This window comes from Ictalurus furcatus, chromosome 24 (genome assembly GCF_023375685.1).
Source record: "Ictalurus furcatus strain D&B chromosome 24, Billie_1.0, whole genome shotgun sequence".
In the NCBI taxonomy this organism is placed as follows: Eukaryota; Metazoa; Chordata; class Actinopteri; order Siluriformes; family Ictaluridae; genus Ictalurus; species Ictalurus furcatus.
Window position 1 is genome coordinate 10,233,243 of NC_071278.1, and position 144,179 is coordinate 10,377,421.

Genomic DNA, 144,179 nt, shown 5'->3' on the forward strand with positions numbered 1-144,179 from the left:
AGAATGTTATAGGGAAACCACAGAGACAGCTAGGAGAGATTAGATTAAAAGGCTTTTTAAAAGGCAGAAAGCTGAGCAGAGTTTGAGAGATTCTTCCGATCCTTCTTTCAGGGAATTTGACAAGCTTCCCACTGGGTTGTGCTAAAAGGAGACCTAAAGCTACAAAGAATTTTTAGAAACTCTTTTATTCCACAGGATATTGCAATAATGTGATGTTTCTATGTTCTGGTTATTGATATGTGGGTGTATGTAGATGGTTTGTGTGTTCATGTAACTATTCTGAAGCCAAAGGCGATTTTCCAAAAATGGAATGTACACCTCCGTGAGGGGAAAAAAAAAACCCTAGTCGCATAGTGATGTATGATGCAGTGGAGTCACTGCAGGGTCTGGGTTTCCAGGAATCATAAAATGCACTGGGTCCATATGGCAGTATTTTCACGCCAGTGGTCATTAGGGGAGACAAGATCACCTGCACATTGGAAACACCTGGTGTTGTGTTAGGGCGAGGGAAGGATTTCAAATTGGAGTGCCTGCTATTGGACGGCAAACCTGAAAAAGCAGCTGTGTTCTGGGGAAAGGGAAACATGAAGATAAGCATTGCACAAGTTCACAGATGTGTACCAGTCTTGTTGCTACATGGCGTGAACTATATTTTTCACCCATAGTATACAAAGGGTTGTATGCTGGTGGTTAGGACGGGTGAAATAGAACAGATTTCGTAGTTACTTTATGATGACCGTAAAGGGAATGCTGACCAATCTGTAAATGGAGAGTTCAAACAAAAAATATAGGACTAATCTCACTTTTTTTTATTTTTTTTTATTTTTATATTCATGAATTTAAATGTGGGTGGTCAACCATTTAGTCTGCATGCTTGTAGATTTCCTAACAATATTCCATTTTAAAGCATCCATCCATCCATCCATCCATTTTCTGTACCGCTTATCCTACACAGGGTCGTTGGGAGGCTCGAGCCTATCCCAGGGAACTCGGGGCACAAGGCAGGGGACAACCTGATTGGGGTGCCAATACATCACAGGGCACAATCGCACACACACACTCACACTCAAAGTGTGCCCAAAGTGTGTGTTGCCTAAATCAGGAAGTGTAGTGTAACCCTATCAATCTGGTCCTGGAAATACTGGGGAAAATGCCAAAGTGGTTGAAATGCCAGCATTTGTTAGATATTTTCTAAATATTGTTGGTTTTATTTCCCAAAATTTATATTAGTAGCCTAATATAAAGTACCATGACCCTGAACAGTCAGTTACTGAGGATGCTGTAAATGTGTTATGCAGCGCTGTATGTTCATGTTGAATGATGGAGCTTCATGTTTGACTGCTCTCTCGTGGCCATATTAACGTAAAAACGTCCCGTGACTTTTTTTGTTGCATCCCAAGGCATCCCAAGAAGCAAATCTCTAATCTCAGACAACAACAACAACAACAACAACAACAACAACAAAACGAATAGTGAGCCTCCTAGTTGTATCTGTTTAGAACATATTATCTGTTCATTCCGAATAATATATTTGTGTTCGGTTACACCCTAAATGTACAAAAATATACAATGTACATTCATGGTGTAAGCAAATACAGTACACAGGTTGGGTTGTAAATGTTCAAACAGCAAATACTGTATAATCATGAATAGGGTAGTTACTCCAGCACCTCATGACTGCACCTGTTTTAGAGAGACCGGTATCTATGAGGGAAAAAATGCAAAATTCTGGTAATGAACTCTATTTTAAATCTCTGCTCTGACACATGCGTAACTGCTAGTGCCTGAAGATAATGAGCCACAGTTAGATAATGTGCTACTTGGATTATGAGAGCTGCTGGATCTGCTGTGAGCTTCCCAGAACACGAGCGCTATGGCTAAAGTTAATTAGGTCTACACAGATCTCATTCTGCAGCAGCCCAAAAAATAAGGTAAGTAGATCAGATAACTAAGACCTTGAATCTGTCACATAGAAATGGGTGCATGGATACTGAATTATCGTCCTGTATCAATCTTTTTTAGAAAAATTTATTGCATGAAATATTGATATCAAATGTTTGCTATAACCAGAAATATTAACATTTGTTGTAAAAAGGAATTTAAAGGACCGTCTGCAACTTTGCCCAATTCACTGGGGGACATAGTACAGTTACAATGATATTTAATAGGAAAAAAGTTTTATTGATTTAAAACCTAAGCAATAAGTTAGGTCCTAAAAAGAAAAAAGACAAACAACAAACACTGGAGTAAAAGTTCCAAAATGCAACTCAGCTATATGACATAGGAGTGCTGAGTCATGGCAGAGACTCGGCTCGGCTAGTTAGCGACCTACATACAAAAGGACAAGCGTGATGACATTGACTCTGGTATTAACATGAATTTTCAAGCTTTGAAACCTGATCTGTTTTAGCAGAGTGTAGAGATGAAGAGAGAGACTGAAGGACTAAAGCACTGCTGCACCAGTCTCTTTATCAGGAGGTAGTCGAACGGCATTGTGGGTAATGTAGGAAACCGTTACTGAAAGTGAAAACAGACCAAAATTGTTGATGAAAGACATTTAAACTATTAGGTTTTTTTTTTTTTTTCAGAACTTCTTTACAAAATAAATCTTAGACACCACTGAAGATTACATATTGATTAGATGAATATGAAAGTCATTCAGGGGCAATGATCTGTTCTGGATTATAGCGGAGCAGGAACACAACCTCGACAGGATGCCATTTTATACCGTTCATACACTAATTCACACGTCAGGGTATTTTAGAGTAACCAATCCATCCATCCATCCATTTTCCATACCGCTTATCCTACACAGGATCATGTGGGAGCCTGGAGCCCATCACAGGGAACTCATGACACACCCTGAGGTGAGGGACACCTTGGACAGGGTAGTAACCAATCCACCTACCAGTATATTTCTAGGAGGTAGGAGGAAACCGGAGAAATCAGAGAGAATCCTTGTAGACACCAGGAGAACAAGCAAAACTGCACAAACAGTAGACCTGAACTCAGGATTGACCCTGGAGCTGTGAAGTGGCAATGCAACTCACTGCACTATTGTGTCATCCTATTTGAATTTGTAGTATTATTATAATTAAGGTAACAATTTTAAAATGTTTTAAACTGTACCATTAAAAGCAAAATAATGCATTGTTTGGAATTATTTTATTCTATTAAACTACAACAAAGCAGAATGTCTGTATGATATTACATGGATAACACTGTCATATACTGTATCCCTAATGTCAAATAAGCCACAAGTGAAAATGAGCCAGGCTTCATAAGACATAAGTCATGCCAGGGTCAAGGTAAAGCCTAGTAAGAATATAAAAAAAAAATTAAATAAATAGTAAAGTACAATTACGTAACAAAGACACATCTTTGTTCACTGGAACAGCAGTGTCAGCTGCATAGAAGCTAAAGACAATGACAGTTTTATTAGAGCCTTTCACACATTTGTATTTCAACACTGTGATGTTTAGCTACACATACAGCCACTAAACTTGCCCCGAGTGACAATGGCAGCTGCGTCTTCTCGAGAAGGAGGAGCTGATGTCGTAACTGGAAGAATGCTGGGAAGGGAATAAGTGTAACTGAAGGGCATTGTTTGGCGTAGTTGGACTCATGACTCCCGGCGTGTGCGCTGGTTTTCATGCCCAGAAATGGCATGCATGTTGTGGTTTGAAAAGCGAGGTCGACACACCCGCTCTCTAGAGGCCTCTGACACTCTCTGACTCACTCCAAGAAACCACAACCCGTGAAAAGAAGCAGAGGGAGTGTTGTGCATGCATGCTGAACAAGGTCTGCACCTTCCTCGTCCCGCTTTTATTTTTGCTATGTATGAGTGAAACCAGCTCTCAGTTCACCAGAACACTCTCACTTTGAGAGCCAGATTAGATAAAAATATATATCAAAGGATATTGCATAATGCAACATACATCCTATCCCCTTCAGCATACCTAATATTACTTTCACACTGTTATCAAAATAGTTCAAGGTTTATTTGGATGGTTAATAGCTCTAGGGCTACATGCAATCTTTATGAAAAAGGAAACCCTCTAAAAAAAAAAAAAAAAAAAAAAAAAAAAGATTTTAAGGACACCCCAAAAGGACAAACCAAAGAACATTTTGGGGTACTAGATGTAACCTACAATCCTTTCTTTTTTTCTTCAACCAATCGTGCAAAATCATTTTACTGCAGGTTCTGACAAATAACAACACAGGAGTCATTACTTCTAATCAACGTCCATTAGATTTTCTTTTATTTGTTTTTTATTATTATTATTTATTTTTATAATGGTTGCATGATAGTGCAGGGGTCACGTCCAGGGTCCCTGGTTCAATCCTGAGCTCAGGTTGCTTTCTGTGTGCAGTTTTGTGTAGTCTCCCTGTGTATGCCTGGGTTTCCTCTAGGTTCTCTGGTTTTCTTCCACCTCTCAAAAACATGCCAGTAGGTGGATCAGCTACTTTCAATTGTCTCTAGGTGTGAATGATTGTGTGAAAGAGTGAGTGCATGGTGCCCTGTGATTGGACTGGCATCCATGAATGAATGATTTTTCAAACTGTCAAGCATGCAAATAAGCCACAAGTTCCTACCTGTCCTGCACATTTGAGAGGTTTCCCTTCTCTAACACTCCTGATTCAATTAAGTATACATCCATCCATTTCCATTAATGCTTATTCTACACAGAGTCACAGGGGAGCCTATCCAAGGGAACTTGTGGAACAAGGCAGGGGATGTAGTGCCAACCCATCACAGGGCACAATCACACACACATTCACACGCTACAGACAAATGCCAATCAGCAAACAATGCATGTCTTTGGACTGGAGGAGGAAACCAGAGTACCTGGAGGAAAGCACGTTGAGAACATGCAAACTCCGCGCACACAGGGAAGAGGCAGGATTCCAGCCCCCAACCCTGGAGGTGTGAGACAAACATGCTAACCACTAAGCCACCGTGCCCCCTTGGGAAACCATGTGTAACAGGCTATGTAAAATAATATGATCTTGAAGGTATCCTCTGCAACACATCCATTTTAACAGTAGACCCATACGATGTATTACTCGTATTTTATTACTGCTTATTTCAAAAATCCGAGACATTTCGTTTTCTTTTGGACTTGTACAGAAAGCTTGGTTCTTGACCCTTTGTTTATTAAAGCAGCCATGTTCATCATAGAAAAACTACACTCCATCTAAAGCAATGTAATGTAAAATAAAGCCTCTTTCAGATATCAAGCCTTCATGTAGCCTATGTGTTAGAGTTTTTTTCCCCACAAACCATTCAAGTTTGACAGAGAATCTGCCAGCTATCTTCTTGGTCAAAGCTTTCATGAGATCAATAATGCAAAATGACACGTTTTATATTCCAAGCCAAAGCTGAAGCCTTGTATTTTCTGTGATTTATTGCTTCGGTAGGAGCTGTCACCTTCCATCACAAGAGCTTTTATCACCAAATAAAACCCTGGATTATAAATCGTTAGCATTGTGGGGCATTGTAGCACAGTGCCGTACACTCATGCTGTGCAAAAGCAATTCTGCTCTTCATCTGACCAATTTATTCAGCACGCCAGTCTATCATTTAACATGGAAGAGGAGAGATGACCTTAAAGAGGCAGGTGTCACTAAGTTAATGGCAAACAGTTGAATAGCGTTAACACATCACATCACATTTCCCCGAATTCACAGCCAGCCCTTCTTACCATCCAGCTCTGAGTCACCCTGTTTCACATAAAAGTCAGCTCCATGTTACTACTGGCTTTTATGTTCACGATTCAAAAGGAGTATCATGTTTCTTTCATCAATGTTCATTTTAAAGAGATTCCACAGTGTGGTGCAGAGGAAATTCACATCACACAGCGTTCGGATCAGTTTAAACCAGTGGCACCAATTTAGGGTTCACTGGAAGAAAAACAAAACTGCTTTCATCGTCTGGCTCTTTCAGGGTTGTAGCTAACATATGGAGTGGGAGGGTTTTAATGGGAGAGGTGGATGGACAGAAACTTCCAGAAAATATAGTAGAACTTTTATACTTAATTCAGGGGTGTAAAGCAATGCCACAACTGTATATGTGTCTCTTCAGTTATATTTGGATCTATATCTGTATTCATCGGTAAACCAGAAGTGGGCATGGCCTAAACCCTTTTTTTTTTTAAACTAGAGATGTTTTTTTTAAATCCTGCTTGCGCAGTTATTATTTTTTTACCTGTCTGTGACATTTTATAACAAATTTCCCAAAATATAAGCCTAAACAAATTAATTTAAACCATCACAGTTACTAAGAATGAATGAACAAATGAAGAATGAAGGAACACTTTAAATATATCTGTGCAGATGTACAGTATTGTTCATGTTCATGCACATGGTCTTTCTTTGTCACAGAAGTTTCATCTATCCCTGTCACGTGACTTTTCTGTTTGTGACCCACAGGATCCCAGTGCTGATATACACATCTAGTATCAGCCACACTCCCTATGAATCTTCCATTCATATTTGTTTAGAACATTTATAGCATTTGGCATACACCTTTAACCAGAACAGCTTACATGTATCTCATTATTATTATTTTTTTACTGAGTGGTTGAAAGTTAGGGCCGTGTTCAAGGGCCCAGCAATAGCAGCTTCATTCCAATCACTAAACAACCGAGCTACCACTGCCCAAGAACATCATAGTCAACATCATAGTCAACTGAGGAACTCATACACAACTATTACAAAAGGTGCAAGCATTCACTGATGCTCATGAAGGCAAAATGATACATTAAGAGCCGGGGGGTGTAAACTTTTGAACAGGTATAAATTGTTATTATTTTGTTTAAAGCTCTTTTTTTCACTGAGTACTGCTCTTCAGAAGCTACATATGATATTTACATGTTTCCCAGAAGACAAAAAAATAACAATTTACAAAGATCATCCTGTTCAAAAGTTTACAAAGTGATGAAACACAACTGGAACTTTTCGGCACGATGGATCAGCGGTATGTCTGGAGGAAGAAGAATGAAGAAAGAACACTCTGTCCACAGTCAAGCATGGTGGTGGCTCGGTGATGCTCTGGGGCTGCTTTGCATCCTCTGGCACTGGAAACCTGCAGCATGTGGAAGGCGAGATATATTCACTGAAGTATCAGGAAATCCCAGGAGACCGATTGGGAATCACTGGACCTTCCAACAGGACAATGATCCCAAGCATACCTCAAATTCCACCAAGTCTTGGTTGCAGAAGAAGTCCTGGAAGATTCTACAGGGCCATCACAGTCACCTGACTTGAACCCCACAGAAAATCTCTGGTGGGATTTGAAGAAGACGGTTGCAGCACGCAAACGGAAAAATATTACTGAACTGGAGGTCATTGCTCATGAGGAACGGGATAAGATTCCCCAGGAACGCTGCCAGAAGCTACGCATCTCATTTGCAGCAGGTCATAACAGCAAAAGGGTGCTCTACTGAGTACTAAAGATGCTTGCCATGAAGGGGTTGAACAATTCTGAAACTGGAGAAATCTTTATAAGTTGCATTTTCAGTTGAATTTGGGAAAACCACTTGAAGCATTCGTTGTGTTGAACTATTTCAATTGCTTTTGTTTGCAAACAGCTGAAATTCTGTACAGTTTGACAATAAACCTGATTTGGAATGGGGGTTGAATAATTTGGATTGCCAGTGTGTGTGTATATATATATATATATATATATATATATATATATATATATATATATATATATATAAATTCTACTGTATACAACCACTTTCAAGTCTTTGCCGGTAATTGTGATAGCTGTATGATATTACCAGAGCTGTATAAAGCTTCTCAGAAATGGCTTCTATATATGTTTTTTTCTGACTAAAAGTCACACTAAATCACCCCTGCTGTGTGCGACTGATGACACAAGCACAATCAGTACAAATCAGCAAGACTGGTAGAGTGCAACAACAAAGCCCTAAATGACTGCCATTTGTCCCTTTCCCTTTGGATCAATAGGCATAAAATACCTTTTGAAAAAACTAGTGGCATTTTAGAGGAAACACAATCATATCATATGGTCTTTTCTTTACATTTTCTTCCTTCAGTTTGGCTGCAGCACAAAGACACCAACCTTCTCTCTCACACCAGGCTCTCATTGACTTCCATTATGCGCACAATTCTTCAGCAGAGAGATCCAGGCAAAGCAGAAGCCACCCAGAACTCAGCAGTTTTCTTCAAGTTTTTTATTTTATTTATTTATTTATTTTTTAACACTCTTACAGCTCCTAAACTCACTACTCGTACCACAAGCATCAACGGAAAGTATTTGTCTTCACTTGCAAACACTAAATTACTGGCATAAATGTTTGCATGTAATTAAATTTCATGTTTAAAACTTACAAAATGCTTTGACATTTCTGGTAAATCAGACACTGCTACGTACACGTCCTCTTTCAGTGCTAAAGGGGAATAGACTGCGTTTCTTGAAGTGGATCGTCTGGGTCAAATTGAGTGGATAATTATCTTTTCCAGGGGATGGATTGCTTTCATGGGAACCCATGTGGCATTTTACAATTCTAATAGATTCTTTGCTAACTGCATATGAAACATGAAGAACAACTTCACGATCTGTAACTCGTTTCATAAACTTAGTCCCCACGGTCAACTTGTCCCCCCCTCCCCCCCTTTTTTAAACGTTAAACAAATTAGTGAATGATTTTTGAGAAAGATTTAAAATGGTGCATTACTGTATAATGTCCTTTGGTTACTTCCTTGAGTCTCATCTGTAATAACCCATATTAGACATCTAATTAGTCGGTTTTTTGGGCTGCATAAATTGTCCTCATTTTTAACTCACTACAGAATTTTTTCCCCCCTGACCCGAAGATATATATGCACTGCCGAAGGACTTTCAATTAGATCAGCGTATGATGTGGATATAGTGGCATACATAAATAAAAGCGATAAAGGATTTCAAAGGTTTTGCAGACTAATCAGGCCTCGGGAGAACAAAAAAAATCCAAATATTAAAATCCATGCACTGGAAAATGAGGGCGCACGGTGGCTTAATGGTTAGCACGTTCACCTCACACCTCCAGGGTCGGGGGTTCCCTGTGTGTGCGGAGTTTGCATGTTCTCCCCGTGCTGCGGGGATTTCCTCCGGGTACTCCGATTTCCTCCCCCAGGCCAAAAACATGCATGGTAGGCTGATTGGCATGTCCAAAGTGTATGAGTGGTTGTGTGAATGTATATGTGATTGTGCCCTGCGATGGATTGGCACCCTGTCCAGGGTGTACCCCGCCCGATGCTCTTTGGGATAGGCTCCAGGTTTCCCCGTGACCCTGAAAAGGATAAAGTGGTATAGAGGATGGAAAAGACGGAGTGAAGGATCAGACATGTGCAATTAAGAGATCAAGTGAAAGCATGTTGTTGTGTTTTGCAGGATTCGCTCGAAACGTGTGGCATTATCTTGTCAGTAAGTGGTGGTCATCATAAGTCACAGACGATTAAAACAGTAGGAGGTGTGAGTAGCATGTCCAGGCAAGTGTGCAGTCAAGGAGGCTGTTTTCCCCTAATAGTGAGAATGTGGTAGAGGATGTGGCTACTTCACACCTGTCAGAGAGAGAGAGAGAGAGAGAGTGTGTGTGTGAGGGAGAGAGCATATGGAACACCGAGCGGATGCTCTAGGGGACGAGAGGGATTTGAATTCTGCTGTGGTCACAGAACGCTCTGTAGGATGACACTTGATGAGCAGGAGTCAGTGGAGGACAGCAGAATGAGAGAATGTCTCTGGAGGTCAGCCAGGCAGTGCGACAGAGCAGGCCTGCTCATATGCCTGTCTATGTGTGACCTGTGTCTGAGCAGGGCTTTTTCAAAAGGCTGAAAAATCTGCTGATGGAAACAGAGCAGGACTTTCTCTAAAGCCTAAAAAAAGAGATGAGATATTTTTTCATTTACACAGATCATAGAGCAAAAGGGTAGCACTTTGCTTTCCCACCGCATCTGATTGCTAACAGTCCACTAACACTGATAGTGTTACACTTCAGTGTAATTTCCATGTAGGGAAATAGAGTGGAAAATAAAAGTATAATGCTGTTTGATTCAACAAGAAAGCATCCCATAAGAATTCACTGCAGCAAAACTATTTTAACCATCAGGAGGCATAGAAAGGCACTTCAGGACTGAAATGAGCCCCGGGTTATTCATACAGCCAGAGATAATTAAAAATGTGAAACACACGCACACGCACACACACACACCTCCCCCACAAGTAGCTCTTCCACTGGACCCCTGAATTGAACTGACTTTCATTTTTCATTGAAATAAGATTGCTAAAAGTGCAAGTTAGACTTCAGCTGAAAATTCCAGCCATAGCAAAATTACATTCACTTTATTTCCCAAAATAGACTGAGATTAAAACTTATACAAATGGATTTGCTCTATGAGAAAGCACGTTAATACTTTTAGAAATTCTGCCCGTGAGGAGAAGCACTGCACATGAGACAGCTTTTGGAGTAAAAATGTTTGTGTTGTAAAGTCCGTGCAGGATTCGTAGAAATTAACACAAAATCAAGGAAACTCAAGCAATTTTACAAAATCACCGAAGATTTTTTTTAGCAAATTTGGCCGAGACGAGTCATGTGACGTCATCACAACGTGCATTCGGTCAAAGCCCTCTTCGATTCATGTGCGTCGAACACGAGTACAGCTGAAAGGTCTCATTTACCAACAAACATCACCGTGAAAGACAATTTTGTGCAATTGCGATTTCGCCAAATCAAGTAGTTTTCTGCAAAAAACAACAACAAAGGACTCTGCAAATTGCATCACAAATTTAGAACAAAAGCCGCAGCAAAATCAAGCATTTTTGGCCGCAGCAATAACAAAATAACTCCACGAAATCCTGTACGAACTGGTTGTATAGATGTGCAAACTAATTTTGTTAACTTCATACAGCCAATTGTTTCCAAGTGTTAAAAACAGCAAGTCACTTTTCACTTTTATAGTGGCTGTTATTTTTATTTTTATTTTTTTTGTAGTACTATATTTTTGCTTCCATGCTTGCAGATCCATAGTGTCCAGTATATCTGTGTAATATTGATTTCTTTTAAAATTACATAATAATTATGCCATGTAATGCACTTTAAAATAAAGAAATGCTTTGGAAAAAATCGTGATACCGTCTGCATAATTTGATCATAATCTCAATCCATAATGCCCTTCTCGCATAAAAAAAAAAAAAAAAACTGCACCGCATGATGTAGTCTGGATGCCACGTTCCTGTCAATCACGGACAGACAGAGCACAGGCTAGAACAACATAACATGAAAGGCAAACAAACTCATGAATAAAAGAACCGTGAATATATGTGATGGTGTAAAGTGGGCCTGGGCGGTTTGGCCGAGATGTGAGTATCCCGCGGTACATTTGATTAAAGGCGCATGACAGACAGTGTATGATGAATGGAGCCCAGAGAGAATTAAAGCCTGTCAGGAGAATGGGCCGCCACGCTGAGATTAAACCCCAGCAGGACCCGTCTTCTTGGGAGGGGCTCCGTGTGCAGTGGCAGCTCGTCTGGGCTGCCTGTCAAGTGTGGAGCTGTCAACGGCCATAACACTCGAGGATGGCAAGTCAGAGTCCCCCAGGATCTCCACGAAGCTTCCCTGAGAGACGGGGGGGAGTGAAAAGTTCAATAAATTCTGAATCCTACAGCTGCTACTTCACTTAAGCACTGCACGTAAAAGAAAAAAAAGTGGACACCGTTCAAGAGACAAGATGATTTGTACCCTGTTTATAGAAGTAAAGGGGAGGACTGGCCTTGCCTTCAAAAGACTTCTCAACATGCATTTTCACTTCCAGTGTGCTGGGAATTTTGTTGTTTTGTTGTTGTTGAATCTCTGCTACAGAGAAAGCAGTAACGCAGACTGCGTCTGGCTCAGGGAGTTGCGTAGAGGATTTTTGCATGAACATTTGTGTGAAGAAAGGCTTTAAATAAAAATCTATTCATTCATGGCATTCTTGTAAAAGTCCTTTATAATAGATTTTGCAAGATTAATTAACAAAGGCTGTGTGGAGTACCGGCGTGCCATCTAAGCTATACTGAATGGAAATGAATTAATACAATAAGTTTTGACATTAAATTGGGAAAAGACCCTATCATCTACAGCCATTATTCAACTCATATAACCTAATACTATTGCTGCATCCCAATTTGCCTACTTATACTATGTACTAAAGGTGTTATTTTTGTGAAGAAAAAATGACATACATCTGAGTGTGTATTAAAAGAGTATAGAAGTACTGGGACATACTAACACATCATGTACAGGAAGAGAACGTTGTTGCCTAGTTACACACACTGTCACTGTAAACAAACTCCCTGCTGCAGTTCAGTTTTTCCTCATTCATTATTCCTTAGATAATTTATACTAGATCATTTAACTCATCATTCCCTTGATTTACTTTTCCACATTTCATTCACACCTCTCTAAAATGCAAACCTTCACAAAACTCGGGCAATATCAGCTAAAAAAAACTGTGCATGGAAATTTACTGGAAAGAGTAGACCATCCAGGTGCCTTTGGGATACTCATTTCAACATACTACGATTTGGGACATACTAAGACTAATCTCGGATGCTATTTAGGAAGGATAGTAAGCGAATTGGGACGTGTATATGTATTTCACTGGCAATACAACATGTTCCTGTTACATTTCCTTGGAGATTTGCACTGACATGCTTACATGCCTTTTATTGCATTCTGCAGTAATATGAAGTTTCAAATGAAGCACACTTGACAATGGTACGAAAACGTAAACCTACCCTGTGCATACTTGCTTATTCAAATGAGCACTGGTTTTACGGTGTCACTGGTGTAAGACTTCAAGGAGAGAACACATTTCCTCTAGATGTGATGATTAAAAGGTGGCTCTTCCTGCCAGTCTGTGGTAAGCATGTTGCCTTGATGTTGACAGAGAGCTGAATGTACAAGTTAACACACCCCACTATTGCTGTTACATAAAAAAATGCCTGTGGTGGTCCAGAGTGCTGTGATGTTGCTGGGCAGACGCATGTGTTCTGCTTTGACACAGGGTCAGGTCAAACATTTCCGGTTCCATCATTCCCATCCAAGGGTTGCTATATGAGAATATGTTTCTTTTTAAAGTTTCAGTTCAAAAATAGCAGAGTATTTAAAAGAGTACTGCATTCCAGAAAAATCCATCACTTAGAAAAAAAACTGACTGGCAACTAGTCCACAAGACACAATAAAAACTGAATTTACACAAATGAACCAGTTCAAGAGTTTACATACGCTTGATTCTTAATACTGTGTGTTGTTGTCCCTTGTCCTGCACATTCTTTGCTTTTCCGGCATCTTCTGCATATTTGAGCCCTTTCCAACAGTGACTATATGATGTCGAGATCCATCTTTTCACACTGAGAATGACTGAGGGACTCGTACATGACTATTACAAAAGGTGCAAACATTCACTGATGCTCAAGAAGGCAACACGATACGTTAAGAGCCAGGGGAGTGTAAACTTTTGAACAGGATGAACGGTGTAAAATGTTATTTTGTTGGCTGTTTTATTATATATTCTTGGCTGGTAGGTACAACGACAAGATAAACACAGCTGGTTCCGTTTAGAAAAACACTGTATTGCTTAATATGTCTCTTTTAACAATAAACTTATTATGAGTACAGTATATGAAAGCTCTTTTACATTCACATTATAAGACTTATTGCTCAGTTTGCTCACACTGGCATATGGGAGGATGGGAGAGTTTTATTACATTTTTTTTTATGTGGCTCGAAAAAGTAAGTGCTCAGCTTTCGGCGTTTGCAGCTGTGAACTTTCTGTGGTGTATTTTCGTGACGAGAGTTCATGGCTTTCGACAAAGTAAGCTGTGACAGACTGTGCATTGTTGCAGGAAACCCAAATGTCATGCAGTAACTCATTTCCCCTCCATGATTATGGGATATTTTCTCTACCAGACATTTGTAAAGCTTGTTTAAGCCTGCACAAACAGCTCTCCACCCAGCATTTTCCCAAGCCATCTACGCCCTCACATTCAAATCGTGCAATTGTGCCAAAAGGAACTATTTGGAAAGGTTCAAACATTTGTCAAATTTCATAGTCATTGAAAATGTGATTTAAAGGATCTTTATAGGCATTTTCTTTCATGCTCACATAATGCATTAAATGTGCACTAAATAATTCCCATGACTTCCATCACTGTGCACTGTCTATACAGTGCCAGAGTCAAGGACAGTCAAAATTATGGCTTTAAAAAATGATCTCCTGGGGGTAAAAAATAACAATTTGGTCTCTGTATAGGTACAGATATCTTGAATAGTCTTTTAAAAAAATCATTCTTCTCACCCCCCACCACCACCCCACATAGACACACTCCTGAAAAAAAGGTCAATTTAGAGGACCTTAAAGCAATGTGTTTTACAGACTACATTTCAGGGCAGCTACAGTTACAGGCCCAGGAGCCAGGCAAAGTTACAGGCCTGCAATTTTTCAATAGTGTATTATATAATGCTGACAATCCTGTGTGTCATGGATCTTTATTTATTTATTTATTTATTTAAAACCCCCCAAAAAACCTGCCTAACAAGTAATCTTTTAGCCACTGAAGCCACATAGGGATGTGACACGTCCGACGTAGAAGACTGAGGGCACAGCCATGTCCAGATCAAATAATAATAGGAAGGATTTTGCCTAAAGAATTGCTCCGTATAAAGTTAACCGCTGAAACAGTAAATCACAGAGCTTACCACTATTTTATTTACTTGACCGACGTTATAAATGAAAACATTTCAATCCTACCAAAAGGCCAGCGAGACAAACCATTACCCCTCCTGAGACTGTCCAGATGGTTTCAGAGCTGATAATACAGAATTGTGAATGCTCTTAAAATATCTGTACAGGCTGAATTGAGAAAATGTTGCCATACTCAGCACCCATGAGGGAAACTTATAGAAATAATCATGATTGTACATTTTATATATATTTGATAACACATATAAAAGAGTGTTCTGTACATGGTTAGTGGTTATACAGGGACTGAGAATACAGAACCTCTTATAAAGTATGTGTAATGTTTTAAAAGGCTTGTTTTCATATCTGAATCATTAGTAATGTTGGCTTGCTTTCTATCACTGGTGGGTTGATAAATGTTAACACATTTGGCATTTAAAAAAGCAGGACTTTTAAAAGCAAGGTCATGCTGGCTTAATAGCTCAGGAATGCATTAACTAAATAATCCTAAAAACAGTACGTAATACGTATCTGGAAGAATATGAATCGAGGGTTTTTTTTTTAAACACTAAGATCAGTCGCACACACACTTCCTCCTCTTGTTTCACAACCCTGATGCATACACTGTTGTTGTCGTCGTTGTTGTCCTCACATCCCTTCCAATAGATATTTTAAAACCATCCATAACTTTCTGCACTATTTCAACATATTTGCTTTCTCCCCGAACATCTTCCAGTACATATCAAAACACCAAAAATCTCTGAATCACTCCATGTTATCTTTAACTTATTTGATCTGCTTTCAGTTGTGTTGTGATTGTGGCTCCCTACAATCACTAGGTCATTCTTGCACATGTATTTTATAGATAGTCACTATTATAAGACGCAAACGACACCTTATCATCTTTAATTGTCAGGTAAATAAATTGAATATTTCAGTGATTGAAAGAGCACACTACATACTGGTTACTCGTAGTGGCGTACGATTTGCACACCATTTAGTATGGATGTAACCATGTTATTTTAAGACACCAATTTGTTGTCTTTTACTTTATTCATTTTTTCCTTTTCTTTACAATGGCCTACATTTAAAGATTCCTGTTAACTTCACATTACAGCAATTCTTTATATAGCAGGTGTATGTGTAAAAATGATTTTAACTGTGTGTATTAGAAGAAAAAGTCACAGTAGCTGAGGCCAGTGTGTGATAAAAGCTCATGTGACTGCCAAAAGAAACATCACCTCACTTCATGTGCAGAGATTTAGTGATCATGGTAATAATTTTTGTTGGCTTGTGTGTACAGAACAGTTTTGGGTATTCATATATAAATACAGAGATAAATAAAGTGAAGGCCTGTGTAAACTATGACTTAAGAGTGGTGGTGGGAATGGAATTTATTTATGTATTATTTTCACCTCATGGTGCTTTTATTCTAATAACCAGTGCTTAGATACACAGCAACACAAACATGCAAGCTTATGCTTGCCATTTATTTTATATTCTATATACATACATAATCATCACACCTTATAATAATGTAAATGCGTGTGATAATGAGGAACAAGTGTATGCCAAACTAAACTATAACTCGTGATGAATGAATTTATAAAAGGTTATAGGAAGAAAAATAGTCTCGAGACAGTGTGTTTGCGCGTGCTAGCTCTCAGAGGCCAATTTGACGCTAAAGCCAAGCGCTAGACTACTGTCCATGCTGTGATGCATAATACAAAGAGACAACAAAAGGGACAGGAATACGTTGATCATGTTTATTTGCAATGAAACGCATTCTCAACACCCACCTTAACAAGAAGCAGTCAGTGACTCTCACGAGCGAACAATTAAAAACAGAAAATGTCGGCGCGCGCGCGCTTCAGCAGCCAGAACAAAGGCGCGAGCCTCTCACTTAATGCTAAACAACAGCGCAAAAAAAAGAGAAACGAGATAGATAGACACGTCGTTGTACGTCTTCTTGGCGCAAACCCCATAGTAGCGTGAATAAAAGTGGAGGCAGAGGCTATTTATTGCCTCTTAATAACTTCTCCAACCGTGAACCTTCAGGAAGAATAGCCGGGTAGTTTTAATGGAGACATTCCCACGCAGAGTCAAAAACAAAAAAACACAAGAACAATCCAAAGTGCATGAAAAGTGCTTAAAAGTGAAGATGACACAGGATGCTCACCCGAACCTGAAAAGAGAGAGAGAGAGAAAATAATCACATATCACCGTCGACACGTTGCATGTTGCTTCCCCTTCACTTTACACTCCTTTTCCTTTCCAGAGAGGAGGAAGACTTGAAACCGCCTCACCAGGGCGCGACAGAGGGGCAGCTTGAAACCGCACCGCTCGCTTTTTTTCTAAATCAACAATTTAATCATCCAATATATAGCCCAATTATTTAAAAAACAAGAAAACAATTCACACACTTCTTTCTTCTCTTTCTTTTCTTTTCTTTTTTTTTTTTTTTTTAAAAAAAGGAGTGCTGATTTTCTACAAATGGTAACCTCGAACAGAGACATACACATTGTTTATTACCCTGAACAAAAACAAAAAACAAATGCCGCCATGTCCCCCGTGCCTTTTTTTTGCGTTTGGGCTAAAATAAAAGTTGCTAATTTAACACTGTAGCAAGCCTGTCATGGTATATAATCTAAAAATTTAGTGTTAAACTAAATCCAGACAAGGGGACAAAGCTAAACTTAAAAAGTTGCAAAGATAAAGTTATAGCCTGAGTGAGTAATTAATAGTGCCTGTGTAAAATAAACAATAGGGTGTTTTTTTTTTTTTTTTTACGTTTTTTTAAAGCTAATTAATAAACGGGCTTGCAGGATATTCACTCACTGTATTAGCGTTTGGAAATGTTTAAAATATAGGCTATATATATATATATATATATATATATATATATATATATATATATATATATATATATATACATACATATTTTAACATTTTTTTTTATACCTGAATACAGATTATTCAGGAATAAAAGCATATGCAAATCCACTCCTAAGCCTCGTCACTATAATATATATAGACACCTATATACACACACTTCACAAATACATATATACTACACATATACACTATATATACACACAGTGTGTATATATATATATATATATATATATATATATATATATACATACATATTTTAACATTTTTTTTATACCTGAATACAGATTATTCAGGAATAAAAGCATATGCAAATCCACTCCTAAGCCTCGTCACTATAATATATATAGACACCTATATACACACACTTCACAAATACATATATACTACACATATACACTATATATACACACAGTGTGTATATATATATATATATATATATATATATATATACATACATATTTTAACATTTTTTTTATACCTGAATACAGATTATTCAGGAATAAAAGCATATGCAAATCCACTCCTAAGCCTCGTCACTATAATATATATAGACACCTATATACACACACTTCACAAATACATATATACTACACATATACACTATATATACACACAGTGTGTATATATATATATATATATATATATATATATATATATATATATATATATACCTCTAAAAAATAAATTTGATCTACAGGTCTCGTAATCTTCTGTAGATGGAGCAATAATCAAGTCTGTTATCCGTCTGTTTTAATCAGGAGCGGCCTTGAAACTGCCCTCCACAAATTCGCTGCCTGTTTTGATCATTCAAGGAAGGAAGGAGAGGGGGCTTGAAACAGTTCAACCTTCTTGCGCTATAATTGGTTTTATAGAGCTGGCGAAGAGCCAACGTGTTTACACAGGGATGATTGACAGAGGCAGCGTCCAATCGCTGTAGAGCGTGTCAGGTTGGGATCATGGGGGCGGGGCGTGTTGAACAATGCTTGTTTCATTGCAGGATAGTTGAGAGCTACAGTGGTGTGTGTGTGTGTGTGTGAGAGAGTGAGAGAGAGAGAGACACACACACAGAGACGGAGAGAGTATGTATATGTGTGTGAATGTGTGTATGTAAGTGTGTGTGTGTGCGCGTGCGCGTGAGGCCTTCCCCCTTGTATAAGCGACCCTCTGTCTGCGTAAACTACGGATGGTCTGTAAATGGAAAGTAGGAAATATTTTACCTCGCGTCGGGATTTTGCGAAGAAAAAAAAGGATTATTTAAACTGAGTCGCCATTACAAGTAAGGCGCCCAAGTCGACAGAAAGCCCGCAGTTGTGTTTAGGAAGCAATCCAGAAGCATTGGATTACCAAAAAAAAAAATCAAAAGAAAACAAAACAAACCCATATAATTATCACAATGTAGCTAGCCGTCGTATTCGCGGTGAACGGGCAACCCAAACTCAAGGTTAGTTCCATTTTTAAAAGTGTAAATCCTGGTGCGGAAATGCTTCTCAAGAAAAGAAAAAAAACAACCAACACACTTCTACTGCTTTAATGTTTCCGCGAAGAAAAGTTTTTTGCTTGTAAAGTGAAAACGCGTAGGCTAAAACTTTGAAACGTGGCCGCTACTGTGAAGCATGCTTGTTTATTCATACTCTCCTTATTATTATTATTATTATTATTATTATTATTATTATTATTATTATGTCGTAGCCTCCGTGTTTTTAATTTTAATTTTTATTTATTATAGTCTTCATGTCGCATACACTTCAAACTCCTTTGAAGTTTGAAAGTTGCTGTCTCCGGTCGGGGAACATTGTTTCCCTTGTGAACGGTTCACGCAGAAGCCTTAACAAGTACAAGCTGGAGGTTAGGTGAGATGTTTGAGTAACTTGAATACACACTGGAGCGTCGGCGCTAAAGTTTACAAGTGTGTTAAGTGTATAAAGACGAGTTGGAAATGTCCGACATGGCTACGGTGTGATTAGTAATGAAGAGTAAACATGTAACATGTAAATCTAAGTACATCAAGCTTACTCGATAGTGAGGTCTTGGGGACATTAGCGCCAGCTCCATTAAGCTCTTGGTACAAACTGTTAAGCTGGATATAAAGTGATCGAGTTGCTTGCACATGAGAATTAAACCGCAGTTGTTCACGAGTGGTTTAACACCATTGGCCAAAGGTACTGATTTAACATCCTTCAAGACTCGCTAGGACTTGCTTGTTTTGACGAAATGTGCAAACAAAACGAGAATTCATTGAAGTTATGGACAAAAACCTGACAAACTTCGTTCATTCAGGATTAAATGAAGCTAGTCAGTGAAGCTAGGCTTATATCAGAGTATAAACAGTGTGTTTTGATCCTGGCTGTATTCCCATGATGGGTCAGTATTTAAATACCAAACAGTTCTTATTCTTCTACACTGTGCTGTAAACCTCCGCTTTGCATGAACTCGGCTCACTTGCTGGAAAGCCGAAGTGTAAACGATGGATTTTCCCTGCGTAGTGTAGCGAACTGCGGCTGGGAAAACACACACACACACACACACACACACACACCATCTTCATAAGCGATACGTGGACACGATGGTGAAGGGACAACTACCCGTGATGAAGTAATGTTTAAAATGTGTCCAGTCCTTACCTCGGACTCGGAGCTAGAATGTCTTGCGCCGAGCAGCGAACTTACGAGGCGACTTTTTATCCGCTTGTAGCTACTTTGATTCAAACTGCGTCATCACGCCCTTGTTAAATATATTGCCATTGATGTATTTAAATCTTGCACGTCTTTTAGTCTAATTGCTAGGTTATATTTTATCCGAGCTTTATTTGATTTGATTTTTTAATTTTTTTTTGTAGGTCGGCACGATGCCGGACAAGGACGCGGATTTGCCTGGAAATCTACGGACATAAGGCTTTTTCGGAATAACCGATCGGAGCTTCTTTCTTTCTTTCTTTTCTTCTTCTTTTTTTTTTTTTTTTTTTTTTTTTTTTTTTTTAAATCGAGTTGGGTGGATGATGGATGGCCGAGATTTCGGGCCCCCCAGATCCGTGCACGTTCCGCCGCCGCTGCTTTCGGGACTCGCCATGGAGTCGCACCGACTCGGAGCTTCCGCCGCGCCCGGGAGGATCCCACCGTCTCCCGGCCACCTGGGCGCGGGCCACCCGGCGGCCGCTCTGCACTCGGGGAAATATCTCTCTCCGACCATTAACATACAGTCCCACCACAGTAAGTAGCGCTTTCAATTTCACACACACGCGTGTGTATATATATAATATATATTTAAAAACGAGTGCGGTTTAAATGTAGTTGGTAAGCTTTAGATTTCTGGTGGAAACTTCTTCAGGAAGTCAAGAGAAAAAAAATACATGCACGCGCTCATGTCTTTTTCGGAGTAAGCGGCGATGTTATGATTCATCGTGCAAAATAATGCTGCGTGCAGCTGGTATTTAATAAAGTGGAGAAAGTCGGAGGTTGCCGATTGGTCACTCGGAGCTGAAAGCGAGCGTTTACAATGCATCAGCGCTGAGATAACATGCACAAGGCGACTGCATTGAAATTGAACGATCCTTTTCTGTCACAATAAAAAAAATAATAAGAAGAAGAAGATTGTCGGTTGTTGTGCTGCAGAGTTGTCATGTGTAATGCTTTGGGAGTGGGAGTGTGTGTGTGTGTGTGTGGTAGATGAAGGTGAAATGGCTAATTGCTGCTCGCAGATACCGGGCAGAGCGCGCGCGCGGAGCGGGGAAACGTGTGCTCGTGGACTCTGCTTGATCACTTGGTCGGCTAGAAGTACATTTCGGTTGTTGTGATCGGACGTAGCCTAGGTGTAGCCCTGCTATAGCCCTGCTATTTCCTCTTAAAGTTGTAGAGAAAACGAGCCTTGTTCAAATTGTGCTGGAAAGTGAAATTGCTCCCATTTGTCTCTTTCTCTTTATGATCAGTAGGATGTTGGAAGAGCTGCTATTTTTCTGTGTCACTCACTGTTCAATCAGCTACTTTATTGCTCACTCAATTGAAGCCTGGTATTGTATTTCCTTTCTTCTTTTTTTTTCCTTCTTCCCTTCTCTTTTTGTTGTTTGGAGTGGATATTAATGCTGGTCTTGTTGGTGCTACCATGTTCGATTTGTTGAGGGAAAACAAATGATGGAGTATTCACAGCACAATATCTCTAATAACTGAGAGCACTTCCTCTGTGTAAAGGTCGCTGGTGTTTTAGGTCATGATGCGTAATATTTGTCTAATGCACAGACCTGTCACATTCATAACCCATCATATTTGACAGGCATTTTGATACGGATGCAAGGTAAATTTGCACACCCCCTTCGCCTTTCCACTGTGAAATTATACATGCCAAGGTATTACCATAAGTTTAGAACCATGTGTTGAAAATGTTCAGGTTTTAGATGATAATCTGCTGGAAGAAGAATCTCCAAACAGTAGAAAAGGATCTAGTTAGACTGCAGTGAGTGTGTGTGTGTGCTGTAAGTTCAGTGGATCTTGTGTGAAGTGGGTCAGGATTTTAAAAAAAAAACCTCCCTGTCATGTGCATCTGGACTCCTGGTGTAAAAATAGGGTAACCTTCATCTGTGGGTTTGCCAAGAGCTGCAGGGAAAGTTCTTTTGGTCTTCAGTTCTCTTCAGCAGAATCGCTGAAAACACCCCGGCTGTTCATCCCGAAAATGTTGTTTTCACAACTTTGTTTAATTGCTATGTGCCTGCTCTGCTGTAGTATAATAGTGCTCATTTATGACCTTTGTATTGCTTTGTTTGTTGATGAAGGCGCCAGTGTATTTAGTACTGTAGGGTATTGTTGTATTCATTTGAAAGAGGATGTATGCTTTGTTTTTTATGATTTGTGCTTGTAATGTAAATGTAAAATGATACTTCTGGTTGGAAAACAAGATAGATCAAATGGTATAGTCAAGTCAAATTGTATTTATTAAGCACATTTAAAGACAACAGTAGTTAATACAAAGCACTGTATATAACATTATATAGTTTCACTTTAAATAGCATTATAAATAATAAAAAAAAAGTTTTAAGAGAAGATTTAAAAGTGGTTAAAGATGGAGTGTGAAAGGGGAGACTGTTCCAGAGTTTGGGGCAGAAAAAGCTCGGTCATGCTTAAGAACAAGGGACAGATAGAAGAAGTTGATTACAAGAATATATATTTTTAAAAAAACAACTTTTAAATGTATTAATTTTTTGTTATCAGTATTTATTGTAAATACTCAATCCAGACATGAGCCATTGACAAGTTGTTTGAATGTTCAATAGCTACAAGAGCATCTTCGATGATGATCTAAGGGACAATCTTATAAAAACCAGTCGTTCTGGTATTTTCAGTGGCACACTTTACTGAGGATGTCATCTGAATAATTTTAAGCCCAAAAAAAGCCTGTTCTTCTACCTAGATCGTACGTCAGTAGTTTGCCTTGCTATAATAGATAGATTGATGTTGGTTGTTACTCTCAAACCATGTGGAGATGTCTGACAGTCATGTCAGGGTTCAGCTTTTCACGGTAGTGACACAGTGCACGTTTACTAACTCCTGTATATTTAAAATGTCCAAATAGCACTCTCATGCATGTTCTAGATTTAAGTTTCTGCACAAACCAGAAAAGGAAACAAAAAAATAAAAGATAATCCAGTTTCAGTTGAACTTTTGTGTGTAATTCATTGTTCACCACGTTCTATCAGTGAGAAGAGCTTTTGTACCAAGTGCCCGTTCATAACTTGATCATAATGTGACCGCTTAAATCCAGCCTACGTTTATAGGCATTGGTCATAAATTAACTAAAATTGTGCTTGGCACTGCAGTATCTCTGACTGCCTCGTTATATGCATTCAATACTATCGAATACGTTCAGTGATAAGGTGCTGATAAGAAAGTAGAAGGTTGGTGAATTTATCCTGACACAAGTTTGATTTATAATTGGCGTTTGGATTTGTGCTATTTTAAAAGGTAGTGGGTAATCTGCTGTTTGTACAGTGGTGATTTATGTGCAGTCATGCTGCTGCTGTGATTTGACTCAGTGGGTGTGTACGGTTTAAAAATGTTGCTCTCTGTATCTGCTCTGACATGTTATCCCAGTACTGTATGCCTACTTTGTGTTCAGCTGTTTGAACAGTTCATTTTTAGTCGCAATTTCCCCTAAACAATCTCTAGGGAAAAGAGCAAGTTCCTTTTTTTTCTCTCTCTCTTTTTTTTTTTTTTTTTTTTTTAAATCGGTGTGCTACTAACTGCTAATGTTGGAAGGGTCATTTGTTCTGGTCATAACGCGTCCCTCTAATTGAAGGGCTGTTTGTCCTTTCTGCCTCATTTTTCAAATCGAAATAAAATGGCCTCCTCCTTGCACAGAGCCAGCAAGCTGAAAAATGCATCGTATGTTTGCACAATGACTCACTTTTTCTGAGAACGACATGAATATTTAATCTGTTCAGCTGCCAAATTTCTCTCATCAAAAGGGAAAACAGATTTGTTCTGTCATTCTGTTCGTCCTTCCTCAGGACCAACCCCTTGATTTGTATTAAATATATCATTTCAATGTCATCTTAGAAAGCACTGATTGGATGGGTCCCATGCATTATTGTAGCTGTTTCGTAAACATTTAGGTCCATCTGAGATTATTAGGTAACCGTAAGAGAGATGACCAGACAGTTTGTACTGAAGTTTGTGGGAAATGTTCGAATAGCAATCTGTGCGATTTAGTAATTAGTCATTTACCTTTGAGAGACACGTGGACAAACCCCCACGGATCAGCTTTTATATGAATTCAAACGTTCTTGAATTTGCAGATCGCGTGCGCTTGTTCCTACACAGAGGTGTGTGGGTTTAAAAAAAAAATCTATATATATTTTTCAGACGCAGAACTGTTGTCTTTTTCCGAGATTTCTCACTTTTTCAAAGGTGAAAAGGGGCTGCACCTTTTTAAGCTCGAACCATAGCTGCAAACTAGACAGGATTTTCAGAAACGTTCAGACAGGAAGCCAAAGCACCAAACGAATGCTTTTAATTGCACTGAAATGTAGTTTAGAAGTGTGATGAGGATAAGCCTTAAGCTCCTGCCAGCCAGGACTGCCTTTTCCAACCAACTTGCAAGCAACCTTGTTTCCTTAGCACAACCCAGCTGCTCTGTCTGCACCTACCATGCTTCTGTGATACTATCTGTATCTTTCTTAGGGTAAGGGATAGGGTTAGATAGCAGCGGTGGGTCAGTGGTTTAGGCTTTGGGCTAGTGGTCGGAAGGTTTTCAGTTCAAATCAGCGTACCACAAAATTTGAGTTGCTTTGGATAAAAAAAAAAGTGTCAGGCAAATGAGTACATGTAAATTGATATATCAGTTCATCTCAGCTATGTTTGTTTAACTGTGTGTATTTAGTTGAGCTTCTTAGGAAAATGACATACTGTTCCTTACTTTATTTGCTTGTCATAGCTGGTTGCTATTTTTTTTGTTTATTTTTTGTTCAGGGACTGTTATAACTTTCATAAAGCACAGTAAGACAATTCATGCTCTATGGAGGTCCATGTTTTGATGTTGAATGCAAAGAAACAGCACGTTTTAGTGTTATTCCGAAAGCAGTTCCGATCTCAGCTTAAATTTGATTTAATAAATACGAGGATAAATATAGAGGAAGGTAGGACCTTGATTTAATGTTGAACCGCCCAAATGGCTGGAGGGTTGAAAATGATTTTCACGGTGGTGCTCTTCTGGTATGGCAGGAACTGCAGGCTTTTATTAGGCATCAGGGGCACTCTGTCATGAGCTCAGCCATAAATAATATTCATCCAGCTAATAAAGTGTACTGTTGAGTTATTGTGGCACAAACATTCAGCTTGGCTACATTTTTGGGCTTTTCTTTGGTTTGTACATTTTCGGATGAAAAGTGTGAGTCGTTTTAAACTATTGATAAACATGAAAAAGTTTCTAAACACAAAGATGTATCAGTTTAACTCATTTGCATTGTGTGAAAGGTGTTAGAACAAATATTCAGACCAGTAATGTTGAATATTTTCACAAAGTGGTATTTTAGCGATATTAGTACACTCGCTCTCAGCTTTCGTAATGTTGCTACATGGGTTGCAAAAAAAAACAACAACTGTAATGACTTACAAGCTGAAGTTCTGCCAAACTATCTTAATTTACTTGGAGAATGATTTGCCAAAATCATTTCATCCATGTTTGCTGGGTAATGTTTTCCCCTAGTTTCTAGATAATGATTGCCTTTTACTGTTAAGGCCGAACACGTCTATACAGTTTTTTTCAGGATCTTTGGCTGGCTTTTATAATGATTGGTGTGTAAATTATAGACATCTTGAATATATTTTTAAATGCATTTATAGGGCACCACATGAAAAAGTACATATTACTGCACCACACCACGCTCGTTCGACAGGGGTTCCATGTAAGCTTGTATAAGTAAAGGATTGGGGGAGCGAATGTAAATCTTGGCAAGATATGCGTTTGAAGTGGAGTGCCTTTGGGAATTTGCAATTGATCAGTTTTCATATGGTGCCTCTGAGGCTGCTGTGGTCCAAGATCGAGGGCAAAAGTTAATCTTTTAAAAAATGGACTAGTCACTGTGTTTTCTGAATAGCTTGTCTACTAACTAGTCTTGTGTAATTAGCTTGGCTCAGGCTTATGACCACCTAACATCAGCCTGATGGATTTCTTAGGATTGTCTAGATGCAAAAACTAACACACACAGACCTGTTCATTAATTCAATAAAGAACTCTTACCTTTTGTGCACTCAAGGCATCATCACGAAAACGGACACCATGATGGATTATGCACAATATCTACAATGTTGCTCGCAGCCCATTAAACCCTTCGTCCTTCATAAGTGAAAGGTGAAGTGCTTTAAATAGAATGAATATTTGTCTGTCTATATATATATATATATATATATATATATATATATATATATATATATATATATATATATATATATATATATATATATATATATATATATATATATATATGTGTGTGTGTGTGTATATGTATGTATGCTCATTAACAAATGTCTGTTAATTAATAGAATGGGAAAGTGCCAGCCCTGACGGTATTGGTGCTCTCAGTTGAGGACAAGGTGTATCAAAAATAAAAAATCAGTTCGTGCTTTTTTTTTTTTTTTTGAGGCAGTGTTCAAACGCAAACAGAGATGTAAACGATCGTTTTTCCAAATCATGAGTTCTTTTGTGATTTGTGTGTTTGCTAGCAGATCCTCTCACTGCTGGTTGTGTTGTCTGGCTGCTTTTAAGACGATTACAATGCTCACTTGGCTATATCTGGAGTCGTTGAAGCCGATGGCTGTCTTGTTAAGCAGCGTAATTGTTAAACTGGGACGTGCCGTTGTAAGTGTTTGAGCGTTCCACTCTACAAGGTCGTTTTGCTTTCGCCTTTGTTAAATTTCACCTATACAGGTTTTGCTTGTTGGAGGAAACTGTGTTTAGCCTTCTGGCATGTATAGAGTTATGTAGCAAAATATAAATATCAGACTCTAAACAAAGTGAGTTATACCACAGCGCTATTAAACTCTCAAATCTGATTCGGTCAGAAGATTAATTTTCTGTAACAGCAGCCGTGAAACTAGCTTCAGGTAATCCAGGTTATAGCCTATTAATAGGGCTGGGCGATATCTATCGATATAACATTGAGATCGTGATAAATGATTAGACACTTTTCTGAGATATCGTCAAACTTGTCAATGTTTTGGGGTTTAATTTTTTTTTCGAGTTTTGCAGACAGTTTGTTGGCTAAATGATTCACATTGAGAAATGATAATGAGTCTTTATTGATCACATGTACGTTACAGCAAAGTGAACTTCTTTTTTCTTTGCATATCCCAGCATGTTAGGAGGTTGGGGTCAGAGTGCAGGGTCAGCCATGATACGGTGTCCCTGGAACAGAGAGGGTTAAGGGCCTTGTTCAAGGGCCCAACAGTGGCAGCTTGGCAGCACTGGGGCTTGAACCCCCGAACCACTTGAACCCTGGGTTCTGATCAGTAACCCAGAGCCTGGCAGTGCTGGGGCTTGAACCCCCGACCTTCTGATCAGTAACCCAGGGTTGTCAAGCCACCACTGCTCTCAAATGTCTTCAGATGATCTATTTTTGTCATGTCGGCCAGCCCTACCTATTAATACTCCTGTTCTAGTACGTTAAAGTTTCTGTAGTAACAACCAGGATTTGTTGAGGTCCCATGTAATCTGAGCTTAATAATAAACAGATTAAAAAAAAAAATAATTAGTTGGTTAACAAAGAAAAACAGATGATTGTTGATATGATGAAGCTTTCTGTTAGGAGAGTTAACGTTAATGGAAGGAGTCTCCAGTGTCAGTGCTTTGTAACAGTTCTGCCATAACACTTTTTATTTTTATTTTTTATATCATTAACTTCAAGAGAATAAATAAAGAGAGGCTGGTGAGTGTAAAAATCGCTTATAGTTGCCTTTAATGTTATGGAATGTCCATGAGACGAGAGACTTCCTGTTATCACCAACATTATAATTGCTGTAAACTTTAAAAAAAAAAAAAAAAAAACCCATGTAGTGTTTTTTGTTAATAAATTATGGCAGTGTTTGAATAAATGACTCTGGGACGTGCTGTTGTAGGAAAATAATCCACTTTGTGGTGGTGTGGTATTATTATTTTCCTATAATAGGACACCGTTGTGCGTACTGTTATCTGTGCATGATATTGTAATGCTTAAATACAGTATTAATATTAAAAATAATAATTGTTAATCAGAATATCGTCAAGTTCTTGACAGAAATCTATCTTCCAAATGACAACTTAATTGATTAGTTGATCATTCGGACACTTCTCCAGCTCCAGCTGTACTGGAGGTTTAAGGCCTGCTTTCTATTTGAGGATCCCAGTATCCTCAAATTGGCCTGCAGATAGAGCTGACGGCCTGTCTGCTCGTCTGTTCTCTTATTGATCCCTGCGCTCTTCTCCCAAATCTCTGTTTGTCTTTGCCTCCCCTGCTCTCCCCCCCTGCCCAAGAATATCCTCAGCTATGTTCTGTGTTTGCAGAAGTAGGCTACTAACTGTTTATTCTTTTTATACTTGGAGGCCACGGTTGTGACATGTTTATGATTTGTTGTGTAACCTTCACCGACGCTGGAGACAAGCTTGCCCAAGGGCACAGTGCATATTGGCAGACAAGCAAGCTGCCAAGATCAAGGCCCCACTCCACTCCCGTGAATCGAGTAGCGTTGATCTTGCGCTACGGCTTTTTGCCTCGGTATCGAAAGCACAGAGTGCATGGAGTGGCGCTCTGCTCCCAGCACACACAGTAACCCTGCACTTCTGTTCACCTTTTCCCTTTCAATTTGCTGTTTGTTGATTATGTTCTCAGAAAAGGTTCACGCCGAAGTGGGCAGATGAAAACGTAGAGTCATAATTGTTACCCAGGGCTCTCTGCACACTCGTGTCTGTGCTCAGGTCTTGATGGTCAACCTGCATTGCTGTAATGCGCAGGGCGAAGGTGCTAAACTAGTGAGTTATTGCTCTTTACTTAGTAGCATGTCACGACGGAAGGTAAAATAATACGTGACCGCCCTCGTCCTCAGAGCGGTTCGTTTTTATCCTTGGAGACAGATTTTCACTGCGTTCTGCTTCCAGCATGGACCAGAAGTGTGCTATTATAGCTAGTATGAGACAAGTCCCTCATTGTGATAGGCAAGGAGCTGGAGAGCACTGAAATGCAGGGGCGCTTGTGTGTCCTGTCCATCCCCCCCCCCCCCCCCCCCAGTCCCGTGTGGCTTAGACAGTGAGAGAGATAGCAGAGAGAAAGGGGGAGGATGGGGTGGGGGGAGCACCTCCTGCAGCCTTGCCTTTCCTCTGAATTAAACATAAAGTGCTTAGTGTCCCAGTGCACAAGCCTTGTTCGGTCATCCTTCATGTGTTTATGTACTCCGTACGATTGAAATAAAACGCTCGGGCTGTTTAGCATGCTCATGTGAATGGGACTTTCTGCAAGGCATTCGCATCCCTTTTTTTTCTTTTTTTTTTTTCCTCTTTCTCTTCCTCGTAAGTGTTTTGATTAATCTCTGTAATTGTTGTTTGCCAAGAAAGGAATGAAGCGAAATCTCATCATATGTGTTCCTGCATGGCTGTGATTTTTTTTTTTTTTTTTTTTTTTTTTAACTCCTCTTTTTTTAAGGCTTTATTTTTCTCCTCGAACCCACCCAAAGAGCAAAATATGCTAGAATTGTTCTCATGCAATGTTAAATTCTCCAGAAAATGATCTAGTGTACAGAGAAAATGAAGGAACGAAGGAACGCCATAGGTTGATTCAACATCTGCCAAATGGCTGCAGAAGAAGGCTTATTAAAATGTAATTTGACGGTAAGTGATTGGAAGGCTGATGAGATCAGGTTTCTGTGTTACACAGCCCTGTGGCCTAGAAAAGCTACACCGAGTTAGTTAGTGCTGTTTAATTTACAATCCTGTTGTGAAGGAACCTACAGAAACAGTCCTTGTTTCTGTATTATTCATGTTCTCTCTCTTAGTAATGGCGCTTGTAGAGTTTCTCGAAGAGTTTTGTACAATGCACAGTGAGTATCTTGAGATGGATATATATGTTTGCTTCGAGCAAGTAAAATATTCTGCATCACATTAGCTGCTTCTGATCAGTTTGTTTTTTAATTATAAAAAGATCACAGTATCAGCTTTATCTTAGGAGGTTTAATTTATTGAACGCAATGTTTATGTGCAGCAGTTGTATAATGCACTGGGTTCAGACGCACGAGGTGGTTGTCTCCGCTGGAAAAGTGTCAAAGTGATGATTCCAGAAACATAGAACATAATCTCTCTGCCGTTAGCATTTTACTTCAGTCAGTCCGTACAGGATTTCAGAGGTTTTTGAAAAAGCTCGATTTTGCGGCTGATTTCGGGGGGAGTTGTTTACTTTTAAGGAAAACCGCGTGATTCGGCGAAATCGCAATCGCACAAAATTGTCTTTCACAGTGATGTTGGTAAAACGAGAGCTTTTAGCTGTACTCACGTTCGACGCACGTGAATCGGAGAGGGCTTCGGCCGTATGCGTGTCGCGATGATTTCACATGATGCGTCTCGGTCCAAATCTGCGGTAATTTCATAAAATTCGCAATCTCCTCCGAATATTGCAGAGTTTCCTTGATTTAGCGTTCGTTTCTGCAATCGCACAATCACAAAATCCTGGAAGGACTGTTAAATATGTAAGGAATTATTGCACTGTATCTGGTCAATCTTAGTGTCACACTTAATTACAATAATAAAACGAGTACATTTATTAGTACTTAAATCCATTTTTACATTATAGCCATAGTATAGCCACATGAAAGTGATGGTTATGTTTTTTATTATTTTATATATTTAATACTTTGTTTATTTATTAGCTTCTTTAGTAGATCATTACTTTCTTCTGATTAAGAAAATTCATAGTTAAGGTCAGGATTAGGAGGTCCCGTCTGTGTTCAGTAATGATGTCATGACATTCTTGTTAGTGTGAATCGGTTGTGTCCTTTTTGTCGAGCAGCGTCAGACAATGAGCATGTGTGCACAAATACACAAACGCAGGTCTGAGAGGTGGAACAAAAGCCGCTGACTGCGGTGTGTGTGTGTGTGTGTGTGTGTGTGTGTGTGTGTGTGTGTGTGTGTGTGTGTGTGTGTGTGTGTGTGTGTGTGCATTAGGGGGGAAGGGTCACATAGAGGAGCAGTGACCTGGTCAGGCCGACAGGGGTTCAACTCTGCCTCTATAAAGATATTAAAAGGCTGTGAAGCCTCCTCTGCACTCATATCTTGTTACAGTGCACCAAAGTGCTGAAGAGTCTCCGACCGTTCTTCACTCTCCCACTTGACACAACATCTAAATAACCAGCCTGTCTCTGCAAGCCCCTCCCTCAGCAGTTATTAAATATTTGACTTTGTCATTGTTTATTTTTGCATCATTGTCTTTATCAACAGTATGCCTTAACCAAGCCTGTAGGGTTTCACTGCCTTGCCATGTTTGTGATTAAAAAAAAAAAGAATTAATCACATGATTGAAGTTTCTTCTCCTGTTTGCGCTCTTGTACCATTTTCTATAATGCTTAATGAGGGAAACTTGAGTGAAGTTTGGTGCCTTGATGGAAGACACACCGATTGAGGAACTGAGAGGTACTGTACTGAGCAACAGAACCATTCATAGTTAAAGTCCCCATGAAATCCAGAAATTGACGTTTGGTGGCTTTTACTATGAATGTCAGCCTTAAGGTTCTCTATAAGCTAGTGTGCTCCAAAACATTGAGTGTGTTTACCTAGACAGCAATAATCTAATTATTGACCTTATTCTGAATAAGACAATATTCTGATTAAGGTGTTTAGAGTCGCTTTTAGAATATTCCTTTCATGTTCCTGTGTTACATGTTCTAGAACATAGATCTATTAACGTCACACGTCATTACATCACTGCGCCACGCCGTCCGATGTTCCCTCCAGAATTTCCCATATCGACATACAGTTGGTCTTCGTTATGGTACCGTATACAGTTCTGGGTGTTTCATTTTTAATTTTACGAACGCTTCAAGTGCAGTTAATTATGCGTCATGCTATACGTGCAATATGGACGACTGCTTGAAGCCGTGGGCTGCGTCCCAAACCGCGTACTTACCTACTATACAGTAACTGAGATGCATGTATTTCTCCTACTTAGCCGGTATGTACGCAGTTTCGGACCCAGCCGTGTTCTCTTGTTTGCCGTCAAACGATTGAGCACTTCCATGTGTGATCGTGTCCTGTCACAAAATGTGGTGAAAACTCCCACACGACGTTAATAGTGTGATTAAGGTGTGTACATGTCTGTAATACACGTTGATAATGCGACTAAAACAGGAATACTCCACATGTCTTAATTCCATTTGTGTTTACTTCGAGTATGACTTTAGTCAGATTAAGGTCATCAATAATCTCTGTTTACATGCTAGTTTCTTAATCAGAGTATCGTCTTAATCGGGTTAATATCAGATTATTGTTGTCCATGTAAACGTACTGATCTTAAAAATTCACATTTAGAAGATATATGCATTCAAAATTTACAGTCTCTTTCTTTCTACCACCAATACGGCTCAACAATTTTGATGACCTCATTCTGCACTTCAGCTTGTGGACGTAGTCCAAGTCTTCTGACTGTATGTAGATGTCAGACAGTTTGTCTTCACCGTAAGACATTATGCACAGTTGTGATTAGATATTAAGGCTAACCTTTAACCTACTTGTTATTGGTGTAGTTTAGTATTTGATGATGGATAAGTTGAACTTTTTTGGGATCAGTCTTTGTGTTTGTACGGCTCTCAAGACCATATGCTGATGTGACTTGCTTGGGGGGAAAAAGACAGTGTTGAATGTTACTATTTTCAAATTGTTTTTTATATTTATATTATTGTAAAAAAAATACCATGAAATATCGTGATCTAGTTTGAAGTCTATATCGTCCATCCTTAGTTTGCTATAGACTGAAGTTTAACAGGAAGCCTTGTGTAACTCACCCGTTTGTGAGGCTTGTTTCTTAGCGTTTTTTGATTTCTATTTCTATATATCATACATAAGTATGTTTTTAAAATGCAGCTTGGGTTGGTTTATGTGTCTGAAGAGCTGACTAGTACAAAAAAGGTCTACCTGTGATTGAGTTCTGTGCAGCCGAGTAACAGTTTAAAAAATACACCTCTGATTTATGGGACAAGCCTTTTCAATGTAGTTATTATTATTATTATTATTATTATTATTATTATTATTATTATTCAGTGATTATGGCTTGACTTTTTGTTTCTGTGTGTACTTGAGTAAATGATCTGTGGCAGTATCCATGAATGTTGAACTGCTTGTGAGGTTCGTTAAAAGAGCGGTGTGATTCGTTATTGTTCGGCTTATTTGCTAGCTCGTTGTTCATCTGTCATCATATGACAATTTTTTTTTCTGCAGATGGGAGGATCAGGTGTGCACACAGCTGCCTGCCTGTCATGAATGCCGAGGCCTGTGTGAGCACAGAACCTTATTTTGCCAGATTTCTACACAAGCGTTCTTGAATGGCGAATGAAAAGGTGGTGAGAAGCGTTTTCGGCGATTATGTATTCGTTTTAAAAGCGCCCCGTTCGCTGTGCAGCTGCTGCATGAAATAGATTTGTAGCGCAAAACCGAGGCACAATATAAATCCATGCTGCCCGTCATTAAGCTCGGCCACGTAATTGCAATCCAGGGCAGAAAATTTCAGGGCCACCCCCACAGCAGCGTGTGGGTCACAGGCATTACTTAACCGTGTCAGAGCGTCCCATAAAATACAGGGTCTTGGTACACACAGCAGCCGGGCCTTGAGAAGACGGATGCTACTTTAGAACAGTTCCAGTGTGCAGCAATGTTCAAGCTGTGGACAGATGATCAGTCAGACACGCATACCTGATCTGTCTGGTGCTAGCTCATGGTTTAACTCACGGTTTAGCTCATGTTTCGGCCTTGGGTGGAGCTTCACGGGGGGAGAAACGCAGTAGATTTCATAGCATGTGGTATTTTCTTACATTATATATATTATGTAAAGAATAGACATATAACATACAATATTGCTATTGTCATCCTGAATTGCTGCGTTTGATGATAAACCCTGCGGTATACTGGACTGCCATGTTGTATGTTACACCATACAGTTTTCTAAGCCAAATTCAAATGAGGTGTATTGTTGGACACAATTGTAGGCTTGGTGAATAAGAAACGGTGCTTTTGGAATGCAGCTGGGATGCTCCCTTGTCTGTTAAGCCATAGGTAAAAACTGTTGTTTCAAAGTAATGAAAGTAATTCTTTTCTCTGATTAGTACCGTTTGTGCAACGTAGGATGCTCGTTAAGAATTTGATTACGTTTTCTTCCTTGGTATTTCTGACGGATGGTGGCGAAAAGGTTTATAGGTATGTTCTAGCTCCATCTAATCCTCAAAAGCAAACAAACAAACGAAAAAGAACATCTTTTGATTTGTGGTTTATGTGGAAACCAGATCAAGCTAGACAGAAAAGTATGTTTTTCTCCAGTTTAGCATGTTGGGTAAGAAGTGAGTCTATTTTAGTCCATGTTTTTTAAAAAAATGTCTGCTTTGTACACCAACGACTACATTTACGTGCACATCAAATTCCGTTTAAGGTCTGTATTCGGATTGTAGCTTTATTCCGAATGCAATGTTTATATGCGTACAGGCATCGGAATATTCCTGTATACGTGGTTGTTGTAAGTATGCCGATCTGCGCACACGTTTTTCCTTTCCCGCTGTTATTTCTCGGGCGTTTCATTGCGGATTGAGCACTCGCGTATATCTCCTTTCAGTGGATTTTCTGAATTAAGCGTGACAAATTTCCGAGGCATGTTCCCCGTGGTGGGAATCGGAATTTGGGGAATTAGAATGTTGTCTTAATCTGATTCGGACAGTCGGACTGCGGTGTTTACACAGTACTCGGGTGTTGACCCGATACTGTGCTCATGTACTTATACTTGTAAAACTACCCCGATACAACTGCACCGATACCACTTTATGACAACGAGACAAAGCCTAACCTCTCGTTAGTTGAGTGGGTAGTCGGAAGAGGAGCAGTTTCAGCAATTTGGGGATATTTTAAGGTAAGTGATGATGATAAAAGTAGAGCAGACTGCAAACTATGCCCTGCTAAACTGTCAAGAGGAGGGTTAAAAAAAATAGCTCATTTAACACAAGCAATTTGATTAAACATCTAAAGAACAAAAATAACACCGAGTGCAAAGAGTTTGCTAATGCTAGCAGCGAGAAACAGCAACAACCAACTTTGCAGCAAACGCTGGAGAAGCGAGAGAAAATGTCCAGAGACAGCCAACGAGCAGTAACAATAACAGAAGCTCTTACCCAGTTCATTGCTCTTGATGACCAACCGTTGTCAGTTGTAGATAATACAGGATTTCGTCGTCTTCTTGGTGTACTTGAGCCGAAGTATGAGATTCCCAGCCGTCATTACCAAAGCTGCATGACTTGGTGAAAAAGCACATCAGGAACCTTTTGCAGGACATTTCGGCCTTCAGCTTCACCACTGATATTTGGGACTAGCAGTGTTAGCCCAATGTCTCTTATAAGTTTAACAGCACAGTGAATTGATGAGGATTTCACTCCCCAGAGAGTCGTTTTACAAGCAACGCAATTTAGATGTTCGCACACTGGCCAAGCCATAGCAGGTGTGTTTGATGACATGCTTCAGACGTGGGGCATTCCGAAAAGTGTGAAGTACTCATATCGGTACTTGGTATCAGCAAGTACCCAAATGTAAGTACTTGTACTTGTTCTTGGTCTGAAAAAAAGTGGTATTGGTGCATCCCTAGTTTACACGACTCGATACTAATCAGAACATTGTCTCAATCTGATTCGGACAGTCGGACTGCGGCGTTTACACGACTTGATACTAATCAGATTATTATCCCAATCTGATTCGGACAATCGGACTGCGGCGATTACACGACTCAGTACTAATCAGAATATTACCAAATTCCATTTAATATCAGAATGAATATTGATGTGCATGTAAACGTAGTCAATGCGTTATCAATCTTGTTTATAAATAGGCTAACATTAGGTAACAGAAATTTGACTAGCACTTACAGCTATATTCTTTGCAAGAATATTCTTTAGGTATGAATCCCTGCACATCTTGCATGATCTTCAGGCATAAGATGTCCGTGTCAGTATTGAGAGCGCTGCATCAAAATCTTGCCTTTTGTAATCCTGCTAGCATTTTTAGCGAGCTCTTACTCTGGTATTCACGGAGCACATGCGTCGCCTGTTGGGAGGGTTTAAGGTTGTCAAATGTGGCTTGGAGGTACAAGTCTCGTTTAACCAAACACGCATCTGGGGCCACCTCCTGAAGTGGTGTGAGAGATCGGATTTAAATGCATCTTGGGTGCATTTCATTTATACTTTTCGTTTTATGTGGAGGATCTCCATCTAGATATCACTCTGATACTGGTGTAGCATAAGCAAACGTGAAAAAGAAAAAGTTCTGTCTTCACGTTACCTGCTGTGGGGTTTGCAGTTTAGCTTTGTGCATTATCACGTCTATAGTGCAATCTTTCTTGCATAGTGCTGTTGTTTTTAGAGCAGTTAATAGTGTGTGAGAATAACAATGCTTTGGTTTAAGGTCTTGAATTGTCATTAGCGTCTCTCCTTTGTCTAAATTACGACCGTTGTTTTGGAAATTGTCTTTAAGAGTCTGGCTTTAATTACATAACGTGTCAACGTACCGTTGTTTAAATACAAACCCGAAAGCACCGAAACGTTTGTATCGGCCGTATTGAATCTCGGACGTATTGTGTGGCTTCAGTTAGGCAGAGCTTACAGCGTTGGTGTACAGGATCTACTGCTATATGCTGTAATTATTTTGTCACTCCCACCTGTTTGCCAGTGAAGCGGAACAAAAGTTTCAGCTCGAGGCCTTGAGAAGTGGAGGAATTTGACTGATCGTATGAGGTCCAGGTCGACGTGTTGGAACGGGTACATTTTTGGTATGTTTTTATCTCCTCTCACAGGTGCTGCACTGCTACAGAGAGAGAAGCCCAAATGGCTGGTTTTTATTATTTTATTTTTTTGTGGGTGGTAACACTAGCAAAAGCAAAGATGTAGAGATCTGCTCTCTGCAGTTTTACTGGTTTCAAAAATAGCTGGCTTTCAAGCGAGGGTTTTGAAAAAGCAAACGAATACCACTGTGAATTCTGGAAAGACTACAGCTGTATAGAAATTGTACAGAAATTTGTACCATTTGACTAGTTGCAATTAGCCGTAATCCTGCAGTTAGAACGTAGCGGTGTCTCGTACGTTTGTATTGCCGTAGTTATTTCCTGCTGTTATTATATCCAGAGAACTGTGTTTTATGAGAACTTGATGTTGTGAAATTATAAAATATTAATTTGTGTCTTTACTCTGGCTATTGGAAGAGGTGCCAAGAGACTATTCGATGACTGCTGTGTAATGGTACAGTTCATCAAATTGCAGGGATGTTTTATTATTTTGATATTTTCCATGGTACGGGAATTCCATGCTGAATTGTAGCACTTTAGCGTCCTCAGAAAAGTCACTCTACTGGTTTATAGGTCTGGTTTCTACTGCCTTTACGTCTTAAGCGTTACTTTTTGTTTTTCATTTTTGCGCTTCGCTCGTCCTCGTTACATATCCACTTCCTTTTTCTGAGTCTCACAACTTTCCAAATGTTGAAGGTTGCAGTCTGGCACTCTGGATATCTGAGTGCTGATTTTCAGCAAACAAATCCATCCGGGGACACAATGAAGCATTCTGCAGGGTGTCCCAAAAGTCTCCATACTTGGGGGACTGTGTTTGTCAGGACCACGTCGGTTGAGTCTTCGTCAGAGGATGTTCGTGGACGTCCACGTCTTGGTCGGTCCGCAACACTTCCAGTCTTTTTGAATTCATTAATCAATTTTGCAGCATCACAACCTTGCGACAGCTTCCCGATCTAGCCTTGAGAACGATTTCAATAACGCTCTTCCTTTGTCAAAGGCGTTCTTAAAGTCTGTCTTAAAAAAAAATATATATATATATATACATATATATACATATACACACTGTATAATATAAGCTAAGTAGGAAAAATTTTGGAAGGCATTCTGCTCAAAAGTGTTAATTTCCCCGTATGTATGGAGGATTATGACACCCTGTACAGTCACTAGATTAATAAATGTCAGTCAGACAGTCTCTTTCTGTGAAAGTAGGTGGTTCTTGACCATGATTATTGACAAAACGTACCAGACTATGTAGCTAAGCTAGAAGCGCTTTTATACCTGACTATTGTATTTGGATTGTATATTTAAAAAAAAAAAAAATCTACCCCTTCCATTGTCTTGCACCAGGCTACGCTAAACATTTACATGAAGTGTTTATTTTGATTTTTACGTTTTATTCGTTATCAATAAGGTGTATGAGAAAGTGTGGCGTTTAAATAAAAAAAAAATCTTGCTAATGCTTTTCCCAAGCGCGTACACTGCCGTTGCTAGGTTTAGGATTTTCAAATGTGGCTTGGAGGTACAAATCTTCAATCTTGAACTCCTGAAGGGGTTTGAGAGATCGGATTTAAACGTGCTGCAAATGCATCTTTACACTTTTCTTTGTTTGTTTGTTAGTTTTTACATGTCAATATTCTTCATCTGAATATAATAAAGCCTGAAACAAGAAGTGTAGAACTAAACGCAATTCCTCCGGCTGTGTGTAAATGGCTGTGGTGTTTTTGCTTTGTGCATTATAGTGTCTGTAATGCTGGTCTTTTATTAATGTAGCACTGTTTTTGTTTTTTTGGGGTTTTTGGGTGGGGGGGTGTTAGCACTGTTAAGAGTGGGCTTGAGTATTGTAATGTTTTTCTCCCCCCATTTTCCCCACTTGTGCTTTGGTTTAAGGTCTTGAATTCTAATTAGTGTCTCTCCTTTTGTCTAATTTACAACAGTTCTTTTGGAATTGTCTTTAAGGGTCTGGCTTTAATTACTGGGGGTGTGTGGGTGGGGGCGGGGTTTGCAGGGCCCAGGGGAGAGGAGGAGGAGGGGGTGGAGTGCAGGGGGGTGTTGCGAATTGCGAAAGCTTACCACAAGACCCATGGGTTGCAGTTGAGTTGAGCAACTTTAGCAATTAGGACATTCCAGGGCCCTGTTCAGCATGTTTCTGTGAGTGCTCTTGTAGCTGGAGGAGGGAAAATGCACAGAGGCGCTCCCCCCTTCATATTAAGGAAGCTGAACTGCTCGTGACCTGCTGAACTCCTCACTCTTTCTCATGCGTCCGAAACAACAACTGTGTCTGGTACAAAGCAGGCCGAATGAAGTAGACATAGGGTGGGGGTGGGGGGAGTGCATTGTCGCGGACACACCGAGAATCGTTTGCGAATGGGGTCTTTTTTTTTTTTTTTTTTTTTTTGTGGGGTTTTTTTTTTTTTTTGAATATTTCGGAAGTAATTTGAAACTTTGTAAATTCCTTCAAGGCTGGTTTGGATGCATGCGTTGGTAAGAAGCACAGGGGGCTTTAAATTTATGCACATCTTGCTGAGAAGTCGTTTTCAGGCACGGTGTCCGCTTTGAGGTTTTGTTTTATGTATTTGACAGCTGCTCCCACTTACGGGCCAGGCAGTGGAACGGACACTGCCACGGGTGGAGCGTTCAATCCCGAGCACTTTAGGATGGGTTTAAAGCCGCTTGGAGTTGGACCGAGGAAGGGGGAAAAAAAAAAAGAGCTGTCGATGCATTAGAATGGATCCTGAGTGAGCGTAGAGTGAGCTGCTGCCGGGTGGAGGAGGTGTTCTGTACCTCCTCTGCTTTAGAAATCCAAGGTCTCTTGCTTTCTTCTACTTGTTTGCAGTGGGGGAACGGGATAAGTTGAAGCACATGGCCGTCTAGGGATGCGACCCCCACTCTGGTGAGGAAATGCTGTCCAGATTTGCAGCTTTAGTGGAGAGAGAGAGAGAGAGAGAGAGAGAGAGAGAGAGAGAGAGAGACACGCTTGCTGATAGAAAAAAAAGGCTTAGAAATGCACTGCTGCCTTTTGTCAAATCACCTGGCTAGTCCAGTCACCCTCCTTCTCCTGCCCTGTGTTGACTACTCTTGCATTTATGTGCCACCTAATCATGATGAAAGCCAGCCCTGTATTTTCTCTCCTCTCTGGGTTTGATGAGTAGTGCTTATATTCATGTGTGGGTGTGTGTGTGTGTGAGAGAGATTCAAGCTTAGTTCACTGAAAACCAAGCTACCAAGAGTGGATTTCCACAGAATGTCCTTTTTAAATTCTTCTTCTTCTTTGCCCCTGCCGTGGGCGTGATCTAACCTCTGGTTAATGTTTAGATGCAACCCAAAAGGCCTGCTTGCACCAATAGCCTGTGCTTGCGCGGCGGAGTAGGACCTCTCCTCGGGCAGGTTAATCGCATGCTAACCCCTGCTACAAAGACTTCATGTTGCTCTTGATGCCTTGTTGTCCCTCCTTCTCTTCACATGCTAATGGACCGTTTACATGTGCAGAAGGAAAAGAACAAGCTCATTGTGGAACGTGACTGAAGCAATCGTGTGTGTGTGTGTGTGTGTGTGTGTGTGTGTGTGTGTGTGTGTGTGTGTGTGTATGTGCGTGTGTGTGTAAGAGTGAGTGAAGGCTCCTCCCATGCCCAAGGCACTATGTGCAAAAGCAGAGAGGCTACATCACAGCAAATGGGGGAAGGCCTCATTAATTTAGACTGTGCTTCCTTTTCACACGTCATGGTCCAGCGAGTGTAGACATGTGTGAACCTTGGGTATAATTCACCGATTTATACGCAAAGAATATCTTTTTTGCTCGGATCTGAAGTCTTCGTGTTATTTTCTTGCTTGTCAAGAGGAGAAAGCATTCTCATCCCTGGTGTGTATATAACTAATCCTGTCAGGATAATTACGTTATTGACTTATCGTATGATATACGGACATGACCGTGATCATTTTTTTCCTGACCTAGATATCGCCCATTGTGTTTACACATGTGTTTGTTTATATAAGAACGAACGTCACCAACCTTTTAGTCATTCACGCTGCTTCTGTCGTCTCGTCTGCTCCGGGGCTGTCAAATTAACATTCGAACTTCAAATATTCGACATTGCAGATGAATGCGAATTTAAGAAAAGAATTCGCATAAAAAAACTTGCATTCGCGCATTCGAATGCAAAAAGTGTGTGTGCTCGAATTTAAGATGTGTAGCGAGAACTAGCACATTTGTTTGTTTTTTTTGAAGAAGAAAAATCTAGAAAGAATAGTTCTAGCGTGTGAAATAATCCAGTCGTAGTCAGTAATGTAGGGGTTTGAGCCGCTTAATCTGCGTGAGCTGAATCTTTGAGCGCTTTACTGGCGGGTTAATGAACTCACACAAACGCTTCCTATACACATATGAGATTAATCAGACATTTACACACAACATAAACACAATATTACAACTCGCTTCTGCACAAAATGACACGAATACACACGTGACCTAGGAAGAACGATAAGTCACGTCGTGAATACGCTCTTTCCGCCCTGAGAATTCACAATATTGTACAACAATGTCTGAATATTATTAAGAATTAAAAGTTTGTTGCTCTCTGAAAGGGTGTACTTGCATTATTATGCTGTTGTCAACATATCGGTGGATAAAACGGTCTTAAAACGACAATAATATCGTTTACCGTAATTATTTCTCTGACAGTATATCATCCGACGAACTGAGTGATCGTGACAGGTCTAAATAAACCTCGCCCCTACTTTGAAATGTTTCCCTATATGTAGCCGTGCCATTTTTATCGCAGCCATGAAAGTTCTAGACACAACGGGGAAGAACTAAATGTCCTCCAAGTGTACTTTATTATTATTATTATTATTTTTTTCCTGCTTCGTTTCTGAGCTAGCAAGCAGCAACACACTTTTATTTAGACGTTGCCACTCTGAACATCTGGAAGCTGTTGGAATGACGGTTAACATAACATGTAGGATGACTTCTTAGTATTCATGACATTTGTTTACAAGCAAAAGCCAATTTCTGCTTGTGGTCTCCGCGCTTCTCAGCATGCCGTTCTCTTTGAAGGGGAAAATAAAGCGGCTGATGTTTGAGGTTGTGGCCATGCCGAAATACAAAGGAAACCACAGCCCTCTAACCTAACCCTCCTCTGGGTAATCATGTCAGTTTTGTCCAAGCTGTTTTTGTCTTTGTAGGAATGCGATCGGTTGCATTGCAAACAAAACCAAAAGCACGTTGTCATGTGAGACAAAACCCTGAAACACTGTGTTTTGCTCTCCTCCCCTCCCCTACAGGTGAAGCCTTCCCAGGTGCCTCTAGCTTCCTCAGCAGCTACATGAGCTCATCCAGCCCGCACGCGGGGCCGAGCTCGCTTCCCTCCGACCCTGCCTTCAGAGCCCCTAACCCGCCCAACCTGCAGATGGCTCAGCTCTGGGCTTCACACTCTCATGAAGGTATGAGTCAACTCTTTTTCTCGACGCAACCACAGCTTTAGCCTTAAGGGAAGAACGGCTGCGAATGTTGCTATTGTAAACAAAGCCTGAGCATATTGACTTGAATGATTAGGTGCGATGGAAGATCACTGGGCCGAGACAAAGACCAGAGTTGGGCCTGAGGATGACCACGAGCACTTCTTTATTTTGACATTTCCTCATCTTGGGTGTGAGGTTAATAGAAAGAGAAGCTTAGCAGTGGAAAGTTCAAAGTGAGATATGCTGTGCCCGCCTGTACTGGTAAACATATTCGATAAGTCCAAGTGTTATTGTTAATTCCCCGTTAAGTGCCTCGAAACGCGCAGCTTTATTCGATGTGTTGACGGAATTTCCCCGGAAACAGGAAGTCTGGGCGAGACATAGAGTGGCCCTCCCCCTTTTAAAAATAGCCAATAGTATTTAGTTTTACCTCACAGCCCGGACTAAGCAGTACTTGACAGCCATGAGCTTGCACACAAACCTCCTTCTTCAAAGTGAATGAATTCAAGCCATTTCCTTGTTAACCAACTTACAGTTGAATAAAACACACGTTCGAACAGCTAAAGACACATTTACGTGCTTACCGATATGATTTCTCTCGCTCAACGTCAGCAACTCCAGTAAGGTGATTTTTATAATGTTGAGGGCGGGACACTTCAGATTCTAGAGATCGTTTGATTGGACAGAAAATCTGATGAGAAGCTGAAATGCAGAATGATGTCATCAAAATCGCTGATCCGTACCGGTGGTAGAGAGAGTGTACATTTTGAATGCGTATATTTTCCAAATGCGAATTTTGGCATTGTTTTGGAGCACACGAGCTTATAGATAACCTTAAAGCGAACAAATTCATACTAAATGCTACAGAACTTCAATTTTGATTTCATGGGGACTTGAAAGGATTGAGAGCAATGTAAAATCTCTTCTCATGCTTGTCCAGCTTGTCATTTGACCATTTTAGAGCCATTTTAGAAGCTAGAATGTGTGTGAGTGCTTTTCCTTTACTATTGCTGTAGCAATACAAACAGTCCATTATATCACAACAGTCCTAAATATAGAATAGACAACAATGCTGCAGTGCAGTACGGTTCCTCTTTTAAAGTACGTGGTGTAACCCGGTGAGAGGGAACGAGCAAGATTACGGTTGTTTGGGAACACTCTGAAATGTTTTGTTGCACAGGTTTCCTCTCACTTGAATAAACCACTTCCTACTGCATGGTGTGTGTGTGTGTGTGTGTGTGTGTGTGTGTGTGTGTGTGTGTGTTGTGGAAAATGTTCAGAAAAATTATACATAAGTGAAAAATATGGGTATTGTCTTAAAATGAAAGTCAATTAAAAGTGTAGAAAAATAACACTTGAAGTGTTCATACTTCAATGTACACAAGTGTGTCAAGCAAGACGGTCTCATACTTTCATACCTGAACTATTTACGTGACTCAGTTTGGATGAAAAGTTACAAGTGTTGGGGTTTGAGGTGGGGCGGGCTTAGTATTCAAACCTTTTCTCAGAACATTATTTGCATGAAATCAAATGCTTTTCCTGGCTTTGCATTCATTCGTGTTTTTTCATGAATTTTTTCATTTTTTTCCCCCCCTGTTAAAGTAACGTGAATGTTGGAGAGCAGTGTGTATTAGTGGTACAGTTTTTAAATAATGTAGATCGTATTATAGCTTAATTATCATATTTTAGCTGTGCTCATGTTCGACGCACACGAAGAGGGCTTCGACTGAACACGTGTCGCGATGACGTCACATGACGCGTCTTGGCCCAAATCTGCAGTCATTCTGAAAAACTGCAAGCTCCTCATATTATGGAGATTGCTTGATTTTGCGTTCATTTCTGCGATCGCAGACTCAACAAATCTTGGAGGGATTGTGTGATGTGTGCTGTGACCACCTCTCTGTCTATTCCTCAAAATCTGTCCTTTTTTAAAAATTATTTATTTATTTATTTACTTATTTTTAAAGCGAGACATAGGTCAGGACATATTTTGCAGCTGCTGCTCATGTTTCCTATTTATGATGACAATCAGCATCATTGCTAACCACATTGTTTATAATAATATATTTATAAAAAATACCAGTTCATGCCTGTTTTTTTTTTTAATGTATATAACTATTAGTATGTTCAAAAACCGGTGCCATCGTTAAAAACGATTTAAGCTAACAATCTTACCAGCGGTTCAGTGTGACCGTGCATCTTTTTTCCCCCTTCAGCATGTAAACATTTTGACAATGTTTTTGCCTCGCACATTTCTTCACACGAATTTGATTCCCGAGCAGCCGATGACAGCACTCGGCAAGAATGCACGAGTGAAAAATCGCTGAAAGAGACAGCATGAGTGATTTTCAGGCATTCGGTAAGATCGAGCTGTGTTCGTCGGCACGTGTAAGTAGTGTGGATACTGTAACGGGGATTTTTTTTCTTTCTTTCGCTCTGTTGCATAACGTCGGACGTGGATTGTGCGTTACATGTCGTTTTCTCGATGTCGGTTTCATAAGGGTAAGGACAAGATCTGTATCTAAGAAGAGTTGCAGCCGGGATGCCAGATCAGCCGTCATACCGCCCCGACTAATGGAGCGCGACTAAGATTAATGGGTTCTTCTTGTGCAAAGATAATTAGTTGCGGTGTTCTGTGCAAATTGCTATAAAAAAAGAGGAGGGGGGAGGGTTATTTTAACTATAGTTAATAAATGAAGTTTGGGATTTGACAAGTATGACTGAACTGGTAGTCATTTTTAAGATTTGAAATCATGAAAATGTAAGGAGTAAAAACTCTAAAGTAGGTCCAACTCCAGCTTTACACAATAGTTCGCCTGAACACCAAACCAGTGTAAGGGCTGCCATGTGAGCATGGGAAGTGGGTGGATTATTAATGACGGTGCAGCCGTAGGCCTTTGTTTCAAGTCTCAGCAGATTGTTTTTCAAGCTTTGGCACTGATCATATTATGCCTGCTCCGCTCTGCCCGCACAGAAATGTGATGAATAGCTGACATTGATGTGTACTCGGTCTCGGGCGGCCTGTGAAAATATTTGAACACGCATGTTTATTCTAAAGGGCGCACCTGGCCCTTACTAATGGAGGGAAGTGGCAGCTGCGGAATTCTGCTATTTTTTACATAGAACGTGTGAAACGATCGTGCCCCTTTACGCACCTCTACCTCAGTACACTACCGCACAGATTACACGTGCGGATTGATCTCTGAAGTACACTTGACGAAAAATCCAAATATTGGCGTAAACACAGTGCTCGATTTTAAAATAAACAATCTCCATGTACATTACAGGACACTCGACTGAAATGTTTCTCATAATCTGAAGGTGTATGAGTAAATGTGTGAAATCGGTGTTGTAGACAAAAATATAATCGTGCCAAAGTATTCATTTCTTTCATTTGAAAACTAACATTTTATTTACAAAAAAAAATTTTTTTACACGGACGACTCGGAGCGAAATATTCGGAAAAGCCACCGATAAGTGTCCGGCGTCGGTGTGAACTCCTTTAATACTGTTTAAAAAGCATCTCAGGGAAATTCCTCAAGAAATCGGTCGAGAAAACGCCTAGAATACATTTCTGGAAATTCTAGGTGAAAAGGGTGTCTACTGTGAAGATGATTAAAATATTAAATTATTTAGATCTATTTTGGATTTTTAATCATAACATAATTCCCATAGTCCCATTTGTGTTACTCCAGAGATTTGATGACTTTATTATTATTATTATTATTATTATTATTATTATTATAAAATGTGGGGGTGGGGGGGATAAAAAAAAAAAGGTTTGACCGGTAGTGTATATGTTGGTGAGACTTTGCAGAGCAAGTAGTGTTTCATAATAGTAAAGCCTCACCCCTAGCAGCTGGAAGCACGTGCCTCGTCATCACATGCATCTGTGATGACGGTTTGCAGAGCTGCGTTGGAATTTGCCCCCTCTGCTTGTAATTCCAAAGGTGGACCCTTTCTTCTGGAGTTGTCAGGCAATTAAAGTCAATAATATTAGTGCAGTTGTTTGCTGACTGGTTTTATCTGCGCTGTGCGTTTGGAGAATGGTTAGTATTCAGATGTGCAGATAGTCCGATACTCACCTTTGGACTGTGTGTGCGGTGGTATGGGAGCTCCAGTGCTCTGCGATGGCCTTTTAGTTTGTATGCATGCTGTTGCCTAAATATTTTTTTATTCAGTCACGGTTTTTAAAACCTTTATATACATTTATATATAAAATATATATATATATATATATATATATATATATATATATATATATATATATATATATATATATATATATATATATATATATATATATATAATATGTGTGTGTGTGTGTGTGTGTGTATATATATATATAATATAAAATATATAATTTTTATATACAAAGGAGTTTAACATCCATTCTTATGAATGTCAGTCATGTCATTTTTGTTCTTTTGCTCTTTCCAATTTCTGCAACGGGGTGTGTCCCAAAAGTGCTTCCTCTGAGGCTACATCCACATTAATCCAAATAGAGCTGAAAACTGTGTCTTTGTTGTAAAACGCTCTCCTACGATCTACACCGTCGTTTTCAAATGTTTTCCAAAAATTGCTTGTCCACACTGTAACGTCTGAAACCGCTGTCATACTGTAAAAACGTAAGAAGCTTCGGTATGCGTCGTTTCCGTCAGGCGTTTCTGTACTTTTCCGTCTCTTTGAATCAATGCGGCGATGTCGAGGAAAAGCAGTGAGTTTATTTTAAATGGACAGATGAAGAATTGGAGTTGTTGCAGCAGGTAAACCAAGACTATAAAGTTGGAAGGGCTGGTGAAAATGTAGACTGGGAATCGAGTTGAATGAGTCACATGACTAAAAAAAAACCCCTCATCGTTGTTGAATACCTCTGTTTTCTCAGTGCAGACTACAGCACGAAAACTGCGTTTTCAAATCGATCCACTTGGGAGGGCGTTTCGGAAAAGCTGGATGGAAGGCCAAAACGCACAGAGAAATTTATCCGGATTAATGTGGACGTAGCCTGAGACACATGGACCTGCAGCAAGAACAGCAGCTCAAAAAGATGCATCACAGGGCAGCATAACACACTCTGAGGAAAGTGATATCTATCCTCTTCCACGTACACACACATCCCACCTAGAGTGCAAATCCTGAACATCCAGAGAGTTTGGGATTCGAACTCGCAATCTCCCAGCATTCCTGGGAAAACGTTTCTGTTGCACCATATAGTGATATTTTATAATTTATTTATTCTTTGATAGATTAATCACGACATGTCCTACTTAACCGTATCCACATTCAGTCTTTCAAGAAACCTCTATTTCATGCTCATACCAGGCTAATACCATAATCTGTTGTCTAGATTATGCCCCTTTTTCCTCACCCTCCTCACATTGTAGTGTTGAGAAATGGGATAACGGGCCACTCAGGGCACATTCCCCTGCATCGAGGCTATAAGTCCTGCGTTGTGGCACAAGCAAACTGAACCTCAGGAAAGGACTAGAGCAGCTGAAACTAATTATCTTGCAGATATTGTTGAGACTCTGATTTGCTTACTCACACAAGAGAAATGGAGATTAAGATGTGCCCTAAATTGGAAGACCCTTGCTTGCTTGCACTTCTCCCTCCCTTAGGCGGTATATAGAGGAACACCAAAATAAACAGGATGCTTTACACTCTGGCCCTGTTGCCAAGGGTAGACTATCTTTAATCCTCCCTTGGAATGGTGTCAGAATACCATCAACAGCATAACACTATCATGTCACCTGAAACAGGCTATAAAAAGAGAGAAAGCCTTTGAACCTCTGACTCGAAGGTTACAGCTAGGCTGTCCTTAAAGACAGCCGTGCTGCAGTATCTTAATCAGGTCCTGGATTCATTTGTTGTCTGAAATGAAAGATTTCAGGAGTTATTTCTCTGTGGCCATTCTGTTTTATCTTGTATGAACTCCAGTATTGATGTTGGAACAGTCACAGTGCTCTTTCTGGAAACAATGTATTTAGACCGTTATTTCTTAGGCTTCCTGAATGCCGCTGATTTGTCAGGACACAGTTAGGAATAGGAAGGTGTTTGCCACGTTCGTATGATTCATCAATGTGCTCGCCACCAAATCCTATGAATCCTCAGCAGACCTATCTGATGACAGGTTCAGTTTTATTTCTAGTTCCGTGGTATGTTCATTACACAAGACACAAGTGAGAGTTCTGTTTAATATTAGCGTTAATGATGCATCCATGCGATGAAATGAGAGCTGACTCCTGACCACAGTGTGTTACCGCTGCGCTTAATTCTGTCGTTCCGATTGGTTTAGCTTTATTCCTAATGCTTATGTCTACCCAAAACACTGCCTGCACTCTCCTGTAAGTGTAAACATAAGGAATTTTCCTGGCATCGCATTCAATAATCTAAATTTGGAGTGCTTATCTTTAAGTCAGACATACAAAAGTTGTGAAGTAAGCAGCTCATACGGTGGATTTGGGGAGTCACCGATTAAAATAACGGCATTTCGGTGCTTACCTGACTCGGTACTCGTTAGAGCTGTGCTGATGGTTTTATTAGATTAAAGGTCTGAGGATGCCTGAAGCCTGAGCTCCATGAGAAACCTCTCTCTCAGAACAGTCTTGAGCTTCCTTCCTTTTGCTATTTGCCACCTAATAAATGCTCTTTCAGCCTTCTGGAAACACTCCTCAGCATTGGCTGATCCCCTGACCTTGCCCATAGAAAACCTTATATCGAATGTCTTATGTCTTTCTATACAGGACACATGTCCCACGAAGTCTTCTGAATGAAGACACTTGATTTTAATATCTAGATGCCAAAACGAATCCAGTATATTCATGGAACTTGTCAATATATACAGTTTTTAAATGATGGTTATTTATTGAAGCCAAAAAGTACCAACTGGGCCTTTGTGAAAATGTATTTGCCCCCGTAATTCATAATGGGGTTCAGCTGGACTAGACGCAACCAGGCCTGATTACTGCAAAACCCTGTTCAAGCAAATCAACACTTAAATAGAACTTTTTCAACAGCATGCCAAAGTTGAAAGAAATTCCAGAAATGATGAGGAAGAATGTGATTGAAATACATCCATCTGGTACACTTTTTTTTTTCCTTCCTCCCTACAAAATGTGGCTTAGAATGATTCTAGACTTTGAAAGCCTTTGTTCAGAGATACAGAATGTTTCATGTGTGAGTGAGTGCATGACTCCAAAGGCAGAGTCATCATGGGTTTGGTGTGCGCCCAGGGCCAGGGTGTTTAGTGCCTTCTCCGCATTGCCAAGTTTCTTTATAAACAGTGCAGCGGGTCAGGGTGGTTCTTCTCTTCCTCTGCCTCAGGCCATTCTTCCCATCAGTATACACCCACGTCACCCGTACTGCCATTCCATTCAGACCGTGGCCTTGCATTTCAGAGCCCAGATTCTTCAAACAGCCATCCATTTAGAATTCAGCTGTTACAGCCAAGAAAGGATGCAGCCTCTCGGGTTATGCCACATTTGACAAAGGATTGACTTGAGCACGATGCCGCTCCCTCTTCCTCTAAGGAATGTCAATTATTTTTATCTTTTAGATGTCTTTTTTGTCCTTAGTGCCAGTAGCATTGTTGTGTCTAATCTAAAGTGCTATTTATGAAGAAAACACCATGTCTCCGTCTAGATGTTTTGCTAAGCATCCTTGTAGGAATGGTGTGTTTTTGTTTAATAACCGCATGTGTGAAGTGTGGGGTAAATAGTCCTGAGTCTTTGTTTAATCCTGAAATTCCAGAAAGTTACGTCTGCGTAAATGTACAAGTGTAAATGTGTCATTCCTAGTCATCACCTGTCAGAAGCAAGAAACATTTTCCTCATGGTTTTGTTGTCCATAATTTAGTTTAATGATTCAACCAATGTGGGTTGCTGTATTGAGTTTGATGTTGCACCGAGATAAGAGATGAAATCTTCAGTCAGTTGCTTGTTAAAAGGAAAGAAAACACTGTGGCAACAGTAATTTAGTCTGGCAATTTTTTTTTTTGATCATTTGCCTCCCAGTGCGTTATGGGGATTAAAATAAAACAACCAATGGCATTCATGAAATGTCACAGGAAACTGAAAATAACCCTCCTTTCAAAGTAGCTATAGTATAATATATAACAGTGCTTGTGCATAATGTCTCTTTCACTCTTAATCTCTCCTCATAGGTTTCCCCCACCTTCCCAGCGGTCTGTACCCTAGCCACTACCTTCCCCTGGGTCATCTTGAGCATCCTCAACTAGGCCAGCATTCACTTTTTGACTCACAAAAAGGTTTGTCTACATCAAATGGAAAACGTTGTATCTAACCTGCGCTGAAATGACTAGTGTGACTCGGTAATGGTCTCTGAGAGAGTAAGTGTTTTAGTTCGTAAGTGTTTTAGCCTTGCACAGATTGCAGAGTAAGAAGGAGCAGTTTGTTATGAGTCTATCTGCTGTCATTTTGCAAAATAACATTTGAAGTAATCTGAAATTAATATCACCATAGCAGATCAAGTAATTTAGTTTGTGTTCAAATTTAATTCCAGCAACGTTCTACAATTTCTAATGACACATGGTTGAGACCAGTAGATATATGACACAAGATTTCTGCACTAATCTGATGAATGTAATCATACCCATATCCCCCATGAAATGTTGCTTTCTGGATCATCATTTCATGTTCTTTGAAGTTTTAAGACCATGGGCTGTTTTTAACCTATAGCTGTCTGAGTTCATGGACTGTCTCAGTGACTTTCTCTGTTTCTTTCCAGAGGGGTTTTACCTTCCGAGCTCAGTACACTCCCAGTCTGCTATGGCCCGGAACCTTGTGTCCCATTTGCCCAGCCCCCTCTCCAGAGAGAAGACGCAAGAGATCCACAAGAGCTCCAAAGACTCGGGCCGGGAACTGGGAAAGGACAAGCCCTGCAAGAGTGAGCTAGGGCAATCGGTCCAGCGCAGGGAGCGGGCTAGGGAGGAGCCACGGCCCCACAGCGTGGTTGACCTCACCCAGGATGCTAAGGCTGAGGATGAGCGGCGAGTCTTTCAGCATCATTCGCCTGCTGCTGATGTCAAACCAAAATACCTGCTCCAGCCCCCGCTCAGCAACTGCAGGACCAGCAGTGGCACACCATCCAGGTACCCAGGTTCAGAAGCGGAAAGAAGGGAGCGGGTCGACGAAAATTACCAAGCCACTGTCCCCTCTTCTACTGATAAGCTAAAACGGCTTGACTCAGTGGCTACATCTTTAGGCACTTTGCACGTTAATTATGCCAGCCCCTCCTCCCTCCAGAGCAGTCCAGCATCCCTCCCACCCAGGCTGGTGTCTTCTGGTGCTTACTCTCCCCCTCACCACATGCCCCCAAGCTTGTACCCACACTGCTCTGCTGCCAAAGAGCCAGCCAGGGAACACAGAGTGACCGCTCCTACTTATGTGCCTTCTGTCGAGGTTTACGACGAGCGGAAAGGGCCCATCCAGATCGCCTCGCAAGCTCGAGACAATAATAAAACAGATAAGAGCAGGGACAGGGACATGAACAGAGCAACCCTGCAGGTGGGATGTGAGAGGACACCTGCACCCTTTCTCAGGAGTGAGTCTCCTTGTCCCAGTGAGCTCAAGAGAGCCGTTGTACGGGAAGAGGGATCCGTGATCAGGGCCAATAATTTGGCTGTAAGAAGGCCTTCTGTTTTAGATTTGGGCACAATCAAATCCAGCAACAGCCCAAATACCAAGGACTTACCGAGCGCCAAGCACACAATCAAAACGGGGCTGGAGGCAGAAAGCCGCATCCAAGAGCGTGAAATCGTTCAAAGGTCCGGACCCGCATTTTCTGGTCTGGAACCCACCACACTCCACTCTGCTGAGACCAAATGGAAGCCTTTCGAGATGGGCAACTACGCCGCTAGCCACATGGCTGCTTTGGCAGCTCAACATACTCATGGTCCCAGAGGAGAGGAAGAGGGAAAGCGCATGTACCTGGATCGGAGAGGCAGCCCAGGGAGCCTCCAGGGCGAGGAGCACAGCGAGGTATCTGCTATGCAGAGCCTTATCAAGTACAGTGGGAATTTCTCTGGCGAGGTCATGTCTAAGGATAGCCGCACCCCATTTGGGGGACTGGGTCACCTGAAGCTGGAGGCTTCTCAGCATGCGAGTGCTAAAGCTCAGCACCTGTCTGGGAAGCAGCTGAAAAGGGAGCCAGAGAGACCCGAAAGCGCTAAATCGTTCAACCGGGACGGAAGCTCCTCTCAGGGGGAGGCTGAGGTTCGGCACCCCCCAGTGGGCATCGCAGTAGCGGTGGCTCGACAGAGAGATAACAGCAGCAAGCTCGGCTCCGTGTCAGACCGAGACAGACCAATCCTGGCAGGAGGCATCAAAGGTAAGCCACTACCTTGAGTTTATTATAAGTAAAGTGTTAACTGCGAAATGCACGTCTGAAATTGAAATTGCTTAAATTAAGAGCAGCATTTGGTGATGTCTGTTTTCATGTGACGTCCTGTTTGTTTGACCGTGCCGACAAGGTCATTTTGCTCTCGGCGTGGAAGCGAAACATACATGAGGGGTGGAGCTGACGGGCTTTCATTCCTCAAGCCACTCAGCACAGAGTCCATGCCAAAGATATTGCGCAGACACTGGCCATGAGCTGCACTATCGCGTTGGCACAGAGTGCTTCCTGCTAACACATGGAGTGTGTTAAACCTTTCACTAAGACACCACCTGCCTGCTTGTATTAGAAATGTCATTTACAGGGCTGAACTAAAAGCTGTAAACAGGCACTGAATTCTAATAAGACTAAGGTTTGTTGCTAAGCAATAGAATCGGTCCAGAGAGGGAGAGAGGGAGAGAGAGAGAGAGCGAGTGAGGCAGACAGAGTGACTGAGAGAGTATGACATGGGGAGAGAGGCATTAATTTGTGTCTTGTGTGTGCAAAGGGAGTGTAGTAATAACATTAGCTATCTTTCGCAGAGGAGCTGTTTGAATTTACACAAGGGGTAAAAGCGCGTTACTCGATTAATCTGCAGTGTATTTGATGCAAACAGATAGTATGTCCGACAGGCTTTCGGTAACCTTGGAAACAGGCTGAAACCTTTCCCTTGGAGCACGATGGAGAGCCATGGGTTCTCACATCTTAGGCTGAGGAATGTGCTCTCCTTCCAGCTAGTGTCAGTCATCACAAAGATCCCATACGCTCGCACTGAATCATTTTCAGGGACGTCACGGCTGCGCTCATGCTCAAGTAAACAAGGATCTCCATGTCAATCTGCTAACATTGCTAAAGAAAGGGGAAAAAAAAGCCGCTTGTGGTTTAGTATAGATTGGAAAGTGCTGTATGTCTTGTCCATGAGAACCGCTAATCATTTGAATTTGGCATGGAATGCCCAGTCATGGTGCATCCCATTGGATACATCAAGTGCAACCTCAGTGTTTCCCCACACATAGGCGATACTTTGGCACTGTGCCCAGGTATATTGACCAGACCCCAAGTGTATTTCATCTCATTAAAAAAAAACGTGATTTATTTATTAATCCCTTCCGAGACATCAGCACATCTTGTTTCTAATTTGGCGGTGACCTGAAGACTGCTCGGGTCAGTCAGAGGTAAGAGAGAGGAGAGGGTCAGAGTGGCAGTAATGTCAACTAATGTGAGAACAGAACTGGATGGAGAGCTGGTAAACCATTCTTCATTCTGCTCGCCAGTACCTTCCAATTGTAAAGAAGTTGACAAGCTCTGCTGAGTTGGAAGTAATCTTGTATGAATTCACATTGCTAAAGGAGCTCCTGATATTCACACGCTCATTTTCTGCACACATGGCCATGGTCAATCAGGACAGCTGGCTGAAATACAGTACGATCGCTTATAAGACAGTAACATGGATTGATCTACTGTTAGTTTCCAACTATTTCCCTCTGCCAGTTCACACTATTGAGCACATAATGCATCGTGTTCTCCATTCATATGTGTAATAAACCACTTAAAAGTAGCAACTACAGCAGAATGCAACCAATAATTCAAAGCACTACATGTTTCTTATTGTCGATGACACGGTGACTCATTGAACGCTCTTTTTGGCTTCATCAGATTGTGTATAATCGAGACTAGTGCTCAAGAGGCTAGAGAGAACCTCCAGCACCTCCTCTACTGGGAGCTTAAAACATGATCTAAATTACAGTACTTACAGTTTTGTAGCCATCAGTTGTTGTTTTATTGTGTGTGTGCTTATTTATTTATTTTATTTTTTTTGCCATGATTTCATTGTGTGATATGGGTATATTTAGAATTTCACCTGTACTATATCAGGGATGGAGGCTGATATGATGTGCAGATTAACAATCTTTTAAATGATACAATCAGACACGATGTTTTTCCACAGAGATCACTGATTTACGGAATCTGGATCAGTCATATGTCCAGGAATTGTATGCAACATTGTAGGTTTAACAAAGTTATATAAAACACCTTGATAAATTTGCAGTACATGCAGAAATAGTATATGTATTTATAACTTGACTGTATTAATTATATGTGGAGAAACCGATCTGTAGGGAACACCGAACCTCAAGGACGTTTCTCGGCTTGTGTGTTTTTTGACCCCCTACGCACTCCTTATCCCAAGACTAGGGGAAAGGTAGTAAATAAGGTCATTTTGTAACACATAAAGTGCCCAGATGGATGAAGTGATGGTCAGATATGTCTTTGTCAAAAGCCAGAATGAGCTCATCAGTGCTGTTGGTTCTATATTGGCTCACTCTGTGCTGGCTCTGCTTCACAGGCCCAGGCCAAGAGGAAGAGGAACAAGGACAAGAGCGAACACGTCATCACGATGGCCGGCTCCTGCCTGGGCGTTTGGAACACGAGCAAGAGAAGGCATTGAGGTAAAATGTGAAATCTTTTTTTAAAAAAAAATAAATAAATACAAAAACTCTGGAATGTGTGTTCGGTTTCATGTTTTACAGACAATAAATGTAATAATCTGATGACATTTTAGTAGATAAAAAAACAAAAGCTAAACGAAAAATCGATAATCACATTAGCCTTTGGTCATTGTTGTTGAAGGACCGATGTGCAGAGCAGAGGTGAGTGTTGTAGTAAAATATTAGGTTGATGTGGGCATTTTATTACTTCTCTGGCATTTTATTCACTTTGTTCCTTCTGTTTATACTCTCTGGTTCTGCCCTTTTTGAATTTGTGACCCAGACATTTCCACCTGGGCTTTTTGACACGGAGTGAGTAATGCGTTGAAGGGCATGGTTTTGGTTTTCCTCTCGGTGAGAGAGGGGAAATTTGAGAGCAGAATGTCTGTACGTAAATATGATACTGTTGTTTTAATGGCTGTATAGATATGTGGTAATTGCTGCTCAGATGGTATTTTGCTATTTTTGGAAGGCTCATTAAAGGCCAACTACTGACAGGCAAATGTGCTTTTAGTCCCTTTTACACACTGTGTTATCATGCGTTTTCAGCAATCTGACCATGCTGAAATTTGGCCACGTTATAAAACACGTGTAAAACATTGCAGTCTGGATACAATTGGCTCGACCATATCGTCTCTGCAGGTTGACCGGCATGCACTGTTTTCAGCTATATTACTGATGTAAACTCTGTCTATATCGGTCCGTACAGGATTTCACTGAGTTTTTTTTGTGATTGTTATGGCCTAAAATGCTTGATTTGATGGCTTTTTTTTTCCCTCAAAATTTGTGATGCAACTTGCGGAGTTTTTTGTGCTTTTTTTTTTTGCGTTAAACTACTTGAATTGGCGTAATTGCAATTCCACGAAATTGTTTTGCAGTGATGTTTGTTTGTGGTAAATGACACACGAGTCGAAGAGGGCTTTGGCTGAACGCATGTTGTGATGACCTGACGTGACCAAATCTGGTCAATTGCTTGATTTTGCGTTCATTTCAGCAATCACAAAATCACGAAATCCTGGAAGGATTGATATATGGTGTGTTCACATGAGGCTAGTATTACTAACTATTAAAAATGTGTACTAGCTTATGTTGTAGTGTAAAGGAATTTCTAGAGATCAGTGAACAAACTAAGCTGCAGTTATGGTTTATACAGGGATATAAATACCAGCTGTAAAAGCAGGCATGAAGCTGAATTCGTAGATTAGATAAATAGATCTAGATTGGGGTCAGTAGGTTCTACATTGCAGGCTTTGCTAATGCATGACAAGGAATTGTCATGAACTATATTTTCTTTCTCAAAAAAGACTGCCTGTCTATACTAGTAATGCACCGAAAGGAAAATTCTGGGCCGAAACTGAAAATTTAGGATGGACTAAAACCGCAAATGAATTTTTTTTAAAACCCATTTTAAAATATATATATATATATTTTTTTTGTATAATTTATGAATTTAATGAATCTGAATTGAAAAACTAAACAATGATCACACTTATTGAAGTTATCACACTAAAACAAAAACACTATTAAAAATATATTATTCGTCATTCATTTCTGTAACAATCAAATTTAACAGATTTTTTTTTTTATCCAGTTATCCAAATAATGTAACGTTAACTGTTATGCAAAACAGCAGTCAAGTAATGAACTTAGCAGCTCTAGGCTAGCATCTTGCAAATACAAAAAGTTTAAATAGGCTACACGGTCATTTTAATGAAAACAACAGACAAAACACAGAATGGCAGAGGGCCTCTATTCTGTTGTTGTTGTTGTTGTTTTGCTGTACTCTGAATACTGAACAGGATGTGGTGTATCAAACCTGTCAAACGCTGCAGATGGCAAATTTGATGTCCTTATCAAAAACTTTTGAAGTATTTCCAAACCGCTGACGTGATCGGCCTTTGCCGGGTAGCGCCGTGATAACTGTCTGCTAGATCGAGAGTGAAATCCGAGCACTGAGGGGCGGAGCCAGTGATAGCGGCATATATTTTCGCCTCACATATCCGTTTTTTTTCCCCTCTTTTGGCCGAAAATTTTCGGCTGCCAAAATTTCGGTGCATCCCTAGTCTGTACTGAACGCTGAAAGATTGGACTGGAGTTCGTTAATTAAAAACATTTCATGACTGAAATGCATGATTTTTATTGCACAGGTCTGCGAACACTTCTGCTCAGACCTGCTCCTTTGATTTCACTTAAGCCTTTTTAAAATTGTTCTTGGTCTCCGTCTCAGGATAGCAGTCTTTTATAGTGTAGATGGATTTATGGGTATATTTTCCACCTTATGAGAGAAATTTTTTTCCCCCAAAGTGCTGCAGTCATTTAGAGTGGCCAAAAAAAAAAGCCAGTCTCCCCCCACTGTGGAAATGTGGTGCTTATTAAAAGCCAAAAAAAAAAAACAATCCTGGATTTTTCGGCATGATTCTGCACACAGCATTTAATGTAGGAACAGTCACAACACTCAGGTGGTGTCTTAGTCATAGAGAGAAGCATAGCTCTGAGTCAGCACTGCTCTGAGCATGTTAAGGGCTTAATGGATATTTTACAGTTGAGCTCACCCTGAGAACTAGACCATAAACATTTGTAGTGGTCTTCCAGCTATTGTATGTCTTAAAGTGGATGTCTTATGTTTATTTTTTTAGAGAGAGTAAGGACTTGGCAGATTACTCTCAGCTGCATCCTCCCTTGGTGTCTGTAAGTGGCCTGAACCCAAACCTGATGGTGACCACCGGAGGTTCTCCCCTGGCGGGGGCGGGTCGCTGGCCTCCTGACCCCACCTCCCATCTGACTTCCAACCCCTGGCTGCCTCGCCCCGGACCCTCCACTATGTGGCTGTCTGGTTCTCCATATGGTACTTGTTCAGCTCACATAACTTATAGACTATGCAAGATGTAGCAAAACACGTAGAGATTATTGGTAAAGGTTCTCAGACTTTTTTTGACCAGTCGGGTCACTGGTCAAAAACTGTGGATTATTTACGAAACCACAAGTGTACAAGAAATTTTGTGAGAATTTTGAGCCCTTAAAATTACCCCATTTTAAGGGCTCGAAATGCTCGCAAAAATTTCTTGTACGCTTGTGGTTTAGGAAATATATCTTAATAAAAATTTCTGTAAATCTTAGACTTGGGAGTTGTGACCTCAAGGTTGAGAACCTATCATGTGCCTGTATTTTTTTTCTTGAAGTGGATTGAGTCTGTTGTGAACACTGTAAAACCGTGATGTTGGCATTTTTCCTCATGTTGATTTGGTTGATCTCTCAGTCTCTGCTGGCCTGCCAAGCAGCTCAGGCCTTTTTGTCTGGGCCAAGAGAAAACATTCTCAGAAACCTGGCCAAATCCTACCAGTGCTTTTTCCAAAAATAACAGCAAACACCACAGTCTCTGTGAAGATTGGTGCAAGTCACATTTCTGTCTAGACTTTACTGGAACAGCGCCAGTGTTCATAAAGCAAGTGGCAGCAGTTGGATGGCAGTCTGTGCTGAAAACTCTGAGGTGATGCTATTGAGGGAATGGTGGCTCTCAGATGGCTAAGAGCGTTCATGATGCCTCCAGTGAGCCAGAGTAAATAAACAGTCAACCCCATCTTGCACGTAGTACGCCGCCGTAATCCAACATCGTATCTCTTGTGCAGGATTGGGGGCACCCTCTCTTCACCAGCCCCTGCCTCCAGGTTACCCCCCCACCTTACCTGGGTCCATCCCTCAAGCCTACCAGTTTGCCCGGGACCCACAGACAGGACAACTGGTCGTCATTCCCACCGAACACCTTCCACACTACAGTAGGTTCTCCATCTTCCTGCTAGCTTTTGGTCTTATTTTGGTCAAATTGTCGTCTTATGCATATACACACATAGAGTTTGGTGAAATATTATGCTTTCTGTACTGTTGTGAAAAGTATATAGCATTACAGGGACACAAGATTATGTCAAGTATAGTGTGTTCAGTATAGATGTGATGTACACTATGGCCAAAAGTTTGTGGACGCCTGACTCTCACACCCATATGTGCTTGTTGAACATCCCATTCCAGATTTATTCCCCCATTTGCTATTATAATGCGCTCCACTCTTCTGGGAAGGCTTTCCACTAGATTTTGGAGCCTGGCTGTGGGGATTTGTGATCATTCAGCTACAAGAGCATTAGTGAGATCAGGCACTGATGTTAGGTGAGGAGGTCTGGGGTGCAGTCGGTGTTCCTGTTCATCTTAAAAAGGTGTTCAGTGGGGTTGAGGTCAGGGCTCTGTACAGGATACTCGAGTTCTTCAATTCCACCCTTCTCAAACCACGTCTTCATGGAGCTCGCTTTGTGCACAGGAGCATCGTCATGCTGGAACAGCTTTGAGTTCCAGTGAAGGGAAATTGCAACGCTACAGAATACAAAGACATTCTGTATAACTGTGCAACAGTTTGAGGAAGGTCCACATATGGGTATGATGGTTAGGTGTCCACAAACTTTTGGTCTTGTAGTGCGTATGAAAGCCACAGTTAAGCGCAGCACATTAAATGCACAGAACCGAATTGGTGGTTATACAATAACTGTACAGAAAAGCAAGAGCAGAATATTCTTTCATTGGAAGCACAGTATAGTGTTTGCAGTGCTAATGTCTCCTCTTTTTTTCCCTGCAGCGGCAGAGATGTTGGAGCGTGGACCCCCGCTGTGGTCTGCTGTGTACCCGCCAGCAGGCAGCTCTCTGCAGCACGCCCACCAGCTGCAGCTCCTCTCGCACCAGCAGCTCGTACGCCAACAGGAGCTCTACATGATTCAGCAGCAGGCTGCCCAGGTCATGGAGCTACAGAGGAACGCACAGTTTGTGGTAGGAAATAAATCTCTTTTGCTGAACCTCCCAACCATCTGCATGGGGTGGGATGTACAGTGCCAGGGAGATGCTAATTCATATTTGGCATTTGTTTGTTATTTAAGTGACTTGACGAGTATCCTGGCTATATTCTGCTTGTACAGGAGAGACTAAAAGAACAGCGGGCCGACATGGAGGACAAAGCAGAGAAGAGGGGTGGAGAGGGCACCAAAACCAACCTCTCAAGTGTAACTGCCTCTGTCCTGCACTCACGCAAGCCCCCTCCACCTTCCCCAACCCCCTCCACCTCACACAAGAAGACCGTGACACCCCTAGCAGTCACACCGCTGCCCTCTCCAGTCACTTCCCTTAAGTCTGAAAATAGGCCCAAAGTGGAGAGCACACTTCCTCAGCAGTCTTACTCGCATCCATCTACCCCAGCACCACAGCCGCTCAGCCCTGCCTCCGCCTTGTCACCTCCCCCTTCCCCCATACTCCCTAAACAAGAGTCTGTGGAGGTGACCGACAAAGAGGAGCTTGACCTGCATAAACAAGTATCTGCTACTTTCCCATCTATATACCCTGGTACGTACGCTGTAATTTTAATGTGCCCTAATGCAGTCCCTCGCTTAAGTGCCTAATTAATCACCTTTGTCAGTTTTGCGGTTACCCATGGTGGTTTAATGGAATTATTTTTACTAGCATATCATACCCCTGTTGATAAGAATTTCGTTTTAAAACGAAAGATGAGAGCTGGGGGCAGTTGAGCTTGGCTCATCTCTCTATCTATCTCTATCTGGCTATCTCATCTATGGGGTTGGGTTTGTTTTTTGTTTTTTTTGTTTTTTTGCATTTGTTTTTGGGCGGGGATTGAGAATCCATGCTGGATGGCAGTCAAAGGCAGAGTGCCATTCTTCATGTCAGTATGTGCAGCCTAGAGGGGTCTTAATGAGTAGGCTGCAGATATCCCTACATATGGGATTACCAGCTGCCACTCCACTCAGATGGAGACTTCTTTGCGAGAGCAGCACTTTTGTGTCTATTTCCCCTGGTGTTTCCTCTTTAAAATGCTTTGTACATGGAATGAATATATTTATGCAATCTCTGCAGTGTGAACGTATGAGCATGCGTGCATGTATTAGACCTTGGGGGTGGGGGCGTATACATAAGGGCGTTTGGAATGCTTGTACTGGGACCATTTGGCTCATGAAAGTTTCATAAAGCTGGAAGAGCATGTGGGATGATTAATCATTTTGTCACTCTGTCATGGAGAACCAAGGCCCTCTGCTCCTTGCATAAGCACTTTAAGTCTCTCAGACTGCTCTCTCCTTTTTGTTTTGTTTTGGCAGAAATTCCTCCAGGCTACCCCTACCAATCAATAACAGCATCTTTCGGCAGCCATTACCCCTACCTTCTTCAGCCTGCCACAGCTGCTGATGCAGAAGGCCTGGCTCCAGCTGTGCCGCTGCAGGCCGAGGGCTCAAAGCGCTTAGCCAGCCCGGCCAGTGTAAAACCCAGTCACATGTGTTCACCAGTAGTGGCAGAAGCTCTGCAGGCATCCAGAGAGCCCAAGCGAGTAGAAGAGAGTGTGGTGCCATTTAAAGAGGAGCCAGGACTGGAGAACAGCAAGGATGTTTTGGGTCAGGATGGTATCACACAGTCTATCCACTCTGTTGCTTCAATTTCCAGTCAGGACTCATGTACTCCTGTTGAAGCAGAGGCCTGCTCAAGAGCTGCAGCCTCACCACTGCCTGAGGAGAGCAAAGAAGATGAAGATGACAAGGCAGATCTATTCTCATCTACTCCACAAAAGTTGTACCAAAGATCAGGATCAGACTTGGATGTGAGCCCGGCAGCAGAGGTTTCAAAGAGCTCTCTCAACTTGCCAGAGTCGGCCTTCACATCCTCCTCCAATTACACCGACATGCAACCCATAGACTGCAGCATTCGTCCCTCAGACTCGCCTTCAGTTCACACAGAGAGGCTTATTTCTGCACCCAAGCCCAAAGAACCCACCCATGACACTCCAGAACTGGAATCGACACACAGTGATATACCGCTTCCATGCTCCACTCCTCCTGTGCTCCTGCCTGGCCCTGTGCCAGTAGCCATCCAAACTGAGGACCCCATGGCAGGCATGCTGGCACTGCTAACGGCGAGTGAGCTGCCCCAATCTGGAGTCCTTACCACCATGGCTGAAATGACCCCTACCGAGATGATGCATTGCCCAGGAATCAGTCTCTTGGAGTCTGCTGCTGCTGCGGGCATGGCCCTGCTTAGCCAAATGGCCGAGCTTGAGATGCAGAGGCACCAGAGAGACTCCATACAGGGTAAGGCTCGAAACAGCCAAAATACAAAATAACGGTTTGTAATTTAGCTCACTGTGTAAGCACTGATCGGTTGGAAAGGAGAGAAAAAAGAAACACATAGATTTTTCACCTTGATGTTGGAAAGTGCAATGTGTGGAGCACAGCAGGAAGGCTTTCAGCTCCAGTGAATGAGCAAAGCACTCACCAGAGCAGAGGTTTGTAACCTTTCACAACTTACGGCCCACACAGCGGACCACAAAAGGTCTTGCAACCCACGACAGGTCAGAAATGGCCTGACCGTTAAAAATCCATCTGTTGTAGCACACTATAGACACTGGTTATCAGTGAAAGTAGACTTATACAAGCGTGTCTGCCGCTGTACAAAGAAGTCACGCTGATTAGGGAAAGAGCACTACTCAGAATAGATCTTACATTTGATGAATATATTTCTCCTGTAGTATTGCTCAGCAATAAACACAGCCAGTAGACAAATGAGACTTTCTATATAATAATTCCCCTGTTATCAGCAGTTAGACCCGTCACGATCACTGCTTTTCTCGGAAGATATATTGTCCCAGAAATAATTGTGATCAACGATATTATTGTCATTTTAAGACCATTTTATGCCACGGATATAATGATAATATAACCGCACAATAATGTAAGTACACCCTTTCAAAGAGCAACGAACTTTCAATTCTTATGAATATTCAGACACTGGAATTTCAAAAGAATTTCAATATCCTAAATAAATGAAACAAATAAAATAAAACCACACATCCAAAACAATAAATAAAATGGACTATTGTGAGTTCTTTAGGCTTTAGTTATTCATTGTTCGTGCTTTAGTGTGTTGTTACGGAAAGAGCGTATTCACATCGTGACTTAACATTCAACCTAGCGCCTTACTTAAATTTTTCTTCTTCAAAAAACACTGTTAGTGCATTGTTAATATCTTGCATGTCATTTTTTTTTCAGTGATGAATGTTTTTGTATTGATTTTGGTTTTGTGTATGCAGGCATAATGCACTATGGATTAGAGAGTCTCCTTGAGGCTGGGAGGCAAATCCTCCTGGAGGCCATCGAGTGTCAGCCTCAAGTCAGCATCTGCCTCCCCAGAGAGCTCAACCCCAACAAGAAATACAGCTGGAGGCAGAAGAAAGATGAACCTGTATGCATTTCTTTCTCTTGATTTCTTCCTTCAGGCTCATCACGCTTTCTTTATTCGTGTTTAGGGACTTGCCCTCATTATTGTCTCGGGGACATCCTCGGACAGTGGCGTTTCAGAGAAATTTCCTCTGTCTTTTTGTGTGTTAATGTGTGTTGAATGTCAAATATATGTCTTTTGCTTAAAAGCATTTGATAGACACTGATCTATTTTAGCGGAGTGAATTCTACAATGATATTTGTTATGCATAGTCAAATAAAGCCATTGCTTCTAATGTTATTGGCGTATTGCTGATCTCATTTCAGGGATTTTCAGTGTTTAGAGTAGGAGAGTTTGATAAAGCTCTGTTTAGAGTCATAGATTGTTTTTCTCTCTCTCTCTTTAGATGTTCTCCAAATCCTCTCTGGAGGGTATGGATGCAATGGAGGTGGACTATCGTGTGAGACTGGCTGAGCTGCAGCGGTGCTATAAAGACAAGCAGAGAGAGCTGATCAGGCTACAGAGACGGAGAGACAAAGTGTAAGTCCATGGTTAAACCCCTGTGGCTAGTATAGCGAATATACAACGTATATTAACCTTGGTTATATTGTTTTAGCTCTGTCGCTACTCCAGGAGCAATAGTATGTTGATTATTAGTATCAGGATATGAAGGGCAAGCATGATCATATGGTCATGTTGACTTTGTTGTAATTTCAGAGAGAAGCAACAGTTGCAGCAACAACAGCTCCAGCAGCAACAAGAGGAAAGGAGCAGGAACCTGGCCAGGAGAGGCCCCGGTCGGCCCCGGAAGCGCAAGCATGGCCTGTGCGCTCTGTCTCCACCTTCAGGGAAGCTGGATGCCAAGTGTGGAAAGTAAGTGTTCATGGGCCTGAGCGCAGACAGAGTCAGGCTGCACCGCTGAGCCATTGTTCCTAGAGCTGAGCGCTGTGCCCTTTTTTTTTTTTCTCCCCCCTCCCTTTTTTTTTCATTTCTTTTTTTTTTGCAGGCTGGCCCAGGGCGCACAGTATTCAGAGGACTCTGAGAGCGGGGAAGTTCTGAGGAGGCGCTTCCGCAGCTCCACACAGGAGGAGGAAGAGGATGAGGACATGGACATTGGTATTTTAAAGGCAAAGAAGAGACGTAAGAGCTGGAATGAGCAAGAAGCATCCTCTAGTTATTCTCACGAGGTGTGTGCCTACACAATGGCCTTGCCAAGATACGGCGTATTAATAGACATCGAACTATTTTTAGATGTACTTTTCTAATTGAGATTTGTGCTTCCTGACAGGTACCTAAAACAGGCAGTAAGAAGAGCCAAGTAAGTGAGCAAGAGCAGTTGGCGTCAAAGCTCGACAAGGCCTTGTCTCTCACTAAGCTTGGTAAACCGAACAAGGCTGCATGTAAGTTTGTGGACGGTTCTTCGGGAAAGTCCAGAACTCCCTCTGGGAGCAGGCTGTCTATGCTCCCGGATACAAGTGTGAGAAACAAGATGGCAAAATCCAAGCTGTCCAAAGATCTTGGTTTCTTTCACAAATCCTCCAAAGGAGGTAAAAGCAAAATGTCCAACAAATTAAAGCCTTCAGACTCGTGCCTTAAGGGAAAAGGCCAGAGGAAAGCTTCCAACTCTCCAGCAAGGTCAGAGATCAGCAGCTACTCCAACAGTGAGTGACATCCCTGCATTTTTATTTATTTTTTTGGTAGCTGTATTGCTTGTATTTCTGTGGTTTGTGGATAATGATATTGGTTCATCTGAAGAGGTGTGTTGTAATTGTATAGTTTTCTGAGCTAGGAACTGTTTAGTCCTGGAATTCTTCAGTAGTGTTTTTGTTTTCTTTATTGGAGTGTTGTAATGTTTGCACTGATTGAACCACCACATGAGTCCTAAGCTCTATGATATGCTTGTAACACAGACACAGATTCAGAAGAGGACTCCATGAAGGATGGCTGGCCACCTCATGCCATGTTGGGTAGATCAGGACCCTGTGCACAGATCCCAAGCCAATACAGCACTCCATCTAAGAAGAAGCGCCCGTCATCCAAGAGAACCTCTGCGTCCTCCTCCTCCTGTCTCAAGTCGAAACAGGGGGTGAAAGAAAGAAAACAGAAGCACTTTGCTTTATTACTGCAAGAGGCAGGAGTCAGCTCCTCTGAGGACTCATTTGACCAAGGTTACTAAAAAAAAGCCTTTGCTATGCACACAATTGCCTTCATGCCTCATGAGCTTCCTGTTCATGCCCCGGCTATCGGTGCAAATTTTCTAAGAAGCCATAAATACAATAGTTATGATAGTTTTGCTACCTCATCTCTTGCTTGTATGCTTGTATATAATATTGTTGACTCTTTTTGGAGTCATTTTTTTTCCTCTTTTTTTCTTTCTTTTTTCTTTTTCTTTTTTTTTTTTTTTTTTTTTTTTTACAAAATGGTTGCCTTTTATGACTTTGTCTTGCCATTTGAGGCATCTTATAGCATTGTGCATTAAAACTTGTGTGGCTGTGTGGAAAATGTCTCATAATTGTATTGCAGTTTGGTACCCAAGCCTTATTAAACATGTTGGTTTTTAATTTTTACTGAATGTCTGTCTCTCGCTACATCTAGAGTATTAGATTGCAATATGCTATTCATTCCTAGTTTCCTGTTCTTCAAATATCCCTTTTCACAGTCTTTGCTCAAACCCGGTGGGGGAAAAAAATGTCTGAAGAAAGCAGATTAAATCTTGCGCTAAGAAGAGCATGCAGGGGGGCAAATATTTCTGCTTCATGAAAAATCCCCTCAAATTATTATTGATCAACGATTCCTATGCTGAGTGAAATTTACTTGTAATTTTCTTAATTTCTTTTATTTTCTGTATTTTTCTGTATTCATTCAAAGGTATATCCATTTATAGACAAACCCATTTGTTGTCCCTTTGTGTCTGCATGTTTATGATGGGGATATTTGGAAAACGGGGTGCTCTCTGTTTTTACTAAAAATGAATAACCTAGCCTCTGTAGACTGCTGGCTCTCTCCCTGCAGCTGCTTGGCCACCCCTCCACCTCTGACCCCCTTCTCCTCCCCATGATGCTTTTGAATGTCTTTCGGTCTGTGCGTTTGCTTGTCCTGCTGCAACCAAAAAAACAAACAAACCAAAAAAAAAAAACCCAGAGAAGCCAAGCACTTGGCTTGGAGTAGGGCAGCCAGCTGTGCAACGTGAGGTCACTATCCATGTCACCTGAGCCATGGGCAATGTTCTGTAAGTAGGACACCACCCTCTTTTTGTTGTGACTTCTCGATTAATAGTTTCTACTAATTTGTGCTTGCGTATGTTGCATTATCATACTATTAAAAAAAAAAAAAAATTCCTTTAAATGAGGTCGGGTAAATAAAAGACAAACATTTAAACTTTTAACACATTCTCACAAGCTTACCTTCGATTGTGTGCCCTGAAGCCATGGTTATGCCTATAGTACCTTTTAGACCAAATCTGGTTGCTTAGCTGTGTGTTAGTTTAGTGCTCTTTTTAGTTTTTAGTAAGTTGATGGCTCTACTGCTGCAGTCTAAAATTGATTGATTTACTTAAAAAGTGGGTTAATGCACCACGCCTGCTACACAATTGGAATATTGGAGCACAGCACACTTGATGCTAATAGCCTCTAGATAACACCGTATTTTTATACGCATAGACACTTGCAACACAACTCTTAAATTGATCTTGCTTGACTTGTATGTGACGTTAAGGAAGCCAGGTTAAGGCTGTATTTTCTTTCTCATCTTTTATCCGTTGTGTAGTGTAGATCTCAGGGTTGCGGGAGAGAAAGGGGGTGGGGGGGATATAACCATGGCTTAGGCGACTAACAGCCCAGACTCCTCTCTGTCCCCAAACAAGTGAGGCTCAGAGTAACCAAAGAGCCCCAGGAGCCATGGAGGTCTGTCCTCACAGAGCCTGCTTTATGTGCCCAAGCCTGCTTCTTCCCATGCATATCCTCTGCTTGCCTTTGCTGTGTTACATGTTTCAGCCCTTACTGCTGTCGTCAGGCATGTGCTGTCTTTCTAACCCTGTCCACATTGTAACAAGCCAAAGGTCCTTGTTTGTCTGCTCTAAAACTCATACGCTTTCCCCTCATATGTTAACAAGCTCATGCCTGTTGTCAGCGAGCCTAAATACTCTGGAGCATTATGTGCGTCTTGTGTCCATATATCCGTCTTCTAATACGTCCCTCCCAAGTGGAGGTGGGGTCAGCTAAAGTGGGTACCTGCTGTCTTGCAGTTAGTCCTTTTAAAGAGACGTTTCTCTCCCTTTAACAGATTAGACAAGCTCCACGCTGAAAGGGTGATGAATAATTGATCACTTTCTTAGTCTGTCTTTCTGCCTGTAACACACATCTAGCTTTCTGCAGTGCCATGATTTCTGTTAGTTTGGAGAAGGCTAGTGTCCATGTTGACGTTAATCCTGTTATGCAGCTCCCTCAGTGTGATAGCTGTTTGCATGATGCTGCTCACCCAGACTGGTAGATCATAAATTTATGATTATAAAGCCATGCGTTATCCTTCACCAGTAATCTTCTGTAGTAGTGGGTGGACGTTTCTATGTTTTCGAGTAAATTGTATCAAAGGAAGGTCGTTCGTGTTGGTTAATGTGGCTGAGAAATGCACTATCCATAGTGATGAATCATAAGCTGTCCTCTGTGATGAAATGAATGGTAGTGATGATCTTTCTAATGGTTTTACAGCCAGTCAGAGAGGAAAAAAAGATCTGTGTTGTTGAAAGCCATGCTTTTGTATTTTGGATGAAATAAAGTTACTTGATTGCGTAGTACAACATGAATGATGTTTTCCATACAAGCTACGTTCTACTTTGTCAAAATGATGTAATTGCTTAAAAAAAAAACGACAGACGCCTTTAACGCTTCTTCTTTCATTGTAAACAGAGTACTTTACCGAAAGGGATGATTACGAGGATGAGGACGATGAAGAGGACTATGACCGTGAGCTGGATGAGTTTAATGCCCTGTGCTCGTCCTCGCTAGAGGAAAGTGGGCTGGGTTTGCTTGCTCGCTTTGCTGCTAGCGCCATCCCTAGCCCTATTACCTCTGGCCCGATGTCCCTCGTTCAGCTGGAGGCCAAGCAGAAAGCCAAGAAAAAGGAGGAGAGACAGAGTCTGCTAGGTGAGCATATGTCACCCTATTACATTATATGTTATGCATGGCTCAAATATTTTGGTTTTCTAGAACATTTCCTATTTCTAATCTCTCAATACTGATGTAAAATCACACCAAAAGTATTCAGTCTGGATGCAAAAAGAGCAGCCGAGCAATCTCGCACTACTTGGTTATAAACTGACTGAAGAATCTTTATAAATGGTTTTATTTTGGAATCTGATCAACATTAACGAAAATGTTCTCCACTTATTATTATGGATTAGCACTAAAAGACAGGGAGTGCTATTCAGCTAAACAAACACTTTCAAATGGTGCAAATGTAGAAGATCCTTTATGGCTTGGTGTCCTGGTAGTGGCTAAATGATGCTAAGCGGTGATCTGCCCCGCATATATTCTTGACCAGCAATGTATTCATATCTCATAGAAGTTCATAGAGCGTTCATACTAGAGAGAAATTGAAGGCATAGAAATCTCCATTCCTCCAGCACTCATATAATATAATACGTATACATTTGTGAAAAACCCTGATGCACTTTTTGAATAAATTGTGACTCGGGTATGTTTACAAGCCTTAAGGAGAATTCAGCTAATATTTCAAAATCAAAATGATGCGGAACACAAAAGCGCTTTTTTTTTTTTTTTTGGCTTTCTGTTTAATGAGAACATTTCAAATATGTTTTGCTCAGATTTTTACACTTTAGCTACTTGTTAAACTGAAAGATTCATGCATTTTGGTTGTCATAGGTTGTCACAAAATGCTGCATTCTCATGGATACATATGTTTGGTTCAGATTACATGTAAAGTGCATGTAAGAAGATTTTCATGTAAACAATCAGACTATACATATCATATACCCATATACCCACATACCCATATACCCATATTCTAGTGCAGAAGTTTAATCTAGGTCAAGAATTTTAGAGTGTGCTGGTTTGATGGTAATTCAGCAGTTTTTCATATAGGTACGGAGTTTGAATTCACCGACTCTGAGAGTGACGTCAAGATCCGGAAGTTCCCATCTCTGCTGCATGGAAAGAGATCTGCACCCGAGCTCCCTCTGCTACCCCCGGCCACCGTGCTGCGTGAGGACTCCAGCCCTGGCAAACGCAGCCGGAAGCCCAAAGCCCCAGCTGAGCTCAACTTGAGCTTCTCGGCCGAAGGCAGCGATGAAGAACGCTGGATCCGCCGCAGGAGCGAGCGCATTTTCCTCCATGATGCCGCCCAAGCTAAACCCATCTCTCCTTCCAAACCTACAGTGCCCAAATCGGCTCGTGGCCCCAAAACACCTCTGCATGGCTCCAAGGACATACCTAAACCCAAGGAGTCGAAAGCACTGGGAAAGGTGGGTGCTGGTTTATTGATGCACGCTAACCCAGAGTACTGCACAGCAGGAGGAGGCCTGCTCCGTTTGTAGCACAAGAAAAGCTCCTGCTGTGAATGTCTTGTTATTGGACACAAAAGGACGACTGAAACTTGCCAGGCTACAATTACCAGCCATCATTGTTCCTCCCTTTATATCCTCCCTCGCCCTTTTAATAGTGCTCTGAGCAGAATAGCCCATTAACACTGATTCCTCATCTGATGCTCTGCAGTAGGATGAGATGCTGTGTCCTGTCATGTGTTTGTGTGTGGCTGTTCTGTCTGTGCATGTTTTCTGAAAGCTTTGGATGTGTGTGTTGCAGAAGAAGAGGTTGAAAGAGCTCCCCCTGCGTCTGCCGCCACTCTCCAGCACTCCCTCAGAGAGCAGCGCATCGCTCTCGGTCAGCTCTGGACGCAAGAGCAAGGTTAAACCCAAAGCCAGAGAGGTAAACGTCACCTGACAGTATTACTAATAAAATTGTAATGATGATAAACGTACCACAGTTTGCCTTCCCAGTTGTCCCCTACCACCCACCACCACGAACATTAAATTCACAAATTGTTTAATGTAAATGTCCTTGATGCCTTAGTTCATAAAGTAAATGACTCATGCAGCATCAGGCAGCATTTTATTTATTTATTTATTTATTTATTTATTTATTTATTTACAGTGCAAACACACGAAGCCAGATGATAAATATTTTAATGGATCAGCCATTTTGTGATGCACTCGTTGTTGACAGAGTTAGTTTAGAGAGCAAGAGAAGGGTTGGACCTGGGAGAGAGGGATTTGACCAATTTTACCTGGCAGACTGCAGGTTCCTCCTGTGGCCTGCTGGGAAATGGCTTGTATTTGAATGAGCCTGGCCAGGCGTGACCTGCTGTACAGGCCTGCTCTGAATATCCACTGCAAGGAAAATGATAGATAGAACAACAAGCCTACTCAATCACAAGCAGAATGAACTGAAGGCTGTCTCCCTCCACCCATTTTGCTCTCCCAGTGCCTCGTTTGTCTATTTAATTCTATACATTTGTTTTTTTCTGTAAGAAACAAATGCAAACTCTGCTTTTTCATATTTGACCAGGCAAGATTTCTTTTTGGTCTCATGTATAAATCAAGTTGTAATGCAGAGTCCAGTGATGCCGGTGCTCCCCTGGGTGTTCTGGCTTTTTAAAATTGAGAATCCAGCATCAATCCCTCATCTAAATGGGTTTCTCTGAATCAGTTCTCACCTCACAAGTGCATGGGTTTCATTGCTGGATTTAAACTAACAATGACTGGGAGATCAGTGATGTGAGTTGGCTTATGGATTGGGCTGCGTGTGTGTGTGGTGTGTGTGTGTGTGCACGTGCAGGTCCGAGGAAAAGGTGGCGCTGTCAGCAAGCTGATGGAGAGCATGGCTGCTGATGAGGACTTCGAGCCTAACCAGGATAGCAGCTTCTCGGAGGACGAGAACCCCCGTCTGAGCATTGAAAGACCCTGTACCCCTGGTGAGCACACACACATGCGCTTAAAGACCCTGTTCACACTTAACAGATTAACATCTGTCTCGGGTCACTGGATCACCACTGGGTTTCGCTAAATTCGGGCCTGTAAAGGGGTAAAATCACTCAGACCACATTCGGAGATGATCTGCAGTGCATGTGGCCTCATTACATTTGCAGTGTGTCACTGACATTCATTAAAAGACCACCCAGTCATCAGTGTGGCCACATTCATGGTTTTCATGCAGAATCGTGCTACTGTCCAAACACACGGTTGATGCATGTAATGGGTTCATTTATCTGTGGGTGTTTTGCATACATAATATTCATTAAACCTATATTTGAAATGTGCATTACCAGCCAATTGAGATCTCCTCTTTTATATCTGTGCTGCTTCTTACCATTCTCAACATAAGCTTTGCTCATTACTAGATAAATGTATTCTATTTGTGTCACTGAATTGGACTCACAGCTATTCTTTATTTAGGGCAATATACACTTCCAGTCCAAAGTTCAGAGACACCTGACTGAAACGTTTCTCACGATCTTAAAACCCTTTTGATCTGAAGGTCTGTGATTAAATGTTTGAAATCGGTGTTGTAGACAAAAATATAATCGTGCCGACGTATTAATTTCTTTCATTAGAAAACTAACATTTTATTCACAAAAAAAAAATGTTTATTTTTTAAATGGACGTCTCGGAGCGAAATATTCCGAAAAGCAGCCGATAAGTGTCCAGCATCGGTGCGAACTCCTTTAATATTGTTTAAAAAGCATCTCAGGGAAATTCCTCAAGAAAACGCCAAGAATACATTTCTGGAAATTCTAGGCGAAAAGGGCGTCGACTTTGAAAAATATTAAATTATTTAGATTTATTTTGGATTTTTTTTTATCACAAAATTCAGTTATCACAGTTTTTATCACAGTTTTGATGACTTTATTATTATTATTATTATTGTTATAAAATGTGGGGGGGGGGAAATAAATATAAAGAATGAGTGTGTCTAAACTTTTGACCGGTAGTGTATATGTAATATATATATACATGTATGCATGTATATAATATAATACGAGACATTTTAAGATCATTCATGCTTTCTAAAGAAATATGGTGTGATTGTTACTTTTGAATACTACCACTGTTTGTGCAATAATGGTTCTGATGTCAGGCTTTAAAATAAGGTATAGGGTTCAGAAGGGGTAGATTGAGTTTGGCAGTACACGGTTGCAGTTGAATGGCAGACAGGGAACCATTATTGTACATTTGGATAATATTTGCTATGCAAAAGTGGTCAAGCAGAAATGGTCAAAAAAGCATGTGATTAAATCTCGAAGAGTGAGCCTGTCATTTGGACATGTTCTAGAAATACTGTGTGTGTGTCTATACCGTCAAATTTATATTGTATATTTGATATTTCATAATATTTATGCAGTGTGGTGAGGGCACAAGTTTAGAGTTGCATTTCTGAGATGCTGATATTGATGGTGTGCACTCTGGCACTCATCTAAATCTGTATGCAACTCCTGTTTTCTTTATAAAAAAATAAATAAATAAATTTCCACCCATCTGTTTTCATTTGTGTAATTTGTTTAAAAGCGATTGACACCACGTTAGATGAGCAAAGGCTGCACAAAACGCCACACAGCAAACTAATATGAGTAAATTTTTATCCGAGACCGCAATTATTTTACTTAAGAAACGACATCCGGCTTATCGTTAACACTTTGTTTGAGTTTCCGTTTGTGATTTGCGGGTGTTTTTGCTTTTGGCAGCTATTAATGAAGTGCGATCACAAGTGGTCGGTGGCATGCATTCAAGAAAAGAAAAAAAAATCAAGAGTGCACCGTTATCGTTCTCTGCTGTCCACTTGTGATCGGGTCATCCGAGACGGATGTTAATACTGAGCTCTTTGACTTACACGTCTTCCTTTTGAGCTAGGATGTTGAGACCTTCTCATCGGCACGCGCCTCTGTTAATTGCCTTTCACGACTAAATCTCTGTGCGTTTTCTCGATCGCGCACGCTGTGATAAAGCGGATGGTTTTGAGTGACGGGAGGCAGGAGTCATTTCACGCCTTCGCTTGTTTTAATCCAGCGTTCAAATTGTAACACTTGACTTGATTGCATTTGTGGCATAATCGTTCATGGTCATGTGCATCAGTGAATGTTATTGCACCTGGACTTTAACTCATGGGCTGCACTGGGGTGGGATGAGCGATTAATGCTTTGTACAGAGACACAGCTTTGCTTACTTTTTGTGTGTGTGTGTGTGCGCAGCTCCTCGTAACTGTGTCCTTAATAAGGATGAGCTTCAGGACGGATTGCGTGTCCTTATCCCTATGGATGACAAGCTGCTGTACGCCGGCCACGTCAACACCGTCCACTCACCCGACATGTAAGAGCTCACCTCGCCTCAACTCCTCTTTCCCTGTTTTTTTCTCTCTTTTCATCTCTTGTCCAATTTACTCTCTTTACCATGATTCTGTCCTACAAGTGTTCTTACTGAACCAGTTTCCACCAGCAAAATAAGCCTGAGTATACACAATTTAAGTAGCATATAGTGGTATTCAAACTTTTCCTCCATGGGCTTGCCCTTGTATCCCATGGCTATTTTTTTTTTACTCTTTCAGCCTGTCGTGCATATCGGTAAATAAGCTGCGGTCTATTGAGGAGTAAGACTTGCTCTCAATATCCTCCGTTTCGAGCCGATCATCTATAGAGACAAATACATCCATATGATTTTGAAAAGTCTGGTGGAAGGCGCTTTAATGACAGATGCTCTGTGCATTTTCCTTCTGGCAGTGTTTCTCTTCTTCGAGTTTCATTAAAGCAGATGCTGTAATCATGTGGCAGACAATCACTTCAGCCGTGAAGTCTATGCCGTTATGTCTCGTTTAATCGATAATCAATGATTCTATTAATCAATAAGCTACTAGCACCTCATGTACATTTTGTGTTTTCAGTTATGATTTATTTTGTTTTAGTGGTGCTGGTTATATTTACATGCACAGGCTTGGGGAGTGATGGAATACATGTAACACACACTGATTGGTCTTTTATAAAAGGCTTGCAGCGACTATTGGCCAAATTTCTGCCTCTTAACCATTATCCTACTCTCAGCGAACACGTGAAGGTGAAGCGCTGTTGTGTACAGCGTCAAACAGTTGCTTGACAATATCAGCAAATGAAACTGTTCCGAGTCGAAACAATGCCCAAGGCCATATAAGGTCATTTTTAATTTCACGTTATCACACTGCTTCGCATTATATGGCCTTTCAAATGTGTGAACGATGGCAGAAGGTCCACTCGTGACATCTTATGTTTTATTTTATTCCATGGACATTCAAAAGCATGTAGAAATTGATATATATTTGTGATGCTAATAGTGTGTCTTTTTCAGTGTATTAAAATCTGCATTCATAGTAACACTGTTTTGAACGCTATTTAAAAATAATAAATAACGGTGTCCTCTTTTTGGAAAACCAGAATATGGTCACCCTAACTTTTGTGACGTAATGTTACAGGGACAGTGATCATTTATTTATTTATTTGTTTGTTTTCTTAAAAACAAATCCAAACATTGAACAAGTATTTTAGATCATATTGCTCTTCTCTTGACTTTATTTACATATGTGGCCTTGAAGTAATCCAAAACTAATCAGATTACATTACTTTCATATTGTGATACTTGGATTATGTTATTATAGTTTTTATGAAGTCATTTGTAACTGAATACATTTTTTAAGTAACCCTCCCAACCCTGTTTATAAGTAAGCTGTATGTAAGCTAGAGGCTCGGAGGGAGCGTGGTGCAGAGCATGGTGTGATTTAAAGGAGGAGGGCACGGGTCAGTTTTTGGCTTGCATCAGTGCTTTAAAATCCGATGCAGGCAGCTACAGGAAGCCAGTGGAGGGAGCGTAGCAATGGGAGAAATTGTGTAAGTTGAAAACCAGCCATGCAGCTGCATTCTTGTCGGATGGCGCGTAGGGGCAGACCTGCCCGGAGCGAGTTGAAGTAGTCCAGTCCAGTCTGAGTCCAGTGCCACAGCACTTCTGAATTCTCAAATCTCATTCTGAGGTTATTGTTACTACGTTACTATAGCTAATTCACAGGTACTTCAATTGGTGGACAAAGTGTTTTCTACAAAAACATAATAACATGACATATAGTAGTTGTTACGGTGAAGTTTTCTGTAAGGACATTTTTATTTAACATTTATGGAGGAGTCCTGGGTGTCAGCAGTTTGTAATAGTCAGTGTAATAGGCTATTTCAGTGTAATAGCCACAGAAAAGTCTTTAGGTTAACCTTAACGTTAGGGTTTAGGTTTATTGCACATATAGTACCGTGAGCTCTGTGAGCATTCCTCATTACTTCGGGAACGCATGTAAGTATCTGATTTGTTGTGATGGCTCCCCGTAAATCTTCTCGACACATTAAATATGTCATGCTGTCACGTCAAACAATTAGAAGTGTTAATGCCAAGTAATTGTTGGAGTGCAGCAAAGCAGCTCTTAAAGACGTGGAGTGATGGGAATGAGGGAGGAATGGGATGTTCGGTTTCCAGTCATGTGTGGGAGGAGGCAGTTTATGAACGTATGTTTGGGAAAGGGCTATTCAGCTCGGTTGGTGTGTGCGTGCCACCCTATTCCCCCCCCCAACTGTCTCTCTCTCTCTCTCTCTCTCTCTCTCTCCCTCTCTCTCTCACGGTCTCTCGCTCTCTCTCACTATCTCTCTCTCTCTCTCATCCACTGTCTCTCTCTCTCCCACTGTCTCTCACTGTCTCTCTCTCACGGTCTCTCTCTCACTATCTCTCTCACGCTCTCTCTCTCTGTCTTTGTATGGTGCTAAATGATTCTCCTCTGTGTTTGAGGGAAAAGAGCTTTTGTGCAAGGCTGTGTTTGATTTTCAGGCTTTTAGCTGCACTCTTCAAGGAGCATGGTTTGTGCTACCATGAGGACTGGTAGTGGAAGATTTAATATCTGTTGAGAGAACGAGAGAGAGAGAACGAGGTGCTACTAAGAGATGGCTTGTCTGCTGCGCTGTTCCATGTGCTACACCACAACATTAATGCATCCAGAATTGTCACTCCATGCAGGCCCTGGAGGTGTGCGTACGGCTGTTATTTATATTCCTGTGCCCATATTCGTTAACTCTATTCAATGTCAAGGTGCGAATAATCTGACCGTGTCTTCCCAGCTTCACTCTCTTTCTCAGTTTAGAGGTAGCGTGTGTGCAGACATTGCTATATCCGTAACCACATGCTGTTAAATTGCCGAGTCAGTAATTAATGCGGTCAGTGTTGAATTAGGACTGGAATCCAGGGGGAAGGAAGAAAAAGTAGCCTTGTCTCCCCTGCGTGTTAAGCACAGAAAAGACTGCTGACAGGTCCATTGTCATGCATGTGATGTGATGGCCGTGCTAATGGCTGCAGCCCGTTATTTATGGGTAATGGGAAACTAATTTGACATTTTCTGTCCATCCTTCAGTGACTTTCCATTTCTTTCCTTTTTTTTCCTTATTTTTTTTCTTTATTTATGTGCTCAGTCTCCATTCTCTGGGCTGATGTGTGAAAATAAGAATTATCTTAAAGAAAACGGGTTCTGGTTTTAATCAGAGACTCCTGAATTTGTGCAAATTTCCAGTGCACATCTGTACTTTCTCTCAAAGGCATTTCCTTTCATTCTTATTCAGATGAATATTTTAATGCATAATCATTATGGTTTGCAGTGACTGCAGTAACATATTCCGAAAAAAAAGGGGGGGGGGGGTGTATGAACGTGCGAGCGAATAGAAATCCTCAGCAAACAAACAAAAAAAAACTGCTGAAGCTTTTTATTTTGAAACTCAAAAGTTTTCTTTTTTTATTTTTCCATTTGGAATCATTAGCTTCGTCATCTATAGACAATCTTTCTGTAAATCCACGCCGGTTACCCGCTCCACTCTAAAGCATGAAGGAGTTCGTATTTGACTCTGCTTGTAGGGGCCTGAGCCCAATCATGCACCTTCTCCCGTCAGGGACCAGCTGGTGTGAATTTACCCTAAGCCTCCAGACACGAGCAATCAGTTGTTCCTAGCAGCATGCCTACCCCCTCAAGCTGGCTCTGGGGAGTGTGTGTGGGGAGGAAAGGGGGGCTACATATCCACACAGACCCATGTCTCAGTAATAGGACTGCCACTCACTGACAGGCAGGTCTGACAGCTGGCTCTGGGTCATGCTGGAACTGCGAGTACCTTTATGCATCCAGATGAGAGTGGGTCTTGATTTGACGGTCAGATTTTTTAAACAGCACAGGCTGCTTCTAATCTAAACTTCTCCCTCGACCCGTCCTCCAAACGGAGACATGTGCACCAAGTAGACTTGTGATTTATGGAGTCTGTGTACATGATGCATCTTCTATGGTTCATATTCATGTACAACCTTACAGGTTCATAAACTGTAAAATACTCGAAAATGAAAATCACATGAAGTCCTACAGGTGCAATCAGAATTATTTAACCCCCATTGCAAATCAGGTTTATTGTCAAAATTTACAGACGTTCAGCTATTTGCAATGAACAAATCAAACAAAAGCAACTGAAATAGTTCAACATAACGAATGCTTCAAGTGGTTTCCCCAAATTCAACTGACAATGCAACTTATAATGATTTCTCCAGTTTCAAAATTATTCAACCGACTGAATAGACTCTCTCACAACAGCACAAATATGCAAAACAGGTGTTGTCTCAAGCATACCTGATGCAACTAATCAAGGGCTTCATTAGTTGCACCAGGTGTTACACATGAAATACCTGAACTGGATAGAAAATACCTGGAATACCTGGATGGGGCAGAAAAAGAAATCTATCAACGGCTGCAAGCAGATTTCTGAGAAGGCAGGTTGTGAAAAACCCTCGAGTGACTGCAAAAGACCTGCAGCAAGATTTGGTGGCAACAGGCACTGAGGTTTCAGTGAGCACAGTAAGGCGTGAACTAAACACAGAAGGTTTCCATGCCAGAACCGCAAGACGTACGCCACTACTGACCCAAAAGCACAAGAAAGGTCAGCTCAAAATCATATAAATAAGAGATGGAAGTTTTGGGATTCTGTTCTGTGGAGCGATGAAACAAAACTGGAACTTTTCTGCACGATGGATCAGCGGTATATCTGGAGGAAGAAGAATGAAGAAAGAACACTCTGTCCACAGTCAAGCATGGTGGTGGCTCGGTGTTGCTCTGGGGCTGCTTTGCATCCTCTGGCACTAGAAACCTGCAGCGTGTGGAATGCAAGATGGATTCATTGAAGTATCAGGAAATCCTAGGAAAAAACGTCATGCCATCTGTGAGGAATCTGAAGCTTGGGCATCACTGGATCTTCCAACAGGACAATGATCACAAGAATACCTGAAATTCCATCAAGGCTTGGTTGCAGAAGTAGTCCTGGAAGATTCTACAGGGCCATCACAGTCACCTGACTTGAACTCCATAGATAATGGTGAACCCCATAGAAAATCTCTGGTGGTATTTGAAGAAGGTGGTTGCAGCACGCAAACCCAAAAATATTACAGAACTGGAGGCCAATCGCTCATGAGGAACGGGAGAAGATTCCTCAGGAACGCTGCCAGAAGCTACGCATCTCATTTGCAGCAGGTCATAGCAGCAAAAGGATGCTCTACTGAGTACTAAAGATGCTTGCCATGAAGGGGTTGAATAATTCTGAAACTGGAGAAATCTTTATAAGTTGCATTTTCAGTTGAATTTGGGGAAACCACTTGAAGCATTCGTTGTGTTGAACTATTTCACCTGCTTTTGTTTGATTTGTTCATCGCAAACAGCTGAAAGTCTGTATATTTGACAATAAACCTGATTTGCAATGGGGGATTAATAATTTTGATTGCAACTGTATACACTGCAGTGAGGTAATCGGAGGACTGTGCACAATACCGATCAGTCATTAGTGCCCTGTAATAAGTAATATATCCCTAAGAGCTCGTATGTTTTGGCAGTAAAAACACAATAATATCTGCAGAACTGTTATGGAACATTGAGGGTTGCAAATAAGCTCTAGTTTTGGGAAGACTTCTTGTTTTTAAACCAAAATTTTTTTTCCAAGGGTTAAAGGCGTTTGTTTGGCTGCAGTAATAATATCCCAGAAGTCTCCACGCAGTCCTCTGACTTTAGATCCATCGCTTCCCACACAGTGACTCAGCCTGGCGCAGCTTTCTGCTTTTTTTTTTGAACGGGCAAAATAAAGGGTCTTGGGTTTTTTTTCCTTCTTCTTCTTCTTTTTTTTTCCCCTCTTTGTAAGCTCCCAGTTTGTTTCCATCAGATGATATGAAAAGAAAATTGTCTGACTTGCCTATTCCATCCGCTCTGACTTCATAACAGCAAAAGAGATTAAATGAGATCATCCTGCCGAGGACTGTCAGCCAGCAAGTTGTAAAAAGCAGGCCTCCTGCAAATATAGTCCATGAGCTAGCTGTTTGAGGGAATGAAGTGTAGATAACCTGGGATCCATTGATTATTGGTAACCAAGGTCTGCATCGTATCTGTCTAGTCCTCTAAGGAGCCCTGCCTTTATTTTGAGACTGTCTCCGCTCCAGCTTTGGGTTAGGTCATGTCTGTCTGTCTTTACATTACAGCCCGCCTGAGGGTTTTCTATCTCCATTAAGTGTATGGTTTTATGCACCAAACACATCTTGTCTGTCAACAGCTTTATTTTTGTTCTGGTGTTAATATTTTGCAGACTTGTGGGAAATGTGGCTATTTTCATTTGGGCTGTTTTAAATTATCCTTGTGCCTGTATGTCTGTCTGGTGCTTGCTCAGTATACTGTGAAAAGCTTGTGTGGGATGCCCTGTAGGGGTCATTGTCTTGTGTCTATATGTGTATGTGTGTGTTTGTGAGTGTTGTTTTTTTTTTTTGTTTTTTTTGGTTTTTTTAAACTGGAGCAGGTCACTCAGTAGTGTCTCGGCTGTCAAGCAGAGGCAGACAGGTAGTGTGTTAATGACTATGCCTTATGTCTTGCAGATACAGCGTGGTGGTTGAGGGTGAACGAGGTAACAGGCCTCATATCTACTGCCTGGAGCAGCTGCTGCAGGAGGCGGTCAGTACAGCACACTGTCCTTACCAGTCACTAATGAGCCCCACGTGTGTCCTAGTACACAGCATGGCCAAGGGCGCACACACTCTCGAACACTCTCAGGACATAGGACCTCCTTAGAAACCTTGTGTCCTGCTACACACCTGTTTTGCTTCACTAATACTGAGTGTTGGTTTAGGCACTGAGGCTCTCAGCTACCACCGTTCGTTTTTAATTGACCGTAGTAAGCAGAAGCTTAGCCAAAAGCAACTCCGGTTATAGAACTCTTTTCAGATTGATTGTATATGTGAGAAACGATCCGTTGTTAGAAAATGACGCACGAGTCATTCTGCATGTATTAGTATAGACAGTATAGACCAGTGGCCCCTGTGCACTGCATACAGGTGAAAATGCAGTGTCTCTTGTAGAATGCAAAAAAACTGGATTGTTTTACTTTTCCTTTTCTCCCGCTGCCCACGTTGTACAGATTATCGATGTTAAGCCCCCCTCTGTGAGGTACCTTCCTCAGGGAACAAGAATCGCAGCCTACTGGAGCCAACAGTACCGCTGCCTGTACCCTGGCACCGTGGTCAGAGGTAAGATCAATAAAGTGCTTTACACTAACTGAAATGGCACACAGACAGCGTGTCTTTATAAAACACGGTGGTCAAGCTTCTCTAAACTTTCTATGCTGCAAAAAAAAAAAAAAAAGCACAAGTATTTTCTGTCCTCTGTACACATAACCTTTCAGGGCAGAGTCTTGTTTAATTTCCTTTAATCTGAAGCTTTTAGCCAAGGCTAGCAGGCCTGCCAGAGGAGGTGGGAGAGTACAGAGGCCAAGAATGAATGATGATGTGGTTAGCTTCATGCGGCTTTCTGCTTCAATTATTATTTATTTTCCCTCCCACTAAGTCAAGAGAGAAAAGGGAGGCTTGTCCAAAAAAACTTAAAGGGAGGTTGTAACTACCGCTCCTGTCAGCAGATGAGAATAACAAGGGTCCTCAAGAAGCGCCTGAGAAATATGGAGATATATGTTGCCGTGTATTAATCTTTCTCACTTTTCCATGTCTGCAGGGAGTCCGGACATGGACGAGGTGGACGACTTGATAACTGTGGAGTTTGACGACGGAGACACCGGCCGCATTCCGCTGTCTCACATTAGACTGCTCCCTCCTGACTACAAGATCCAGTGTGAGTGTCCTCTCAGAAAGTGGGACAATCCTTGATTTATGCTAACTGCCCAAATGAAAACACTGTTTGGTTTGGAGCCTCTGCAGCCACTGATTTTGTTTGCTTTTGCTCTTGAGGTGTAAAGAGCTGGGGTTTTTTTTTTTTTTTTTTTTTTTCTAGGTTGTGACTTGTCAGTGCACATATTCATGTAGTGTTTTAAGAGGTCGTGTTAAATAAATATTGAGATTAAGTGCGTTCTGTGGAAAAATGAAAAACTTTTTTGTTTGCTGTGTTTTTCTTTGCAGGTGCTGAGCCATCCCCTGCTCTCTTGGTGGCTAGCACTAAAAAACGAGCTCGGAAGAGTAGTAAGGATGTTCCTGAGAGCAAAGACACAAGCCCCAAAACCGCAGATGATTCTGCTCCAAAGAATAAGGGGAGAGGGAGAAAACCAAAACCCAAACCTGGTAATTTATCTCACTTACTTTAGACATCATGAAATCTTGAAGTTTCTGATAACTGAATTGTTTCCAGTTGAAAGAGCCAGCAGTCTTTGAATGAATGAAATGAATGTCTGTAGTTCAAGAGGGGATATTATGGGTGGTTTCATGGATATTAAGTAATTTGTTTGTGGTTGGGAAGAAAAAGGCTTCCTGGCAGAATAGGGACAATTTTAGCTTCGCTGCATTCCATGTAGGTCATGTGTTGAAGCATATTAAACTCCTCCTCTCTGTTCTACTTTCCAGAGCCTGAACTAGCTCAAAAGGAGCATGAAAAACCTGACCAATCAGCCCCTGGACCAGCGCAGGAGAGACCCCTTACTACCCAGAAAAATGGCCCACTGCTAGGAAGGAAGAGTCAGCCTGCCAACACAACCAACCCCTCCATCCCCATACCTGCTGAAGGCCAGAAGAAAACTGCTGTAGCCAAACCCCCAGCCAAAGTACACTCGCAGCCCAAGTCTGTCTACTCATCTGCGCTTTATGGAAAAGTTCTCTCGGTGGATCTCTACAATGACCCGTCTGCTTCATTAGCTTCCTTTATGTCCAACAATGAGAGCGGGAAGGCAAAGGCTGTCAAAAGAGTCCGGAAGAGTGAAGATGAAGGAGCAGCGTTTGGAGTGAAAACCCAACGCAAGCAGCCTCAGACAGAGATCCTGATCAAGTTGGACCATGAGGGCGTGATGTCCCCCAAGACCAAGAAGACCAAAGCTCTGATGATGATGGAGGGTCAGAACCGCACAAAGAGAGACAGTAAAGCCGTGATGGGTGTTAATTACACTACTGTCACCTCCACTACCCCTACAGACAAAACACTGAAGCCGAAGACCGAGCCTGAGACAGTTAATACAGACAGCGTTGCAAACTACAATATCCGTAAGCTGGGAAGCAGCACAGACAGCCGCGTTAGTGTGAAGGGCTCAGGAGAGAAGGAGGCTCAATCGGAAAACTGTAGTAGCAGCAGTAGCAGCAGCTCGGAGTCTGATGGAGAGGAGGAAAGGAGGACCTCGCCGGAAACAAAGACCAAACAGGACAGCAGCTCTACCAGCTCCCGTGCCTCTAGCCCCACCTCTTCCAGCTCGTCCAGCAGTAGCTCCTCTTCTACTGCTGGATTTAATTCATCATCTTCATCGTCCTCCTCGTCCTCCACCACCAGTGATGAGGAGTCTTCGTGTAGCTCGGATGAGGAGGCAACTGCAGTTCCGCAGCCCCTTTCTCCTCAAGAGCAACCTCCAACAGAGAACGATGAAGAGGATGTAGAAGAGAAAGCTGAGGTGAAGACAGAGCTCCCTTTGACCACAACCAAGGTCCAGAAACAGCAAGATCCTCCCAAACAGCAGGCAAAGCAACAGAAGCAGCAGAAGGTGAAGAAGAGCGTTGGTCGGCCTAAGAGGAGAGAGGGCATCCACCTGCCCACTACAAAGGAGCTGGCTAAGAGACAGAGACTGCCCTCTGTGGAGAACAGACCCAAGATTTCTGCTTTCCTCCCAGCCAGACAGCTGTGGAAGTGGTTTGGGAAACCTACTCAGGTTAGTCATGACATTTCTAAAAAGTGTAGTTAATACATTGGATGTTCTGATTTATTCTGTTATTTAAGAACAAAAATGATCTTGCTTGTCTACACACTGCTTTGGTATTTGCTCTTGAATGAACTAAAAAAAAAAAAAAAAGTGTAAAGGGTTTTTTTTTTTATTGCAGAGACGGGGAATGAAGGGCAAAGCAAAGAAACTCTTCTATAAGGCCATTATGCGAGGCAAAGAAATGATTCGTATTGGAGACTGTGCTGTTTTCTTGTCTGCTGGACGGCCTAATCTTCCATTTATTGGTCACATCCAGAGCATGTGGGAGTCTTGGGGAAACAATATGGTGGTTCGTGTCAAATGGTTCTACCATCCCGAGGAAACCAACCCAGGAAAGAAACTTCACGACAAAAAGGTTACATTTCGTACAGATTTGAAAAATTCCATTTAGGATATTTAGTATTTATTCTACAGTATAGCAATGTTTTTAAACATCCAAAATGGCCTGGAGGACTGAAAACACAGACGTATTTTTTTCTCCTTTCCCAAATTTATCTTGACAGAACTGGGATCAGATGTCTGGAAGGAATCTCGCTGCTGTTCTGCAGGCATCCAACCAGAGGAAGGATTTCATGGAGGTGAGTATATTCATTCAGTAACATAACACATATATCCCCCTAAAATAATGTAGTTCTTTTTGTAAGAAGAGTAAGAAGTTTAAATGAGAAAAATGTTCCTGTGTGCAGCGGGCCCTGTACCAGTCCTCTCACGTTGACGAGAACGATGTTCAGACCATCTCCCACAAGTGCTTGGTGGTTAGCCTGGAGCAGTATGAACAGATGACTAAAACTAAGAAGTACCAGGACAGTGAGGACCTCTACTACCTGGCTGGCACTTACGAACCCACTACTGGTATGATTTTCAACACTGATGGTGTTCCTGTCATCTGCTGAGGAGTGTTCTTATCAGCCAGCTACGTCACAGGAATGAGCTGTAGAAGATTGTAGAAGATGACTGAGAGCTCCCGACGTTGTTCCCGATTGACTGAACTCATGGTAATGTTCCCGAACGAGACCACTGTTTGTCTTCGCTGAATGACACATGGGGACTGAGATTGATGATAAGCACAAACATGGACGTGGAATATATTCCAGATGACGGCAGTATACAGTCTGTCATCATTGTTAAAGTATGTGTGGAGAAGGCAAATGTGGAGCACGTGTCTAACCTGTTAACAGAGGACAGCCCGTTCCAGCTCTGATATAACGACATAAGCATGGTGAACAAATCAAGCACCGTTTTCGAGAAAGAAACGAGTGCGCACGTCAAGATCATCTTTAAGGTCAAACATGTCTGCACAGCTGAGCTCTTGTGTCTCTAGCTGTTAGCATCAGAATGGGCACTGATGCAACACAACTTGGTGGAACTGAATCTGCTGGAGAGAAGGCTGCAACGAACCAACTTCGTGGGCCCAGCTTGTGGTGGATGTGATTTAAACTGACAGGACATGTCACACTTACTACTCCAATCCACCTAGAGAAGCTATCCGTACCAGCACTCTGCTGTCCAGCGACCTCCTGGTAAAACCGTGCTGGAACTTAACACAACGACAGCCGGGTAATGAACTTGGACAGCTGATACAACCCTGGACTCCTAAAGCTACAACCGTACTGACACTGGCACTCTTCCTGCGCTACAGAGTGTTTATTCGCAGGAAAGTGAGTCACCTTTCTAGCCCAAAAGATCTATTGGGGTATTTATACGGGCCTGTTTTCTAGCCAGCAAGGCAGAAAGGGCTCTCTGTACGAGTCACACGCTAACGTCGTGGTCTGAACCGTTGTACAGATAACTACAATTGTACATACACTATATATACATGATATACCCACATTTTATTTTCATGTACAATAGATTTATGTGAAAGTAATTTTTTTAAAGTGGTAAAAGGAGAAAAAAGAGAGCTTTATTATACTGTGAATCAAAGATCAAAATTAGGTGAAAATCAGGAACTCGATTATGAGGATCTCGGAAATTGTTAATGGAACCGAATCTCAAACCCACTACGTCGACGATGCGGTATAATTTGCAATGTAATATCAAGGATACTATTACAGGACATCATGGTTTTCAGACCGGTTGTCCATTTTTGCATTTTTTCAACAGAAAGCACTTAAATCTACCCTTCCCGTCTCTTGTAAGATGAATTTTCTTTGACAATCCCCAGTGCAGGCGAACTTGATACATCCACGAAGAGAATAGATCGCATCTTTCATGGCTGCCAGCTGTCCTGACTGGTCACCACCTGGTCAGCCTCATGCTATTTCAGCCCGTCAGCATGTACGTGTTTTTGTTGTTGTATTTTTTTATTTTATATATATATATATATATATATATATATATATATATATATATATATATATATATATATATATATATATATATATATAAAGCATTCCTCTTATCCCTTAACCAATCTACTCTTTCTAGAAGCAATTCCATCTCATGCATAAAAGCACTTTGTCCGAATGTACTAATAGCAGAGCAGCACAGCAAAGTGACATTAGAGAGAGTCATCAGATAGATAGATAGATAGATAGATGGAGGGAGGGAGGGAGGGAGGGAGAGAGAGAGAGGAAGTTCTTATGCTGAAAGTATGCCTCCTTTTCTCTACCCACCCCACCCCCCTTCTCGTCCCTGCACACAGCTGTTGTTTGTCTATGCCTAAAATACTTTAAGGGAATGTCCAAGAAGTTTTGTTTTTCCCCAAAATGTCACCGTAGCAGCTTGATGAGTTGCAAACAGTCGATCTGATTGGTTTGATGACAAATGCACATTTCTGAAGAAGCTTTCTGAGTCAGAGGTGTTTACGGTGGCAGTGATGGGAAACAGGGGTCTCTAAAAACATTACCTTGGTTATTACATAGAATAGTTACAAATTCATTCCCTGTTCTCTCACATTATAGGCTTCTCTCTCTCTCTCTCCCTCTCTCTCTCTCTCTCTCTCTCTCTCTCTCTCGTACTCTGTGGTACCTCTTTATTTCATCCTCACTCTTAGTCATGCATGCAAGCACAAAACCCAAACCATATAGCCTCTTCTGGAGGACAAAAAATGTCTGATGTTTCAAGGAAAAAAGGTACTAAAAAGTTTCTATAAACTAATCACCATTTTAGTGTTATTATTATATGTTACATATACAATTTTATATGTGAAAACATTACATATAAAAATCCAGTGATTTTAGTCGTCACGTAATGCCATTGTGAACGTGAAGGACTTCTGGTTTCTATAACCAACACAAACCTGACTGAACCATTTCTCATCTAAACACGCTGCATGACTGTTTACTTCTCATCGAGTGAATTATACGAAAAGTTTGACAAATCCGACTTCCCATTTAAGCCCAGTCCCTCAGAAGCTGAATCATTTTTGGCCCAATTACATAGATTGAATGTTGCTTTTTGTAAATAAGTTTTGTTGATCTTGTATTCCAAAGAAAGAGCCAGACTTCACCGGAGGCTCTCAAATCCACCAACACAGAACCAGGCTGTTGATTCTCTGCTCCTCTAATCAAGACCAATCAAATATATTTTATTCATGTCTAGCAAACACTCATTTAAAAAAAAAAAAAAAAAAGATATTTTTGTTTATTTGGGCCTTCTGTCATGGTCTAAAAATTGAATGTAGTCTAATGTCTAAATATTGGACATGTTTTTATGTCCAGAATGATGGATGTATTTGGGAAAGTGTTCCTTGTGAGACTGTCGGGCCTTTCGGTTACAGACACTGTAGTCGATTAGTTTGCCAATATCAGCGGCTGAAGGTTGTACACACCTCCAGTGTATGCGAATCAGAAGTTGTCATTATGGGATAAATTCATTGTGTGGACAAGTGGAATTCTTGGAGAATTTTACTTCCTAACTTCCTGTCTCGGATCTCTTCATCGCCATATTTCTTTTACCTAGTTTGTTTTCCAGAATATCTTGGTCTGTCTGTCTGTCTTTTTTTTGTTTGTTTGTTTTTTTAAAAAGATACCCAATGGTAATCATTGCCGTTCTCGACTTACTTCTCTAAGTCGCCATGAAGCCGAGAGGGTGTAGTCAGTTACCACGTCTTTTCAAGCTGAAGCCCACTCAGTGTCATAGGGCAGCTGAATGCTCTTTGAAGATAGTGATAACCACCCACTCCTGTACACGTGACTATCCTTTCTCTGAGTCGCTAGGAGGAAAGGATTCAGGCCTGCCGCTCTTATGGCCAGTTGTGTTTTACTGCAAACTCTAACTATTACACTTTTGGGCAAAATCCAATTCAACATTTCTTCATCATCTTACGATTTTGCTTTCAGAAGAAGGGAGAGAGAGAGAAATAGGAAGGGAATGGACACTAGAAAACGTCTGGGATTGATGTACCCCAGCACAATTTAGGCCTACTCAGTATTTCAGAACTTCTTTCTGTTTTGACACTATTGCATATGTAGAGAGAGACTATATTGGTAAATTTGTCTGAAAATGTTCTCTCTTTTTTTTCATATATAACATTGGCCAATCTCTCTTAAAGAGATGATATCTTGTTGATATTCAATAGGTTATTTCTTAACATGTTAATCATCATATGTGGTCTTGAGGTAAATTGTATATTCTGTCTTTGTATCAGGTTCTGACTTTTTAAGAGTTTTCTGATTATTTTGGTTTGAGGATTTGTAACAGACCCAAAGCCGACTAAAATGGTGCCAAATAATCGTTAAGTCGCCTGAAATCTGAAACAACACTGAGCACGCAATCATGGTCCAAAAACTCGGTCAAATATACATTTATTTTTGTGTGTGTGTGTATGTAAGATATTTGTCTTTAGAAAGTTGTACAATTTAAGTGCCCCTCAAAACAAACGTTTACTTGGAGCTTGGAGTCAAGCTGTAAAGCACTTTTTAAAATATTTTTGTCTGCATGTTGTAGAAACAGAGTTTATGCATTTTAGAATAATATTAGAGCAGAGCACTCGACTCTTATTTTGCTTGCTGAGTGTAGCACAGTGTGAGACGTCCTTCCTTTTGGCCTGTGCTCGGGTCATTAAAAGAGACAGTGGCCTCTGCTGGTAGAAGTTATGTAGGTCGAGCTAGTTGCTAAGTGTCTTCTGCTCTGTGTTCAGGGTCGTGTATATGGCCATCTCTTTATAATGGATTAACTGGCTCATTAGAAAAAAACTCTTGTATAGCAGAGACAGATCTTGCTGTTTGCATCAGGTCTTGCTATTTGCATGATTCTGTTGGCCTTTTTGCATTTTGTCTCTCTAATCTTGTCAGGGTTTTTTTGCTATTTACCTTGCCCCCCTCTCAGAACAATCGTCCTCCGTGCTTAATGTGCAATACTGCTGAATGTGGTTTCTCTGAGGTAGCTGCTAGAGAGGGATGAAGATTGTTAGAGAGAGTAAGTGTGTGGACTGGAGGCTGGTCCTTCACTGGTCTTGGTCTGCTGGTCCGTCAGCGTTGGTAAAGTCCTGTTACACACGAGGAAAAAAACAAAAAAGCTATAGTTTTAAAATGAATTTTTTTTTTTTTTTTTTTTGAATATGTAAAAGCATCAAAGTTTTGTAAATCGTCCTTATGAGAGGGGGACATATTTGTACACACATTTAATCCTGTAAAAAAATATAAAAGCAAACACTTTTGAAAGATTACGATCCAGTCACTAAAGATTACTGTTGACTTGTGTGTAAACTTCACAGATTTTTTTTTTTAACCGAAAAAAAGCTTAATCAGTGTTCTTTCCAGTTCTTTTAGAAATCAGAATTTTGTAGTCCATCAATAAACATGATGAAAATGACTCTGGTCTTCAGTATTTTTGTGGTGTAATCCTACTTTAAAGAGAATTCTGCCCTGAACATCATGCATATTCATCATTATTATAATTAATGTGCACTCTTCAATGTGGTCCAGGAGTTAGGGTTTTTTTTTGTTGTTGTTTGTTTTTTAAATAAAGTTGATTTATTCAGTTTAAACTTATTTCATTGATATGTTGGTCAATTTTCACATTGGTTAATGGTTTCATATATAACCCACAATGCTCTTCAGCTTCCCGCTGATAGTGGTGATAATGGGAATTCATCTCCACTTAAAGAGACCGATGCAGCAGTGCTTAATCGTTCAGTCTGTCCAGTTTGCTTACCTCCTCATCTCAAACACAAGCTTCAGCTTACATACTGATGCCAATGCCACTGTGCTCATCATCTTCCTAGCCGAGCCCAGTCTCTGCTGTGATGTGATCTATAGCTGCAAGCTTACAACGTCTCTGAAGGTTCTCATGACCAGCCCTGTTATGATGAACATTCCTGTTATTTTCCTTTAAGTAGGAAAACAAGACTTTAAATTTTCAGTAACAACACAGATATGATATAAGGGTGTCCCAAAGGTCTCCATACATAGTGGGAAATTAACACTTTTTGGCAAAATGTCTTCCAAAATTTTTCAGACGCGGTTTGTTCTATATATATATTTTTTACAGAGCCTTTACGAATGCCTTTGATAAAAGAAGAACGTGTTGAATTCATTCTCATGGCTGGATCGGGAAGCTGTCGCAAGGTCGCGATGGACTTAAACAGGAAACATTGCGAGTACATCACACACGATACTGCTGCCAAACTTATTAACGAATTCAAAAAGACTGGAGGTGTTGTGTTCGTTGTGGACCAACCAAGAAGTGGACGTCCATGAACTTCCGCTGGAAAGTGGAACCCACACACAAGCCACACACAACCCACGTGGTGCTGACATACGGTACATAGTCCCCTATGTATGGAGACTTAGGACACCCTGTATATATTTTTAAATAATCCCTTTAATTACTCATGCAATGACCTAAAAGGAATGTCATGTAAACTAAACAAATTGCATTGTATTTTTATAAATATTAAAATACACCAAGCATTTAGCTCCACCTAATCAATTTTTCATAGATTGCTTGTGATAGACATACTACATGACCAAAGGCTTTACCTGTTTCACATTGTACAGATGTAGTGTTTAAAATCAATTGCCTGTACATTGCTGACATCTAGCAGATTATATTGTACAAGTAAAATTAATTTGTATAATTTCACTTCAGCTTCTAGATTTGTGAATAACTATCCAGCTGTTACTGCAGGTGGCGTTTAATGCATTTCTGCCCTCAGGGGTAGTAAAGTTTAGCTAACTGCGATGATATTCTTTTTGTACACTATATGGCCAAAGGTTTGTGGACACCTGATCATCCCGCCCATATGTGGTTCTTCCCTAAACCACAAAGTCACCACAAAGTTGGAAGCACACAATTGTATAGAACTGGTACAAAGAGGCTCAAACCTGTTCCAGCATGACGATGCCCCTGTGCACAAAGCGAGCTCCATGAAGACATGGTTTGACTGGAAGAACTCCATCATCCTGCACCTCAACCCCACTGAACACCTTTGGGATGAACTGGAACACCGACTGCACCTCAGACCTCCTCACCTAACATCACTAACGCTGTTGTAGCTGAATGAACACAAATCCCCACAGCCACAGCCTAAAATCTAGAGGAAAGCCTTCTTAGAATTATTCCTACTAGCTTATTATAATAGCAAACAGGGAATAAATCTGGATTGAATTGTTCAACAAGCACATGGGGGTGTGATAGTCAGGTGTCTGTGTATTTAACATGTAGACAAAAGGTCGCTCTGGGCTTCAACCATATCGTTCAATGAAGAGTAAATGAGAGAATACAATATGGTGTAAAAATGGGGCATGTGGAAACCAAATCACTAATTCAGCAGAATTCTGCTTCGTTCATGCCAACATCTTGATGCATATCAAAATGCAAAGAACATTTTGCTGACTAACATTTGTGTTTAACATTTATCCCAAACCTGTTTTGGTTGTGTGCTTTTCAATCTGATTATGAAAAACAATTCGATTACCGCTCCTTCCTCTCATGAATAGAAAAACAGGGAAGTTCACGGCTAGAAAACCTATCAACAACTATCACACTATCCATCCATCCTCTATACCGCTTTATCCTTTTCAGGGTCACGGGGAAACCTGGAGCCTATCCCAGGAAGCATGGGGCACAAGGTGGGGTACACCCTGGACAGGGTGCCAATCCATTGCAGGGCACAATCACATACACATTCACACACCCATTCATACACTACGGACACTTTAGACATGCCAATCAGCCTACCATGCATGTCTTTGGACTGGGGGAGGAAACTGGAGTACCCGGAGGAAATGTCCGCAGCACGGGGAGAACATGCAAACTCCACACACACAGGGCCACGGTGGGAATCGAACTCCCCGACCCTGGAGGTGTGAGGCAAACGTGCTAACCACTAAGCCACCGACTATCACACTAATAGCTAAATAATATTTCTTTTAAAAAAATGTTCTTTCTCTTCAGAACAGTTTGAAGTTTGTGTCATAATATTTATTTCTTAAAAGTCCTTAGAATATATATTTTTAAAATGTCCAAAATGAACCACTGGGCTAACTGCAGTGTTGAACTCTGGCCAACATTCATGTCTGCTCATATGAAAAGCTTTGAAATGGCAATGACTTGAAACAGGATTTAATCTAACAAACCCTGAGACTCTTCAAAAACACCACACACTCTAATGTAAACCTATTCCTGTGAGATTAATCCTTCCTCTTTTCTTTCTTGTTTCCTCTTTCCATGTTAAAGCACAAAGTACAAAATCCCATAATTACTCTTGCAGCTGATATGAAAATGTGTGTGAGTGTTTCAGCTCGAAATTATCTCTTAAAAACTGTAAGAACAGAGAAGCTGCAGGGCAAAACGCAGCTCTGGTTCAGTAATGTGCCCACAGAGTGTGGAAATGACAGCAGCCAAAAAGATGAGTTTGCTCAGGGGAAGTACATATTTATCATCTCGTTCTAAATATGTTACAAAGTAAAACAGCAAAATGTTTAAGGGGGAGCTTTGAGTTTGTAGAGCTTAAATCGTAAGGCAAAGGTGCTCACTGCTGTCTGAGTTTATAAAATCAATGAATCTCACCAGAAGGCAAAATTGATGCCATGTTCCTGCACAGTATGTGATGCCTTATATGGACTGGAGTAAAGGTAGCTCAGCGTATGACATTTGCAAGACATACTTTACTCTGCGGTGGACGGTGGCTTAGAGGTTAGCAGGGACGTTAGCTGGACTGTTAATCATCCGGGGCTGAGCCCTGATTCTTTTCCATGCGTTTTTTTTTTCCAGTTCAGCTAGTAGCCTACGTTTTGTTTTATGGAAGCTGAGGTAACTTAGCTGTCAGTGTATGACTGTCTGATTGGTCTCGCCTCCGTTCACTGAGGATATAAAATTACAACACTGCCTTCTTCTTTTACTGATGTTCAGTTACGTAGTGACAAAACACTCCAAGTGGAGAATTATTCGGGGATAAAGAGAAAATCTTTGGGGCTACAGCAGCCAATACCCAGGCCAGGTTACGCCTGTGGGTTTGGGGGTTTGAATCCTGCCTTCACTTGTGTGGGAGGAGTTTGCATGTTCTCCCTGTGCTTCGGGGGTTTCCTCCAGCTACACTGGTTTCCTCCCCCAGTCCAAAGATATGTGTTGTAGGCTGACTGGTGTTTCAATTTGTCCGTAGTGTGTGAATGTGTGTACGATTGTGCGATGGGTTTGCACCCCATCCAGGGTGTCCCCGGCCTTGTGTCCCGAGTTCCCTGGTATAGACAGCAGGGGGAGTATTACAGAAACGTTCTATCTTAAGTCTTAAATTAAGATTTGAGAAGTTAAATTAGGATTTTTCACAAATTCGTATTACAGAGGCAAATCTTAACTTGATTTAGGATTCTTATCTTACAAAATCATATCTTATCTCGAGTTAAGAAATCTTAAACTGCACCATCGAGTTTGATAATCAACTCTCAGGTCTGTTACCAAGCAACCAACAACAACCAAGAACTGTGAAGTAAACTTTCCATTAAAATGGAGTATGTTGAATATTAAATCACTTGCACAATGCTCCGTGATGGTTCGTTGGCTTCTGTAATGTTGGTTGCAATTCTAATGCTAACTGCATTATATAGTTCATAGAAGTCTGTAATTATTTATCAGTGTTTTGTTGTGAAAGCACAAAACATCATCTGGGTACTCCAAAAGTCTTTCCACCATCAAACATCACAGTTCTTCATCTTGTATCATTAATACATGTAATGCCGTTCTCAGACATGGCTTTTGTAATGTGACTGTTATCGCTGGCTTTCAAATACGTTTTAAGTTAGGACACTAGTGGGTTTAGTCTAAAGTTAAGACACTTTTTAGGATTTTTTGTGTTTATGTTAGGATGCTTCTGTAATATCCTTTTCCTATTTGTAGTTAAGTTAAGATAATACACTTAGAAAAGGTTATTCTGTAATAGCTTTTGTCCTAAATGAAATTGCCATGGTTACCAAACAGATAAGATAGGATTCTAAAGTTAGCATTTTTCTGTAATACACTCCCAGACTCCCCCGCAACCCCAGGTAGGATAAGAGGTATGGAAAATGGATGGACACTTTACTCTGGCTCGTGTGTCAAATAAGACCAAAATTCAGATTTTAATCTAGAATACAATGTAGATATAGTGCTGAAATGGGACTTGGATTTATTTGCAGCTATGTGTGTTCTATATTGGTTGGGGTGGGGATTTTTTATTTTGGTGTTTGTCCACACCAACCAACATTTTAGCAATTTGAATAAAAAATGGCTTGGACCATCCGGTCTTGGACTATGTATAAAAATATTGAGCAAGCCTAGCTAACTTGAATTTGGATCAAGACGGCAAGAGAAAAAGATCTAAATAACTTTGGGAAAGGGTTACATATTGATGGTGAATGGCAGGAGCTTCAGTCACAAAGATTGCTTGCGTGGCTGACATGATGTGAGTAAATTCACTTGGAAATTGTGGTTGATATTCAGTGAGTATGATGCTAGCCCTAGTGCGTTATGTAAAGAAGAACAGATGTGAGACTGTATATAAGGTGACTATACAAGACAGGCTTGTCCCCTTAAACTGAAAATCATAATACATACTTATTCTGACTGATCACTATTATCCTATGATGAAATAGTTCTATACTGATGGGCGTGGTCTTTTCCAGGATGACTCCGCCCACATCCACAATGCACACGGGCTCACTGAATAGTTTCATGAGTATGAAAATGCTGTCAATCATATGCTGTGGCCTTAACATTCACCACATCCCAACTCAGCTGAACATCTCTGGGAGATTTTCGACTTATCATCATCATCATCATCATTATCAAAATACCAACTAACAGAATATCTTATGAAAAATTGTCCTCGTTCCTCCAGTACACTTCCAGAGACTTTTAGAATCTTTGCAAAGACGCATTGAAGCTCTTTTGTCCCAACACCTTACTAAGACACTTTATGTTGGATTTTCCTTTAATTTTGTTGCCTTTCATTTGTCTATATGTAACAAAACATAGACATGCTTCTTCCTTTTTAACTGAAACTGTTTCTGACAGCTGGCCAAATTGTTAAACTGAGTTAAATTCTATGCTTTCTGATCTTTATTTATTTATTTATTTATTTATTTTACCTGAGGCACATATCTGTGGGTTATTATTATGTAACTCAGACCAGTTGTTGCTTATATCGTGTTATTTGGCAATAATTGAAATTCAATACATTTTTAAACAGCTGTCACAGAGCACGTATGAAGTAAATGTTGAAATACCAGATTAGGCTTTGTGTGTGTTTGTAAGCGTTTGTATTTTATTACTTTTCAACTGTCATTTTAAACGTGTTACATCGTTTGTGTTGGGTGTTTCTGGGAAGTGAACCATTATTTCTACACATTATATATAAAAAATACTGTAATGGCTTCCACATAATACAATGCCTACTAGTAAAGATCATATGATGAATTATGAAAGTTAAAATAACATCAAATTACCTTGCTTAACAATCATCATGAGGAAATCATGTTGACATCACAGGAAAGACATCTAAAAAAAAAAAAAAAATACCCAAGTCAACCACTATTTCACCACCAAATGATGTCAGAAAATGACATCTCGCCAGCATTTTTTCAACTGACGTGCCCACTGGGACGTTAAATAATTCAGGAGTCATTTAGCTGGAAAGCTCATTTAGTGAACTGAGGCAGAGGACAATTAAATCGTGCTCTGAGTAGAAACTGGGGTTTGAAGACAACATCCTGTGGTCTGAGTCACACCATGCTCTCAGAAGGGACACCATGTGACTCACTCGCTACACCCCAATGGATGATTTCATTCTGTGCATTTCTCCTCCATACATTTTGAACCATTTTGTGTTTCATTATGACTACCCATTCATGAAATGGCCTCCATGTGGAAGTGGGGAGTTTCTGTCACAACACATATTTAGACTGAGAGATGACTTGGCTGTATTTATTGACTGAGCATTGTAGTCCTTGAAACGAGGAACTTCTGGATAGGGTCCTTCATGGATGTGGAAACCATTAACTGTGTGAAAGCTTCATTTCATTAGATAGAAATGGGAAATGATTGCTGGGTTGAAAACACAGCCAAATTTTTACTGATCCTTTAGACCAAATGTTCTCAACCTTTTGCAACTAAAGCCCCCCCAGCCTTCCCTATCATGTGGCACCCTCCCACCCCACCCCCCATATTGGAGGAGACCAGGTATAATGATTACCTCTTCTATATAAAATCTATCTATCTATCTATCTCTCTCTCTCTCTCTCTCTCTCTCTCTCTCTCTCTATATATATATATATATATATATATATATATAGATAGATAGATATTTTTTTGCTTTTGTGTTTATGTATTTTTTTTATATTATTTTTCATAACTTTTATGATTTTTTTGAATAACTATTATGACTTTTATAAGCTATATAATGGACAGGTATTGAACATGAATTATTAAAAATGTTTCTGAACACTATAATTACTTTGAACAAAAGAACTAGGCTGTAATAACATGGACTATTTTACATGTAAAACATGTTGCATTACTTGCGTTCTAAAAACATTCACATAAGAATGATGTAAATTTGGATGAAGGGCGTGTCTCGTTATCCATGACATTCAGTACGTTTACATGGACAACAATAATAGAATATTAACCCAATTAAGACGATACTCTGATTAAGAAACTAGCATGTAAACAGCAATTTTTTATTACCTTAATCCGGCTAAAGTCATACTCGAAGTAAACACAAATCGAATTAAGATGTGTTGAGTACTCCTGTTTTAGTCACATTATCGACATGCGTTACAGACATGTACACACCTTAATCACACTATTAACATCGTGTGGGAGTTTTCACCACATTTTGTGAAAGGACACGCGCACACACACGGCAGCGCTCAACCGTTTGACGGCAAACAAGAGAGCACGGCTGTGTCCGAAACCGCGTACTTACCTACTATATGGTAGGAGAAATACATGCATCTCAGCTACTATATAATAGGTAAGTACGTGGTTTCCACGGCTGCAAGCAGTATTTGCACGTATAGCATGACAAATAATTAACCGCACTTTACGAAGCTTTCGTAAAAATAAAAATAAAATTCTGGAGGGGATGATGTGGCCTGGAGACATAATGAGGTGAAAGGAATATTCTGAAAGCGACTCATGTAAACACCTTAATCAGAATATTGTCTTATTCAGAATAAGGTCAATAATTAGATTATTGCTGTCCATGTAAATGTAGTCATTGTTAAATCTCCGGCTCTGAACAGAGACCTCACACTTGCAGGACCGTACTGGTGACATTTGGAAAGTCGCTAAAGTTTGTCCAAAAAGTCGCTAGGCGCTTTTTTTTTCCAAAAAAAGCCACTAAAGGGGTCTGAAAAGTCGCTAAGTTGGCAACACTGGTCTGCACTGACAGCTAGATAAAAGGCAGGCTAAGCTCCGCCTTTCCTCAGCAAAAAGAAAATACAGAAGGAGAGAGAACGTGGAGTTTTTCCATTTATGCACATCCTATTTGAAAAGCAACAAAATACACCGAGGACCCAAATGATGCCCTGTCTGTGAATTTTCGCGCCCCCCTTCCGATCTCTCCATGCCCCCCTTGGTTGAGAACCACTGATGTAGACCTTTGGTGTGTTTGAGATTGGAGATTTAAGAATTGCCCTCACTTTCTCTTTCCTGTCTTCCTCCTTATCCTTTTTCTTTTTCCTTCTCTCAGTTCAAGGCCTCTTTGTCTTATATATTGCTAACAGCACTGACAGTGTTTGAGTGACCAAGCTCTTCTTAGGACTAGAAGGCCTCTGTTAAGCCCAGGGCTCATATCTCTCAGCCTGCCCACCCACCAGTCTCCTGCAGGAGCCAAAATATATGGCAATGCAAAAAAGTCGACACCACCAGATGGATGTCTCTGACCACCGTCTTCCAACTGCAGTGCTCACCACAGGACAAAAAGCCGCAGGGAGGGCTATGTTCAAATTGTAACCTCACTTGAGGGAATTGCAGTTACTAGCTGTCATTAAGGCAATTGTGGGCAATGAAGCTCGATGAGAGTATGAGTGGGAGTTGGCTGGTGGATGGGTGTATGGCAGAGCACAAAACTGAAGACAGAATGTGTGCAACGCTTGCCGTCTCCTCTCCAGAGGGCCATTTACATTGTTGTTCCAATACCCTGCCGTGTAGATACATTAGTGCCCTACCTCCTCACTCTGGCCATCACTGAGTCTCTGGGCTTCCATTCAAGAAAGACAAAGACACACAGAACATTTGTAATATTGCAGCTGTGTGAAAAATGCTAGAATGGCTCAGAAAGCCAAGATGACCAGTTGTGATATTTTTCTCTTCCCCTTCCCCAGAGATTACAGGAGTGGTTTGAAATGGAAGTGCAGATGGTTCACACTTTCGAATCACAAAGCATGATTGGAATAAAGCATAACAGATTTGGCTGACGTGGTAGGTGTGCATTATTCACCCCTCAAAGCACTGCCCTTATCAGCAGACTTCATAATGAAATCTGCAGTCAAGCGCTTCCAATTTATTCCTCAGCATTTCTTTGTAGAAGGGCATTTATTCAGCTGTACCCAGATACATGCAAAGATGTGTTGACCATGACAGTATGTATGTGAACTTGCATAGGCTATTAGCAGCATATGTTCCAACAGCAATTTAGGAGAAATATGTTACATGGTGAAATGATTTGGGAATTGGCTTTGGGTTCCCCTTGGTTTCCCATTAAGTGACGAGTGCAGTCAGCTTTCATTGCATCGCATCTGTATGGCGATAGCTGCATACTGAGTGCTTAATGTGGCATGCTGCCCAACACAGCGCGTCTGCTGAAATGCTGAACATGTAGCCTTGCTTCATGCCCCCTCCTATTTCACCATCAGCAACAATACTAAAACAGCAAGGCCAGCTTGTCATAGTTGACTTATGGAGGGGAATACACAAAACCCAAAAGCTCAGCCCTGGCTCACCATTTTCTTTAAAAAGGAATACGTCTGTTGAGCATAGTACTAAATGGCAGCATGTTCTTGCAGTTTTCTGATCAAGAGCCATTATTCTCTCCAAAATAACCACCTTTAAATCCTGTAGAGCACTTTACATGGACATTGCTAGGAGTACATGGGAGTGAAGGGAAGCTGGCTGGGGAGAAAATAGAGCTATCAGTGGGGAGGATGCTGTTTCATCAGCCCACTCAAATTACTGTTGATCTAGTATGTGGAATTATCAACCAGGCCAGCAATTTTAGGGTAACTGAGAGAGGCTTAAATATCAGCTCTTTACTCTTTATGGGAGCAAAGGCAATGAGTGCTAGATGGATACTTCACTGAGCCAGTGCCAGCAGCACTAATTCTGGACCTGTAGGGTTTCTTGCACACCACATACACCAGTGATGCCAGGGTATGTTTTGATGTAATTTATTTTCCTGGGCTGAAAATAATGGTTTAACAGCAGAAGGGTTGATAGTCTAAAGGTTCCACAGTTTTCTACGATTGAGCTTAAGGAAGAGAAACTGCTGGAAGCAAAAGGCTGACCTGTACTCCTGCATATCAGTTTGAGGCTTTTGAATGAAACAAAGACAAATGTTGATGTTGAGACCTTCTCATTTAAAGGGCTCAATTTCTGAAGGAACACTGCATGTGTTCCATGCTTGGATGATCTCCAGTCAGTTTTAATTTGCATCTTGACTGAGAATTGGCCTTGGTTCAGAGAATGGTGGCACATTACGCTTGAGATACTGTACAACCATCTGTCAACTGAAAAAGAAGGCGCATACATGCATTTAGAATGAAAATCCTAAGGCTTTATTATATCTAGCCAACTTGCACGGCAGGAGGTGGATGCTGTGATTCCATTTTCCACATTTGAATATTTTGCTCACACTTTTTTTGTTCCCTTTCATTTTTATGACTCCTCCCCTGAAATGTTTAGATTGCAAAAAAAAAAAAAATGTTTGTTTTTAATGACTGACAATAAAGAACTGGCTAAAAATGTGCACCATTTGCCTCACCCTCGCTAATTATTTAATCTGACAAATGTATCTAAAAAAAAAAAAGATTAAATGAATTTAGAATGCATGTGCAGCCAAAACACGACTCCTCAGCCACTAACGATTCAGCGCATGTTCCTAATGGTTCCCTATGTGCAGATTAATATGCAGATATAAAGGCATGCTGAAAGCCCATACCCAGGAAAGCTGTTGGAAAAGATTTTGAGTTTGAATGAGCAGTACTCCCCTAACCTGAAGAGAGGGCTGTGAAGTGGGAGAATATTTCAACAAGGCTCGACTGAGCGATTGAATCAATATGCAACCGAAAGCAGAGGCTCACATACAACTGTTTGCAGGAACCTGCTTTCTGATGTCCTCCTGTGCAAGACAGCACATGATGCCTCCTTCCACTCAAAGAGAGGCAGGTAAGGCCTGTTGTGCAGAACAACCTAAAGGCCTGCTTCAGTGAGGTACCTCTGAGTGTCTAAACCAACGGTCACCAACCCTGTTCCTGGAGATTTACCTTCCTGAAGACTTCCTGATCAACTAAAGTTCTTGATCAACTAAAACATGTGTGTTAGATTTTGCTTGGAGATGAAGCCTCCAGGAAGGTAGATCTCAAGGAAGAGGGTAGGTGACCACTGCTCTAAACAGATGCCCCCTTCACAGCTTTGCATGCAGTCTCAGTGAGCTCAGCAGGACTTCTAGCTCTTTCCATCAAGATGCACCTTTATTAAAGAGACAAGGACACTTTTGTTTTCTCCAGCACATGGTAACTTAGTGGGTAAGTTTTAGCTTCTATGCCAGGAGTGTCAAATCTTTTCCGGAAAGGGCCGGTGTGGGTTTCATTCCAACCAAGCAGAAGCCACACTTGAGTCTATTGAAAACCAAGCTCAACTGATCAAACAGGTGGAATCAGGTGTGGCTCCTGCTTGATTGGAATGAAACCCAGCACCCACACCGGCCCTTTTTGGATAAGATTGGACACCACTGTTCTATGCATGCAGATGGGGGGAAAAAAAGAAATCACATTTCTTTCTTCTGCCAAGCTGAAGCAGATCTATGAACGAAGGGGTGGAACCATCTCCCTGTTCCCTGCTGCTAGATGACCATTGTGTTCAATCAAGTCTTTTACAGCAGTGCACTTTTCCACAAAAAAAAAGGCCAATCCATCACTGGAACTATTGATTTTTAATCGTTCTCCATTGTTGTACAGAATATAATGCTACCAACTGTGGTAATAGCAAAGCACTTCAGTGCATGGTGAGAAATTTCACAGCACCTCTGCCCCTGTTTCAGGCTTGTCCAGATCAATTGCTGGTGACTGAATGAACAGAATGTGGTAGAGCTGGAAAGATATACTGGTCTCTCAGAAGTGCATTGGATTTTTAAAAAAATATATTATTATTAATCCTACTTCCAGCACTGTTTTACCTCTATCAAAAGTGACTGATGAATGTGCAGTGTCACATCTGGAGAGCAGCAGGATAACCACAATACCACTGTAGCGCAACACCCATTAAGGTAGATGCCCGACTGTTCTGTATCTGCAGGGCTGGAGATTACGATATTCAGAGGCCGCAGGGGTATGCAGATCAACTTTAAAGGCTGGAATGATTTTTGACAGTTTGACTTAGAAAGTCAAATAAGGCAGTGATCTGTTTCAGAGGCTTCCATCTGCTACTGAAACTGTGCTCCAGGAAGAAATATGTTTCTCATCATTTATAAAACCTGCATGCATTTGTAGGCATGGGTACACACCCACACTCGCGCTCTTGTTCTCTAGCTTGTCTCCTATCCATTATCTCAGGGGGACTGTCTATTCAATTCCACAGGTGACACTGATAGTGTGGTGTGGTGTGGTGTGCTGCGCTTGGCTAAGCCCATCTCCTCACAAGCCTAACCTGTGATCCTGTGATGTGATAGTTAGCTGCAATGTTTACTGGCTCAACAAAGAGCCTATTATCTGCCTGATAGTTTCTGTCTTGTCATTTCCTCTGCAAATGTCAAACGTTGAGGGAGTCACAAAAAGGCTGACTGCTGTGCAGAGACCTGAATATGAAAGTTGCCAGTAGAGACAGGAGTCAGCAATTTGCTCTGCTTCTCTGGCTTAAAGGTTTTAGCATTTAGCAAGAACAGATCAAATGTACAGTATGTCCATACATCCATTTTCTGTACCATTTATCCTACACAGGGCTGCAGGGATCCTGTCCCAAGGAACTTGGGGCACAAGGCAGGGGATACCCTGGACGGGGTGCTAACCCCTTGCAGGGCACAACTCCACACATGCTCATTCACACACTACAGACAATTTAGAGATGCCAATCAGCCTACAACATGTCTTTGGAGTAGGGGAGGAAACAGGATTACCCAGGGAAACCCCCTAAAGCACAGGGAGAACATGCAAAATCTGTGCACACAGGGCGGAGGTGGGATTCGAACCCCCAAATATGCTAAGCCAATGTTTGCTAACCACTAAGCAACTTTAGCACTGGCTATGGTCTAAGAGGAATGAAACAATTTTTTTGTGCACACAGGATGTGCTTTTATTGTAAAATAATCAACTTCAGGGTGTTGACAGTAATATCGCTTCACATCCTGGTCATGTTTCATACAACTTGTTCAGTGCTTGATACATTTTGCGTAATCTCAGCTGAGTGAGTGTACAATGCTGGCTTTTACCTCTAGACCATGGGATGATCCAGTGAGACTGCAAAAAAGAGGTTCTTGTTATAGCAGTGTTGCACAGATACGTTTGACAGCCATCCCAATCATCAAAATTTCATCTTTCTACAGCACGCTGTCCACCGACTGACTCAGTGCCTCTTAGTAATGGTTTATGTGTTTTTTGGAGCTGGAACATGAAGCAGAGCTCCTTCCTGACAGTGTGTTGGAGAGTTGGAGAGGTGCAGTTACTTCACATCACCTGCTTAGCACAACACGGGACTGCAATGGAAAGGAAATGGGTCAGTGGGCTGTGATGAGACAACCCACATACTGTGAGTGTCAAAAAGTCAAATGGGTTTAGTAAAATTGTAATTTAATTCACCACACCAGTGGTACATTGTTACAATGTGACGTAATACAGAGATCTCCTGTGATGTCCAGGTCAAGCATCACCATGTCTACAGTACACTGAGGACATATTCAGCTTCAGAAGAGGAATTCAGCTGTAAGCATTTCATCATATTGTCTGCAGTGGAAGATAATGACATGGGAAGTGTTCTTGTTCTTAGTGATCTTCTAAACCTCTGGTGTTGTTTACAAAACATGCCACGCAGCAAGCATCTTTGGAGAAGGACTGTTTTGGAGCCATCATGGCCCGGAGATACAACCAATCAGCACCAACCAGCATCTGTAATGTTCCAACTGAAAAAAAAAAACGTGAACTCACTGTGCATTTTTTTTCCCTCTCCAAAACACATCAGTGCTTGTTGACATCATCTTAATTGCTGCACTAATAGTGAAAGCTTTATTGTGTACTCCATTTCTATAGCCTTGCTTTATTTATAGGGGCCTTTACACAGAATTTTACTTGAATGTTACATATTTATACCTTAATGACCAATTTTTCTCGGAAATAGATGTGCACATACTGGTCCCTTTGCCAGGTAAACCTACCACATACAGTATTTGTACTTTTGTAATGTATACAGTTACTGCCTGGAGCACAAACTGTGTGTGCTACACACAATTGTCAACCATGTTGTGTATTCATTCCAGCATCACACGCACACTAACATGGATCCTTTTCATGGTTGAAAGGTGGGGAGAGTGGGGTCGTTATTGGGTAACCCTTCTATGAATGTAAATGAGCTTCAGTAGTGTGTGAGATGTTAGTATCTCACACACTAGTATTCTATCATTTATTATCAGTAACCTCTTAGAGTCGAATATGAATATAAAACCACTCATAAAAAAAAAAATAAAATAAAAAATAAAAACAATTTTATGAGTTTAACATGATGGTGCACAGATGTTGTACTCGCTGTATAAAAGTTTTGCAACTTCCTTGGAACTCTTTGTACATCATTTATTTATCTATAATCACAGACATTTATTTGAGTGTTATGTTTGAACACAGTTGGCCACTGAGCGAAAGAGAGAAAACCATGTGAAGTGCTCAGTGATCATCACCAGAACATATGACATGATTGCAATCCCTCTGGCTACACTCCAAGAATGTGTGTTTCAGGGGAAAGAGGCAAGTAATCCAGTAGCGCAATACCATAACCTGTGTACTATTCAATCTTCTACTGTCTTTTCCACATGAATAATAAATAAAACGAATGTAATAATAATAATAACGTAACTGTGTACATGATCGAAAGAACCATAATTACTGCTGTATTGAACGTGATGGGAAAAGAACAGCAATACTGAACAGATTTCCTATAACGACTGACAAAGTATTCTATTATAAACCCCAAGTGTGCTGGAATTTGAATCCATATGTATGATTTATTAGTCTCAAAGTCAATGAGCTGTAGTTTCAAAGTTTTTAGATATTTGAATTCCATCAGAGTCAGTATCCAGGTCCATTCAGTTTCATATTTCAAGCTGTAAGGAACCAAGTCAGGAAGGTCCTTCCATAACACCAGGCGAAATGTATCAGGGTACGTCTCAATCAGCTCACTAGTTCAGTAGTCAGGGCAATGATCAAGGAGTCGGTTATTATAAGGACTGTCTCATTCGCAAAATCATTCCGGTGCACTGGAACTTTCGCTACCTAAAAAATTCCCACAATGCACCGATGGGAGCATCGATGCTCACTATGTTCCCTTATTGGAAATGACGTCATGTTTTCTGAAGCCTCTCAGCTTGAGAAAAAAAAAACGGCGGACAAACTCTCAGCCAACTTCGTCTGCAAATGTAAGCAGCTTGTTATTGTTTTTGTAGCTCTCAAATGATTACTTATGTTAGCTTTATTTGATGTTCTATATCCATCCATCCTCTATACCGCTTATGCTTTTCAGGATCACGGGGAACCTGGAGCTATCCCAGGAAGCATCGGGCACAAGGCGGGGTACACCCTGGACAGGGTGCCAATCCATCGCAGGGCACAATCACATACACACTCACACACCCATTCATACACTACGGACACTTTAGACATGCCAATCAGACTACCATGCATGTCTTTGGACTGAGGGAGGAAACCGGAGTACCCGGAGGAAACCCCCGCAGCACGGGGAGGGATGTTCTATATATCGTTTGTAATGACTTAAGTGTGAGACAGGGCCTGAACTCGTGTACACCATATACTGATTCACGACCTACGGAGATAGGGAGCCGATTGAAACGCACCCTTAGTTTTCTCCACAGCTGCACTCTATCAGTGCTTTAAATCAAATGATTGATACTGAAACTGGAAACAGAGGTAATTATTTTTAGTGAAATTCTTCATTTCTGCAGGGCTTCTTATAAAGACGAACACGAGCAGTTTTTTGACAGTAAACACTACAAATGTTTCCCATCTGTCAACTAGCCTTCAAGTTAAATATGTAAATAATGAAGGGCAAATAAATTTAGAAGCATGTCAATACTGTCTTATCAGCTTGTCATCCTGAAGTGTGTGCAATTATTTCAGTCCCTCAGGCAAGAAAACAAGATGGCAGCAAAAAAGAAAATGTCAAAAATGTAACTTTACACTTGTATTATCTTTCCCAACTAAGGAACAGCTTAACTTAGTGCACTTATTGAAAGCGGATTGAGAATCACAAGGCTATGTAATCATCCTTTCTATTGAATAAGGGTCACGTGCTGCAGTGCAGGAGCACTTCCTCCTCTATGTGGTAGAGAGAGAGAGAGAGAGAGAGAAACAGACAGACAGACAGACACAGAGACACAGAGACAGACAAACAGATGGAAACCAACGTATTTATATAGCCAGCTGTAGGGTGGAGTGCACAGTCCCACACCCTGCACTTCATGTTCTGAGTAGGCAACAATATACATACCTCATGGGACACTTTGCTGAAAACAGACTCTGATAACCTTGTCTTGGGCATAATTCAATAATTTTTCTTTCTTTTTGAGTAAAAGCTTATATAAAATCTAAAATCAATGTGTTTTACACTGTCCATATAATATATGGAGCCATTTTTGGAATATTTAAACCAACTCAAGTACAAATTTTTAAATAATACATAATATACACACTGATCAGCCATAACATTAAAACCTCTGACAGGTTGAAATGAATAACATTGATTATCTCATTACAATTGCACCTGTCAAGGGGTTAGATGACTGGGTTAGAGTATTTCCAAAACAGCAGGTCTTGTGGGGTGTTCCAGTGCAGTGGTTAATACCTACAAAAGTGGTCCAAGGAAGGACAACCATTGAACAGGATCTTGGGCATGCAAGACTCATTGATGCATGTGGGGAGAGAAGACTAGCCCGTCTTGTCCTATCACTGATTTAAAAATCAGTAAATATATGTACAAACACTAAGTAAGAATACTAAATAAGTATGCATGTTAAAAAAAATGTAGTAAGTATGGACTCAAAAATGTATATGCATGCTTAAAAAACAAGTATGCATCCCCTAGCACAATGAAAATTAAGGTGAGCTTGGTTTATCCATCACGGGTGGCTGATGAATGAAAAGGCAGGTGAATGCTTTAATGTGAGACTAATGCTGGTCTTGTCTTTGCAGATCATTGCCCCACCTGAGCGCAAATACTCTGTCTGGATCGGAGGCTCCATCCTGGCCTCCCTGTCCACCTTCCAGCAGATGTGGATCAGCAAGCAGGAGTACGATGAGTCTGGACCCTCCATCGTCCACCGCAAATGCTTCTAAACAGACTGTTACCACTTCACGCCGACTCAATCTGCGCAGAGAAAACCCTGAAACGACAACATTGGCATGGCTTTTGTTATTTTTGGCGCTTGACTCAGGATCTAAAAACTGGAACGGTGAAGGTGACGGCAATGTTTTTTGGCAAATAAGCATCCCCGAAGTTCTACAATGCATCTGAGGACTCAAAGTACTTTTTTGTTTTTTGTTTTGTTTCTTTTTAGTCATTCCAAATGTTCATTAAATGCATTGTTCAGAAACTTATTTGCCTCTATGAAGGCTGCCCAATGATTGGGAGCATACTTAACATTGTAGTATTGCTTGTATGTAAGTTATGTAACAGAAAACAATGTCTGGGTTTTTGTACTTTCAGCCTTAATCTTGGTCCTTTTTGTTTTCTTTGTGTTACAAAATGGAAATACAAAGCTTTACCTTTTCAAAATGTAAAGGTTCATTCCCCCTTGGGCAAACATAAAAGCTGTATGGAACATGGTGGTGCCAGACACTTGGTGGGGCCAACCTGTACACTGACTTAATTCAATTCCAATAAAAGTGCACATGTGTAAGACGACAAAGCCTTTGTCTAGAGTCTTTTATGAGTTTTTAAAAAGGTGAACAAGAAGCAAGTGCTGATGAAAGGCAGTGGTTCAGTTGATCACAGTGGTGATGCTGTAGCTCTAGTGTTCAGACTGAAATGAACTGCTATAAAATCTCATTGTGTCCACATTACAGATTCTGTATTGTACATGGTTACTGCACTCAGTCTAATCTCTCCTAAACTTAAAAAAGGGAATATGATTTATTTCATAATTTAGTTTTTCACCATTTTCCATGGAAAATGCAGGTGCACCAATCCCAGGAACAATTAAAGTGTCCAGATGAAGTCTTAATATTTTTGTACAGTGTGTACATTAATGCTTTATTCAAACTGTTGCTGTCAAAGTATTTTACTTTAGAATCCTTTTATGCTTTCAATCACAAATACTTTGCAGAGAAGCCCTTGTGTTGAACGATTACTGAATAAGTGTTTCAAAAAGGAGGTTTCATTGGCTGATAAATTAGTTGGTTTACTCATACTAATTAACAGATTAGCAGTGTTGGGTTCATGAAAAGGATTTTAAGTATAGGAAACCATGTGTTGTAAGAGAGAGAGCAGTTTGCAGTTCTATTTCAGACCGTACAGCAGATGGCAGTGTGTTCATTCAGCAGATACACAGTACCTGCAGTATCCGCCTTCAGAGTACTGCAGATGTATAATAGCCAACACGCTGCAGAGTACCAGTGTTTCCTCCTGGGAGAGAATGAATGATGTTGCTCTGCAGTGAAAGTGGCAGTGAATAGAATAACAAAATGTGGTGCATATCATTTTGGAGCTCTGCTAACAAGGCACACTAATATAAGAGAGATGTTTTAGGCAGCTTTCAGTGAGCTGATGTTACTTTGGTTACCAGTGGGTTAGATGATGAGGTGAAGATGGGTGCCCTAGTTGCATGTTATTTACCCCAAGCTGTGTTCTGACAGCACTTGAAATATGATGAAGAGACAGTTTCCTACGGAGCCTGTGTGTCTGTGTATAGGAGAGAGCAATTACAGAGTCATCATAGTTGTATATGTGATGGATTATGGGTTTTTAAAATGCTTTGCGCTGTATGGCATTTACATTGAAGCACAGTATAACAGGTGTGTTCCTTTGTCTGTTTATCTTGAATCCTTTAATCCAATTTTGAATTGCATGCACAGTGGAACAAGGTCATGTCTATTCTCTCTCTCTCGCTCTCTCTCTCTCGTACATCTTTTGCACTTTTAACGTTTATCCTTTGCATGGTAATGTGAACGTACTGTACCTTTAATGATTTAAGCTACATACAGTAATTTGACCTTAAAGAAACCACTCTTCTACCTTTAATTAGCTTTTAGAGTAATTCTTTAAAGGTACATTGTATCCACCTTACCAGGTAAAAGATAAACGCTATTAAAGACTGTTCTCTTGAAGGTATGACCCCAGTGCCAAGGAAAGGCATTTTAGTAGCCTTTTATATTAATTCATTCATGCATGAATTCATCTTCAGTAACCACCTTATCCTGACCTTTTCCAGGAACACACTCATTCACACCTAGGGACAATTTACCCTCGACAATCCACCTACTGGCACGTTTTATGAAGGTGGGAGGAAACTGGAGAACCCGAAGGAAATCCACACAAACAGAAACACACACACACCCCTATCTGAATCCAGAGCATGTCGTACCAGAATGCACACGGAATAAGACAGCCCTATAGCAGTCTGTGATGAAAGACAATAGCGCCATCAAGTGTTGTCATAGTTTCACTATGAAACCTTACACTGGGGAGTTTTGAGTATATAATTTTGAAACCCATTTTGGCCAGAGAGCACATGAGAAAGCCCATGAGAAAGTGAAATTTGGTGGCCACAGCACTATTAAAGCCATTGTACTGCAGGGGCCCTTCTGGTCTCAGAGCAATTTTGCTGGGTTAAGGTCATAGCTTACCAGAGTGTGTGTGAAAGCTCTGAGTGGGTCTGACAGACTACTGACACCACACTGTGACGCCGTCACGATTCCTGGCTCAGCCAGAGACTTTTATGAATGTTGTGGATTAGAGGTTTCTACAGTATCTCCACACCCAGTCTGTAGAACAGAAGTAGATCAGACTCAACACCCTGTCAGTGTCCCAGTCAACATACTGGCGTAATTACTACAACACAGATTTAACAAGTTCAGTATTTTATTCAAATTGAATTTTATCCAAGTTTATGGGCCACGTAACGTAAAGGATGCTCTAATAAGTACTAAAGATGCTTGCCATGAAGGGGTTGAATAATTCTGAAACTGGAGAACTCATTATAAGTTGCAGTTCCAGTTGAATTTGGCGAAACCACTTGAAGCATTCGTTGTGTTGAACTATTTCAATTGCTTTTGTTTGATTTGTTCATTGCAAACAGCTGAAAGTCTGTACATTTTGACAGTAAACCTGATTTGCAATGGAGGTTGAATCATTTTGATTGCAACTGTAATGTGAGGGTGTGCTTAAAGTTAATCACCCTCACAAGAAATTACTGTCAGAATCCACTAGAGGACAGTGTTGCCATAGCTATAACATGAAGGCCCTGGAGATATGGAGACAGATGGGACCATCCACAACTGAGAGAATAAAACATATATAATTCAACATATTCTAACATAAATACTGGTTATTTACATGATATAACTTCTGATAAATTCATTAGTAAACTATGTAGCATTAGTCAGGCATATGACAGCGAACCTAGTTCGTGCGCATGCGCAGTAGTGCTAGGTTTGCTGGTCATATGCCTGACTAATGCTACATAGTTTACTAATTAGCGCTAGTTCGTGCGCATGCGCAGTAGGGGGCTTTAACTTTAACATAACAAAAGGTCAAGGTCATCCTTAGAGGGCTCTCAAAATGTGATTATTTAAAAAAAAATATATAAGCAAAACTACTTTAAATTGAAACACTATCTGAGATAAGTTAACATTTCTTTTTTTGTAATATAAACAAGTTCATATTTTTTGAGTATTTTGTTAAATAGTAAAATGTCATTGGTATAATATGGAAACAACATGTGATAATGAGACTGTGGTATGTGCATTCATGAACTGAAAGTTCGTGCGCATGTAAAAAGACACTAGGCTATGCATCTTCAAATGTTAGGCATGATGTAAATGAAATGGTAAAAAAAAAAAAATCCCAGTTAAATTTAAATTCCAGGTTCTAACACTATAATGTGAGACAGTTTTTAAACCACGAGAGGTCAATATTTATGAAAGGCATTGTACACACTAGTGCTTTTTTCATTTACATAATGGCTTTCATTTACACTATTACAAGTGTAAAGTTCCTTTATAACTATTAAATTATTCACTCTTTTTATTGACTTTTTCTGTAGTTCCGCCCAGATCGGGATGTAGCCTGTTTTGCATAGTTCTCTGGAAGGAAAATCTGTCAACGACGTTCTACCACGTCACGTGACTGAGGGACGTCCTACGCGGTGACATCACGACAGGGGCCGGTTCTCTAGGTCTGGAGTTGCTGTAGTTCTTCACTCCCGCGTTTCTTCTGCTTTTAAAGGCTGAGGAAGCGGTAAAATGTCTCATCAGACCAGCATCCAAAGTAAACTCTTTCATCAGTTGTTATGAAAAAAGTTTCTGTTAGGAGCCGCTTCAAGCGACTTAATTCACTTAATTCACAATGCAGTCATTCTGGGTTGCTGAGCACGCGCTGTGCACGCGCGTCTCAGTTAACGTTTCATTGATAGAGAGTGTTTACACTAATCAGGACCAGATTCGTGGAGAGAGCAATCTCTGCAAAGTGTGATCCAAGTTTTATTGCTCATATATAGCCATGCAAATGAAAGATTGTTTGGTCGAGTATTAGCGAAGAAGGGGAGGGGCCAATGACTTCTATGATGGTCAGAGGGTTTAATCCAAACGAACTAGAAGCTGTGATTAAGAATATTGGAAAATTTGACCCCACCAAACAGAATCCATTAGATTTTTTTTACAAAACTGGAGCAATATTCAGACATGTACAAGTTTACAGATGGTGATGAATGCGTGGTGGTAACTATGTGTCTGCCCGATACTCTGTCCGGAGCCTTGAATGAAAAAGCGAAGGTCAGAACTGCAAATACATTGGAAAGGAAACAGGCATTGCTTGAAGTTTTAGGAATGATGTCAGTTGATTGGGATAAAATAGCTGAGATGAGCATGAGGTAAGGGGAGCACCCAGTGGCATTTTCGGAACGGATATTGGAGGCGTTTAAAACGTTCAGTAGCAATCCTGATATTACTCAGGATGATGTCCGCTTCAAATCTGCCCTACTTAGCAAGTGTGACCCACTCACCCGTTCTGTTGTGGCAATGCATGTGACGTATCTCTTCAAGTATAATGACATTATTGGCAAAATGGCACAGTTTTACAACAGTAATGCTAATTCAAAGAAATCTCATCCTGTGTCAGCACTGGGTGTTAAAAAGCCCTATCCGAATGGAGGTCGCAAGGTTTCCTGGATAATCGAGGGCCATGCTACTGGAGATAAAAAGGAGAGACCACCTCTTTATAACCCTCATAACCCAAGAGTGTGTTATTCATGTGGCAAAGAGGGACATATTTCTATGGAAAGCAAAGTTTTGTCTAGGAGAACAGCTCCTAAAATTTATCTTAACCAGTTACAGGCTACGGTAAACAGACCAAGCAAGAAGAATGAGGAACTGTGTGCTCACATGGAGAAGCAGAGCTTTAAAGTCATGGCTTGTTCAGCATAGGGATCATAGGCCTCCATTTCACATGTAGCACCCCTGTCGCGAGATAATCATGGTAGACCAATCGTAAATGTCGCTGATGGAGGCCGATACGATGATTGGTTAGTTGATTCTGGTGCTTCATTAACAATTCTTCATTCCGACAGTCCTGCACAGAATGGTAAAGACACGATAACTTTAGAAAGGTTTGACGGAACAATTTCTCTTGCATCCCAGACAGAAAATATGCCATTCCAAACTGGCAAAGCCTGGCTTAGTAGAACGGATGATGGTCGCAGTATATTAGGTTCAGACATTATGACTCAACGTGGCTATATCATTGACTATGGCAACAATTGCATTTGGCGTAATCCTGAGAGTACAGATAAGGTCGTGGAGATTTCCGATGTACATACGATCAAAAAGGCAGAGGATTATGACTTAGATGCCTTCTTATCGGTGGAAGATTCTGAGTTATCAGAACTATTAGATCAGAACAGAGGTGTTTTTGTTAATTCAACGCAGGATTGTGGCTGTGTTAATACTAGTGTGATGGAAGTGAAGGTTCACGGAGGTGATCCACCCTCTCTCAGACAGTACAATTATCCCGACATGGCAAAGCCCTACATACAGTATACTGTGGATTCTATGTTAAAACAGAGTATTAATAGGCCTTGCCTTTCTCCATAATTAGCCCCAATTGGGCCTGTCCGCAAACCAGACGAACATGATGATGGTAATTTAATAATTGATGAGCTAGCAAAGAAAGCTGCTGTGGACAGAATAACATTTTCAGGTGTCACAGAGCTAGAATCAATTGCAGAACCACTAGGCCTGAAAAGCACTCAACAGAGTGACCCTTGAGTAACAGAAGCAATTAGAACGAAGAGCAATGGACAATCTATTGTAGACGGTCTGTTTGCCAAGCATGATGCACAGATAATCGTACATGACAACATGTTACTGTACAGATGTGGTGACACTCCAGTGTGGGTTCCACCTATAAGATTGCGGCATGATATTTTGTATCGTATCCACTATCAGGGAGGACACTTAGGTGTAACAAAAGTGAAGGTCAGGATAGAAAACATGTTCTTGTGGCCAGGCATAGATAAGGATGTGAGCAAGTGAGTGTATGTGTTTATAATGTTTTACTGATTATTTTATTTATTGTGTGTGTTTAGAAGGTGTTGTGTGATGTGTTGTGTGGGACAAAAGGGGGGCAATTCTTTCTGTTTGCATGTTTTTCAGTATCTCCTAACCAAAGGAAGTAAAGATGTGGTGATGATTTTGATGGCGGCCCTCCTGACAGCAGTAAAGATGCAAGAGTGCCGGAGCAATCAGTTCCTTCATCAGGTGTGGTGACGAGACCCTATCCCAGAGTGCTAATCAACAACTTCCAATGGATCCATGCTCCAGTTCTAGTGAATATGACGGTGTGTGTGGTCTCCAGATTTGGATGAACGGTGCCAGGGAGATGTGTGACAGGAAGGTATAAAGACCTCTCGCCAACAGCATTCTTGAGGTATCATGGTGCTGTAGCAACCAGCTCATCCACGAACCACCTAACAGAAGATCGACAAGTAAACCACACCCAGGGAAACCACCTTCAGGCAGAAGTTATTGGGGTTTGTGGAGAGGGTACTTGGAATCATCTGGAAGAATCTGGGAATATCCTGTAGGATTAGTGCACAAGAGCTCTGCAAGAAAGAAGCTTAAGGCCCTAGTGGGGCTGCAGCTTTTGCAAACAGATGATTATCTCCATGAGGGACCACATGAAGAAAAAGAGACTGTACAGGACATTCACACCATCCCATCTGCCCTGTCTTTCATCTCTCATAACAAAAAAGGCTTGTAACAATATGCAACTATGACCCTTCTTGATCACTTCTTCTCTGTCACTTCTTTATCATTGTCAACTGTAGCCAGATGCTTTGGCTGTTAAATTTCACCTCATTTTATAGGAGACTAGAGTCAACATGGTCTATAGGAAATTATTACTTTCCATATGTAAATGTTACCCAATAGACAAGGTCATTCAATCCATGATGGATGCATGACAGAGACTTATTTATTGCTTATTCAGGTTTAATTTAGGATGTAACCTTCAAAACTGTTGTTTGCATATGTATAATCCTCATTGTTTGCCAATGCATTATGTTATGCTGTATGTGTTCTTTATTAAGACATCAAATTGCAGATAACTCAATGATCACGTCAGGATGTTCCCGCTGACTGTGATGGTTCTTGAATGCCTCTCTTCCTAACCCAAGAAACATTTTATATAGTACCAAATTATAAAAGAAACCTTATGATGAAGTTTTGCCTAATTGGAGGGATCAGGAACCAGTGTCCATGAGGTGATGACCCAGTGACGTGTAAGATTCTCCAGTGGACAGAGAAGGACAACCTAAGGTAGGGCTTCACCACCACTGGTGGTGCCCAATGTGGGAGGTGTAATCTGTATAAAGGGGGTGGATGTGATGCCTCTTAATGCCAAGAGCATTAAAGGGGACTGCCTCTCAGCAGATTCCACCCCGAACTGTGTTAGGATAAGCTTGTTCCCCAAAAAGGCAGAACTATCAATGGAACAATTTATCTGAGTCTCAGCAATATGTGTATAACACCACCTAAAGTGACATTCACACAGTTATAGCATGGGAGCGGCAGTGGGACATCAAGAACCATCTCTGAACAGAGGGCTACGTGACCGTAGTTAGCATTCAGAAAGACATCTGTCTCAATAATCCTATCTCATCACCATTTGAGGTCACACCTGTAACAACATCTGTACTGTGAAAATGGAAAGTGATCACATCAAATGCTATCCTTAATTTATTAATTAATAAAAATACTTATTTTTAAAAAATAAAAATACATATTGTGTGTATATGTGAGAGAGAGAGAGATTAAGGATAATGCCACAAAGAATTGAGGCTGAATTGAGAGCAAGGGGAGGCCCTACTCAGTATAAGTATAGTGTTCCTAATAAAGTGTTTGCTGAGTGTGTGTATGTATATAATGTCAGAACTTTGTGACTTTTATTTTATTTAGATTTTTATCCTCTAAGACTCTGGCATAATAAACAAGTTGTTATTGTTGCTTTTGTAGTTTGTTGTTGTTGATAATAATAAGAAGAGGAAAAAGAATACTAACAGTCCTGTCTCCGTGCAGGACGATGTATCACTAAACGGCTATAAAAGGTACTTGGTGTCCCAGGCTGCTCCACTCCCACTGACTGCTGCTGAGGAGGAACTGAGGCAAATCAAACTCAATGAGGTACTGCTGCATGACATCTATTAAGATGCACACCTAGATGCACATGACTTAATTTTGTTGGCCTAAAATAAATAAAGCCATTGCTTACACTATACTAATAGGTTCAAGTAAAATAAGAGCAGGCTTTACTGAGTAAACGTCCATCAAAATGATGGCTGGGAGTGATATATACAGATATCGTAGTGTATAATGATACATGTTCGTGTGACCATTGATTTTGCACTGCATGTCGAACAGATCGCTCGCTGGTTTAGATCTGGCCTCGATCACTGTTTTATTCTCTCAGCTGCGGATCGTCCCATCTGTCTCCATATCTCCACTGCCTGCATGTTATAGCTATGGTGTTTCAGTGTTGTGTTTCGCATGCCTAAAAATACATGCAGGCAGCTGTGGAATTATTGGCACCCCTGGTAAAGATGTGAAGGATTATGAAAAGGTTTAGGGAAAAAAAAAACTATATATAAATTTATTTTTAACAAAACCACATATCACTTTTAACAAAACCATCTTATCAATTATTTTCACCAGTAGAAATATTATCAACAAATGTTTAAAAAATTTTTAAAAAGTGTTTAGGAACTCTTACAAGGTCATCCATGACTTCTGGTTTCAGCAGGGTGTAAATCTGAGGTGACTATGGCCAAATTTCCTTAGTCACTTATTAACATGGGGAAGATTAGACAATGCACATATGACATGAGATAAGAGTGTGTCGGCCTTCATAAATCAGGCAATGGCTATATACTGTACAATCCCCTCAGAAAGTATTCAGATGGCAAAGCCAATGCTTTTGTCTTTGCTTTTCACTGAAGACGTTTGGGTTTGAGATCAAAAGATGAGACAATAGGAGTTTCAGCTTTCATTTCTTGAGATATATATATATATATATATATATATATATATATATATATATATATATATATATATATATATATATATATATTTGTGTTAAAGACTTAGAACATGGCAACGATTTGTTTGAACCCATCCATTTTTCAAGTGATCAAAAATACTGGAGCATGTGACTGACATGTTGCCAAGGTGTGCGCTGTTAAATATATTGTTTAAACAATCAATAACACTGAATGTCTACTGATGGTTTGAGCCATGGACATGCACAAGCATTTTGCATAGCGAATACAACAATTCGGAATGTCCTGAAAAAGAAATAAAACCCCTGTTGTACTAACAACCAGACACTGAACAGGTTGACCAAGGAAAACAGCAGTTGATGACAGAAACATTGTTTACTATGCATGTCAGTAATTCTGGAACTGACTGTACATGCTCTCTTGTTTGTACCAACTCCTGGAGCCAAATTCGGAGCATGCAGCACATAATGTACATGCTGACAAGTAAAAATACAGCTTGTCTTCATTAAGTGACCATGTTACATGGACAGCCTTAACAGGCAGCCATTTTCAAAAGATCTCATTGAGATCAGCAGGGCAGATTACAGTGCAGTAAGCTATATTTGGGGCAGAGTAAGGCCACTTTTATTAAGTAGATGGACGTAAAAGCAGTTCCATCTCCTGCAGCCTCTGTAAAATATATGTCGTGTGTATGGTAGAGATGAATACATTATTCAGGATGAATAGATAATGTGTTCTAAACAAATAAAGATGGAGGCATTGTGTAGTGAATGGAGGAATAAGTGGAAGCACTTGTCATTATATAAACTTTTCCCTTCATGTGTGCTTGGAATAGGAGCAGATTTTGATGTTGAAATTGTACTCAAAATGTATACCAGCACGCACGCGTGCGTGCGTGTGTGTGTGTGTGTGTGTGTGTGTGTGTGTGTGTTGTACGCTCTTACAGGTGCAGACAGACATCCACCTGGACACAAAGCAGCAGACTTTGCAGGGCATAGCTTTCCCCATGCAAAGAGATGCCATTGAGGCCTTAGAGCAATTCAGAGACAAAATGATTAACTATGTTCAGCTTGTAAGCAACTCCTACTTATTACACAAATGCACCACTGTCATATATCCACCTATATAATGACTTTCACCTTAAATGAGCATTTGAGCATGTAATTTGATCATTTGCTCCGAGATGCTGACAAACTCAAGACTTGAACATATCAATGTTGTCAGCTGTGTTTTCTGTTGCATGCTGATGTCTCCAGGTGTCATCTATGCCCAACTCTGACCTCTAGTGGATTCTGACAGTAATTTCTTGTGAGGGTGACTAACTTTAAGCACACCCTCACATTACAGTTGCAATCAAAATGATTCAACCTCCATTGCAAATCAGGTTTACTGTCAAAATGTACAGACTTTCAGCTGTTTGCAATGAACAAATCAAACAAAAGCAATTGAAATAGTTCAACACAACGAATGCTTCCAGTGGTTTCGCCAAATTCAACTGGAACTGCAACTTATAATGAGTTCTCCAGTTTCAGAATTATTCAACCCCTTCATGGCAAGCATCTTTAGTACTTATTAGAGCATCCTTTACGTTACGTGGCCCATAAACTTGGATAAAATTCAATTTGAATAAAATACTGAACTTGTTAAATCTGTGCTGTAGTAATTACGCCAGTATGTTGACTGGGACACTGACAGGGTGTTGAGTCTGATCTACTTCTGTTCTACAGACTGGGTGTGGAGATACTGTAGAAACCTCTAATCCACAACATTCATAAAAGTCTCTGGCTGAGCCAGGAATCGTGACGGCGTCACAGTGTGGTGTCAGTAGTCTGTCAGACCCACTCAGAGCTTTCACACACACTCTGGTAAGCTATGACCTTAACCCAGCAAAATTGCTCTGAGACCAGAAGGGCCCCTGCAGTACAATGGCTTTAATAGTGCTGTGGCCACCAAATTTCACTTTCTCATGGGCTTTCTCATGTGCTCTCTGGCCAAAATGGGTTTCAAAATTATATACTCAAAACTCCCCAGTGTAAGGTTTCATAGTGAAACTATGACAACACTTGATGGCGCTATTGTCTTTCATCTCAGACTGCTATAGGGCTGTCTTATTCCGTGTGCATTCTGGTACGACATGCTCTGGATTCAGATAGGGGTGTGTGTGTGTGTTTCTGTTTGTGTGGATTTCCTTCGGGTTCTCCAGTTTCCTCCCACCTTCATAAAACGTGCCAGTAGGTGGATTGTCGAGGGTAAATTGTCCCTAGGTGTGAATGAGTGTGTTCCTGGAAAAGGTCAGGATAAGGTGGTTACTGAAGATGAATTCATGCATGAATGAATTAATATAAAAGGCTACTAAAATGCCTTTCCTTGGCACTGGGGTCATACCTTCAAGAGAACAGTCTTTAATAGCGTTTATCTTTTACCTGGTAAGGTGGATACAATGTACCTTTAAAGAATTACTCTAAAAGCTAATTAAAGGTAGAAGAGTGGTTTCTTTAAGGTCAAATTACTGTATGTAGCTTAAATCATTAAAGGTACAGTACGTTCACATTACCATGCAAAGGATAAACGTTAAAAGTGCAAAAGATGTACGAGAGAGAGAGAGCGAGAGAGAGAGAATAGACATGACCTTGTTCCACTGTGCATGCAATTCAAAATTGGATTAAAGGATTCAAGATAAACAGACAAAGGAACACACCTGTTATACTGTGCTTCAATGTAAATGCCATACAGCGCAAAGCATTTTAAAAACCCATAATCCATCACATATACAACTATGATGACTCTGTAATTGCTCTCTCCTATACACAGACACACAGGCTCCGTAGGAAACTGTCTCTTCATCATATTTCAAGTGCTGTCAGAACACAGCTTGGGGTAAATAACATGCAACTAGGGCACCCATCTTCACCTCATCATCTAACCCACTGGTAACCAAAGTAACATCAGCTCACTGAAAGCTGCCTAAAACATCTCTCTTATATTAGTGTGCCTTGTTAGCAGAGCTCCAAAATGATATGCACCACATTTTGTTATTCTATTCACTGCCACTTTCACTGCAGAGCAACATCATTCATTCTCTCCCAGGAGGAAACACTGGTACTCTGCAGCGTGTTGGCTATTATACATCTGCAGTACTCTGAAGGCGGATACTGCAGGTACTGTGTATCTGCTGAATGAACACACTGCCATCTGCTGTACGGTCTGAAATAGAACCGCAAACTGCTCTCTCTCTTACAACACATGGTTTCCTATACTTAAAATCCTTTTCATGAACCCAACACTGCTAATCTGTTAATTAGTATGAGTAAACCAACTAATTTATCAGCCAATGAAACCTCCTTTTTGAAACACTTATTCAGTAATCGTTCAACACAAGGGCTTCTCTGCAAAGTATTTGTGATTGAAAGCATAAAAGGATTCTAAAGTAAAATACTTTGACAGCAACAGTTTGAATAAAGCATTAATGTACACACTGTACAAAAATATTAAGACTTCATCTGGACACTTTAATTGTTCCTGGGATTGGTGCACCTGCATTTTCCATGGAAAATGGTGAAAAACTAAGTTATGAAATAAATCATATTCCCTTTAAGTTTATGAGAGATTAGACTGAGTGCAGTAACCATGTACAATACAGAATCTGTAATGTGGACACAATGAGATTTTATAGCAGTTCATTTCAGTCTGAACACTAGAGCTACAGCATCACCACTGTGATCAACTGAACCACTGCCTTTCATCAGCACTTGCTTCTTGTTCACCTTTTTAAAAACTCATAAAAGACTCTAGACAAAGGCTTTGTCGTCTTACACATGTGCACTTTTATTGGAATTGAATTAAGTCAGTGTACAGGTTGGCCCCACCAAGTGTCTGGCACCACCATGTTCCATACAGCTTTTATGTTTGCCCAAGGGGGAATGAACCTTTACATTTTGAAAAGGTAAAGCTTTGTATTTCCATTTTGTAACACAAAGAAAACAAAAAGGACCAAGATTAAGGCTGAAAGTACAAAAACCCAGACATTGTTTTCTGTTACATAACTTACATACAAGCAATACTACAATGTTAAGTATGCTCCCAATCATTGGGCAGCCTTCATAGAGGCAAATAAGTTTCTGAACAATGCATTTAATGAACATTTGGAATGACTAAAAAGAAACAAAACAAAAAACAAAAAAGTACTTTGAGTCCTCAGATGCATTGTAGAACTTCGGGGATGCTTATTTGCCAAAAAACATTGCCGTCACCTTCACCGTTCCAGTTTTTAGATCCTGAGTCAAGCGCCAAAAATAACAAAAGCCATGCCAATGTTGTCGTTTCAGGGTATTCTCTGCGCAGATTGAGTCGGCGTGAAGTGGTAACAGTCTGTTTAGAAGCATTTGCGGTGGACGATGGAGGGTCCAGACTCATCGTACTCCTGCTTGCTGATCCACATCTGCTGGAAGGTGGACAGGGAGGCCAGGATGGAGCCTCCGATCCAGACAGAGTATTTGCGCTCAGGTGGGGCAATGATCTGCAAAGACAAGACCAGCATTAGTCTCACATTAAAGCATTCACCTGCCTTTTCATTCATCAGCCACCCGTGATGGATAAACCAAGCTCACCTTAATTTTCATTGTGCTAGGGGCCAGGGATGTGATTTCCTTCTGCATCCTGTCTGCAATGCCAGGGTACATGGTGGTACCACCAGACAGTACAGTGTTGGCATACAGATCCTTACGGATATCCACATCACACTTCATGATGGAGTTGAAGGTGGTCTCATGGATTCCACAGGACTCCATACCTGAAGATCAAGACAGTATTAGACAAGGTCTCCAGAAGCACTAAACAGTACAAGTGCACTAACTACAGCACTTGTTAACTTCTTACCCAGGAAAGATGGCTGGAAGAGAGCCTCAGGGCACCTGAACCTCTCATTGCCAATGGTGATGACCTGTCCGTCAGGCAGCTCATAGCTCTTCTCCAGAGAGGAGGAAGAGGCAGCAGTGCCCATCTCCTGCTCGAAGTCAAGGGCAACGTAGCAGAGCTTCTCCTTGATGTCACGGACAATTTCTCTCTCAGCTGTGGTAGTGAAGCTGTAGCCTCTCTCGGTCAGGATCTTCATGAGGTAGTCAGTCAGGTCACGGCCAGCCAGGTCCAGACGGAGGATGGCATGGGGCAGGGCATAACCTTCATAGATGGGCACAGTGTGGGTCACACCATCACCAGAGTCCATCACGATACCAGTGGTACGACCGGAGGCGTACAGGGACAGCACAGCCTGGATGGCAACGTACATGGCTGGGGTGTTGAAGGTCTCGAACATGATCTGAAATGAGAAAATGAAGGTTTAATCCCCCATTTTGTTTTAGGTTGTCACCACAGGCCATGCGGTTAGTTAGAATAAATACAAGTCAGAATTAAAGAGAGAAGCGTGTGTAAACAGATTGCACACAAAATAAAGTGCAGAAAGACCAGGCAGGGAAAGAAATAACCTGCTGGTTCCAATAGATGAGAAACTCAGGAGTTCAGAGGAGATGAAGCCTGGAGAAAGTGAATGAATTGGATGAACTCAAGGAGAAGAGTAATGGGTTTAAGAAGGTCAAGGGAAAGGCAGAGTCACATCACTTCAAACATTACTAAACCAACCTGGGTCATCTTTTCTCTGTTGGCTTTGGGGTTCAGGGGAGCCTCAGTAAGCAGGACAGGGTGCTCCTCAGGGGCAACACGCAGCTCATTGTAGAAGGTATGATGCCAGATCTTCTCCATGTCATCCCAGTTGGTGACAATACCGTGCTCAATGGGGTACTTCAGAGTCAGGATACCTCTTTTGCTCTGAGCCTCATCACCAACGTAGCTGTCCTTCTGTCCCATACCAACCATCACACCCTGTAAGAAGCAAGACAATCAAGTTAAAGATAAAGTTCACCATACCAAGTGAAAAATAATGCAAGTTAGCAGTGTAATTTTTTAAAAATTAAGAACAAAAGCTATACCTGGTGTCTTGGGCGACCCACAATGGATGGGAAGACAGCACGGGGAGCATCATCTCCAGCAAATCCGGCCTTGCACATACCGGATCCGTTGTCAACAACCAGTGCGGCAATTTCATCATCCATGGCTGAACTACACAGGAGAGAAGAATTAAAGTTGACAGCAAAGTAGCAGGGCTTCCAGTAAACACATGACCACCCTGTAGCACGCACACTTCCGGTTTCCTGTTAGTCCTGCATTTCATTCTGTCACCACTAGAGGGAGCTAAAGCGAAACAATGCGCGCCAGACAAAGGAAGTACCTCCACTTGCTCGCTATTACCATATAAGGCAATGGTTTGAGAGCCGCTTTGCGACTGCCGGTGGTATGGCATTCAGCCAGAGAAAGAAAGGTAATTTCAATTAAAGGGAACGGACTTCTAAGTTCATATCCATGGCCACTCCCTGAATAAAGAGTTACACATCAGAGCCTCATTGTCTTAAACAGATATCCGCATGCATCTTCCATGGTAACGATACTGCGTCACGACTCCGCAATCAGTCGTGACGTTCAGCTTCAAAATGGCTAGTCAAGTCTCAAACCCGACCTGCTTTTTTCATTAAAATCTCAAAAGAACACGTTGCTAGCATAAGCTAGAAACTGGTGCTATTGCGCAGACTCACACGCAAACTAAGCCGTTACAGTCTAACAGCCGGTTAAATGAAGTGTGCCACACCTTGAATTCAGCCAACTGTCGGATTCAATGGAGAGAAAAAAAACCGGCCAGACAAGGTATGAACTTCTAACACTGGCGTGGTTGGTACATAGATCAAATCTCTACTGCATTTTAAAAAGGACAAAAAAAAATGTTTAAAAAAAAAAAATCGATGGCTAACCGAAACACCAATCAATTTTAGTTACTGCGGAGACATTTGTGCTTTAATGTGTGAAGGGCGGCCAGCTATGGCGCCTAGTGAATATAAGCTAGCATGCTAGCTAGTAGCCATGGAGTAACGTTAACCAAGTAGGTCACACCCTACTGCAGCGAGGACATTAGAGAACGAGGAGAGAAAACACGCCAAGTAACGCCAAAATATGAATTTCAACACAGCCACAGACAGTAAAACACTTTCAAATATTTAATAAGCAAGACAACGATTTTTTAGAATTGGTTTTATAATCGCGCGTGCACAAGCCAACTGTTTAATAGTTGGTCATGCGACCAAATTACAAGGTTCAGGGAATTTACGGTCAAATTAAGTAGTATTTTATTACTGCAGGGATATTACAGTAAATCAAAATGTGGGGGGGGGGGGACTTCATAATTTTAGGATTCAAGTTTAAATTAAACCTACACAATTAAATGAAGCATTTATTTGCATACAATTAAATAATAATAATAATAATAATAATAATAATAATAATAATAATACAATGAAAACCTTACCTTAAGGTTTGGGGTTTGTCGGCTTAAGAAAAAAAATTAGTTGGGCAGATGATATCCCGCACTAGCTGCGTGTGGAGGAGCTCAAAGTGAAGTGGGAGCGCTGGGCGCGTGTTTTTATACTGCTGCACATGCCCGGCTCGAGCCATAAAAGGTAAACTTTCGGATCTCTACCTTTTGATTGGTCCAGCGTCACACACCCGGCTGTCGCGTGCACATTGCTACACTGGCTTCTTGCAACTTGAGAGTGAAAAAGAAGGGGAAGCTAGGCTTGTAGAGGAAAAGAGGCCTGGTTAACCCATAATGAGAAAATGTCCAGTTATTTATTTTATTTATTGATTTATTTTCGGCGAAAAATCTATATCTAAACACATTCTTTAGTACCTTTGATTGGGTAAAAATAACACGGTTTTGTGTGAAAATGAACAGTGTGTGAAATGAATGAACTAAGCTTTGGTAATGGACAACAGGCTAAATGGCTGCATGATGTGTTCACATACCAATTAATGCAAAATGATTAACAAGTCATTTATTATCCTTCTTATAGACTAAAATGAATTGTGCAAGAAGGCTATGATTACAAGAATTAGAAATGGTACTCTGTAGTGCCACTTGCTAATAAGCATTAGGCTGGATGAATAGCCTAGCTGCTACAGAGAGAATCTGTGTATTGTCTTTGGTCTCTGTACTGGAACCTTGATTAGCACCTTCAAATGCTTATAAATTATAAAACTTGTCTTTGATTACAGTAACCTTGCATAGTAAATCTTGCTATGTGATTCACTCACTGTTGAGAGACAACAGGTGAGTTAATATGGAGTGCAAAGTTGTGTGTAATGTATTATGAAGGGAGGCATGGCATTCATTTTATAGCTTTATATCAGCCTGAAAGTGCTGATATCCCAGACTCGATTGCTTTAATATCCTCTCGTAAGATGTTGTAAACATGTGGAGCTTGGGTTTTTCTTATCATTTGCATCTTGATCATCATATGAAAATTATTGTATTGAAAGGGCACAGGGTCCACATATACCTTAGGTACAAGTTTTAGATGAAAAAAACAAGTGTTGTAATGATGAAATAAAGTCAGATGCTTACAGTCCTCTACAATGGACTCAGCCTCGTGCATGTGACTTTTAATATGTAACCAATGAGTAATGCTTATGTACCTGTGTCAAGACATTTGTAAATGGTAGTTATAAACAACCCCCCCCCCCCCCACCATCTTGTCTTATATTTAGGTAAGTGTTATCTAATATATTGAATATTATAAATATGAAGAGTATTTTGTTCACAAAATTGGTTCTACTATAATAGCATACAAACTAATGACAATTACTGTATTGTGCTGTGATCTGTATCAAATCAAATCAAACCAAATTGGGGAAACTGGGGTGTGTTGGGAGATTCATTTCTGCACATGGTAGTTGGAGGAATGAGTTCTACCTCAGCATTTAAGATTAAGGTTTGAAGAATTTAGTCTCAAATGATATACATGCTGCAGGAAAAACTTTGGCAGCCCTCCCCCACAAAGAACCGTACATGTCCATCCCCCTTTCATGCAAAGTAGCTTTAAATGACTGAATTATAAAGTAATGTTTTACCTAAAAACAATAAGTGTTTAAAAAAACAAAAAAAAACAACCTTACGTTCAGTCAGTGTTGTGGTTTTTAATAGTGGAGTGGGATGTTTACATTTCAGATAGTACATTTCTCTGGGTTTTGACTTGATTTTTCCAAGAAAGTCTATCTGGGGTTGTGTTTCATCAGATATGCAGCTCCTTTGAGGACCACAACCCTTTTGCATTGATCACTATTCAGCTTTATCTCACTTCCTAACCACATTCTGATTAATTTATTTAATGAAAGCTCAAATATCCAGCTGGTTTTAGAATCATATACTTGTTATGATAATGCTGATGCTCTTGAAGATGTTTTTTTCAGTCTTCCCTTGGAGGCATTTAGAAAACTTGAATTGGTATTGTCTGTGTATCTGTATACATCTAAGCTCCTATAAATACTTGTTAAAACAGAGGCCTACGTCCGTGCTACTATAAAGAGGCCTGTGTTCATCTATTGTCATAATCACAGAAAGTAGCCTATCCTTCTGCATTAGCATTTGTAAGGATTACAGAGAAGCACACGCCACCCTACCCCCTTTCTCTTGGAACACTCTTCTTACACGCCCTCTAAGCATCCCAGGCGGCCAGTGGCTTCCCCAGTGATGGTAAATGGAGCATTGATTGGCAGCACTGCTGTGATACATTGATTTCTGAAACACTTAAATGTGCATCTCGACTTACAACATAGAGCCTGTGAATCAAGTCAGGAACAAGGAAGTCACCGTTTTACTCTTTCAGCTGGCCTCTAAGTCTGCAGATTGGATTAGGCTCCAATTTATGGCCCAGATGGATTCATATACTCTTCCATCATATACACACCCCTTAAAGAGTCACTGTTTTCACTGACATGATGAAATTTGGCTTACGGGATAACCATGTTAAGAAGGATGTGTGAGAAGATGGAATGCTATAATCTCTATATATACAGAGCATGCTTTATTTAAGTGCAAACAACATAGAAAGGTGGTATATAACGACGTGTACCTTTAAATTGTTCAGCCACCCCTGAATAGGATATGATAATGACCAGACTTTATTTTTTCTAAAAAGGAAAAACCCAGCTTCCTCCTTTGCTTTCTTCTGTGTATCAATAGTACCTATGTCCTCTGTTTCAACACATCACTGCTTCACTTCCTCTTCTAAGTGATAGCTGTCAGGGTATCAAATGTGCCTCTTATGGCTGTAAGGATTTACAAGGTGTTGAGAGACTCTTGTCACCACGCCATGTGCTTGACAAGATCGGCCTTCTCACTTGGACTCTGGCATGCCGATGCTTCCGAGTTTTGACTTGTCGCCCTCTATGATTTATTTGGGGGCCATGTGGTGCCATTTTACTCTTATTTTAGAGTGATAGCCACTGCCTACTGCATGATGGGGCAGGTTATGCATGACGGCTTATTAACATCCTAAGACACCAACAAACAGGTTCACATGGAGCGCAGTCTCTACTGTGGTAATATTCCTGAAATACAGTACAAAACACTTAACTAGGCGCACGGTGGCTTAGTGGTTAGCACGTTTGCCTCACACCTCCAGGGTCGGGGGTTCAATTCCCACTGTGGCCCTGTGTGTGCGGAAGTTTGCATGTTCTCCCCGTGCTGCGGGGGTTTCCTCCGGGTACTCCGGTTTCCTCCCCAGTCCAAAGACATGCAAGGTAGGCTGATTGGCATGTCCAAAGTGTCCGTAGTGTATGAATGGGTGTGTGAATGTGTATGTGATTGTGTGCTCTGCGATGGATTGGCACCAGGGTGTACCCCGCCTTGTGCCCGATGTTCCCTGGGATAGGCTCCAGGTTCCCTGTGACCCTGAAAAGGATAAAGCGGTAGAGGATGGATGGATGGATCAAACACTTAACTATAGAAAATACATTAGATAAATCAGATATGTTAAATTATTTAAATTCCAGGAATGATCAGTTTATGAGAGGAAGCTATCTACGTTTCCTTTAAAAGTGTCCGTCCTTAGAGATTTGGTGTAAACAGTAATATGTGAAATGGAGCAGTTTGGTTTCTAGCAATGTATAGTTTTCAATCATAAATATGATTCCTCTAAGCTTTCTGTCATCAGCCGTCCACTGGTGAGGGGAGGGCCTAACAGGGGACGGTTTTCCATGTCCTGGCCTGATATCTGCTCTCGCTTAAAATGAATAAGTAGATTAACATATCAAGAAGTATTCTTCTACCCCAGATGAAGAATGGCTCATCGTGTGCAATGCCATTAGGTAGTTTACTGGTAGCAATACTATGGCAGGCATACTGTCAACAAATCTGTATTAGTAGCAATCCTGCCACTTTCAGCAAACCCTGACCATGATTTGAAGCTTCTGGTAGGATGTTGGGTAATGTCTGCAAAAGAAAAATGAGGCCATTATTGTTTAACTCTGTTAACAATTATTTCGACATGCTGAGACCTTTGCTTAGCTGTGGTCTGTGGTTTTGACATTTTTTGATAGATGTGTTGAGTCTATCACTAAAAGGGCTTCTGCAAATGTTAACATTCACTGCATAATTAGTGTAACAATACTTTACCTTTAAAGCAGTTTCACCGACGTCACTTACAAGAGACATAAGATGACAACCCAGTGACTACAATGATACTAAGGTTAATATAACAACTGGCTGCATAATAAAGCTTCTTATATATTGATTGTAAACCCTGGGTGTTATCAATGACGTCATTGTGTGGGAGAGCCCTGAGGTGTGGCTTCCCCAAAACTTCTCTCCCTGAATAAGTCCTGCTCTGGTGCTGCTTCACACCAAGGCCAGGTTCCAACAATAAATATCTGGCAGAGAACTCTATTTGGGTTATGCGCACATATCATTCATTCCTCCATTCGAACCACTGTTATAAGCACTCAGTGTGTGCTTATTGTTATTATTAAAGGCTTCTTTCTCCTCCTAGCCACGCTTTACTGTTCAAACAAATTCAGATTCCTTAGCTAAACCGGCACAAGTAAATACCAACATTCAATCAAACCTGCTTCTAAAATTAACATCAGATATCATAGCATGGCACACACACAGCCTCCAGGCACATGGTAGCTTGAGTTGCCAAATAAGGGAATGACTGAAACATTCTGAACAGGAAGTGAATTTCTCAGGGATACCTTTCCCTGCAAGTTTGTACAGGAAATCACATTTAAGCATGTATAGCTACAAGAGGGCCTGGCCAGTGCTGGAATGCAAAAAGCTGCTCTTAATTCTGCCCTGCCTCAACCCGCTGCTTGCACAGCCGTGAGAAAAGACAACATGACACTATATAAACACATTGCTTCAATTATCACAATTTAAACAGCTACCTCATCTGTGTATTCTGCTGTGTTTAACTTGTACACAGTTATTGATGACCTCTGATATGACCAAAAAAAAAACCAAAAACCCAAACACAAACATTTTTGCTGCCTGTTGTTAGCCTTTTTAAGTCTTTGAATGAGAAGCCAAACCCCAATTGAGGGAAACAGAACACCTTGTAACCACTGAGCTTTGTTTACCAAAAGTGCAGAAACAGGAAGGTAGAGGAACAAGCAGTCGTGTGCATTTAAAGTAGTTTATATTAGCATTTGAACTAAAATCATATATGGTAGTTTTTATTGTACTGTTGTGTACACCCATAGATGTGTCGTATTTATTTCCTCAAAGGCTTAGGTTTAGACCGTTTGTGCACTTTGGCAGCGCTGAGGCCTCGCCCTCAAGCCCATGTAACAGCAACCACCATAAAAGGAAATCTTTAAGTGTGTCACATGGTAACAATGTCAAGAATTCAAGGCTCGTGTCACATGGATCGTTCTCAAGGAAATCAAATTGCCATGGCTGGCCTAAATTAAAGAAGTTGTGCTTGCTAAGCAATGCTAGGCAGTTTAAAAGTATTTTCACTTCTGTTTTGATGCAGCTGTCAATTCGTATACGAGTGTGCCTTTAAAGAATAGAGCTTTTCCTTCACTCTCTTCTTAATTGTTTTGTTCACAGTGTGGAATGACTTTGTCTATGTAGATTTCTCTATTTTCTGCTTCGAGTAAAGTTACTGATGCTGTTAGTGGTGTTGCTGGCACTGAGAGGTAGTTAAATGGTGTGCTACATCACAGCAAGCAAGGAGGAAGTGGCCTGAAATGACAGTAAAGTCTTAACCTTATATAGTCAGCCTTGGCAGAGGAAATGATGACTGAGGCTTTGTGTTCATTTAGCTGGCTGACTAGGGTTTGTACGTTCTATAATTTCTACATGTTGTCGAGCGCCTATATTTGTCATTTATCATTTGTCTTTCCAATAGCTTTGAATTGATTTTTAGCTCTCTTTCTCTCAAACCCATGTGCATGCGTACTCTCACAGTAACACTTATTCTCTCTCTCAAACTTCAACACTCTCATGCTCTCTCATCTGTGCACTGTTTATATGACAAACAATTGCCCGCTCGAGGTCTTCTGGGTTGAGCTTCTCTCCTTTTCTCATGTCTCACGTTCCATATATGGACAGGAACAGCAGGTAGTTATTGCCAAACTTAGTCATCAAAGCGTGGAGGCTCATACAGTTAGTCTGCTGTGTTGTGCTGGAACTCAGAGGGCGTGCTTCTTCTTTCCTCTCCAGGGACCTGTGCGATCTGGGACACACACCCACACACACCATTCCCAAACCTTTTTACTATTTCGACATGTTTTCTACATAAAACTCCATGAAAAGCAAAAATAGTCTCTTCAGGTGCAGTTGATGAGAGACAGCTGGGCTTCTTGCCAATTTCAGTAGCAATATCTATAAGAGGAAATATCAACGTTGAAAAAAATCTGTAAGTTTCATGTTTTTTTAACCAGAACGTTTTTTTTTTTGTGCCTGGGTTAAAGGAGCCCATTTGTTCAACTGGTATCGTGTGTTGTTGGGCCTCAGTTTCGTGTTACTGACTGCAAAAAAATAAAAAATTAAAAAGATATGAAGTGACCTATTTCAAATGACTTCCCTTTTCTTGCACTTCTTGCCACAATATTATAAATATCAATTTTACCTGAATATTAGAAATCGAACTCAGCCTTTTTAACTGATTTGTTAAAGAAACAGCTTGCACAAATATGAAAGCCACAATGAGACACAATCTGCACACCATGCTAATTTCTAACGATTCTGCTTACAAAAACAGAAAATACCAGCTTACTTAATTCAAATGAGCAGTACTTAAGTGAATGTTTCACAGTTTCCTCTGTCACCTCCCCACAAGCTTTGCACCTTATAAATTATACATTATTCGTTCAGAGGAGTTTCACTGCAGCCACCACTGACTCTATTTCTGGGTTTTAATGTCACCCGGTGTTAAAAGAGAAGAATTTAGTGAGCGACCGTTTTCCATGTGCGTCTGTGAAACATGCAAGATTTCTCTCTTTCTCCAGTGTATGGAAACTCAGCACAGAGAGGGCATCAAGTCTGAGTTTAAAAGCTTCTGTGGTCTGCAGAGTATTGAATCACAGACGCTTGGTATTCTGGTCGTCTTTCTGTCTGAGCTGCTTCTCCTGTCACTCCTCTTCTGCAGTAAGAAACCTGCCCTTGTATTTATTTATTTATTTTTGCCTTTTTCTCACCCATCAGTCATATATTCCTTCCATTTAAACCCAGCAAGTACACATGCCAAGATGATGCAGCATCAGTCAAAGGCCTTTAAAGGGAACAAGGGTTACTGCTTGGCTTGTGTAAAGTGGTAGGAATTAAGCATCTGCTTTGATTCATCCATAGTTCCTGACTGTATGATCAGTCTATCTCATCTTTCCCAGCACATTAAGCCTTTGTGGTTGAGCATTACACAGCAAGAGGCTGTACATCACCACCTAAGACTCTGTGACATTGTTTGTATCGTTGTATAATTATTAATTTATTATTATGTTTAAATATTTATTTTTATTTTGAGTCATATGCCAATAGAACAGGGACACGGTGGCTTAAGTTACCACGTTTAGCACCGTTAGCATGTTTGCCTCGGACCTCCGGGGTTGAGGGTTTGATTCCCGCTTCCGCTCTGTGTGTGCAGAGTTTGTATATTGTCCCCGTGCTATGGGGGCTTCCTCTGGTACTCCGGTTTCCTCCCCCAGTCCAGGGGCATGTGTTTTAGGCTTATTGGCATCTCTAAATCGTCCGTAGTGTGTGATTGTGCCCTGCGATGGGTTGGCACCCCGTCCAGCGTCACCTATTTAAAGGAGTCAGGTCTCCATTACATCCACACATGTTATATTATCAGTTTCATTTTTTATTGAACATTTCTGCTGAACATTTCTGCTGAACATTTCTGCTGGACATTTCTGCTGAACTAAACATTTCTGCTAAACATTTCTGCTGAACATATCTGTTGAACATTTCTGCTGAACTAAACATTTCTGCTGAACATTTCTGCTGGACATTTCTGCTGAACACGTCTACCAAACATGTCTGCTGAACATCACCTTTTTTCTTCTCTCCTCCCCTCCCTTTCCCAAATATTCCATTGAGAAGAAAAAAAAACCAAATTGAGCAACACACATCAGTAAACATTCACAGGTTTTTTTTTCTTCTTTTTATACTAACAAAGGAAAACAAAACTAAAAGTTAATGTTAACATGTTATATTATATTAGCTTTTGTAATATTAAATCTGAATAATACTTGTCAAGTTCTGTTTTGTGTTTGGCTCTGTTAACTTTTTCTGAAGTGTAATCAAGGGGTTTGTATGGTTTTTGTTTGATTGTTTCAGGGGTTTTTTTTATACAGTGGGGGAAATCACAACCCATTATTATTAAAGTTATATGGAAAGTTATATATATATTACGCATATATTATATATTATATAATTGATATATACTTATATAATATTATATATTATATAATATTATATATATATAATTGAGTATTACAGTTAATTTAATATTTTTATGGTCACTTGAATTGAGTGGGTTTAATCCAAAATGTAATAACTAAAAATAAGTAGTGTATAGCCTGTAAATAATGTCAAATAATGAGTTCAGGAATCAAAAACATTATGGCAGCAATAAAATAGGCAAAATATTATGGTACACATTTAAAAAAAAAAAACAAGCCTAAAATTTGAACAGTTCGATTATGTTCACAGGGCATCCATGAAATGTATTTTACAGTGAAAGCCTTCGAGAACCCCTGCTATAAGCCGTGTTCTTTCAGATGGATGTGTTGGCTCAAACCACAATTTCTCTTTAGGGGCCCAAACCTGTTCCCCACTGAACACCTTTGAAATGAACTGGAACCCCAGGCCTCCTTGACCGACATCTCTAGACTCACCTGACCTCAATAATGTTTCTGAATGAACACAAATCTCCACAGCCACATGCCAAAATCTAGTGGAAAGCCTTCCCATAAGAGTGGAGGTTATTATAATAGTAAAGGGGAAATCAATCTGTAATGGGATGTTCAGAATGCACTAATGGGTGTGATAGTCAGGTGTCCACAAACTTTTGGCCATATAGTGTATCTCGTAATTTTATACTGGTAAGAAAAAAGACTTTTTTTTCTGATACTCTTAGGAAAGCATTGCCTCTATCTCCTTTGTAGGCAAAAACTCTGCAGCTAGGGATTTTGTAATCCTGTGTAGGAATGCATTAATATAAAATGATGATTTTAGTGTTTAGTAATGAATACTTCTCTGCTGTGCCAGTGAGCTGCCTCTGGGCAGTGTGGAGGCTCTGCTTGAACAGCGACGAGGAAGAGGAGGAGGAAGAGGAGGAGAGGCTGGGATTGATCTTTAGGCCACAGGGGGGAGAAACAATACAGAGGAAGGGGACTCGGTTGCCGTTCACTGCAAGTCTACAGCAGCCATTCCCTTAAAAGGCAATCCAATCTATTGGCATGAGTGATGGGAGGAGCAGCAGTGGGAGTGGGAGAGGAGGGTGAGGGAAGGCCGGAGCCTGGGCCAGGTGTCAAGCCAGGTAACAGCATGTCTCACTGTCTGGGCCTGATCTTGTGATCTTGATTTGATCAGTTACATGGCTGATTGTGTTATTGGCTGATTGCTCATGTTATTGGGCAAAGAAGCTGCAAACCCACCTTTTGTCAGCATGGTGTGTGTTCTGCAGGTAAATGAAAGAACTCACTCCTCCCCTCACCTTAAGTGTACACTGACTGCCTAAATAAGGCAAAGTTGAAGGTTGTTACTGAGGGTTGGCAACACTCCCATACTTGAAATTCTTTATCTTATCTCTCTCTCTCTCTCTCTCTCTCACACACACACACACACACACACACACACACTGTCTCAATTCCAATCAGCAATTACAGTATTGCCAAAACATTGAAATGAAAGAAATTTTTATATAAAAGTAGAAATAAAAAGTGAAAAAAAGAGAAAAGAAATGAGGCCTAAATGTCAAACAGGGTTCTGTGTGTGTGTGTGTGTGTTTTCCTGTATCACTCATTGGCCCTCAGGCTGATTTGGGTTGGCGATACTGTATGTACCGGCGATACTGTATGTGCCGTCAAGCAGTTTATCAGTGCTGATGAGTGTAGAATTGGATGAATGAACATTTTGCTATTTTTGCCGCAAATGGCTGCCGTAAATGATTCCTTCTATCAGCCCATCTCGGGCCATATTTAATCTCAGTCACTGTGCTCAGGAAATCTGCCACAGTGTGCTGTCGCTTTTGGGCCAGATAGCACCGCGTTTCACTCTGTGTTTACTCTCGCGTTTGGCTTTTCCAACGGTTCATACACTTTTGATTCTGCAGAGTTATAATTTGATTGACTTTGATTCAGTTCAGTGAATCAGATTGTATGATTCTGTTCAGTGTTAGAGTAGTGTCAGTATGTGTTGCACAGTTGGTTTGTGTTAGTGTGTGTTTCTCTCTACAGGAAGTGATATCAGGCTTAGATAAGAGATACTGAAGAGTGTGTGTAACTAACCAAAAGGCAGTACCCACTGGTCAAGATGTGTAAGCTGATAACTCAGTGATGTGCTGTTGCATAACTCAGACTCTGTAGTTTCCAACATGTAGCTTGACGGTAAAACATATCAATTCATGGATTTATGATTCTAATGGATTTTGGTCACATCTGGGGGTGAAACTGACCATTTACACACTGTATGAAGAAGTTATTTAGTTGCAATGACAGCCATCTAATTGACAATACAAGGAAGTGTTATTGTTTGTATATTAGCCATATTGTCTATGGGAAAAACAAGGACTAGCTAACAGTTAGGTTAGGGATTAAAAGAGTATACCAGGTTTATTTTTTGAACCTAATCTATTTCTACAACATTTGTAGTCGATGTATGATTGCCGTAGACAAAACTTTCCCTTTACTCAAAACAGAAACCTATTTCACAGAAAAACCGAAACTCATTTAACTCCAAGGGCATTTGGATTTTGTCAATTAACATGAAAAATATGTTGTAATACTATTTAATATATTCAAACTACTACCCTTACTCTCTAACAATACAGGATTTATGATGAGACAGACATGAAACATCCTATGAAATTTGTTCATTACGTAGTTTTAACAACTTTATGAGATGTTACATAAATAAACATTAGGCTTCCCCGACGTGTTTGTAGTATCTGAGCACAATCAGGCCGAAACTGAGACATTTCTAAGTTTACATTACGTTGAAAACACCTAACCACAACATATAGTCCCATTTCTGAAGGAACAGAACATGCAAATGTAAAGCTTACTTCACAAAAAAAAAAAAACACCGGGAGTGAAGAAATCACAAAGGCATTCTACAAAAATAACCTTTGCATAATCTTTTCTCCAATCTCCCTAATTTTCTCAGTGAAGAAAAAAAATGTTTGTTTTTTTTTGTTTTTTTTGCACTAAATATGGATATGCAACTTTTTCCTAGTACAGTTCTGTGGTCAGACTCTTATACTCTTGAACTACTAACCACAAACATTAATAGCTTGGAGAAAATAAAAGAATGTCACAACTTATTATACTTCCTGCACTTTTATCATATATTGTGGACCCTTTCCTTTGAGAAAAAGAGAGGCCTTTGCTTGGACCGTCGCATGAGATACAGTAGGTGGCAGAGTTCAGTTTAATGCCTTGTTAGAAATGTCAGTTATACTGCACTGTGAAAACGCCCTCCTTATCTTGAATAACCTGTCGGTTTGAGAGAAAGCCCTTATATTTTGCACTGAGGCGATTATTTGACCAGATACTTTCTCTCAGATAAAAAAAAAAGATAAGAATCCAGATGAACTGACCCAGGTAGGGGGACGTGTGTCAGCATGGGGAGTGCCTGGGGGAGCAGATTGTTGTTTGACTAATGAATAGGAGAATGTGTGTCAGTGCAGAATGGACAGATGGGGACTGGTGAGCTTCTGTCTTGTATCACAATGGTCTGGCTCAGCAGGAGCAGTTAGGGTGGAGCTTAAAGGCCCCTCTCCACTACAAAACACCAGCCTGGGCCACAAATCCACCCAGCTACATCTCCCCCATGGTCCCTCTCCAATGGCCAGCTATTCTACTGGAGCCTGTGATAAGCCACAGAAAGTGGAGATACAGTCTGATGTGAAGTGAGGAAGCATAGATCAGACTTCTGAAGGGCTTGTCTAAAGATGTTTGTAACCTGTGTTTGGGTAAAATTTATGGGACTCATAGGATGCTATAAATGAACTGGCACTCTGCCAGTGAGACTGCGGACACTTCTGCCCCGGGGTATCAGCTGAATGTCCATAGTGCGGTGTGTGTGTGTGTGTGTGTGTGTGTGTGTGTGTGTGTGTGTGTGTGTGTTTGGCCATCTGTGCCAGATGTTAATAAGGCATCACATTGAACAGATGGTAGAAGTTAAACAAAGAGACTCCAGATCAGTATCATTGTTGGCTGTTGAGATGTTTTTAATTGATAATATTCAATTACTTTGTGACACTTGGGGAAAATCTTCAATTACTAAACAACACTGGGAGAATATCTTAAATAATTCAGGCGCAGTTTTGAAAACTCTTCCTCAAAATATCTCACCTCGGATCCCGATCTGCTCGGTAACTGCTGCTGAACAGCTGGATTTTTGAACAACAGGATTAATAAGCAGTAAATCAGAGATGCTGCCGGTGCTGTGAGTTTTTCTCTGAATGGCTGAGGGCTGAAAAATGGGGCCTTCCAGAAGAGCTGCAGCGCTTTGTTGGCCAAGTGCATATCATTAGCATCTAAATTGCCTCACTGACCACAAGGAACCAAAAAAAAACTGTGTGTGTGTGTGAGGAAAAGGGGGAGAAATGGCAGCATAAGGCTGCAGACAGACAGGTTATTAGAGGAAGGCCTCAGTTGGACTACAGCCAGAAGTGGACAGAGAGCACACTGAAAACACTTGCGATGTCATACCTTATTATGGTTTTTATTTGCTCCTGATCCTGATTTGAGTCAGTTATGCTTTAGAATCTAATGATAAGTTGTGTCTTGTGTGGTTTTTTTTTTTTTTTTTTTTTTTTAGATAATAAAGCTGCACAGTACAGATTGTAAGAACACAACATCAGTACAGTCGGTCTAGTACAGGACATGCTGGACGATTGTTCAGAATTGTTCTGCATCAAGAAAAGATAAGGCAACAATAGCTTTTCTTTCATGATTGTATGTGTTTTAACAAAATTCCATTGTAGACAGCTAGTAAATGATTTAATATCCAACAACACTCACTTACAATGGTCTTAAAAGTTTTTTAAAAATCAGCACAAAAGTCTACCTCTCAGCTACTCTAAACAACATTTTTAGCATAGTTATAGCACTGTATTATGCTGTGTTTTAATCAAACCAATCTCACTGTAATTATTATAATGTAATTTTCTGAAAGTTGTGTATGATTAATGAAGTTAAGTAAATGTGAAAGTGCCATAGCTCAAGGAATGGAGTTTGTGCACACTGTAATCTACAGGGTGTCCCAAAAGTCTCCATACATAGGGGGAAATGAACACTTTTATAGTAAAATGTCTTCCAAAAATGTTCATACTTAGTATATATTATATATATTTTTTCAGACAACCTTTAAGAATGCCTTGAACGTATTGAAATCATTCTCATGGCCGGATTGGGAAGCTGTCGCAAGGTTGTAATGGACTTTAACAGGAAACACAGGTGAGCACATCACACACACACACTGTTGCCAAACTTATTAACAAATTCAAAAAGACTGGAAGTGTTGCAGACCGACTGAGAAGAAGTGTACGTCCACGAACATCCACTGACGAAGACACAACCGACATGGTGCTGACAAACATAGTCCCCTATGTATGGAGACTTCTTATACATCTTAAATGATATATAAAAGAACTACAGAAAATTTTAAGGCCTATCATTTTTAAACCCTTAAAAAATCTTTTAAAGTAGCAAACTTTAAATCTGGCCAAATGGCATTTTGGCAAAAATGGCAAATCTTCATTTTGCTAATGCTGACGAAGGCTATGGATTTCATCAAGCAGGTGCAGTTGACAGGGATTTCCTACCTGATATGCCTGATATGCCTGCCTGATATGTATTTTTTGTTGTTGTTGTGCTTAAGAAGAACCCAATTACAATATGCTTTGTTTGCCTCTGGTAATGATCTTTCAGATGATATCTGGACATCCCTATCTACACATGTATGACTGTATGACCTTGGTACAAAACAAAAAAACATATCAGGACACAACCTTATGCATACACAGGAAGTATAAAATGTTCCATGAGCGAAAGGTGTCCCGAAAAATTAATATTAAGTATAAGTGAATGCAGTCTCCCTGGAAACACGTTGCTATAGTAATGTGACTGGAGAAGGTTCAGTAAGGATGCAGGAACTCAATATGTCCAGTAGGTGGAGTGGCAGTGCTCAGACAAAACTGCTTTTCAACACTCCCTACCACCAGTGAGAGTTTTGCTGACACACCCATTAAAAACGTGTCAGATTCTGTTCATTAAAATGACTGCACAGCCAACTGTAATTTAATATGAATAAAAGAAGGCATTATACCCGAGATCAAGACTAATAACTCAAGTGGCTGAAAAAAAAACAACGATATAAAATATTAGGTCAGACAATAGACTCTAACAAAGAATATTTTTTTCGGTTAAAGATAAAAGGCCTAGAAAGATCATTTGTAGCCACTGATGGTGGATATGACCTTCATGGCTGAGTGGATCTGTACTCTCACTTCAGAAGTTTTATCCCCAGATCCTGTTCCTCGATCCATCACAATGCTACTCTCCCCATACAGATCAATGGAGCAGTGGGCTCAGTGTAAGGTGAGACATGACTGTCAACCATCCGGAAAAACTGCTGACTGAATAAGAAATCGTGTGATAAATTTCCCCTGACGCAAGCTGTAAAATTGAACCTTTTGATTCAGATACTTATAATAAGACAGAGAACAAATATGGTCTCAGTAATTTCAATAGCTTAAGACATAGGGACTGTATGAGTGGTAGCACAACACAGTTGTAAGTGTTGATAAACTGGTCATCCTGCTATCTGTTTTGTTTCAGGAAAGTCTCATAAGACATATTGTATGTAGGCTTTATGCGTAAGTACAGTACTCGCTAGGTTATTATTGTAGCTTTACAGTAGGCTTAACAAGATCAGCCTAAATCAAATGAAAACATGTTGTCTCAGTAGGCATAGGTAGTCCAAATGGGCTTAGACATAACCAAGTTTGCAGACATAACCAAGATATAATTACGATAATGCACTGTTTTGTAATTAACCTCCAGCCGTCTCACTCTGTGTGCTCTTAATTACTCCCAATACACCATATGGGATCACTCTTAATCTGGGAGAAGGCATTCCCCAGCCTTTTATGTGGGGGTTTCTAATGGGATTGAAGCAGAGGGTTGTGGAACTCACATTAAGGGGGCTGATGAATCACACACTCTTGCTTCTGATGCATGAAATGGATGAATCTCTGAGTGCTCACCATCCTGTGAGCTGAAAGTCACAAAACCAGCTCCTGTGCTATATCATTCCTTTAGGAGGTGTTTGGAGCATTGTAAAGAAGGTCATTTTAGATACATCAAGTGTTTTAAGTAGCACTCTCTCACCCCTTAATTCCCTGTCACTTTTGATCTCGGCACCGAGTTTGGCATTCAACAGCCGTGTGTATATAGTCCCAGGAGGGCCACCTTATCTCCTTCTCTCTCAGTGCTGCTTTATCTCTGTCTCAAGAGAATAGTATGCACTCAGCAGGAGGCTGGTGAAAGGGATTTACCCTTCTGTTGATGGGGATTTAATAAATATGCATGGAGATAACTCACTTGACCCTATAGGCATCTTAGTTCCTGTTGAGGCACACAAGTTGTGACATAATTTCCATAGTCACTGCTTAGCTGAGAACACTAACCAAAGTAATGCAGTGTGTGTTATAGGACAGTGAGAGTGAACATGCAAAATTATGCAGAAATTCAATTCATATGCTCTTGTAGGCTGTATTTCCATTCTCCTGCATTATGTAATTGAAAGCTCGATTTCATGAAGTCGAACAGGAGCCACTTCTCCACATATTATTTCAGTACTCTGTAGCTCCACTAAAGTGATTTTATGAAATGCCTGATCTTTAAATAAAAACATTGCCTTGTAACATACATCTAATGGAGTGTAATTTACCTGTAATTAGACCGGTTGCTTTCAGCAACTAAAATGTCTAGTCTATTCCCCCAACCTTCCTCCTCGCCTGGTTTGTCTGTGATTCTGACTGACCTATATCTGCCTGCTCTGGCCGATTAACCTACGTAATCTCAGTGCTTGGAGTGTGCTCTGTAAATATGGGATCAATTTCCCGTCAAAAGTATATTGCGGTCACGGATCGAAAAATAATAAGCGTGAATCAAACATTTAAAAACACATGCAAAATTATATGGCACAAAACCAAAACATGAATTCAAAGTTTTTTTGAATCGCGCACAAAATCGTTTTCCTTTTGGTTGTACATGGGATTTGCGGGATTTGTGGGAGTCGAGAATGGACTATGAAGGGTGGAGGGAGACTGACTGTGCTCTTGCTGTTGCACGGCTGATGGATTATGCAGGACAGCATTCCCCACATCTCCCCCTAGAGAAGCTCGCTGTGGCTGCTGGCTTTGCTGCTTTTGGCCCAACCAGAGCGAATTGCTTTTTCCTGCTGGCATGACAAAGGCGGACAGGGAGGAGGGTAGGGCGAATGCTCCATCCGCCGTGTGGCCCCTAAAAAGAAAAAAACACAAGCCTGTGACCTTTCACCCCAGCTGCTGGAGCGGGGTGGGGAGAGTTTCCACTGCCTGTGCTCCCCAGAGATTCCAGGCTTTTTGTTAAGCAGAGAACGCCCTGAAAGGGGCTCATGCAGTGGTGCTGTACTGCTAAAATTCTTCACCTCTTTGTACACGTCACTATGAGGTTTCAGAAATATAAATACTTACTGTGTGTCTGGAATCCCATAAGGATAAGGGTGTGTGTGTTAATGTAAGTCCCCCTCCTTAGCTCATATCCTGCGCCAGAATGAATGATCAATTTTCACCTCCTCGGCATCTGGTGAAGCCATTAAAGAGTGCTACTAACAGTGGTTAAGAACAGTCTGTATAAACACCCTCCTTTTGTCCCCCACTATTCAACAGATTGTGATGAAGTTCAATGCTCTAATGAATTTTTGTTTATGAAGTACAATAGTAGAAATGACTTTTAACACCTTCCATAATTTTTTCATACACCTTTCATGATATGAAGACGTGAAACTTAGGTATTGTTTTATTGCAAAAAAAAACAAAACCCGATAACCCCAAATGCATTTTTAAACTGAAAGCTTTTCCAAAACAAGTTTCTTATTTCAAGCTTGACCTTGTTTAATTGTTACAATTTTAAATTGCATACTTTTACCCTTTTAAAGTTACTATTAAAACTCCATTTACAATGTTAAGTGGACAGGTTAGGTTTAGGACACACTGGTGTGTCATCTGGACTAATATATTGAAGTCAACATGACTTCTTAGATACAGTCAAATACCTTTTTTGAGGTCATAGTGGTCAAACATGTAGATATTGAACTTCATGGGTATATTCTGCATTCAGTAACTGTTTATCCCACAACTCTATATATGATGTAGAAATGTGGCTGCTCTTAATATAAACCTAATCCTATTCAAACTTCCTGTCTGTTTTCCATGACTACCATCCATTGTTCCAGTCTCTGGTGTTTTTAAAATGTGGTTATTTCAAGCTGAAGCAGGACGTAATGCTAATAATTGATCAGGTCACTAGGCTGAGATGGGTTGAATGCAATGCTTTGGCCAGGAGGGATAAATATACATCAATGTAAATTTCACTTTAATCCTGTCTGCTGAAAGGCTGCTCAGTTAGAACATCTAAATAGATTAGGTGAATGGTGTTATTGTAGTCTCTGGTAGAATAAACACTTTTTTGTGAAGGCTCAGTGGTTAAGGTTTCGAGCTGAAAGCACCAGTGCCGGAAGTCCCAGCGACCTTGAGATACTGGCACATTTCGATATTAAATATAGCTGTATTTCACAGAAAGAGGCTATCTGCTGAAATAGAAGCCACAGATCTTTCCTGTTGTATGTACATTTCCTGTATTATTCACCACTAACTGCTTAAAGAGCACCTATTATGGTTTTGAAACATGCCTAATTTTGTTTTAAAGGTCTCATACAATAGATTTACATGCATCCAAGGTCAAAAAACACTTTAACATGCTCATAATTTAAACTACCGCATTACCTTTTATCCCCCGAGTGTCAAAAACGACTCGTTAAATGATCCGTTCTAAAGGATTCATTATAAACTCCTCCTTTCAGAGAGCATACACTGCTCTGATTGGTCAGATGTCCAAGTCTGTTGTGATTGGTCTACCGCTGTCAGCGAGCAGCCGCTGAAGACCAGAGGCGGGGCTTTTTGTTAAAACCTACGTAGGTTTGTACAGGAAGTAAGTCTGGAATCACTAACGACTCGTTTCAGCTGTTCAGAATCGCTTCCTTCTTTTGGGAGTCAATAACTCCGTTTGTCAGCCTTTAAGATTCTGAAGTTTGTGGCCAGAAAAGTATACAAAAGAGATCTGATTCTTCATGGCTGTTGAAAGAATATCATAGTAACCAGTAGAGATTTCTATTGGTTCCTAGATAATGGTTAGTAATTGTGTTTTATATTTTTCATATACATTGATGTCACAATATAAATGGGTCTCAGGGGTGACCTGTGACTGTTTCTAGATGGTGTTCTACAGGAGTATACAGGTTATATGGAGGCATGCCAACAAAACCCACTTGACTTGATTTGATAGACTTTCTGTACTTCAGGCTCTATGCAATGAAACAAAAAGCAATGACATAAACACCATATCGAAAATTTGTGCACCACAAGATTAGAATCACAGAATTGGATGTCTTTCTTTGTATGCTGTAGCACTGCAGTTTCCCTTCACTGGAACGAAGGAGCCCAAACCTGTTCCAGCATAACAATGCCCCTTTGCATTGTTTACACACATATAGAATTGACAGCTCCCTGTTAAAATCCTTGAATGTGATATAGCAACCAACAAAATTCAAGGGAAAAAGCAAAAAGAAAAAGACAAATCGATTACAATCGAAAAAGTGTGTACACACCTCAACTAATACTTTGTTAAATCACCTTTTGCTTGTAACACATCACTTGAGTAAGTGTCTACCAACATCATGATTAGGAATTTTATTCCACTCTTCCTTGCAAAAGTGCTCCAGATCTATTGAATTATGAGGGGATCTCCTGTGCACAGCCCTGTTCAAGTCACTCCACAGGTTTTCAATAGGACTTAGACCAGGGCTCTGACTGGGCCTTTTCAAAATGTTGATCTTCTTCTGAAGCCAGTCCTTTGTTTACTTGGATTTGCAGTTCGTCGTTATCATGCTGCAAGATTAAATATTTATTCACCTTCAGCTGTCTAACATAGGCAGATTTTTTTGCCAAAATAGATCGGTATTTTCAGCTATCCATCATTCGACCTATTTTGATTAGAGCCCCAGAGAAGCAACCCCATAGCATGATGCTGCCACCACCGTGCTTCACTGTGGGTATGTTGGTCTTTGGGTGAATAGCTGTCTAGCACCAAACATATCTTTTAGAATTATGGCCAAAAAGTTCTACCATTTTTGCCACATAGTTTGGGGTGATTTAGTTGGGCTTGGATTATTATTATCCATCTATCTACCCCATAGCCCAGACGTGTGCAGAATATGAGAGATTGTTTGTCACATGCAGGGAATGATCAGTACACACCTGATATTCCTGCGGCTCCTTTGATGTTACAGTAGATCTCTTGGCAGCCTCAATGAAAGTTTTTTTGTCTTGTCCTTTAGTCTATTTTGGAATGACATCCTGTTTTTGGTAACGTCACAGTGGCTCCGCATTTTCTCTACTTCTTAATGATGGTCTTCCGGAATGTTCTGGAAATTCTTTTGTATGTGGACAGGTTTCCTTCCATGTCTTGGATCTGTAACTGAACTATGAGTGCGTGGACTCTTAAAAACAAACCTTAAATCATCATTAGGAAAAATGCATAATGGAAATCACTGAAACAATTACAAAACTAAAAAAAAAAACCCAACATGCTAAAATCAACTGCCTACACAATGTTTTTTTTAAGC

The 144,179-nt window shown here is 40.8% G+C and overlaps 2 protein-coding genes and 1 long non-coding RNA gene across 5 annotated transcripts; 2 read left to right on the forward strand and 1 right to left on the reverse strand.

Annotated features, from left to right (window-relative positions):
• Positions 1-18,647: 18,647 nt before the first annotated feature.
• tnrc18 (trinucleotide repeat containing 18) lies at positions 18,648-86,284 on the forward strand. Of its 2 annotated transcripts, none has more exons than XM_053612349.1 (30): positions 18,648-19,066; positions 20,462-20,831; positions 42,413-42,571; positions 50,751-50,855; positions 51,335-52,936; positions 55,329-55,431; positions 58,107-58,315; positions 59,097-59,243; positions 60,089-60,276; positions 60,423-60,843; positions 61,608-62,588; positions 63,587-63,738; positions 64,121-64,254; positions 64,432-64,587; positions 64,721-64,901; positions 65,003-65,375; positions 65,625-65,882; positions 68,619-68,855; positions 69,813-70,192; positions 70,533-70,655; positions 71,565-71,700; positions 73,972-74,089; positions 80,702-80,777; positions 81,241-81,349; positions 81,828-81,944; positions 82,229-82,387; positions 82,667-83,949; positions 84,119-84,355; positions 84,504-84,578; positions 84,687-86,284. In XM_053612349.1, the coding sequence occupies exons 2-30, from the start codon at positions 20,618-20,620 to the stop codon at positions 84,891-84,893; spliced, it is 8,640 nt and encodes a 2,879-aa protein (XP_053468324.1). In that variant the 5' UTR covers positions 18,648-19,066; positions 20,462-20,617; the 3' UTR covers positions 84,894-86,284. The 2 variants fall into 2 exon arrangements, with proteins under 2 accessions (XP_053468324.1, XP_053468326.1); XM_053612351.1 differs by lacking the exon at positions 18,648-19,066 and adding an exon at positions 19,271-19,475.
• A 15,789-nt stretch (positions 86,285-102,073) lies between these two features.
• LOC128600637 (uncharacterized) lies at positions 102,074-104,539 on the forward strand. Its single transcript, XR_008384583.1, has 3 exons — positions 102,074-102,813; positions 103,181-103,383; positions 103,493-104,539. It is a non-coding gene; the product is annotated as an uncharacterized LOC128600637 (long non-coding RNA).
• Positions 104,540-120,420: 15,881 nt separating this feature from the next.
• actb2 (actin, beta 2) lies at positions 120,421-124,180 on the reverse strand. 2 transcript variants are annotated; one of them, XM_053612537.1, is made up of 6 exons: positions 124,026-124,180; positions 122,602-122,731; positions 122,255-122,494; positions 121,496-121,934; positions 121,228-121,409; positions 120,421-121,136 (listed from the first exon to the last, which is right to left on the reverse strand). In XM_053612537.1, the coding sequence occupies exons 2-6, from the start codon at positions 122,722-122,724 to the stop codon at positions 120,993-120,995; spliced, it is 1,128 nt and encodes a 375-aa protein (XP_053468512.1). In that variant the 5' UTR covers positions 122,725-122,731; positions 124,026-124,180; the 3' UTR covers positions 120,421-120,992. The 2 variants fall into 2 exon arrangements, with proteins under 2 accessions (XP_053468512.1, XP_053468513.1); XM_053612538.1 differs by having other exon boundaries at positions 122,602-122,726; positions 124,026-124,123.
• Positions 124,181-144,179: the final 19,999 nt, after the last annotated feature.

Bases quoted from the DNA above. Each gene is read 5' to 3' on its own strand.
- tnrc18 (XM_053612349.1), top strand. From the start codon at position 20,618: ATGATGGATGGCCGAGATTTCGGGCCCCCCAGATCCGTGCACGTTCCG. The intron at 42,572-50,750 runs GTATGAGTCAAC...CTCTCCTCATAG, and splicing joins GGCTTCACACTCTCATGAAG to GTTTCCCCCACCTTCCCAGC. The intron at 65,376-65,624 runs GTGAGTGACATC...CTTGTAACACAG, and splicing joins GATCAGCAGCTACTCCAACA to ACACAGATTCAGAAGAGGAC.
- actb2 (XM_053612537.1), bottom strand. From the start codon at position 122,724: ATGGATGATGAAATTGCCGCACTGGTTGTTGACAACGGATCCGGTATG. The intron at 122,495-122,601 runs GTATAGCTTTTG...TGCTTCTTACAG, and splicing joins TGGGTCGCCCAAGACACCAG to GGTGTGATGGTTGGTATGGG. The intron at 121,410-121,495 runs GTAAGAAGTTAA...CTTGATCTTCAG, and splicing joins CTTCCAGCCATCTTTCCTGG to GTATGGAGTCCTGTGGAATC.